Here is a 144,179-nt window from a genome sequence, read left to right on the forward strand (position 1 = left end):
TCCAGACGAACAAGGTTTCAGGGACAAAAATAATTTACAATTATTCCTGAAATTCCTAAACTTAAATCGGTCTCCTGAAAACAGTTCAGGAATCGGAATCTTGGGTTCAGACCTAGGATTTCTGGTAACATAATCTTGTATACCCTGCACACGAGCGGCAAGCTGGTCCACACTTGTAATCAAGGTCTGGACATTCATGTCTGCAGCAAGCTTAAGCCACTCTGAGGTAAAGGGGAAAAGAAAAAAAAAAAAAAAAAATGAGAGAGGGAAAAAAAAACCTCAAAATTTTCTTTCTTATAATCCCACTTCTGCAATGCATTAAACATTTAATACTGGCCTGGCATACTGTTATGACCCCAGTGGACAGGGTCTCAGAGGAACGTGTAAGTCTGCAAGATACAAAAATCCAGCTCATAGGGCTGTGGTAACTGGGTTGACCAAATAGCTACTCCTAACGCCAACACTAGAAGTAGCCGGGGATCATGCCTACGGTGATCGCTAGATGACTCGCGCCAGCCGGAGAATCTAACTACCCCTAGGAGAAGAAAACAAAGACCTCTCTTGCCTCCAGAGAAAGGGACCCCAAAGCAAGATACAAGCCCCCCACAAATAATAACGGTGAGGTAAGAGGAAATGACAAACACAGAAATGAACCAGGTTCAGCAAAGAGAGGCCAGCTTACTAATAGCAGAATATAGCAAGATAACTTATCTGGTCAACAAAAACCCTATAAAAATCCACGCTGGAGATTCAAGAACCCCCGAACCGTCTAACGGTCCGGGGGGAGAACACCAGCCCCCTAGAGCTTCCAGCAAAGGTCAGGATACAGATAGGAACAAGCTGGACAAAAATACCAAACAAAACAAAAGCAAAAAGCAAAGAAGCAGACTTAGCTTGAAAAACAGGAACCAGGATCAGAGGACAAGAGCACAACAGATTAGCTCTGATTTCAACGATGCCAGGCATTGAACTGAAGGTCCAGGGAGCTTATATAGCAACGCCCCTGAACTAACGGCCCAGGTGAGGATACAGGAAAAGACAGACGCTCCAGAGTCAAATCACTAATGACCACTAGAGGGAGCAAAAAGCAAAATCACAACAGCTAAATGTCTGCCAAAAAATTGTTCATAAATAAACAGGCGACATTGCTTTGCTCAGTGTCGGAAAATTGTAACGAGTAGCAGACTAAGTTGGTAGGCCCAAATAATAAAGTGGGCTAAATGTCTGCAAAAAAAATTGTTCATAAATAAACAGGTGGCATAGCTAGGTACAGGGGTGGGCTCCTCTGCTGAGTAGCAGACAGTAGTAGTAGGCGCAAAGTATTAACTGGTCTAAATGGAGGCCAGGGCCCCTGTATATTTTAACTGTCATCTATCATTTCAACAAATTTGTATTGGCAGTGCCATTGAAGGATTTAACAGCACAGACTACACAGTGGTGGAACAGGGAGAGGTAAGTATTGCAAGTGGTAGAGCACTGTTCGAGCTGGTGGGGAACACTCTCTCGTGGGCGGCGGTACTGGCACAGGGCCCCTCATATTATGACGATATGTCTGACGTTGGTTGTGCTCCACCACCATCAGTACCAGCTGGCAACCACCGCCCACGAGCTCTTCCACCAGACTTCCTCATTTTTTGGAAAATCTAACTAAAATAACAACCGTTATATGGTACTGTAAAACAAGGTAGAAGGTGTATATAAACTTGTTGAGAATTTAAATCTCCCTTTTTTTGGGGGGAGACTGAACCAAAACTCAGGCCCTGTGCATAAAACAACACAATGTAAGTTGCAGAAAGTGGCTGGCTGATATACGACAAACTAACAGGACTGAAGTATATCCACTTTGTGAGAATTTGAATCTCACTTTTTTTTTTGGAGACTGAACCAAAACTCCGGCCCAGTGTATAAAACAACACAAAGTAAGTGACAGAAAGTGGCTGGAAGATATATGAAAAAATACAAGGACTGTAGTACAATTTCAATCTCCCTACAATGATCTCATTACAAGTATGGCAGCAATAAAAAGGGCTGCTGCACACAAAAGTGTGGACAAATAAACAAGATAACTGTGCAGAAAGGAGCAACAGGATTTTTGCTTTTAAAAAAGCAGTTGGTTTGCACAGCAGCGTGCAAACAGCAATGCAGCTATCAGGGAGCCTTATAAGGCAGCCTAATAAGCTACAGAGCTGATGCACAAAAATATAGCCTCCACTGTCCCTGCAAAAAAAAGGTGGTGTTGGACAGTGGAAATCGCTACAGCACAAGCAGTTTGGGGGTTAATCTTCCCTCCCTAACTATATCCCTTCTACTGATGAAGCTGCAGCAACCTCTCCCTATGCTAAGATCGGCAGAAGTAAGATGGCGGTCGGCATGCACGCTCCTTTATAGCCCCTGTGACACCCCAGAAAGCAAGCCAATCACTGTCATGCCCTTCTCTAAGACGGTGGGGACCGAGACCTATGTCATCACGCTGCCCACACTCTGCATCCTCCTTCATTGGCTGAAAAATGGCGCTGGAAGCGTCATGCGAAACGCGACTTTTGCGCACAGATCGGCGACCTCATGGCCGATCCCACACTAGGATCGGGTCAGGTTTCATGAAACCCGACTTTGCCGAAAGTCGGCGATTTTTCAATTTGTTCGATCCATTTCGCTCAACACTAGTAAAGACAGCTCAGATCACGGTACCCCACTTGCGCTGCAATCAGCACTAGCAGGTGACAATGTTGAGAGTTGTATTCAACCGTTAACAGAAAGAGCAAGGGGCTGCTGATGGGTGTACTTATCAACCGCCGCCTGCGCTATAAATAAATAAATATCCATGACCCCTTCCCAGCCTGAGAATACCAGCCCCCAGCTGTTTGCTTTAGCTTGTCTGGTTGTCAAAAACGAGGACAACCCTATGCCATTTTTTACTTATTTATTTAAATAATTTAACAAAATGGTGTAGGACCCCTCCATTCTTGATAACCAGCATTGCCTATGCTGACAGCTGATGGTTAGCCCACAGTTGTCAGTCTTGCCTAGCTGATTATCAAAAATACAGGGGAACCCACGTAATTTGTTTCATTTATTTATAGTGCAAGCGTCGGCTGATGAATACTCCCATCAGCGACACCAGCTCTAGCTGTTGTCAGCTGCAGCAGGCGTGTGCTGATTGCAGCAGTAGTCTCATCAGCTGACGCCTGTGACCATGGATAAACTGGCTGACATCATCACGAGAGTAAGAAAATTCTCACTCTCGCAGTTCTTGGGTTCACAGCCAATGAACTCAGTTCAACTCACTGACATCAACTTTTTCCACAGAACTCACACTGATGTCAGTGAGTTGAACTGAGTTCATTGACTGTGAACTCCAAAGATCTGTGTGATGACACTGTGATCTTGAGAACTTTCTCACACTCGCTCACCATGAAATTGGCATCAATTTCACCACAGTATAAATAACATTATATGGACCCACAGGTCTTCCACTACACCCACCCCTTCAGACAGACACTCAAGCAAGAGTGTTCACATTTGCAAAAATGAGTGGCAGACACAAACAAAGTATCAATTTCACCACAGTATACATAGTAAAAAATGGACCAACAGATCTTCCACTACACCCAACCCAGCTGATAGACACCCAACCAGGAGTTTTCAAATTTAATAAAATGTTGGACTGAGACCACTGGAGTGGCATAAATTCCACGAGAGTAGAAATAGTGTAATAGGTACCGACTAGTGTTGAGCATTCCGATACCGCAAGTATTGGGTATCGGCCGATATTTGCGGTATCGGAATTCCGATACCGAGTTCCGATATTTTTGCGATATCGGGAATCGGGATCGGAATGCATATTCATGTGTAAAATAAAGAATAAAAATAAAAAATAGGGATATACTCACCCTCTGACGCGCCCTGGTTGTAACAGCTGCAACCGGCAGCCTCCTTTCCTAAGAATGAGCGAGTGAAGGACCTGCGATGACGTCGCGGTCTTGTGATTGGTCGCGTGAGCGGTCACATGAGCGGTCACGCGACCAATCACAAGCCGCCACGTCATCGAAGGTCCTTCACTCGCTCATTCTTAGGAACGGAGGCTGCCGGTTAACACCGCTAGGTCCAGGGTCTGCCGGAGGGGTGAGTATATCCATATTTTTTATTTTTATCCTTTATTTTTTACATGAATATGGATCCCAGGGCCTGAAGGAGAGTTTCCTCTCCTTCAGACCCTGGGAACCATCCAGGATAGCTTCCGATACTTGTGTCCCATTGACTTGTATTGGTATCGGGTATCGGTATCGGCGATATCCGATATTTTTCGGATATCGGCTGATACTATCCGATACCGATACTTTCAAGTATCGGAAGGTATCGCTCAACACTAGTACCGACAAATCTTCCACTACAGCCAACCCATCAGATGTAGGCTAACCATGACTGTTCACATTTCCACAAATTTGTTCTAACATCTGCAGAAGCAGCAGCAACAGCAGGCACAGAAACCACACTAAACATATCACAGAGTGCAGTTACACAAGTTTAATGCAGCCAGGGGCTGGCTGGCAATTTTCAGCCTGGGTGGCAATCACAAGGCAATGGCCCTCGAGTTGCGGTGGCCCTCCTTTTCCCTGCTTATATCTGGCCACTGCATTAAAGTAGCAGAGATAACAGGCTTTAAAAACAGGCTGGTACACAGATATGGGAACTGAACGGAGCTTGCTGCATAGATATGGGAGCAGAATCGAGCTTACTCCAGAGATATGGGAACAGAACGGAGATTACTACAGAGATATGTGAGCAGAACAGAGCTTACTACAGAGATATGGGAGCAGAACAGAGCTTATTATAGAGATATGGGAGCAGAACCGAACTTACTAGATTCAGAGATATGGGAGCCGAACCGAGCTTACTGCAAAGATATGGGAGCAGAACCGAGCTTACTACAGAGATATGGGAGCAGAACCGAGCTTACTGCAAGGATATGGGAGCAGAACCGAGCTTACTACAGAGATATGGGAGCAGAACCGAGCTAACAGCAAGGATATGGGAGCAGAACCAAGCTTACTGCAGAGATATGGGAGCAGAACGGGGCTTACTACAGAGATATAGGAGCAGAACCGAGCTTACTACAGAGATAAGGGAGCAGAACCAAGCTTACTACAGAGATAGGGGAACAGAACCGAGCTTACTACAGAGATATGGGAGCAGAAACGAGCTTACTACAGAGATAAGGAAGCAGAAACGAGCTTACTACAGAGATATGGGAACAGAACTGAGCTTACTACAGAGATATGGACGCAGAACCGAGCTTACTGCAAAGATATGGGAGCAGAACCAAGCTTACTACAGAGATATGGGAGCAGAACCGAGCTTAGTGCAGAGAAATGGGAGCAGAACCGAGCTTACTACAGAGATATGGGAGCACAACGGAGCTTACTACAGAGATATGGGAACAGAATCGACCTTACTACAGAGATATGGGAGCAGAACCAAACTTACTACAGAGATATGGGAGCAGAACCTAGCATACTACAGAGATAAAGATAAAGGAGCAGAACTGAGCTTGCTAGAGAGATAAGGGAGTAGAACCGAGCTTACTACAGAGATATGGGAGCAGAACCGAGCTTACTGCAGAGATATGGGAGCAGAACCGAGCTTACTACAGAGATATGGGAGCAGAACCGAGCTTACTGCAGAGATATTGGAGCAGAACTGAGCTTACTACAGAGATAAGGGAGCAGAACCGAGCTTACTACAGAGATATGGGAGCACAACGGAGCTTACTACAGAGATATGGGAGCACAAGGGAGCTTACTACAGAGATAAGGGAGCAGAACCGAGCTTAATAAGTCTACTACATGGAACCAAGTCTGCTACATAGAAACTGGAGCAGAACTGAGATTACAACATACATACAGTACCATAATCTAGATTACTACATTGATAGAGTACCAGAACCAAGCTTACTGCTTAGATATGGTGCCATAACGGAGCTTACTTACAAACATACACAACAATACAGCTACACAGTACCTAGTACTATCACCACTACACAGAGAATACATAATATTATAATATCACCATTACCTCTACATGAAACTACATTCTATACAAAGACCAATGATGCCACCATACACTCCCTGACAGAAGATATGTCGCTTATCCATGTTATGTAAATAAAAGCTTATAACCTGATGTTAAATTCATCCATTGGTTGTATGAGTTATTTTTTTGAAAGCTGGAACCCTCCAAAATGTGATTTAGGTTAAGAAAATAAATTGTTATCAAAGCAGAAATATTGATCAGTTAATGGACACAGAATGGTCACATTTTGGCAAGACAAAATTTTTGTTGCCCACAGACAAATAATTAACTTAAAATACAAATATATGTTGCATAACATTGGTGAATGAAGTTGTGGTGCTCATCTAGATCCTTTGGTTTTGTCTTCCAAGCTTCCTCTTTCATCCTTCCCCAAACATGCTCAATGATGTTCATGTCTGGTGATTGGGCTGGCCAGTCCTTGAGCACCTTGATCTTTTTTGCCTGGAGGAACTTTGTTGTAAAGATGGATGTATGAGATGGAGCACCATCCTGCTGCAGAATTTGACCTCTTTTATGATTTGGAATATAAGCAGTAGCTAATACTTCTTGATATTTTAGGCTATTGATATTGCCTTCCACCATGCAAATGTTTTGCACACCTCCATACTGAATGTAACCCCAGACCATGATCTTTCAGCCACCAAATTTAACTGTCTTCTGGGTGTATTTTGGATCCATACGGGCTCCAGTAGGACTCCTGCAGTGTTTGTGGCAGCTGTGGTGTAATTCTACTGAAGAGAAATCCATCTTCTGCCACTTTTCCAGTATCCATCTATTTAGCAGGCTGTGGGAGTTTGCAAATGCCACACGGTTTTTTATTTGCCTTTTGTTTAGTGCTGGCTTCTGGGCACTGATTCGACCATGGAGGCCATTTTGAGACAGAATCCTACAAACTGTTCTATTTGACACAGGTAAAGGTTTAGGTGTGCACTCAGCCTTAATATGGCGAGGTGCTGGTGTAACGGACCAATGGCCCAGAATAACAGTAAAAGTTAAATTCACCGCACTCTCTCTAGGTTTCTTATGCAAAGTCTGGTATAAATTTATTATACATAAACTGGGAGCGTAACAGAATATTACAGCATCTGCGATTTTTTATATACAACCTTTCGGCTCAACCAGAGCCTTTGTCATGTAATCGCTTGTTCCAGCTAAGATAGTGATACACAGAGAAGGCGAAAAGTCCCAGCGGTGCAATATAAGCTCTATTGTAATCTAAATGTCCGCCTATGGAAGATCCTGTCCAGTAGTGTGGACCTGCAGTGTCTGTTATGACAAGCGGCGCTCCCGCGCCTTGCTAACGATCGGCGTGTCACGTGCGGTGAATTTAACTTTTACTAGTTGACACAGGAACTTGAGGTGACCAGACCTGTTGGAGCTCTGCTGCTGTGGAAGAGGGGCTTGCTTTGGATTTTCTAACCAACAAACATTCCTCCTGAGCAGTTGTCTTGCGGGGTCTGCTGGACCTGGGCTAGTCAAACACATCTCCAGTCTCATCAAATCTTTTTTTTAATTCTTTGTACTTGATGCTGAGACACATTAAAGGTGCACGCCACCTCTGCAGTGGATCTGGTCTTCAGCCTCTTGATAATCCAGGCTTTGGTCGCAGGGTGGATTTTTGGCATGTTGTCAAGAGCTCAAGTTGCAGTTCAAGTGAAGGTCTGGGGTGCTGGGTTTCTTTTTATACACACACACTAAATAACCGATCATTTACTGAGCACAGGTGAGGATGTAAACTAGGATTGGGTGCATTATATGACCAGGCGACAAAACTTTTGTCTTGCTAAAATCTGACCATTCTGTGTCCATTAACTGATCAATATTTCTGCATTGATGTCAATTTATTTTCTTAACCTAAACCACATTTTGGAAGGTTTCAGCTTTCAAAAGAATAATTTATACAACCAATGGATGAATATAACATCAGGTTATAAGCTTTTATTTACATAACATGGATAAGCGACATTACTTCTGTCAGGGAGTGTACAACTTTTACTACTTGTATACTACAATACTGATCATTAATTTTAAAAAAGCACAACACTAAGTGCCATTGTATACAGGAACTCTGTATTTACGGTCAGTGTAAAGATACTACAGTGATCACTGGTGACATTATACACAGGAGATCTGTATAAGGTGTCAGTGTACAGGTAATACATTGATCACCACTGCCAGTGACATTATACATAGGAGCTTTGTATATAGTATACAGTGTATAGTGTCAGTGTACAGGTAATACACTTACTCACTAGTGACGTCTCTAGCTGAAGTCCTTCATCTTTGCTTTTAATTTTCATCCAGCACAGACTGCCATCACTTTTTCCAGCCAGGACTCGTCTCTGCATAAAATAACACAGTTACCTAGAGCACGGCTTCCAGACCACATTCCCCACTTTTTCCCTTTCTTCTACACCATGTTCCAAATTATTATGCAAATTATATTTTTCTCGGATTTTACTAAATGGTCGGTGCAAATGACAGTCAGTCTAATAAAAGTCATCACCCGTTAGAGTATACATCGAGTTTTATTGGAGAAACCTCCCCATGATAACAGTATAATCTCCAAAATGAATAAAAACTCAAAATGCACTGTTCCAAATTATTAGGCACAGTAGAATTTCTAAACATTTGATCTGTTTTAGAGAACTGAAAATGCTCATTTGTGGAATTTGCAGCATTAGGAGGTCACATTCACTGAACAAAAAAGCTATTTAACTCCAAAACATCCTAACAGGCCAAGTCACATGTTACCATAGGAACCCTTCTTTGTTATCACCTTCACAATTCTCGCCACCATTGAACTTGTGAGTTTTTGGAGAGTTTCTGCTTGTATTTCTTTGCATGAAGTCAGAATAGCCTCCCAGAGCTGCTGTTTTGATATGAACTGCCTCCCACCCTCATAGATCTTTTGCTTGATGATACTCCAAAGGTTCTGTATAGGGTTGAGGTCAGGGGAAGATGGTGGCAATACCATGAGTTTATCTCCTTTTATGCCCATAGCAGCCAATGACTCAGAGATATTCTTTGCAGCATGAGATGGTGCATTGAAATACATGAAGATGATTTTGCTCCAGAAGGCACAATTCTGATTTTTATACCATGGAAGAAAGTTGTCAGTCAGAAACTCTACATACTTTGCCGAGGTCATTTTCACACCTTCAGGTACCTTAAAGGGCCCTTCCAGCTGTTTCCCCATGATTCCAGCCCAAAACATTACTCCTCCATCTCCTTGCTGACGTTGCAGCCTTGTTGGGACATGGTGGCCATCCACCAACCATCCACTACTCCATCCATCTGGACCACCCAGGGTTGCTCGACACTCATCAGTAAACAAGACTGTTTGGAAATCAGTCTTAATGTGTGTCTGGGCCCACTGCAACTGTTTCTGCTTGTGAACACTGTTTAGGGGTGGCCGAATAGTAGGTTTATGCACCACAGCAAGCCTTTGAAGGATCCTACACCTTGAGGTTCGAGGGACTCCAGAGGCACCAGCAGCTTCAAATAACTTTGCTGCTTTGTAATGGTATTTTGGCAGCTGCTCTCTTTATCCAATGAATTTGTCTGGCAGAAACCTTCCTCATTATGCCTTTATCTGCATGAACTCTGTCTGTGCTCTGTTTCAGTCACAAATCTCTTCACAGTATGATGATCACTCTTAAGTTTTCGTGAAATATCTAATGTTTTCATACTTTCACCAAGGCATTGCACTATTTAATGCTTTTCAGCAGCAGAGAGATCCTTTTTATTTCCCATTTTGCTTGAAACCTGTGGTCTGCTTTATCATGTGGGACATCATTTTAAAGTAGTTTTTATTTAATTAGATTCACCTGGAAAACTAATTATCACATGTGTTTAAGATTGATTTCAGTGATCCATTGAGCCCTGAGACCCAATACCATCCACGAGTTTATTTGAAAAACAAAACAGTTAAATCTTTATGACACTTAAATCCAATTTGCATAATAATTTGGAACATGGTGTACACTAGACATCTGAATACAGAGGTGCACCCACAAACAATATATAATTGGTTATTATGCAACCTCATAGATTGTAAGCTTGCGAGCAGGGCCCTCATTCCTTTTGGTATCTGTTGATCTATGTGTTTATTGTTATGCTTAATGTCCATTGTCTGTACAAGTCCCCTCTAAAATGTAAAGTGTTGGCACTATAGAAATAAAATTATTATAATTATTATTATTAACTGACCATTCCAAATATAAATTATAATCCACCACTGTGCACCCACTAACTATAAATAGCCACTTTCCCTATTTAATATATAAATTAATTACCACCTGTACTCTTTCCCCCAATTCATTACCAGTCACTTCATCCTCAATGCCCCCCACTATGTACCTACCACTCTAACCCTAACCCTGATTCATTATAGTTACATGCCCCTCCCGCCCCAATTCATTGTCATGTCTTTCTCTCTCACCCTCTATTCATTATCAACTGCTCTACACCACATTCAATAAATCATTTACTCCCCCACCCTTAAAATTCATTATTTGTTCTTCCCCTAGATCATCATTTGCTCTCCCCACCCCCTCTTCAATTGATCATTTGCTCTCCCCACCCCCACCTTCAATTAAATTGCTGGCCCCTGTCCCTCACACTGAATTTATCATTTTGCAGCCCCCCACTTTAATTTGAAGTCCCCTTCATTCATTGCAGTCCCCTATCACCCCCTCACTTCATATGCAGTGCCCCTTCATCATTTGCAGCCCCCTATCCCCCTTCCATTTCATCATGAGCAGTCCCACATCAGACACACTTCATCATGTGCAGTCCTGCAGTCCCCTTCTCCCACTTCATCATGTGCAGTCACCCTTACCCCCCCACTTCATCATGTGCAGTCCCCTTACCCCCCACTTCATCATGTGCAGTCACCCTTACCCCCCACTTCATGTGCAGTCCATCTTACACTCCACTTTATCATGTGCAGTCCTCATTACCCCCACTCCATGTGCAGATCACCATACCCTCCACTTGATCATGTGCAGTCCCCTTTAACCCCCAATTCATCATGTGCAGTCCCCCTTACCCTCCACTTCATCATGTGCAGTCCCCCTTACCCCCCACTTCATGTGCAGCCCCACTCCCCCTTCATCTTGCGTAATCCCCCTTACCCCCACATCATCATGTGCTGCCCCATTCCATCATGTACAGCCCCACTCTCCCCACTTCATCATGTGCAGTCTCCTTTATCCACTAAACTATCATGTGCAGCCCCACTCCCCCTTCATCATGTGCAGCCCCACTCCATCATGTACAGCCCCACTCAACCTTCATGTGCAGCCCCACTTACCCCCTCACTCTATCATGTGCAGTTTCCTTTAACCCCCAAATTCCATCATGTGCAGCCTCCTTACACCCCCCACTTCATAACTTGCAGTTACCCACCATTAAATTTATTTTATAAAGAAAACAAAAAAGTTCTTCATTATTACCTCACCAGTCGCTCCCCTGCAGTGCCTCTCTGCTTCTAGCATCCGGGTCATGTCGGTGTGTGCGTGAGGACGCCATCGCGCATGTCCAACAGCTAACCTGGAAGTATAGAGAACATGAAGGGAGCAGTAGCTGCGCAGCCGTCAAGGTGACAGCCAAGCATAGCTCCTGGCCCCAGCGCAGACGTGTGCGCTAACTGTGATGCGGCTGTGTCTGATGCCAGCCACGTCACATTACAGCAGACATGGCAGCGCACAATTTCCTGTGTGGCTGTAGCCACCACCAGGCAGCCAGCCCTAAACAGCTGCTGGGGGAGCGGCTCGGGGGGCATTTGCCTCTTTGCCACCTGGGCCAGTCAGCCCCTGAATGCAGCATACTGAAAAATGCAACATCGCCTAGTCTGTACAGTCTGCGATTGGGGTGCAAAAGTCCTTGGAGATCCATGACTTGTTCATCTTGATGAAAGTTAGGTGGTCTATACTTTCAGGGGACAGCCGGCTGTGCTTATCCATCAGGATACCAGCAGTGCTGAAGACGCGTTCTGAGATAACGCTGGCTGCCGGGCATGATAAAACCTCCAAGGCATGTAAGGTGAGCTCAGGCCACTCATCCATTTTGGAAGACCAAAATGTAAAAGGGTTCAAACCCTTCCTAATGGTATTGATATTCAGTTCTAGATACTCCTGCACCATCCTCTCCATTCATTCATCACATGTAATACTTGGATTCTGTTGTGCTGAAGCATGAGCTGGTCTAAAATAAGTGTCAAAGGACTCACAAAAATTGCTTCTTCCACTTACACTATTGCTGCTGCTGCTAATGTTTTGGCATTGACAAATTGAAGTGCTGGAGGTTGGAAGTCTACAGCTGTGATGCAAACTGTGTGCTTCACTGCTGTCTTGTGGAAAAACTATATTAAGGTTGTGTAAAAGCGTGTTTCCATACTCCAGTATTAGCGAGTCCCTTTCCAGGGCAGGAAGCATCTGGCAAAATTTGGTTTTATAATGTGGATCTAACAAAGTGGCAACCGAGTAGTCAGCAGTATTCCTAATTATAACTATACGGGGATCATGTTGCAGCTAGTGCAGCAAGAATGCACTAATATTTTGGGCTCTACCATGAGGTCCCAGCCCATGCTGTGTTGGTGGCTGGATAACACTGATGCTTGTTTCCTCCATCCCCTCCTGACAACTACGAAGAACAGAGAAGGGATGATTATTCTCTTCATCTCCTGATAATTGCTCACCCATCAACTCCCTCTCCTCCATTTGTTCCCCAGATTTTAAACTTTCACTAACCGTTTGTCTATTATCACCAGCCCCCCAAGATTGCAGTAATCCACCCTCCCTTGGCAGCCACCTGTGTGACGACAAACTGGAGCTTTGAGACCATGTTATCCTTTCCGCTTCCTCCTCTGCTTCCTCCTCTTCCTATGGGACCACCACCTCCTCCTGCAGGCTACTCAAAGATTGCTCCAGCATATTGATGACCGGAATAGTGATGCTGATGATGGCATTGTCAGCACAAACCATCTTAGTAGCCCTTTCAAAACTGTGCAAAAGGGTGCAGTGGTCCATAATCTGTGCCTACTCCGTAAATGTGATATGCGCCATTTCCTTACTGCATTGGCCCAAGCTATACGACATGACATACTGTGTCAGGTCTCGATGCTGCTGCCACAGTCACTGCAAAAAGTGCAGAGAGGAATTCCACCGCATCGGCGCATCGCATATCAACTTGTTAACTGGCATGGACAAAGACCTCTGTATCAATGCAAGTCGATCATCTGAGGAAGTGAGCACACAGCTTCCATGCTTTCTGGTGCAGCTCACCCAGGCAAGGATAGTGGCGGAAAAATGCTGTACCACCAGGTTGAGGACATGAGCCATGCAAGGCAAGTGTGTGAGCTTGCCTCGCCGTAGGACCACCACCAGGTTCGCACCATTATTGAGCATGCCCCTCCCTAGATGCATGTTCAGCAAACACAGCCATTGCTCAAACTCAGCCTGGAGAGCTGTCCACAACTCTTCAAATGTATGACTGCGATCTCCAAGGCATATCAATTTTAACACTGCCTGATTGCGGTGAGCCCTGGCTGCGCAGTACGGAGGTGTTGGGGATTCGCTATGCACTGTTGGAATGCCTGACTTATTAAGGCAGAGGTTAATGGTGCAGGTGGAGGCCCTAGTGGAGATAGAGGAGGAGGCAGAAGCAGTGGAGCAAATGTTAAATATAGAGGTTTGTCCTGAGTCTTGAGGATTCCAAGACTTGTGGAGCAGCGGACTTTGAAAAAGTCTAGTTCTGTGAGGCTGGTGGTGTCAAGCTTGTTTCCTGATTGTGCCACAAAATCAGGGATCAGTAGCTCATAAGTTTTGGGAGCCAATGTCTATATGGGGTCAGTAATGGGGGGCACTGGTTCATCTTCTGGAATGAGAGGCACTGCTTCATCTTCTGTCCTGGGATGTCTGCATGGCAGTTCACCAGCACCTGAGGAGGAGGAAGAGGACGAGGAGGATGAATTGGAAAAATAAAAGAAGTGGGATCCTCTCCCTCACTATCAGTGTCGGAGGCAAAGAAAGCACATGCCTCCTCTACTGAATGAATAGCACTTTTTGGACAAACAGGATGACATATGTTGATTGCTTCAGTACTTTTTTTAGTTGCGTGTGTGTGTGTGTTTGTGTGTGTGTGTGTGTGTGAGAGAGAGAGAGTACTTGGTGTAAACTTATTTGTTTGAAGAGAAAAAGCTAAAAGAAAAAAAGCAGCAAGCAGGGAGAAAAAGATTTCAGTGAAAACAAAAGTGTAAAACAGCAGGCATGAGCTTTGATAAGTGAAATGCGTCACTTATCGAAGCTCGGTGGCTGCTGGATGTGTGCTCGGAGGTGTCGAAAAAGAAATGTGTCTAAAACAGCGAACACAAGCTCTGATGAGTGAGCTGCGTCTTTCATCAAAGCTTGGTGGCTGCTGAATGTGTGCATGGGGGTGCCACAAAAGGAAGAAGTGGTAACAGCAGGCACAAGCTCTGATGAGTGTACTGCAAAACTAATGAAAGCTCGGTGGTTGCTACATATGCGCACAAAGGTGGTGCAAAGAGGGGTGAAAAAAAAGTGGAAAGCAGCAAGCAAGAGTGCTGATCAGTTAACTGCATCATCAATCAACGCTCGGCGGCTGCTAGATATGCGCATGGAGTAAAAGCTCACAGACACAAAAAGAGGATTTAAAAATCCTCCAGAAAATTCAAAAAAATCACAGAGAAAAAAGCAGATATGTTTACCTGCTGAAGCCTCCAAACAAAAGCACTAGCAGGGCGCATCGGACCCGATTAATGATGGCAAAAACACAGGTGCAAAAAATACAGATGAAACAACCACTTTCAATCCAGTATTGGCTGTTTGGCATTAGTGCACAAAAAGATAAGCGATAATAGTCTGTTTGTGGCATTATTCACACAGGCAATGCAGAGCATCTGGTTTACAGCCTATTACTAAAGCACATACAGGCGGGCCGCCCAGTGCTACAAAATGCATGCTGTGCGAATAGAGGCCTACAGTTTACAGAGCCATCTTGGTCCGACTGCGCCCTGCAAGATAAAGTGCAAAAAAAAACATATCAATGTATGTAAGGTATTAGTTTATATTTGGGCCTCAATACGTAAGCCGGCAACCAACATCAAGGGTCCTTACATTTTGCCAGTCCTAACGCTAAACATTGAGTAAAAGCTCACAGACACAAAAAGAGGACTTAAAAATCCTCCAGAAAATTGAAAAAAATCACAGAGTAAAAAGCAGAGATGTTTACCTGCTGAAGCCTCCAACAAATGCACTAGCAGAGCGCATCGGACCCGATTAATGATGGCAAAAACACAGGTGCAAAAAATACCGATGAAACAACCACTTTCAATCCAGTATTGGCTGTTTGGCATTAGTGCACAAAAAGATAAGAGATAATAGTCTGTATGTGGCATTGTTCACACAAGCAATGCAGAGCATCTGGTTTACAGCCTATTACTAATGCACATACAGGCGGGCCGCCCAGTGCTAAAAAATGCATGCTGTGCGAATAGAGGCCTACAGTTTACAGAGCCATCTTGGTCCGACTGCGCCCTGCAAGATAAAGTGCAAAAAAAACACATATCAATGTATGTAAGGTATTAGTTTATATTGGGGCCTCAATACATAAGCCAGCAACCCACGTCAAGGGTCCTTATATTTTGCCAGTCCTAACGCTAAACAACGCATGGAGGTGGCGCAAAAGGGGGGGTGAAAAAGAGAAGTGGAAAACAGCAGGCACGAGTGCTGACTGATGAACTGCGTCACTGTTTTACTCAAAGCCGGCAAAATTCTATTACAGCTCGGTAACAGACTTTGAGTGGACAGCCAATCACAGTGATCGTGGTTGTGGGAGGGCTGCAACACCCTCCAGGATGATGTCACCATATACCCAGAGGTAAGATGGAGCCAGAATTTGAATGTGATCACCACAACTTTGGTCACAGTGTCACATTAAAAAAAATGACATAATATTCAGTCCATGGTCAAATAGGCCCAGGTCACATGGACTGAATATTATGTCCCATGTCAGAAAATTGTTAACCAGCTGTTTTACAACCTTAGGCCCAGAACTCTCAGTCATCTGTCACTAAATGTACAATCACTATTTATTTTCTTAGATAGTAGGCCTGAACAACACTGTTATACCTAATGATTTTTAAGTGGAAATCTGGCCTTCTGATTTACCACTGAACCACAGTTTTATTACAAACGGTTTTGAGTAGCAAATGGTGCCTCTGGAGACGATGCTAGAAGATTGATTTCACACAGGACAGGATCCTATCTAGTTAACTGACAAGTTCACTTTCAGCAGCAGCACTAGTGCAGGAGTGTCCTCTCTGCATTGTGACACTGAGGCAATGGCGCCAGCAAAACAAGATGTCCGCTTTTTATATGGCCAGGAACATGTGATTTCAACAGCCAATCACAGAAGACCTTGTGTCATGATGTTGTGGATGATTTCTGCATCCTCATTGGTTGTGGAATCAACACACATATGCAGCACCCCAGAGTCCTGGTCGTTGCAGTACTGTTGCTCCGCCACTAAGGGGAGTGATGGTATGTCCGATGGCACTTAAGGAATTCACCTGACCAAGTATCACAGACACCAATACACTTCACAGTCTGGCCTCCAGGGGGAGCAAAGGGTACTATGTATTAGGCCACTCCTCACATTCTGGTAAAACTGAGGGTTGGATAGGAAGTTAGTTAGAAGCTGACTGGGTTGGAACCAAGCAACATCCTGTGGCAGAGGGTATTGCGGGGAAAGATTCAGGGGGGTCCCTGTCAGGGGTGGGATCCTGACATTGCGGCGGTATCTCAAGAAAGGACAAGAAGCGAGGTTTATTGTGGAGAGGTGAGAAATGAGATCACAGCAAAAAGGAGATAATACCAGTAGGAGTCGTGCCGTAAGATCGAGGCAACATCCTACTGAGGCGCGTAGCCGGTGGCCGGAACGCCGAGGAAGTATTGGGCTCCAAGCATTACTTCAAACCAACGGCAGGACAGTTAATTATAGGTTGGCTGTCTCACCTAAATCCCCTAAGCAGACATAGGAGGCAATTGTGGGAGAGGGGCGACACTAGGGTCCCGGAAGAACTCCAGGCCTACCCGTCATACGGGTGCGTCCTAGCCATATCATCTGGGGGACAGAGAAGAACATCAGAACAAATACAAGTTGTGAGAAAGAACATCAGAAACAGACACAACAGTTGTGAGGACTATCCCGTGGTGCTCAGCAGGGAAGTACTACAACACACAGGCGCTAGAAGGTAGGAACTGATTTCCACCTGCAAAGGGAACTCTGGAGGTGCCTTCGGACTGGCCGGTCTCAGCCAGCCCTGTTAGCAGTACTCTGGATTGAGGATCCTGAAGCCTTCAGTAAAGAGGTAAAGAGACTGCAACCCTGTGTCCTCGTTATTCATCGCGACCTACACCACGCACCATCATCTCATCTTTCATTGGACACCCCTTAGCAGGGTCACGGACTGGGTCTAGCCACCGTGACAACCCCAAGACCGAGACAGAGAGGCCCGGTACCGAGGCCCTGCGTCTGGGGGCGCTCCACATAAAGTTAAGGGAAAAAAAGTGTAATGCTCCTCTAACCTCTCCACATGCTCTTCTAACCTCTCCACATCCCCTCCCAACATCAAACGTGTCTCCCCGTCTTCCCCGCTCATCATACAGAGCCACTATCCTAGCGAAAGTAATAGCAAAAGCATTAGTGGAGATGCGATGATTTACCGAGCTGTGATAGAATTTTGCAGACTTTGAGTAAAAATGCTTGTGAAAACGATTATGAATCCGAATTTGCTATGTTTATATCAAATTTGAGATTGGCGAACGTTTTCCGAACGAGTTCCCTCATCTCTACATATCACTTTCCAGCCTGTAGGAAGAAAGTCTAAATTATTGCATTGCCAGCATTATAAAGTTTTGGTCCCTAAAAGTAATTCTCTTGAATGTCTTGGCCATAAGGTTGCTGTATTCTAAAGCTGAATGATTTTTCCTTTAAGTTATCAACATGAGTCCTATTCCTACAATTAGATATAGGAGACTCCACATCATCCTTGGATACTGGTTCTTTTTCAGCTATAAGTGTGAACACTGGTGCTCTCCCTGGCCTCCTTCTATAATTCTATCATCTCAGAGACCACATTTGCAGAGGGGCATATAATGTTTTATCTACATTCTATAGGAGTCTTTTTTTATCTTTTCACTCTGCAGCTCATGTATGAATTGTGCTTGATACAGTCTACACAATTTTGTGATGGTTGTGCAACCCATCTGGTTCTTCTTCAATGGATGGTTTAACAGTGCTTTCAAGTCCACAGATTATTGTTGAACCTTCTCTTCACCTTGCTGACCTGAGGTATAGAGCCACTTTGCTGGTCAGGGATAGGTATAGAATCACCATATGAGATCTCTAGCCTTTCAATTATGTTTTTAACCTTCACCATCTGTTCACAAGGTAGGACCAGTATAGCCTTGTGAGCATTTCTGTCTAGCAGACAGACAACTCCCTGGTGTGTAGAAGAAAACATGCAGCAGTGATGCTGTGTGCAATCTTTCTTTACAGTCCGCTAACATAATGTTCTTTTTTTCATACTTTACCATTACAGACCTAATCCACTTGTGGACAACTCTGGGGTGTACCACAGAGGCTCTTCCTGTTCATTATTCCAAGTGAAATGAATAAATTCAGAATTAACTACTACATTGTAAACTTTACAGAAGATTTTAAGGAAAACAATTGATCACAATTATTTGAATCAAGGGGCAGGGTCAGAGGCGTAGCTAGGGTTTCAACTTAGGGGGGGCGAAACATCTGAGTGGGCCCCTAACCAGCTAACCCTGATTACAGCTACGGTTGCGCACTCTAATTGTGAATATAGGGGAACCTCAGAATATGACCCTACTGTTATTGAAAATAAATCTATATACAAAAACGAACATTGACTTTACCGCCATATTGTGACCATATGCAACTTTGATGGTCACAATACTCTGAGTGCCCCTATAACAATAACGCTTAAGTGCCCACTTAACATTTAATAATGTCCCCTAAGTTCCCCCATGTACTGCTCCATTATACACAGTATGGTGAGCTCAAAGCTTCCCTATACACAGTCTAAGGCCCCCACAGCTCCCCTATACACCGTATAATGATTCTATAACTCCAATATACACCGCATGATGTTCCCACTGCTCCCCTTTGCACAGTATGATGTTCCCACTGCTCCCCTATAGATAGTATGAGCCCAATGATCCACTACACACAGTATAATGCTGACAGAACTCCACTATAGAAAGTATAATGCCCCCCAGAGCTCCCCTATATACAGTGTAATGGTCCAACAGCTCCCATATGCACAATATGCCTTCACAGTTCCCTATACACAGTATGATGGGCCTGCAGCTCTCGTCAAACAGGATGATATCCCTCACAGTTCCCCTGTACACAGTATGATGGGCCCACAGCTTCCTTATACACAGTATGATGAGCCCACAGCTTCCTTATACACAGTATGATGGGCCTGCAGCTCCCGTCAAACAGTATGATGGGCCCGCAGCTCCCTTATACACAGTATGATGGGCCCACAGCTCCCGTCAAACAGTATGATGTCCCTCACAGTTCCCCTGTACACAGTATGATGGGCCCACAGCTCCCTTATACACAGTATGATGGGCCCGCAGCTCCCTTATACACAGTATGATGGGCCCACAGCTCCCTTATACACAGTATGATGGGCCCACAGCTCCCTTATACACAGTATGATGGGCCCACAGCTCCCTTATACACAGTATGATTGGCCCACAACTCCCTTATACACAGTATGATGGGCCCACAGCTCCCTTATACACAGTATGATGGGCCCACAGCTCCCTTATACACAGTATGATGGGCCTGCAGCTCCCTTATACACAGTATGATGGGCCCGCAGCTCCCTTATACACAATTTGATGGGCTCGCAGCTCCCTTATACACAGTATGATGAGCCCGCAGCTCCCTTATACACAGTATGATGGGCTCGCAGCTCCCTTATACACAGTATGATGAGCCCGCAGCTCCCTTATACACAGTATGATGGGCCCGCAGCTCCCTTATACACAGTATGATGGGCCCGCAGCTCCCTTATACATAGTATGATGGGCCCGCAGCTCCCTTATACACAGTATGATCGGCTCGCAGCTCCCTTATACACAGTATGATGGGCTCGCAGCTCCCTTATACACAGTATGATGGGCCCACAGCTCCCATATACACAGTATGATGTGTGCACAGCTTCCTTATACACAGTATGATGGACTCACAGCTCCCTTATACACAGTATGATGGGCCCGCAGCTCCCTTATACACAGTGTGATGGGCCTGAAGCTCCCATATACACAGTGTGATGGGCCTGCAGATCCCTCAAACACTGTCTGATGGGCCTGCAGCTCCCGTACAAACAGTATGATGGACTTCCTTATACATAGTATGATTGGCCCGCAGCTCCCGTATACACAGTATGATGGGCCCGCAGCTCCCTTATACATAGTATGATTGGCCTGCAGCTCCCATATACACAGTATGATGGGCCCGCAGCTCCCGTATACACAGTATGATGGGCCCACAGCTCCCTTATACACAGTATGATGGGCCCACAGCTCCCTTATACATAGTATGATTGGCCCGCAGCTCCCTTATACACAGTATGATGGACCCGCAGCTCCCTTATACACAGTATGATGGACCCGCAGCTCCCTTATACACAGTATGATGGACCTGCAGCTCCCTTATACATAGTATGATGGGCCCGCAGCTCCCTTATACACAATTTGATGGGCTCGCAGCTCCCTTATACACAGTATGATGAGCCCGCAGCTCCCTTATACACAGTATGATGGGCTCGCAGCTCCCTTATACACAGTATGATGAGCCCGCAGCTCCCTTATACACAGTATGATGGGCCCGCAGCTCCCTTATACACAGTATGATGGGCCCGCAGCTCCCTTATACATAGTATGATGGGCCCGCAGCTCCCTTATACACAGTATGATGGGCTCGCAGCTCCCTTATACACAGTATGATGGGCTCGCAGCTCCCTTATACACAGTATGATGGGCCCACAGCTCCCATATACACAGTATGATGTGTGCACAGCTTCCTTATACACAGTATGATGGACTCACAGCTCCCTTATACACAGTATGATGGGCCCGCAGCTCCCTTATACACAGTGTGATGGGCCTGAAGCTCCCATATACACAGTGTGATGGGCCTGCAGATCCCTCAAACACTGTCTGATGGGCCTGCAGCTCCCGTACAAACAGTATGATGGACTTCCTTATACATAGTATGATTGGCCCGCAGCTCCCGTATACACAGTATGATGGGCCCGCAGCTCCCTTATACATAGTATGATTGGCCTGCAGCTCCCATATACACAGTATGATGGGCCCGCAGCTCCCGTATACACAGTATGATGGGCCCACAGCTCCCTTATACACAGTATGATGAGCCCACAGCTCCCTTATACATAGTATGATTGGCCCGCAGCTCCCTTATACACAGTATGATGGACCCGCAGCTCCCTTATACACAGTATGATGGACCCGCAGCTCCCTTATACACAGTATGATGGACCCGCAGCTCCCTTATACATAGTATGATGGACCCGCAGCTCCCTTATACACAGTATGATGGACTCACGGCTCCCTTATACGATGGGCCCACATCTTCCTTATACACAGTATGATGGACCCGCAGCTCCCTTATACACAGTATGATGGACTCACGGCTCCCTTATACGATGGGCCCACATCTTCCTTATACACAGTATGATAGGCCTGCAGCTCCCTTATACACAGTATGATGGACCCGCAGCTCCCTTATACACAGTATGATGGGCCTGCAGCTCCCGTATACACAGTATGATGGATTCGCAGCTCCCTGTCATGATTTGGATACCCCGGTCATTTACTCATCCTCCGGCGTATTTACTATTTTGTGGCAGTGCTGCCGTGCTGCTGCTCAAACTTGTGAGCGCAGCTTCTGACTGGCCAGAAGTTAGAAGCTATGTCACAAGCGCTCAATGTTAGGCTAGGTTCACATTGCGTTAGCAGCAGCCCGCTCAGCACATACGCTAACGGGCTGCTGCTAGCGCAAGTGCCGGCGTTTGCATCCCGATAGCGCAGATAGAGCTCTGCTAGCTCTATCTGCGCTAGCAGTGACGGACCCAGAAACGCTGCAGCCCGCGTCTCAGGGTCCGTCACTCAATGACGGCACATCGCTAGCGATGCGTCTGCCATTGCATTCAATGGCGGTGTTAACGGACTACGTTACACCGCGGTGTAACGTAGTCCGTTAAATGGGTCACACTAACGCAGTGTGAACCCAGCCTAAGACTATGAGGCTATGTGCACTTGTTGCGGATTCGTGTGCAGATTTACCGCGAATTTCCTGTGTTTTTTGTGCAGATTTCATCTGCGTTTTACCACCTATACAGGAGCAGGTGTAAAACGCTGCGGAATCTGCAAAAATAATTAACATGCTGCGGAAAATACACCGCAGTGTTTCCGCGCGGTATTTTCCGCTCCATGGGCACAGTGGATTTGGTTTTCCATAGGTTTACATGGCACTGTAAACCAGATGGAAAACTGCTGCGAATCTGCAGCGGCTAATCCACAACGTGTGCACATAGCCTGAGAGTGAGAAAGAGGCCAGAACGAGGCTCCCATAGACTCACATTGATTGGTGACCTCTGCGCTGCTCCATGACACACTGGAGCCTCGGACAGGCCACAAACTGCAGGAGACGGAGCCGAGCGGAGACTAAAACAGATGAAAATGCCAGAAGGTGAGTATCAGACAGGGGGCAGGGGACGCGGATTGTCAGCACCGCTCCAGCAATGAAATAAAAAATAATGCTGGAGTGGTGCTGTAAATGTGATGCAGCTCTTGGTTACTGTATGGGGGCTCCTTATACTAATACTCATAAAAGACCCAGGTGGTACGTATCAATAGCCCCCTACCTCCTCATCTCCAGCCTCCCCAGACAGGAAATATTACATGATGGATCACATATAATATCATAACAAAACATTATAATATTCAGCCCCCAGTGACCTGTCCCCCCTCCCCCACTTCAGCCCCAATACCCCCATCATCTCACATCCACCCCCTCAGTGCCCTGTCCCACCTCACCCACCTTCTGCCCTCACAACCCCCAAATGGTCTCACATTCACCCCCCAGTGTCCTGTCTCCCCTCCCCCACAATACCCCCATGGTCTCACATTCACCCCCCAGTACCCTGTCCCCCCTCACCCACTTTCAGCCCCCACAATACCCCAACGGTCTCACAGTGACATACCTGAATTTAATAAACCTAATAACTTCCATCCTCACTTACTGATGAAGTTTGCGCTGCAGGCAGGACCAGGAAGTGTCTAGGTGAAATGCAAGGTGTGGGCACTAGGACCCAGCGTGCCTGAGCCAATCCCAGCGTGCACAGAGTGAAGAAAACTGCAGCCAGGAAAAGCTTCATCATCAGGTCAGACAGGCGAAACCATTCACTGCAGGGGGGAGACTCTGCAGCCGGCCACTGTGCTAATAGCGTGCACTGCAGAGTCTCCGCCAGACGGGAGCAGACATTATACTGCTCTGCTCCTATGCTGTGTTCTGCCTCGTCACAGAAGTGGCCTCTCCCTGGGCTCCCAGTGGGCCCCTTCATGTGACAGGGCCCGGGGCGATGGCCCCCTCTGCCCCCCCAGTAGCTACGCTACTGGGCAGGGTAAATCTGACTTTGGTCCTCATGTCCTGTAGCCCAATATACTTTCCCAAGCCATAGTGAAAGCTACCCACTTTTAAGCAAAGTTACTTTAAGCAAAGGGTAAGCTCCATGCCTTCAGAACTTTGGTAGTCCGTAAGGAAAATAATAACAACCAAAGACCATTGGAATCTACATGGCTCATAATGGTTGCTAGATCCACTCTCAACAGAAGTTTAGACAGTTGTCACACCAAACCGGTTTAACTAGGATAACAGCACAACAGCCAAATATAGTAGCACACGGATACAGTTCAGTCACGCTCTATTAAAACTACTTGGTGATGCTTAAAAAGCTTCATTATAATCATTCCAGCAATACATGAATAACAAACTAACTGGTAACAATACAGTTCTTCAAAACAGCATAGAACACTTACCATAGCTTTCAACAGAGGAGGAGAAAATTGTGATAATAGACAGTGATAAGGAGAATAAACAGGACATCATTTTGGGTAAATCTCTACCAATCAGAGGAAATAATTTTACCTACTCTCCAACTATCCCACTGAAGGTAATTTTTATTTTAACCACATTTCTGATGCTTAAGCACAATCTAAAAGGGAGGAAGACAAGGAGGCCAATTCTGCTCTATAGTAATTTGAGCATATATACTACCTGCTTCCCATTTTCCCCATCTGTACCTATCTACCACATTTAGCAAGTTTTTTCTGTGGCCCTGCAATGCAGCAAAGTATCACAGAGCTCCAGTATTTGACTGACTGATCATAAATGGCTACTTCCTTACATCTCAGCCTTCTCCTGCTGTTTTTCTCTTCCTCTCAACACACAAATATAATGGGAGGACTAATGAGAGCACAGCACAGAAGGCATACCACAAGAAAACACAATAACGCTCATGAGGGTCCTAAACCATGACAGTGGTGGCATGGTTGTAGTCACATGATATAGAAAAGTTAATATTTCTTATTATAGCAGATGTGTGTGAAGTCACATAGTATATTTATGGGTGAGGACTACAGTTGTGCTCAAAAGTTTACATACCCCGGCAGAATTTTTGCTTTCTTGGCCTTTTTTCAGAGAATATGAATGATAACACCAATACTTTTTCTACAATGGTTAGTGGTTGGTGAAGCCATGTATTGTCAAACTACTGTGTTTTCTCTTTTTAAATAATGACAACCCAAACATCCAAATGGCCCTGATCAAAAGTTTACATACCCCATATCTTAATACCGTATATTGCCCCCTCTAACATTAATGACAGCTTGAAGTCTTTTGTCGTAGTTGTGGATGAGGTTCTTTATTTTCTCAGATGGTAAAGCTGCCCACTCTTTTTGGCCAAAAGCTTACAGTTCCTGTAAATTCCTGGGCTGTCTAGCATGAACTGCATGCTTGAAATCTCCCCAGAGTGGCTCAACGATATTGAGGTCAGGAGACTAAGATGGCCACTTCAGAACCTGCACTCTGGTGTAGCCAATGACAGGTCGACTTGGCTTGTGTTTTGGATTGTTGTCATGTTGGAGCGTCCAAGTACATCCCATGTGCAGCTTCCGAGCTGATGATTGCAAATTTGCCTCCAGTATTTTCTGATAACTTGCTTAATTCATCTTTCCTTCAATTTTGTCCAAGTTTCCTGTGCATTTGTAGCTCACAGATCCCCAAAACATCAACGATCCACCTCCGTGCTTTACAGTAGGAATGGTGTTGCTTTCATCATAGGCCTTGTTGACCTCTCTCCAAATGTAATGTTTATGGTTGTAGCCAAGTTCAATTTTGATCTCATCACTCCAAATTACCGTGTTCCAGAAGTTTTGAGGCTTATCTCTGTGCTTTTTTGCATATTGTAAGCAAGATAATTTGTGACATTTGCACAGTTATGGCTTTCTTGTAGCGACTCCACCATGCAGCCCATTTTTTTTAATAGTTCCTCCTTATTGTGCATCTTGAAACCGCCACACCGCTAGTTTTCAGAGTCCAGTATTTTAGCTGATGTTATTTGTGGGTTTTTCTTTGCATCATGATCAATTTTCCTGGCAGTTGTGGATGAAATTCTTGTTGGTCTACTTGACCATGGTTTTGTTTTTACAGAGACTATGATTTTCCATTTGTTAATCACAGGTTAATCGCTGCTGACTGGCATTATCAATTCCTTGGATATCTTTTTGTATCCCTTTACTGTTTTACACAGTTCAACTACCTTTTACCTTAGATCCATTGACAATTCTTTTGCTTTCCCCATGACTCACGATATAGAAACGTCAGTGGCTGGATGAAAGATGCAAGAGTCTGTCTGGATCCCAGAAACTCACTCAGCTTTTATGCACACACAAAATCAGTGTAAACAGGTCACAGGTGAGGATGTTACCTGCCAGTGAAACCCATTTGTGTCAACTTCTGTTCAAGTTATCAGGCCAAAATCACCAGCATATGTAAACTTTTGATCAGGGTTAATTTGGTTGTTTTGGATTGTCATTATGATTTAAAAAGAGAAAACACAGTAGCTTGACAATACATGGCTTCACGAAACCACTAGCCATGAGTGGAAAAAAGGTTTTGGTATTATCATTCATATTCTCTGAAAAAAAGCCAAGAAAGCAAAAATTCTGCTGGGGTATGTAAACTTTTGAGCACAACTGTATACTCCATAAATATCGAATCAAGCTGTTTTGAATACAAAGGAAGCCAGAAAGTCCGGTGGACTTTTCCTCCAAAACTGGGAAACAAGTGTGTCTTTATCTTTAAATGGTTTAAAAGCCTTGCTTGCTTTCTCAATAAATGGAATGGCCTTATGACCATCTATATGTGCATGTGTGTTTCTTCAAGCTTGATGAAAACCTATTTTCCTAATTAGGCCCCACTGGTGATCTACTAGTCTGACTTTAGTTTAGAACCAAACACTTCAACACACAAAAAAAGGTGCTAAGGTGCGCAGTTTGATGTAAAATAGCTGAAACTAGTACCATTTGTGTGACTAGCAGCCTAGATGGAGCTATCTAGTTAACGTTACACTTGCGGACATTCTCATAAAAATAAAGGACAAAGTAATGCAAATAAGGATTGTGGTTAGTTCTTGGATGAGTGACAATATAGTGCTAAGATACTACTTCCACTCAGATACTCTGCAGACCATATCAGTGATTGCAATGCAAGTAAATACAGTGACTTTCCATTATTTATTTTTTGTATTGCAGACATCCTCTTTAGTCATCATCTCAATCCACCCTTGACTACTTATAGCCAAGAGACCAATCTGACAAGTGGGGATTTTCCAAAGTGGACCCCATTTTTTAGGCTCAAAGTAATGCATCACTATTAAACATTTGTCATACTTGATGAGTCTGAAGTTTGCTTCCATATTGTTTGAAAAATCAAACTAATAACTGCTAAAATTATGTTATATCCAGTACTTTGTAATAAATACAAGGGCACTTCAGAAAGAAAGGTGTTCTGCACAATGACATGAGCTTGCATGACTCATGGCTTTGAGGCCAAAATTTATTGCATCTGTATAAGATTTATTCATAAATCATGAATAACTCCATTTCTGAAGTAAGGTTGAATCCATGACCAGACATAGCTTCTTGCACTGCTTACATGCTGCTTAGAATGCACAAAGCAGATCATGTTTATTGGAGCTTTCAAGACTACATAAGTCAAGTTAAAAAGAAGAAAATTTAACAGATCTTTGAAGAATTTCAAAGAAACCATTTAATATCAATGTGGAGAAAAGGCTTTATAAGTAGTGTTGAGCATTCCGATACTGCAAATATTGGGTATCGGCCGATATTTGCTGTATCGGAATTCCGATACCGAGTTCCGATATTTTTGCGATACTTTTGGTGATACTTATAATATTACCATTTAAATTTTATTGTGTGTGATTGTTCTGCATGCCTTGTTTTATACTATGTTACGTTATGTCGGGGGGGACCTCAGGCCCCAGTAATGGCCCTCGATGACCTTTTATCAGGTCCCCAAGCAGATTCTCAGGGACCGCATTCTTGGGCAGGGAGTTGTATTTTGATTATAACCAGCTCATTAATTTCTTCTTGCTCTGTTAGCACACATATGTAGTGTTCACTACTGAACACTGAAGGGCATGCAATGACAGATTACATCCTGACACCAGTGCCAGAGTCAGGATGCACTTTGTGGGCCAGGTTTGCATGTGCAATGCCCTACCATATGTAGTAGTGGCAGCTACTATAACAGCTTTTAAAAAACTGCTGGATGATTTCCTCAATACAAATAATATTGCGCGTTATAGTTAATTTAATGACAAAATATATGAGTGATGAAGAAAAGTTGAACTTGATGGACCTAGGTCTTTTTTTAACCTTTGTAACTATGTACGTAATTATGACTTTTCACAGCCACAGCTCGTCTCTGTAGACTTCCATCTTCTCAGCAGAATTCCATCTTCTCCGGTCTGGTGCAAAATATCACTACATAATGCCCTTAAATATAATAGTGTCATTATATTGCTCCTGAATGAAAATATGCGCCATACTTTGAGCTCCTTAATAAATAATTTCCCCCCACTATATTCCCGCACAAAATATGACCCACACAATATCCCTCTTATGGTACATGCCCGCCACACTGCCTTCTCTTTTTCCATACTGGGCCCCCTCTTCACACTATCCTCTCATGCGGTGTCTTCCCTGTAGCGCCCCATCTCTATACTGTACCCCTTCATCACACTCCCCCTCCTTGGCATACTGTTCCCTCCTCGCTTTGCCCTTACACTGTACCCCTATGCTACCCCCCACCCTACTCAGTCTCTATTCTGTGCCCACTCACACTTTTCACCCCAAAACTATCTCCTAACTCTATTCCCCTAATAATTTCCTCACACATTTCTTCCTCCCTCCTCATACTGTCTCCTCTCAAATCTCCCTAACTCCCCATAGGATGATTTACCATTGTGTTTAGGTGCCTGTTTGGTGGCTCCATTTGGGCTTAAGCCCAAATCCCTCACAAAACAGGATGTGCCAATGGGACCATAGGCTATAATGGTACTGGCAGAGCGAATGTGCACTCTTCCGTGCATAATTTTCGGACATATGCACCTACTGGAGGCAGACACTGAGACGCAGTCTACTACTTCTGGGTGTCTGCCTCCACTAGACGTACTTGCTTGAAAATAATGCACATGAGAGCCCATGTTCTCTCTGTTGGCACCATTATAGTTTATGGCCCCATCGGAGCATATGTACGAATCCCATTTAGTGGCATACATTCCCCCCACTTTACTCATACTGTGTTGGCATACATAACCTCCCTTCAATCCCCATACACTGCCTGCACCCATCCCCTCCCTTGCTACCCATAGTGTGTTCGCATACATTCCCACTCTTTTCCCTCCATACTGTGACTGCAACCTTCCTCCCCATTTTGTGTGGCCCATTCGCCCCTCATACTGTGTCCATACCCATCCCCCACTCACTATCCTTTGTCTGTACCTGTTAAGGATATGTAATTGATTTAAAGATATCCAAAATAGACGGTTCCAGACAAAATGGACACTTTGTTGAATATATATTTATATAAGAATCACAGATACTAAATAATGCTGGGATGGCCTCTAGTCTGCCCGTAACACGTTGTACCAGTCACCTCATGTCAATCAAAGATTAACATGCTACGTAAATGGAAAAACCCTAATAAATCTTCAATTAGTAAACTTTATTGCTGACCATATCGATTGACTTTGAAGATTATGTGCAAGACAGAGGTCAGTTTGACCTAATTGATTAACCATTAGAGTAATATAGATAATGACATGTGGGCGACAGTCGTCAGCAAAGACTAGCAGTAATTATAGGATAATGCAATAAGGTAATGTGTGGCAAAGCCCCTTATTTTTTCCCTTAAAATGTTGTTCATTTCAACCAATAAAGCAGAATTCATTTGAGACATGACTCACTGTCTATGTCTTGTGATTTCTACAGCCGCAAACCTCCAATATACAATTTGCCAGCAGACAACTAAGGCAAGAACACATGCATTTCATGTGCCTTAACATTTGGTGCCCAATATGGGGATAGGATGAGACGTTCGGGAATGACCAGCAGCAAAAGCGACCTCCAATCTTAGAATGGACGACTCCAAGGAGGAAATTGCAACTCCTAACTAGGTAAGAAAATTATTCATCTTATCTATAACTCTCTGGAGTCTCCATGCTAAGATAAAGGTCAGTCAGCTGTCAGACTCGTGAATAGTGACTGATCGCTAAGTCCTAGCTCTAAAAAAAACACCATGGTTATGATTTCCTTAATTGTCTGCCTTGTCTGCTTTGTCGCTCTGCTTTACTGTTTTGTTTGCATACGTGATTGTTACCTCAGCCAGCCTGAAACAGATAGGGAGACATATTGAGCAAATTCACTGTCATTCTGGTTCCAGCCCTGCTCTCGGCTTGGCTGATGTTTTGCAGTAGTTTTATGGTCTCTCCCAGTGGGAAAGTGGGAGTAGGAGGTTGAATACTGAGTGATTGTCCAATATCTAAGTGGTTGGTGACTTCTTGCAGGTTCCCACGAGAAATCGCCTAGCTACGGTGATGGTGTTCTAGCTGCAGAAGAAGTCCTATATGGGTGGAAGTATAATTAGAATTATCATATTGATGTGACAGAGTGATTGTGGTCTCCCTGTCTACTTAAAGCTTGCTTTGCCCAGGCGTAGACTTTTCATCTCTACAAATCAGGCTGGTATATACCTTGTGAAGGTATTTTATAACTCTCTGGCATCTCCATGCTGAGATAAAGGTCAGTCAGCTGTCAGACTCGTACATAGTGACCCATCGCTGATAAGTCCTAGCTCCAAAAAATCCACCATTGGTTATGATTATTACCTCATCCAGCCTGAAACAGATAGGGAGATATATTGAGCAAATTCACTGTCATTCTGGTTCCAGCCCTGCTCTCGGCTTGGCTGATGTTTTGCAGAAGTTTTATGGTCTCTCCCAGTGGGCAAGTGGGAGTAGGAGGTTGATTACTCTGAGTAATTGTCCAATATCTAAGTGGTTGGTGACTTCTTGCGGGTTCCTACCAGAAATAGCCTAGCTACGGTGATGGTGTTCTAGCTGCAGGAGAAGTTCTATATGGGTGGAAGGATAATTAGAATTATCATATTGATGTGACTGAGTGATTGCTATCTCCCTGTCTACTTAAAGTTTGCTTTGCCCAGGCGTAGACTTACCATCTCTGCAAATCAGGCTGGTATATACCTTGTGAAGGTATTTTAGAGTCAAACATTCACAGTTGAATAGTATTGCAAAGTCTGGTAGCAGCATCATCATAAGCTGCTTTCTATCTGTATCTGTTTGTATAGTGTGTATGATTTGTTGTCAGGAGGTGTATAAACTAGCATTTAATTAAAGTTTTGAATTCATTTTGCATATATTCATTTTGAGAGTGTGCAATTAGATAATTAGTTATAAAATGGTTTTGTTTTTGCATACTTCAGAACAGTAAAGTTGAGTGTTAAAAGTATTCATGTAAAGAGAGAATTTCTTAATTTGTTGTTGTTTTTACTTGTACAATTCACACATCTCTTGAGAGCTTGAGACCAAAGTCTATTGTGAGCTACTGTGGTTAATTATTCACTAGTGAAGCTGCATTTTCTGTGCGACTCTGGTAGGCTGATTATTTTTTGTTAAAGTGATGATTTTGTTAAAACCACCACTACCGGGCTCTAGACCATAATATGGTATTGGCATACTGAATCCTCAAACACCAGAAGCACGTATACTACTACACTCTACAAAACGGCCAAGTGGACCAACACCTACCATCCAGATAGAGGTTGAGGGAAAACCTCTCAATTTCCCCGTGGATACCGATGCAGCCAGAAGTGTAACCAGGAACATTGATTTACCAGGCCCAGATTGTCTCACGGATAAAGTGGTGCCTTGTGTAGGGGTGGATGGTAGCACGCAGTACACCCCAATGACCAGACTCCTGCACATAGGCCTACAACCTACACAGAGTAAGCTGTCTCAACTATTGGTCTCATCAACCTGCCACATCAAAACTCCAAGCCAACACAGCTACAGCCCTTCCTTGCACTGTATACTACTGCCATCCCTGGATCCTTGATGCCCGGTAACAGACATACAGGTGGTAGTACAGTGTGGTTGTCTAACCAGGCTTGAAGATAAGGAATTACCCAAGGTGAGACCCCTGCGAGCAACATATCTACAACCTTGACTTGTGCACTTATGGAGCATATAATCCTGAATAATAACATTTAAGTATTATTTTATTATTGATTTGACATCATTAAACTGGGAACTATATGGCGTGGAAACGGTCAAAGGTGAACTTGTATTGTGAAAAGATGAAGAGGAAGAATTCAAAGACCTAGGTGTGTTGAATACTTTAGTGAAGGCACGTTTAATGTCATATCTTCTATATCCTTTGTCACTTAAACTTTTTTTATGATTTCATGTTTACAAAGAAAGAAAGAACAATTCTGTCTTATGAGATAGAATTCGCCATACGGTATTGCTTTTATTGTATGATGTGGGTGCGAGGATGAGGACAAAAGTGTAGTGTTACCAGAGAGATCCTTCCTGTAAAGGGAAGTGTCACTTGATGTGTCATAGAATTGGCTGATAAATGCATATCCAGAAAAGAGGTTTGAGTATCAGCAACACTGGTGGTGAATCTTACATTGAAATTATTTGAATTGAGATAAACTGTGAAATTCTCCACATCTGAACATTTACCCTGCCATACAAACAGGTCGTCCACGCACAGTATCTACCAAACCAAAAAATGGATTTAGAGAAAGGATTAGATTCAGAAAAAATGAAAGATTCTTCCCATCACGCCATGTATAGAATAGCTAACATTGCGGAGAATCTTGAACCCATCAGGGCACTGAGAATCTGTAAGAAAAGTTGAGTCAAACATTAAAAAAATTATGAAGAAATAGACATGAAAGGGATTGTAAAATAAAATTAATTAATTGTGAAGAATAATTGCTGTATTTATTTATTTAAATGACACCATATTGATTGAATGGCTAAATCATGAGGTATAGTGGAATATAAATTAACATCATCACAAGTAGTTGGAGCGCCCCCAGACGCAGGGCCGCGGGGTACTTGGTACCGGGCCTCTCTGTCTCGGTGCTGGGGTTGTCACGGTGGCTAGACCCAGTCCGTGACTCTACTAAAGGGCGTCCAATGAAAGGTGTGATGGTGGTGCGTGGTGCAAGGCGCGATGAATAACAAGGACACAGGGTTGCAGTCTCTTTACCTCTTTACTGAAGGCTCCAGGATCCTCAATCCAGAGTACTGCTAACAGGGCTGGCTGAGACCGGCCAGTCCGAAGGCACATCCAGAGTTTCCTTTGCAGGTGGAAATCAGTGCCTACCTTCTAGCACCTGTGTGTTGTAGTACCTCCCTGCTGAGCACCACGGGATAGTCCTCACAACTGTTGTGTCTGTTTCTGATGTTCTTTCTCACAACTCGTATCTGTTCTGATGTTCTTCTCCGTCCCCCAGATGATATGGATAGGATGCACCCGTATGGGTACGGTAGGCTTGGAGTTCTTCCGGGACCCTAGGGTCGCCCCTCTCCCACAATTGCCCCCTATGTCTGCTTAGGTGATTTAGGTGAGACAGCCAACCTATAATTAACTGTCCTGCCGCTGTTTGAAGTAATGCTTGGAGCCCAATACTTTCTCGGTGTTCCGGCCACCGGCTACGCACCTCAGTAGGATGTTGCCACGTTCTTAAGGCACGACTCCTAGTGGCTTTATCTCCTTTTTGCTGCGATCTCGTTTCTCACTTCTCCACAATAAACCACGCTTCGTTTCCTTTCTTAGGATGCCACCGCAATGGGTGCAGGCATGGCTCCGTAACGTTCTGTTCTGTTCGCTAGGCCACTGTCAGGATCCCACCCCTGACAGAGACCCCCCTGAATCTTCCCCCGCAACACCCTCTGCCACAGAATGTTGCCTGGTTCCAACCCAGTCAGCTTCTGACTAACTTCCTATCCGGCCCCCAGTTTTACCAGATTGTGAGGAGTGGCCTAATACATAGATCCCTTTGCTCCCCCTGGTGGCCAGAGTGTGATGTGTAATGTGTGACTGTGATACCTGGTCAGGTGAACTCCTTAAGTGCCATCAGACGTACCATCACTCCCCTTAGTGGAGGAGCATCAGTACTGCAACGACCAGGACTCTGGGGCGCTGCACTCCCCCCCGGTTAAATCCAGTACTCCCGGACTGGGAAGAAAACAACAATACATGTCAGCAAAAGACATACAAAATTTTGAAATGCAATGAACAAGTAAATATAACAGTGCTTCCCTTTATGGGAGCTGAGGACTCTTGAACGTTACAAACAAAGCATGGTTAAATATTTTAAATAACATACTATAAATAAATTCTATTACCCAGCCGGGTATTCTACTTGGTGCAAATTCTGAACAATAATTTAACTTTTCCTTTAAGGGCGTATAGGCTGAACCCACTAAAGGCTTACTATAAAACTCTAAAATATAAATTAACTTTTTTTTTCTTTATTTCTCTCTTCTGTGTGCAACACACTTCTTTTTACTCTCTGATTTTTCATATGCAGGACCGCCTGTCTATCTGCCCAGGCCTACTGCCTCTCTTCTTAGTACAGGATCAATTAACCATCTCTCTATGGCTCTCAGGAGGATTCACTATTTAACCCCTACGGGTTTACTTTCCTGTCCTCATTCTCTAGTAACATTATTAAACATTCTCTATAACTATCTAGCAACATTATACTTTAAGTGCAACTGGTGAACGTTCCCTTTTAAGAGGGAACCAAGTCTCTTGGAGGTAATGCAGACTCTCTCTATCTGCCAGTCCGGTTAAGACAAGAGCTTCCATGCTGTGCTCAGGAACAGTTTCTTCAAAAAGCTCTCTCTTTTGTAAAAACAGTAAAGGGCACCTTTAAGAAGGTGCGAACTATTTACAATACAGTTTGTGAACCATTCACCGTCCATGATTCAGCAGTCTTTGTAACATTGACGAACAAAAGCAAAAATAAAAACAAGAGCAAAAATAAAAAGCAATAGGGATCCCGGGTAAACAAAGGGATCCCTTTAAGAATAACCCTGGTTGGGTATTAGCAGCAAAAAGCAGGGAAACAAACAGTTAACTATTTACATACTTGTGGTTCCGAGGTTTATCCTTACAGGAGGTTACACTGCATCAGCTGGTGGCGGACACTCTCCGGCCGGTAAGGCTGCGGTCCTCTGTCCTTGGCGGATGCAGGATCGGTATCATTGGTTGGTCTCCCAGGCGCGGTCAGATCAACCGGTGTCTGGATTTGAATATCAGCGGTGGTTGCAAGTTCAGTAGCGGCGATAATACACACCGTGGCGACAGTAGTAGCGTTTGTCAAATCCGGGTTAGTCGTAGTCGGGACAGCAGGTGGTGCTACTGCCGGCTCGCATCATTGGACGTCTCGGGCGCACCACCCCTGCGCACTCCAGTGGCGAGTGTAGGTCATCTGGTCCCCTTTACATGGTAGCTGATTGTCACATCTATTGCGGGACGGGGTTTTCACATTGTAGCTGGTAAAGAAGATTTCAGTCGGCAGTCCCGGTTCTTGTATAGAGCCCCAACCCTGCTTCTGGTGAAAGGCTAGTACAGTCCCCTGCCTTACCGAGTTCCTCTTGTTGTGTTCAGTCCTTGGTCTCTGTACTCTTGGTGGGTCATTTGGTTCTGTCTCTTTTTGGTTTTGCCATTGTAGAATTAAGCATTGCTTATACTGTTCCCAGGTGAGCGCAGCAATGCAGAGGCCCTCCTGCCTGGCCCCATCCGGCCCAATCCATGGGGTGTCCCACTGGAAGATCACCCCCTCTGAGCTCACATCTAGCGGTTTCCCCATCGTTGTTGGTAACGGAGGCACCAGCTTCTCCATCGTGCCTGAGGTTATCACTACCAGCTCAGCGGTGAAAACTCGGTTATTGTCGGGCTGGGGAGCGGTCACGGGAGCAGGATCGGTCAGGGGAGCAGGGACGCTTTCCATACCTGCGTCTGATGTGGTTCCACCGATGTCGATCTGTTCCATTGACAAGGACGCTGGAATCGGCTGCAGCCCGGACTGCAGTTCCTCCAATGCGACCCTCTCACTCGGCTCTGACTTCCGTGGCTTCACAGCGGCTGGCTCCGCGTTCGGGATAGGCTGGCCTGGCTCCGCCGCCTGTAGCTCCGAGAGGTCCGGATCCTCCAGCTTCGGTGGGTTCGGGTCCATCTCCGGTGGACGAGGACAGGCCGGGATCACTTCGCCGTCGCTCTGGGACTCGATGGTCACCATCCCTGCTCTGGGATCTTCGGTGGCACATGCATGTTGCCCCTCCATTTTCTGAGGGCGTAGCTTCTTCTTCCTCTCGTTCCCGCCGTTGCAAATCAGGGGGCGGTTCTCCTCTGCTTCTGGGCAGGTCGTCATCTCGCAACAGTAGTCGGAGGGGGCGGTCGCCACTTTTGCCACCAATTTGATGTCTCCTCCCATGGCACACCCTTCTTCTTCCTCTGCGCTCCCCATGGCGCTGCAATGGCGGCGGTTTTGGCGGGAACTTTTGGCGGCACAGGGCAATCCACACTCTTTGCAATAAATCACAGTTCAAGCACAATTCAAACACAGTTCCAAGGCACACATGACCTGATTCTTCAGGCTTAAGTAGATCCTGTTCGTGACACCAAGTTGGAGCGCCCCCAGACGCAGGGCCGTGGGGTACTCGGTACCGGCCCTCTCAGTCTCGGTCCTGGGGTTGTCACGGTGGCTAGACCCGGTCTGTGACCCTGCTAAGGGGCATCCAATGAAAGGTGTGATGGTGGTGCATGGTGCAAGGCGCGATGCATAACGAGGACACAGGGTTGCAGTCTCTTTACCTCTTTACTGAAGGCTCCAGGATCCGCAATCCAGAGTACTGCTAACAGGGCTGGCTGAGACCGGCCGGTCCGAAGGCACATCCAGAGTTTCCTTTGCAGGTGGAAATCAGTGCCTACCTTCTAGCGCCTGTGTGTTGTAGTACCTCCCTGCTGAGCACCACGGGATAGTCCTCACAACTGTTGTGTCTGTTTCTGATGTTCTTTCTCACAACTCGTATCTGTTCTGATATTCTTCTCCGTCCCCCAGATGATATGGATAGGACGCACCCGTATGATGGGTAGGCCTGGAGTTCTTCTGGGACCCTAGCATCGCCCCTCTCCCACAATTGCCCCCTATGTCTGCTTAGGTGATTTAGGTGAGACAGCCAACCTATAATTAACTGTCCTGCCGCTGTTTGAAGTAATGCTTGGAGCCCAATACTTCCTCGGCGTTCCGGCCACCGGCTACGCGCCTCAGTAGGATGTTACCTGTTGTGAATTGGACTTTTTGGCTCCCTCTTGTGGTCACTAGCGACATGACACTTTGAGCTTCTTTCTCTAGCTTGGTACCCACCTGGCTCGTTAGTCCAGGGGTGTTGCTATTTAAGCTTCCTGGATTTTCAGTCTGGTGCCTGGCATCGTTGTAATCAGTTCCTTTCTGTTTGCTCCTGTCTGCTGGTCCTGGTTCTTGCATAATAAGCTAAGTCCTGCTTCCTTATTTTTTGGTTATTTGCATTTGCTCTTATTTCTGTCCAGCTTGTACCAAATGTGATTCCTGATATAGCTGGAAGCTCTAGGGGGCTGATATTCTCCCCCCGTGCCGTTAGACGGTTCGGGGGTTCTTGAATATTCAGTGTGGAAATTTTGATAGGGTTTTTGCTGACCGTATAAGTCATCTTCCTATATTCTGCTATTAGTCAGTGGACCTCTCTTTGCTAAAAACCTAGTTCATCCTTACGTTTGTCTTTTCTTCTTACCTCACCGTTATTATTTGTTGGGGGCTTGTATCCAACTTTTGGGGTCTTTTCTCTGGAGGCAAGAAAGGTCTATCTTTTCCCTTCTAGGGTTAGTTAGTTCTCCGGCTGGCGCGAGACGTCTAGAACCAACGTAGGTACGTTCCCCGGCTGCTGCTATTTGTGGTGCTAGGTTCAGGTATATGGTCAGCCTAGTTACCACTGCCCTATGAGCTGTTTTTTTGTGTTTGCAGACTTGGTAATAAATTCTGAGACCCTCTGCCATTGGGGTCATAACAGTATGCCAGGCCTAAGGTGAATGTCTAATGCATTGCAGAAGTGGGATAATAAGAAAGGAAATTCTGAGTTTTTTTTTTCTTTCTTTCTTCCTCCCCTTTACCTCAGAGTGGCTTGAGCTTGCTGCAGACATGAATGTCCAGACCTTGATTACTAGTGTGGATCAGCTTGCTGCTCGTGTGCAGGGTATTCAAGATTTTGTTACCAGTAGTCCTATGTCAGAACCTAAAATACCTATTCCTGAACTGTTTTCTGGAGACCGATTTAAGTTTAGGAATTTCAGGAATAATTGTAAATTGTTTCTATCTCTGAGACCCCGTTCGTCTGGAGACTCAGCTCAGCAAGTTAAAATTGTTATCTCTTTCTTGCGGGGCGACCCTCAGGATTGGGCTTTCTCGTTAGCGCCAGGAGATCCGGCATTGGCAAATATTGATGCGTTTTTTCTGGCGCTCGGGTTGCTTTACGAGGAACCCAATCTTGAAATTCAGGCAGAAAAAGCCTTGCTGGCTATCTCTCAGGGCCAGGATGAAGCTGAAGTGTATTGCCAAAAATTTTGGAAATGGTCCGTGCTTACTCAGTGGAATGAGTGTGTTCTGGCCGCAAATTTCAGAAATGGCCTTTCTGAAGCCACTAAGAATGTGATGGTGGGTTTCTCCATTCCTACAAGTCTAAATGATTCCATGGCACTGGCTATTCAGATTGACCGGCGTTTGCGGGAGCGCAAAGCCGCTAATCCTCTGGTGGTGTTGTCTGAACAAACACCTGATTTAATGCAATGTGGTAGAATTCAGACTAGAAATGAACGGAAAAATCATAGACGTCTGAATGGGTTGTGTTTTTACTGTGGTGATTCTACACATGTTATATCAGCATGCTCTAAACGCCTAACAAGGGTTGTTAGTCCTGTCGCCATTGGTAATCTGCAACCTAAATTTATTTTGTCTGTGACTTTAATTTGCTCATTGTCTTCCTACCCTGCTATGGCGTTTGTGGATTCAGGTGCTGCCCTGAGTCTTATGGATCTGTCGTTTGCCAAGCGCTGTGGTTTTGTACTTGAGCCGTTGGTAAATCCTATCCCTCTTAGAGGTATTGATGCTACGCCATTGGCGGAAAATAAGCCGCAGTTTTGGACACAGGTAACCATGTGCATGACTCCTGAACATCGGGAGGTGATTCGTTTTCTTGTTCTGCATAAAATGCATGATTTGGTCGTTTTGGGTCTGCCATGGTTACAGACCCATAATCCAGTTTTGGATTGGAAGGCAATGTCAGTGTCTAGTTGGGGCTGTCAGGGAATTCATGGTGATTCCCCGCCGGTGTCTATTGCTTCCTCTACTCCTTCGGAAGTTCCTGAGTATTTGTCTGATTATCAGGATGTTTTCAGCGAGTCCAGGTCCAGTGCTCTTCCTCCTCATAGGGATTGTGACTGCGCTATAGATTTGATTCCAGGTAGTAAATTTCCTAAGGGAAGATTATTTAATCTGTCTGTACCTGAGCATACCGCAATGTGTTCGTATATCAAGGAGTCTCTGGAGAAGGGGCATATCCGTCCGTCCTCTTCCCCTCTTGGTGCGGGATTCTTTTTTGTGGCCAAGAAGGACGGATCTTTGAGACCTTGTATAGACTATCGGCTTCTGAATAAAATCACTGTTAAATTTCAGTATCCTTTGCCTCTGTTGTCAGACTTGTTTGCCCGGATTAAGGGTGCCAAGTGGTTCACCAAGATAGATCTTCATGGTGCGTACAACCTTGTGCGCATTAAGCAAGGAGATGAATGGAAAACTGCATTTAATACGCCCGAAGGTCATTTTGAGTACTTGGTGATGCCTTTTGGGCTCTCTAATGCTCCTTCAGTTTTTCAGTCCTTTATGCATGATATCTTCCGGAAGTATCTGGATAAATTTATGATTGTTTATCTGGATGATATTCTGGTTTTTTCTGATGATTGGGACTCCCATGTTAAGCAGGTCAGGACGGTGTTTCAGGTTTTGCGTGAGAATGCTTTGTTCGTTAAGGGCTCAAAGTGTCTCTTTGGAGTACAGAAGTTTCCCTTTTTGGGTTTTATTTTTTCCCCTTCTGCGGTGGAGATGGACCCAGTCAAGGTCCGAGCTATTCATGATTGGACTCAACCCACGTCAGTTAAGAGTCTTCAGAAGTTCTTGGGTTTTGCTAACTTCTACCGTCGTTTTATCGCTAACTTTTCTAGCGTTGTTAAACCTTTGACGGATATGACCAAGAAAGGTTCTGATGTTGCTAACTGGGCTCCTGCAGCCGTGGAAGCTTTCCAAGAGCTGAAGCGCCGGTTTACTTCGGCGCCTGTTTTGTGCCAGCCTGATGTTTCACTTCCCTTTCAGGTTGAAGTGGATGCTTCTGAGATTGGGGCAGGGGCCGTTTTGTCGCAGAGAGGCCCTGGTTGCTCTGTAATGAGACCATGTGCTTTTTTTTCTAGGAAGTTTTCGCCTGCTGAGCGGAACTATGATGTTGGCAATCGGGAGTTGTTGGCCATGAAGTGGGCATTTGAGGAGTGGCGTCATTGGCTCGAGGGTGCTAAGCATCGTGTGGTGGTCTTGACTGATCACAAGAATCTGATGTATCTCGAGTCTGCTAAACGCCTGAATCCTAGACAGGCCCGTTGGTCATTGTTTTTCTCCCGTTTTGACTTTGTGGTCTCGTACCTACCAGGTTCAAAGAATGTGAAGGCTGATGCTCTTTCAAGGAGCTTTGTGCCTGACTCTCCTGGAGTTTCAGAGCCAGCTGGTATTCTTAAAGAGGGAGTAATCTTGTCAGCCATTTCTCCGGATCTGCGACGTGTGTTGCAGAGATTTCAGGCTGGTAGACCTGACTCTTGTCCACCTGACAGACTGTTTGTTCCTGATAAATGGACCAGCAGAGTCATTTCCGAGGTTCATTCCTCGGTGTTGGCAGGGCATCCGGGAATTTTTGGCACCAGAGATTTGGTGGCTAGGTCCTTTTGGTGGCCTTCCTTGTCACGGGATGTGCGGTCATTTGTGCAGTCCTGTGGGACTTGTGCTCGAGCTAAGCCTTGCTGTTCTCGTGCCAGCGGGTTGCTCTTGCCTTTACCTGTCCTGAAGAGGCCTTGGACACACATTTCCATGGATTTCATTTCAGATCTTCCGGTGTCTCAGGGCATGTCTGTCATCTGGGTGGTATGTGATCGCTTTTCCAAGATGGTCCATTTGGTGTCTTTGCCTAAGCTGCCTTCCTCTTCCGATCTGGTTCCTTTATTCTTCCAGAATGTGGTTCGCTTGCACGGCATTCCTGAGAATATCGTGTCTGACAGAGGATCCCAGTTTGTTTCCAGGTTCTGGCGATCCTTTTGTGCTAAGATGGGCATTGATTTGTCATTTTCATCTGCCTTTCATCCTCAGACTAATGGCCAAACGGAGCGAACAAATCAGACTCTAGAGGCTTATTTGAGGTGTTTTGTTTCTGCAGATCAGGATGATTGGGTGACCTTCTTGCCATTGGCTGAGTTTGCCCTTAATAATCGGGCTAGTTCCGCTACTTTGGTTTCGCCATTTTTCTGCAACTCTGGTTTTCATCCTCGTTTTTCCTCGGGACATGTTGAGCCCTCTGACTGTCCTGGGGTAGATTCTGTGGTGGATAGGTTGCAGCGGATCTGGAATCATGTGGTGGACAACCTAAAGTTGTCACAGGAGAAGGCTCAGCGTTTTGCCAACCGCCGCCGCGGTGTGGGTCCCCGACTTCGTGTTGGGGATTTGGTTTGGCTGTCTTCTCGGTTTGTTCCTATGAAGGTCTCCTCTCCTAAATTTAAGCCTCGCTTCATCGGTCCTTATAAGATTTTGGAAATCCTTAATCCAGTGTCCTTTCGCTTGGATCTTCCGGTGTCGTTTGCCATTCACAACGTGTTCCATAGGTCTTTGTTGCGGCGCTACGTTGTGCCTGTGGTTCCTTCTGTTGAGCCTCCTGCTCCGGTGTTGGTTGAGGGCGAGTTGGAGTACGTGGTGGAGAAGATCTTGGATTCTCGTCTCTCCAGACGGAGGCTTCAGTATCTGGTCAAGTGGAAGGGCTATGGTCAGGAGGATAATTCCTGGGTGGTCGCCTCTGATGTTCATGCGGCCGATTTAGTTCGTGCCTTTCACGCTGCTCATCCTGATCGTCCTGGTGGTCTTGGTGAGGGTTCGGTGACCCCTCCTTAAGGGGGGGGTACTGTTGTGAATTGGACTTTTTGGCTCCCTCTTGTGGTCACTAGCGACATGACACTTTGAGCTTCTTTCTCTAGCTTGGTACCCACCTGGCTCGTTAGTCCAGGGGTGTTGCTATTTAAGCTTCCTGGATTTTCAGTCTGGTGCCTGGCATCGTTGTAATCAGTTCCTTTCTGTTTGCTCCTGTCTGCTGGTCCTGGTTCTTGCATAATAAGCTAAGTCCTGCTTCCTTATTTTTTGGTTATTTGCATTTGCTCTTATTTCTGTCCAGCTTGTACCAAATGTGATTCCTGATATAGCTGGAAGCTCTAGGGGGCTGATATTCTCCCCCCGTGCCGTTAGACGGTTCGGGGGTTCTTGAATATTCAGCATGGAAATTTTGATAGGGTTTTTGCTGACCGTATAAGTCATCTTCCTATATTCTGCTATTAGTCAGTGGGCCTCTCTTTGCTAAAAACCCAGTTCATCCTTACGTTTGTCTTTTCTTCTTACCTCACCGTTATTATTTGTTGGGGGCTTGTATCCAACTTTTGGGGTCTTTTCTCTGGAGGCAAGAAAGGTCTGTCTTTTCCCTTCTAGGGTTAGTTAGTTCTCTGGCTGGCGCGAGACGTCTAGAACCAACGTAGGTACGTTCCCCGGCTGCTGCTATTTGTGGTGCTAGGTTCAGGTATACGGTCAGCCTAGTTACCACTGCCCTATGAGCTGGTTTTTTGTGTTTGCAGACTTGGTAATAAATTCTGAGACCCTCTGCCATTGGGGTCATAACAGTTACCACGTTTTTAAGGCACGACTCCTACTGGCTTTATCTCCTTTTTGCTGCCATCTCGTTTCTCACTTCTCCACAATAAACCTCACTTAGTTTCCTTTCTTAGGATGCCACCGCAACGGGTGCAGGCGTGGCTCCGTAACGTTCTGTTCGCTAGGCCACTGTCAGGATCCCACCCCTGACAGAGACCCCCCTGAATCTTCCCCCGCAACACCATCTGCCACAGGATGTTGCCTGGATCCAACCCAGTCTGCTTCTGACTAACTTCCTATCCGGCCCCCAGTTTTACCAGATTGTGAGGAGTGGCCTAATACATAGAACCCTTTGCTCCCCCTGGTGGCCAGAGTGTGACGTGTAATGTGTCACTGTGATACCTGGTCAGGTGAACTCCTTAAGTGCCATCAGATGTACCATCACTCCCCTTAGTGGCGGATCCTCAACCTACTGAACCGCCGCATGACCAGCTCTACCCTCTCCTAGTGTATCCACACCCATCCCCTGCAGACTGTGAGCCCTCGTGGGCAGGGTCCTCCCTCCTTCTGTACATGTTAGTGCCCTGTTTTTTGCTCATGTTTATTGTATTTGTATATATTTGCCCCTTTTCACATGTAAAGCACCATGGAATAAATGGCGCTATAAAAATGTATAATAATAATAATAAATAATAATAATAATACAAGTTCACCTTTGACCTTTTCCATGCTATATAGTTCCCAGTTTAATGATATCAAATCAATAATAAAAAAAATACCTGTTATTAATCAGGATGACACGCTCCATAAGATCACAAGTCAAGGTTGTAAAAATGTTGCACGCAGGGGTCTAACATTGGGTAATCTTTACCTCCAAGCCTGGTCAGACAACAACACTGCACTACCAGCTGGATGTTTGTTACCGGGTTTCACAAGGGCTCTGTTAGTAGATGCAATGTATGTACTGTATCTATGCCTTAGACAATACCAAGTCTTTTAAATTAACTTCTGGGACTTCCCAAGAAATTAACACCTTTATTAAATGCGATAGTCAACATGTCGTATGTTTTATTTTCTGTAAGGAATGCCAATTAAGGTAAATTGGTTGTAACATACGTTAATTGAAAAAAAGAATAGTGGAACATCTCTCAAATATCAGTAGTAAAAACATATCTTATTCAGGAGCCTCAAAACATTTTATTAAATTTCATAAAGGTGATATTTTAGATTTTGTTTTTTATGGCATGGAAAAAGTAAAAAATCCCATTTGTGGAGATGACAAACGCAAACTTCCTCACCATGAGGGAAGCATTCTGGATTTTAAAATTAAAGGGACTCTGTCACCTGAATTTGGAGGGAACAATTTTCAGCCATAGGGGCGGGGTTTTCGGGTGTTTGATTCACCCTTTCCTTACCCGCTGGCTGCATGCTGGCTGCAATATTGGATTGAAGTTCATTCTCTGTCCTCCATAGTACACGCCTGCGTAAGGCAAGATTGCCTTGTGCAGGCATGTACTACGGAGGACAGAGAATGAACTTCAATCCAATATTGCAGCCAGCATGCAGCCAGCGGGTAAGGAAAGGGTGAATCAAACACCCGAAAACCCCGCCCCTATGGCTGAAAATTGTTCCCTCCAAATTCAGGTGACAGAGTCCCTTTAAACACTAAGCATCCTAATGGGATGAATTTTAGAAATTACATTTTTATATCTACTGATGACAATTATCTAGATGATTTGTGTATTTTCTGACCAGCATTTTTTGTTTTGACGCATATACATTTTCCTTTTGCAGTCTCGTATCTCTGGCTTTCATGATGTCAGCAGACACACACCTGGTGCACACCAATGCAATTTTGCGATGCTCTTCTATGATTGGTTCTTCTTTGTATATATTCACATGACTTGTTTCCTTTTGTATCCTATGACTAAGGGTGCTGTTAACGCGCCTGAAAAGCGTCAGGTTTTTTTACTATTTTAATATGGCTTGACATGCCAAATAAAGGTTTTTTATTTTACTATATCAACTGATTTGCCAGACATCATCCTTTCAAGGTTCGGTTTGGCGAACGTCCCGATGTTCACCAAAAAATGTCGAACATACCCGAACCCCATTGAACTGAAAGGGAAGCAAAGTCAAACGCATAGATAACACCTTCATGGGGGGTCAAAAAGCTGCAAAAACAGCTTAAATTAGCAGCAGACACCAGGAAAAGTGGCATCAATTGACCCTGAGTACAAATAGTATAATTGCACAGCATGAATGCATGGGAAACGGCCTGGGACTGGGCTTGGGCCAGTATTTCTAGCTTAAACATTGATCAGTAACAGGTGGATGAGTGACAAATGTGGACCTGGTGCTTTTAGAGGGCTGTAAAATTCAGCCAACACACAGAAAGGAGACCCATCTTGGAGTCCAAGCACTTCCAAAAATTAAGGGAAGACACCAGGAAAAGTAACATAGCTATTAAGGTTGAAGGAAGACTTTAAGTCCATCTAGTTCAACCCACAGCCTAACCTAACATGCCCTAGCATGTTGATAAAGAGGAAGGCAAAAAAAAACAATCTGGCAAACAGTAAGCTCCATATTGGGGAAAAAATTCCTTCCCGACTCCACATACGGCAATCAGACTAGTTCCCTTGATCAACGCCCTATCAAGGAATCTAGTATATATAACCTGTAACATTATACTTTTCCAGAAAGGCATCCAGTCCCCTCTTAAATTTTAGTAGGGAATCACTCATTACCACATCATACGGCAGTGAGTTCCATAGTCTCACTGCTCTTACAGTAAAGAATCCGCATCTGAGATTATGCTTAAACCTTCTTTCCTCCAGACGTAGAGGATGCCCCCTTGTCCCCGTCTCAGGTCTATGAGTAAAAAGATCATTAGAAAGGTCTTTGTACTGTCCCTTCATATATTTATACATTGTAATAAGATCACCCATTAGCCTTCTTTTCCAAACTAAATAGCCCCAAGTGTAATAACTAGGGTTGAGCGATTTTTACTTTTTTAGGATCGAGTCGGGTTTCGCGAAACCCGACTTTGTCAAAAGTCGAGTCGAGTGAAATCGGCCGATTATCGCGCAAAGTCGGGGATCGACCGAAACACGAAACCCAATGTAAGTCAATGGGGAAGCAAAGTCAGCAGTGAGTGGAGGACAGGAAAACACCTACAGTGCCCATTGTAATGTCAAAAACATCAATTCGTGTCACTTAAGCTTGTGAATCTTATTTTATCTTATAATAATAGTAAGGCATTGAAAATTGGGGGTCATTTGTCTAAAGTTGTGGGGTAGGGCTGGCTCAAGTTTTTCGTGGGCCCAGGAAACGCGGACTACGTCACGGCGGTGGAGCAGTGAGAGGTCAGTATTTCAACTTTGCAAGTGCTGTGATCCTGAGCAAGCAGGGGGGCCCACTCGTTCGCATTGGCACTGGCACAGGGCCCCTCAAAGTACGGCGTTGTGTTTGACGGCCGGGGCGCCTCCCACTGGCAGAGACACTTTTGCGTACAATGAGGGGCCCTGTGACAGTGATGTCGCCAACGAGTATGCCCTCCCCACCTGATGAAGGAACCTGCACTTTCATCTGCGCCTTCCTCTTTGTCCCCGTGTAAGGTGGTATAGTATGCGGGAAGGGGAACCTGACTTTCAGCAGGGTCAGATTCTGGCTGTGTAGAGTGCAAGGGGAATGTAGTGGTCTGGGTCAATGTACCAGCAGACTCATCTAGCAGTGGCTGGGCAATGGGCAGGATGAGGAGGAAACACAGATATAGGCCCAAATAATAAAGTGGGCTAAATGCAGTTCAAAATTGGTAACAGGACTAACCAGGCGGCATTGCTTTGTTCAGTGGAGGACAACTGTAATGAGAGGCAGACACAGTTAGTAGGCCCAAATAATAAAGTGGGCCAAATAAAGTTCAAAATTGGTAACAGGAGTAAACAGGCGGCACTGCTTTGTTCAGTGGAGGAAAACACCAAAGAGCGCCAGACACCGTTAGTAGGGCCCAACCAAACTAGTCGGCCAAATGCAGTTTAATATCTGATATAGGCCGAAAGCCTGAAGATTGAAGCTCAGCTTTTTTCCTTGGAGGACAACATCAAGGAGCGGCAGACACCGTTAGTAGGGCCCAACCAAACTAGTAGGCCAAATGCAATTTAATATTAAAAATATAAGCCGAAAGCCTGAAGATTGAAGCTCAGGAAAAAAAAAAACAGGAGAACACCAAGGAGCAGCAGACACCATAAGTTGGCCCAACCAAACTAGTAGCCTAAATGCAGTTTAATATTCTAAATACAGGCCGAAAGCCTGAAGATAGAAGCTCAGGATAAAAAACCAGGAGAACACCAAGGAGCGGCAGACACCGTTAGTAGGCCCAACCAAACTAGTAGCCCCAATGCAGTTTTCAAATTCCTATAGGCTGAAAACCTGACAATTGAAGCTCAGCTTTTTTCAGAGGAGGACAGCTGTATTGAGTGGCACAGACAGACACAGGTAGTAGGCCTTAACCAAAATAGTTTGCTCAATGCAGTTTAAAAAAGGTTACAGGGGTACACAGGCAGCATTCGTGTGGTCAGCGGAGGACAATTGGAAGGAGTGGCGCAGACTTACTAGGCCTAAAATAAAAAAGTAGGCTCTATGCAGTTTTAAATAGGTTACAGGGGTACACAGGCAGCATTGGTTTGGTCAGCGGAGGACGATTGCAAGGAGGGACCGCAGACAGACTTACTAGGCCTAAAATAAAAAAGTTGGCTCTATGCAGTTTTAAATAGGTTAAAGGGGTACACAGGCAGCATTGGTTTGGTCAGCGGAGGACGATTGCAAGGAGGGACCGCAGACAGACTTACTAGGCCTAAAATAAAAAAGTTGGCTCTATGCAGTTTAAAATAGGTTACAGGGGTACACAGGCAGCATTGGTGTGGTCAGCGGAGGACAATTGGAAGGAGTGGCGCAGACTTACTAGGCCGAAAATAAAAAAGTAGGCTCTATGCAGCTTTAAATAGGTTACAGGGGTACACAGGCAGCAATGGTTTGGTCAGCGGAGGACGATTGCAAGGAGGGACCGCAGACAGACTTACTAGGCCTAAAATAAAAAAGTTGGCTCTATGCAGTTTAAAATAGGTTACAGGGGTACACAGGCAGCATTGGTGTGGTCAGCGGAGGACAATTGGAAGGAGTGGCGCAGACTTACTAGGCCGAAAATAAAAAAGTAGGCTCTATGCAGTTTTAAATAGGTTACAGGGGTACACAGGCAGCAATGGTTTGGTCAGCGGAGGACGATTGCAAGGAGGGACCGCAGACAGACTTACTAGGCCTAAAATAAAAAAGTTGGCTCTATGCAGTTTAAAATAGGTTACAGGGGTACACAGGCAGCATTCGTGTGGTCAGCGGAGGACAATTAGAAGGAGTAGCGCAGACTTACTGGGCCTAAAATAAAAAAGTAGGCTCTATGCAGTTTTAAATAGGTTACAGGGGTACACAGGCAGCATTGGTTTGGTCAGCGGAGGACGATAGCAAGGAGGGACCGCAGACAGACTTACTAGGCCTAAAATAAAAAAGTTGGCTCTATGCAGTTTAAAATAGGTTACAGGGGTACACAGGCAGCATTGGTGTGTTCAGCGGAGGACGATTGCAACGAGGGGCAGACACAGTTAGTAGGGCCAAAAAAGTAATAGGCAAAATGCAGTTAAAAATAGGTTACAGGAATACGCAGGCGGCCTAGCTTTGTTCAGTGGAGGACAACTGTAAGGAGTGTCTGACACAGTTAGTAGGCCAAAATAATAAAGTGAGGTTAATGTCTGGCAAAAAAATTTTTTCACAAATAAACAGGTGGCATACCTAGGTACAGGGGTGGGCTCCTCTGCTGACTTGCAGACAGTGGTAGTTGGCACAAAGTATTAACTGTAACTGTGTAAATGTAGGACAGGGCCCCTGAATATTTTTACTAGCATCTATCATGTCAACAAATTGGTATTGGCAGTGCCATTGAAGGATTTAACAGCACAGACTAAACAGTGGTGGAACAGTGAGAGGTAATTTTGCAAGTGGTAGAGCACTGTTTGATCTGGGGGGGGACACTCTCTCGTGGGCACTGGCCCAGGGCCCCTCATGTTACGACGGTGTGTCTGACGTTGGGTGTGCACCACCACCGCCAGAGACACTTCATTGTACTATGAGGGACCCTGTGCCAGTGCCGTCTCCCAAAAGTGGGCACACCCACCTGTTCAGCCAAACGGCACTCGCACGGGTGCTTGCGCCAAGTGGTGACCACGGCCCCGTGGGGGGAGTCAGCCCATTTAGGGAGGTGTAAAAATGGCCTATGGTGGACATACAGCAGCTGCAAATGGAGAAATTGGAGCAGTCAGTAAGACGAGTCCAAAAGCAAGACCTTTTTACAGGAAAGCTAGGTGTCAGCAGGGAAAGGTGGGGCAAAATAATTAGAAATCCATGACTGGTTCATTTTAATGAAGGTTAGATCATCAACATTTTCGGTAGCCAGACTAGTCCTTTTTCAGTCAGTATTGAACCAGCAGCACTGAATACTCTTTCTGATAGCACACTAGCAGCTGGGCAAGCAAGCTCCTGTAATGCATATTCTGCCAATTCAGGCCAGGTGTCTATTTTGGATGCCCAGTAATCAAATGGGAATGAAGAGTGAGGGAGAACATTGATAAGGGAGGAAAAATAGTTCATAACCATACTGGACAAATGTTGTCTCCTGTCACTTTGAATTGATGCTGCAGTACCTGTCGTGTCTGCTGTCATTGCGAAATCACTCCACAACCTGGTCATAAAACCCCTCTGTCCAACGCCACTTCTCATTTGTGCACCTCTAACACCTCTGCCATGTTGCCCCCTGCAGCTCATATGAGAACCATCACCGCCGCTGTGTTCTGGGAATGCCTGAACCAAACGGTCTACAAGAGTTGCTTGTTTGGTAGCCAATATTTGCTCAAGGTTCTCATGTGGCATGATATTTTGCAATTTCCCTTTATAGCGTGGATCCAGGAGGCAGGCCAACAAGTAATCGTCATCGGTCATCATTTTGATAATGCGGCGGTCCCTTTTTAGGTTACGCAAGGCATAATCCGCCATGTGGGCCAATGTTCCAGGTGTCAATTCACTGCTTGTGCTGGGTTGAGGAGCACTTTCTGGCAAATCAACATCACTTGTGTCCCTCAAAAACCCTGTACCTGACCTTGCAATGCCACCAGTTTCTATTGCCCCCTGAGAAGCTTCCTCCTGCTATAAATATTCATCCCCATCATCCTCCTCGTCCTCCTCCTCTTCGTCCGCCACCTCATTCAGGAGACTTCCCTGAGCAGACAATGGCTGACTGTCATCAATGCTTCCCTCGCCCTCGGCTGCAGACGCCTGTTCCTTTATGTGCGTCAAACTTTGCATCAGCAGACGCATTAGGGGGTTGCTCATGCTTATGATGGTGTCATCTGCACTAACCAGGCATGTGCATTCCTCAAAACACTGAAGGACTTGACACAGGTCTTGTAGCTTCGACCACTGCACACCTGACAACTTCATGTCTGCCATCCAACTGCCTGCCCATGTATGTGTATCCTCCCACAAATACATAACAGCACGCCTCTGTTCGCACAGCCTCTGAAGCATGTGCAGTGTGAAGTTCCACCTTGTTGCAACGTCGATTATTAGGCGGTGCTGGGGAAGCTGCAAAGATTGCTGATGGTTCTGCATATGGCTGGAGTGTACGGGCGAACGGCGGATGTGCGAGCAAAGTCATCGCACCTTCAGGAGCAGGGCGGGTAACCCCGGATAACTTTTCAGGAACCACTGCACCACCAGGTTCAAGGTGTGAGCCAGGCAAGGAATGTGTTTCAGTTGTGAAAGGGCTATGGCAGCTATAAAATTCCTTCCGTTATCACTCACTACCTTGCCTGCCTCAAGATGTACACTGCCCAGCCATGACTGAGTTTCTTGCTGCAAGAACTTGGACAGAAATTCCGTGGTGTGTCTGTTGTCGCCCAAACACTTCATCTCCAACACAGCCTGCTGACACTTACCACTAGCTGTTCCATAATGAGACACCTCGTGTGCAACACTGGCAGCTGCGGATAGAGTGGTCGTGCGACTGTGGTCTGTGGACGAGCTCTTGCTTGTGCTGGAGGATGAGGAGGAGGAGGGGTGGCGAACGCCTACAGCCAACTGTTTCCTTGACCGTGGGCTAGGCAGAACTGCCCCAATATGGCTGCCCCCTGTGGACCCTGCATCCACCACATTAACCCAGTGTGCCGTCATGGACACGTAACGTCCCTGACCATGCCTACTGGTCCATGCATCTGTTGTGAGGTGCACCTTTCTACTGACAGATTGCCTGAGTGCATGGACAGTGCGGTCTTTGACATGCTGGTAGAGGGCTGGGATGGCTTTTCTCACAAAGAAGTGTCGACTGGGTAGGTCATAGCGTGGTACTGTGGAGGCCATCAGGGTGTTGAAAGCTTCGCTTTCAATCAACCGGTAGGGCATCATCTCTAACGAGATTAGTCTAGCAATGTGGGCGTTCAAACCCTGTGTACGCGGCTGAGAGGACGAGTACTTCGTTTTCCTAACAAGAGTCTCTTGTAGGGTGAGCTGGACTGGAGTGCTGCATATGGTGGAACTAGCGGGGGTGGTGGTGGACATGGCAGACTGAGAGAGGGTTGGTGATGGTATTCTTGCTGTTGGCCTACATACAGTGTTTCCTACCAAGAACCTGGTGATTCCCTGACTGCTTTGGCTTTGCGACGATACCTCCACATTTGCTGCAGGTGGTGTCGTAAACGGTGGGCTTACAGTGAGGGAAGGAATGTAGCATTGCTGACTAGCTTCATTGTGAGTGGGTGCAACAATGTTATGGGACGTTTGGTAGTTAGTCCAGGCTTGCAAGTGCATGGTGGTTAAATGTCTACGCATGCAAGTTGTATTTACATTTTTGACATTCTGACCTCTGCTAAAGGTCCTTGAGCATTTCTTACAGATCACTTTGCACTGATCATTCGGATCTTGGTTAAAAAATTGCCAGACTGCACTCTTCCTACTATCGAATACCTTTTCAGGCATTGCACACTGTGCTACTTTAACCGGATGGCCACGCTGTCCTACAACTGTTTTTGGTTTTGACACACGTTTTTGGCCAGATATGGACCTGCCAGATGAAAGCTGTTGCGATGTTGATGCCTGCTGCAGCTCCTCCTCCTCCGCTACAGAGCTACTGCCAATGGCACCCTGTTCCCCCAATGGCTGCCAATCTGGGTCAACAACTGGGTCATCTATCACCTCCTCTTCTATGTCCTGTGCACCTTCCTCTGTGTCACCGTGTAAGCCGGTGCTAAAGCGTTCAGGACGGGGCACCATAGTCTCATCAGGGTCAGATTCTGGCTCAGTACACTGCGAGGGCAATGTTGTGATCTGAGTCAATGGAACAGCATAATAATCTAGCTGTGGCTGTGCATCTGTGCACTCCATGTCCGATTCATCTTGTAATGGCAATGGCCTGTTAACAATTTCCCTTTCTAACCCAGGCACGGTATGTGTAAAGAGCTCCATGGAGTAACCTGTTGTATCGCCTGACGCATCCTTCACTGTTGTTCTGGGTGAAGGACACAAGGAAGTGACTTGTTCCTGACCGGGAGCATCCACTGACGAAGCGCTGCTTTTAAATTTTGCACTTTCCGAAGAGTAGGCGAAAGAGCTAGAGGCAGAGTCAGCAAGGAAAGCCAAAACTTTTTCCTGCTGCTCCAGCTTTAAAAGCGGTTTTCCTACTCCCAGAAAAGGGAGCGTTCGAGGCCTTGTTTAGCCAGACGATGACGCTGGCTCAACAACTCGATACTTAGGTGCTATTTTGCTTTTCCTATGACCACCTGATGCTCCACCACCACTACCATCATTACCAGCTGGCAATGACCGCCCACGGCCACGACCTCTTCCACCAGACTTCCTCATTCTTGGAAAAATGTAACCAAACTAACAACCTTTATATGGTACTGTAAAACCAGGTAGAAGGTGTACGTAAACTTGTTGTAAATTTAAATCACCCTTTATAGGTGTGGGAGACTGCTGGGAAAATCAGGCCCACTGTATTATACTACACAGTTTCAGTGTCAGAAAGTGGCTGACAGATATGCCACAAACAGGACTGACACAGATGCCCTTAGTGGCAATAGAAATTTCCCTTTATAGGTGTGGGTGTGAGACTGCTGGGAAAATCAGGCCCACTGTATTACACTACAAAGTTTCAGTGTCAGAAAGTTGCTGACAGATATGCCACAAACAGGACTGAAGCAGATGCACTTAGTGGCAATAGAAATTTCCCTTTATAGGTGTGGGACAGTGCTGGGAAAATCAGGCCCACTGTATTACACTACACAGTTTCAGTGTCAGAAAGTGGCTGACAGATATGCCACAAACAGGACTGACACAGATGCACTTAGTGGCAATAGAAATTTCCCTTTATAGGTGTGGGTGGGAGACTGCTGGGAAAATCAGGCCCACTGTATTACACTACACAGTTTCAGTGTCAGAAAGTGGCTGACAGATATGCCACAAACAGGACTGACGCAGATGCACTTAGTGACAATAGAAATTTCCCTTTATAGGTGTGGGAGACTGCTGGGAAAATCAGGCTCACTGTATTACACTACACAGTTTCAGTGTTCAAGTGGCTGACAGATATGCCACAAACAGGACTGACGCAGATGCCCTTAGTGGCAATAGAAATTTCCCTTTATAGGTGTGGGACACTGATGGGAGAATCAGGCCCACTGTATTACACTACACAGTTTCAGTGTCAGAAAGTGGCTGACAGATATGCCACAAACAGGACTGACGCAGATGCACTTAGTGGCAATAGAAATTTCCCTTTATAGGTGTGGGTGGGAGACTGCTGGGAAAATCAGGCCCACTGTATTACACTACACAGTTTCAGTGTCAGAAAGTGGCTGACAGATATGCCACAAACAGGACTGACGCAGATGCACTTAGTGACAATAGAAATTTCCCTTTATAGGTGTGGGAGACTGCTGGGAAAATCAGGCCCACTGTACTACAGTACACAGTTTTAGTGTCAGAAAGTGGCTGACAGATATGCCACAAACAGGACTGATGCAGATGCCCTTAGTGGCAATAGAAATTTCCCTTTATAGGTGTGGGTGGGAGACTGCTGGGAAAATCAGGCCCACTGTATTACACTACACAGATTCAGTGTCAGAAAGTGGCTGACAGATATGCCACAAACAGGGCTGATGCAGATGCACTTTGTGGCAAAAGAAATTTCCCTTTATAGGTGTGGGAGACTGCTGGGAAAATCAGGCCCACTGTATTACACTACACAGCTTCAGTGTCAGAAAGTGGCTGACAGATATGTCACAAACAGGACTGACGCAGATGCACATAGTGGCAGTAGAAATTTCCCTTTATAGGAGTGGGAGACTGCGGGGAAAATCAGGCCCACTGTATTACACTACACAGTTTCAGTGTCAAAGTGGCTGACAGATATGCCACAAGCAGGACTGACGCAGATGCACTTAGTGGCAATAGAAATTTCCCTTTATAGGTGTGGGACACTGCTGGGAAAATCAGGCCCACTGTATTACACTACACAGTTTCAGTGTCAGAAAGTGGACGACAGATATGCCACAAATAGGACTGACGCAGATCTACTTAGTGGCAATAGAAATTTCCCTTTATAGGTGTGGGACACTGCTGGAAAAAATCAGGCCCAATGTATTACACTACACAGTTTCAGTGTCAGAAAGTGGCTGACAGATATGCCACAAACAGGACTGACGCAGATGCACTTAGTGGCAATAGAAATTTCCCTTTATAGGTGTGGGAGACTGCTGGGAAAATCAGGCTCACTGTATTACACTACACAGTTTCAGTGTTCAAGTGGCTGACAGATATGCCACAAACAGGACTGACGCAGATGCCCTTAGTGGCAATAGAAATTTCCCTTTATAGGTGTGGGACACTGATGGGAGAATCAGGCCCACTGTATTACACTACACAGTTTCAGTGTCAGAAAGTGGCTGACAGATATGCCACAAACAGGACTGACGCAGATGCACTTAGTGGCAATAGAAATTTCCCTTTATAGGTGTGGGTGGGAGACTGCTGGGAAAATCAGGCCCACTGTACTACACTACACAGTTTCAGTGTCAGAAAGTGGCTGACAGATATGCCACAAACAGGACTGACGCAGATGCACTTAGTGACAATAGAAATTTCCCTTTATAGGTGTGGGAGACTGCTGGGAAAATCAGGCCCACTGTATTACACTACACAGTTTCAGTGTCAGAAAGTGGCTGACAGATATGCCACAAGCAGGACTGACGCAGATGCACTTAATGGCAATAGAAATTTCCCTTTATAGGTGTGGGACACTGCTGGGAAAATCAGGCCCACTGTATTACACTACAAAGTTTTAGTGTCAGAAAGTGGCTGACAGATATGCCACAAACAGGACTGACGCAGATGCACTTAGTAGCAATAGAAATTTCCCTTTATAGGTGTGGGAGACTGCTGAGAAAATCAGGCCCACTGTGTAACAGTACACAGTTTTAGTGTCAGAAAGTGGCTGACAGATATGCCACAAACAGGGCTGATGCAGATGCACTTTGTGGCAAAAGAAATTTCCCTTTATAGGTGTGGGTGGGAGACTGCTGGGAAAATCAGGCCCACTGTATTACACTACACAGATTCAGTGTCAGAAAGTGGCTGACAGATATGCCACAAACAGGGCTGATGCAGATGCACTTTGTGGCAAAAGAAATTTCCCTTTATAGGTGTGGGAGACTGCTGGGAAAATCAGGCCCACTGTATTACACTACACAGCTTCAGTGTCAGAAAGTGGCTGACAGATATGTCACAAACAGGACTGACGCAGATGCACATAGTGGCAGTAGAAATTTCCCTTTATAGGAGTGGGAGACTGCGGGGAAAATCAGGCCCACTGTATTACACTACACAGTTTCAGTGTCAAAGTGGCTGACAGATATGCCACAAGCAGGACTGACGCAGATGCACTTAGTGGCAATAGAAATTTCCCTTTATAGGTGTGGGACACTGCTGGGAAAATCAGGCCCACTGTATTACACTACACAGTTTCAGTGTCAGAAAGTGGCTGACAGATATGCCACAAACAGGACTGACGCAGATGCACTTAGTGGCAATAGAAATTTCCCTTTATAGGTGTGGGACACTGCTGGGAAATTCAGGCCCACTGTATTACACTACACAGTTTCAGTGTCAAAAAGTGGCTGACAGATATGCCACAAACAGGACTGACGCAGATGCACTTAGTGGCAATAGAAATTTCCCTTTATAGGTGTGGGAGACTGCTGAGAAAATCAGGCCCACTGTATTACACTACACAGTTTTAGTGTCAGAAAGTGGCTGACAGATATGCCACAAACAGGACTGATGCAGATGCCCTTAGTGGCAATAGAAATTTCCATTTATAGGTGTGGGTGGGAGACTGCTGGGAAAATCAGGCCCACTGTATTGCACTACACAGTTTCAGTGTCAAAGTGGCTGACAGATATGCCACAAGAAGGACTGACGCAGATGCACTTAGTGGCAATAGAAATTTCCCTTTATAGGTGTGGGTGGGAGACTGCTGGGAAAATCAGGCCCACTGTATTACACTACACAGTTTCAGTGTCAGAAAGTGGACGACAGATATGCCACAAATAGGACTGATGCAGATGTACTTAGTGGCAATAGAAATTTCCCTTTATAGGTGTGGGACACTGCTGGGAAAATCAGGCCCACTGTATTACACTACACAGTTTCAGTGTCAGAAAGTGGCTGACAGATATGCCACAAACAGGACTGACGCAGATGCACTTAGTGGCAATAGAAATTTCCCTTTATAGGTGTGGGACACTGCTGGGAAATTCAGGCCCACTGTATTACACTACACAGTTTCAGTGTCAAAAAGTGGCTGACAGATATGCCACAAACAGGACTGACGCAGATGCACTTAGTGGCAATAGAAATTTCCCTTTATAGGTGTTCGAGACTGCTGAGAAAATCAGGCCCACTGTATTACACTACACAGTTTTAGTGTCAGAAATTGGCTGACAGATATGCCACAAACAGGACTGATGCAGATGCCCTTAGTGGCAATAGAAATTTCCATTTATAGGTGTGGGTGGGAGACTGCTGGGAAAATCAGGCCCACTGTATTGCACTACACAGTTTCAGTGTCAAAGTGGCTGACAGATATGCCACAAGAAGGACTGACGCAGATGCACTTAGTGGCAATAGAAATTTCCCTTTATAGGTGTGGGTGGGAGACTGCTGGGAAAATCAGGCCCACTGTATTACACTACACAGTTTCAGTGTCAGAAAGTGGCTGACAGATATGCCACAAACAGGACTTACGCAGATGCACTTAGTGGCAATAGAAATTTCCCTTTATAGGTGTGGGAGACTGCTGGGAAAATTAGGCCCACTGTATTACACTACACAGTTTCAGTGTCAAAGTGGCTGACAGATATGCCACAAGAAGGACTGACGCAGATGCACTTAGTGGCAATAGAAATTTCCCTTTATAGGTGTGGGTGGGAGACTGCTGGGAAAATCAGGCCCACTGTATTACACTACACAGTTTCAGTGTCAGAAAGTGGCTGACAGATATGCCACAAACAGGACTGACGCAGATTCCCTTAGTGGCAATAGAAATTTCCCTTTATAGGTGTGGGCGGGAGACTGCTGGGAAAATCAGGCCCACTGTATTACACTACACAGTTTCAGTGTCAGAAAGTGGCTGACAGATATGCCACAAACAGGACTGACGCAGATGCACTTTGTGGCAAAAGAAATTTCCCTTTATAGGTGTGGGAGACTGCTGGGAAAATCAAGCCCACTGTATTACACTACACAGTTTCAGTGTCAGAAAGTGGCTGACAGATATGCCACAAACAGGACTGACGCAGATGCACTTAGTGGCAATATAAATTTCCCTTTATAGGTGTGGGAGAATGCTGGGAAAATCAGGCCCACTGTATTACACTACACAGTTTCAGTGTCAGAAAGTGGCTGACAGATATGCCACAAACAGGACTGACGCAGATGCACTCAGTGGCAATATAAATCTCTTTTTTATGTGTGGGAGACAGCAGAAAAATCAGGCCCACTGTATTACACTACACAGTTTGATTGGCAGAAAGTGGCTTGCAGATATGCCACAAACAGGACTGACGCAGATGCACTCAGTGGCAATATAAATCTCCTTTTTTTGTGTGGGAGACAGCAGAAAAATCAGGCCCACTGTATTACACTACACAGTTTCAGTGTCAAAGTGGCTGACAGATATGCCACAAGCAGGACTGACGCAGATGCACTTAGTGGCAATAGAAATTTCCCTTTATAGGTGTGGGACACTGCTGGGAAAATCAGGCCCACTGAATTACACTACACAGTTTCAGTGTCCAAGTGGCTGACAGATTTGCCAGAAGTTGGACTGATGCAGATGCACTTAGTGGCAATAGAAATTTCCCTTTATAGGTGTGGGTGGGAGACTGCTGGGTAAATCAGGCCCACTGTATTACACTCCACAGTTTCAGTGTCAGAAAGTGGCTGACAGATATGCCACAAACAGGACTGATGCAGATGCACTTAGTGGCAATAGAAATTTCCCTTTATAGGAGTGGGAGACTGCTGGGAAAATCAGGCCCATTGTATTACACTACACAGTTTCAGTGTCAAAGTGGCTGACAGATATGCCACACACAGGACTGATGCAGATGCACTTAGTGGCAATAGAAATTTCCCTTTATAGGTGTGGGTGGGAGACTGCTGGGAAAATCAGGCCCACTGTATTATACTACACAGTTTCAGTGTCAGAAAGCGGCTGACAGATATGCCACAAACAGGACTGACGCAGATGCACTTAGTGGCAATAGAAATTTCCCTTTATAGGTGTGGGTGGGAGACTGCTGGGAAAATCAGGCCCACTGTATTACACTACACAGTTTCAGTGTCAGAAAGTGGCTGACAGATATGCCACAAACAGGACTGACGCAGATGCCCTTAGTGGCAATAGAAATTTCCCTTTATAGGTGTGGGTGGGAGACTGCTGGGAAAATCAGGCCCACTGTATTACACTACACAGTTTCAGTGTCAGAAAGTGGCTGACAGTTATGCCACAAACAGGACTGACGCAGATGCACTTAGTGGCAATAGAAATTTCCCTTTATAGGTGTGGGTAGGAGACTGCTGGGAAAATCAGGCCCACTGTATTACACTACACAGTTTCAGTGTCAGAAAGTGGCTGACAGATATGCCACAAACAGGACTGACGCAGATGCACTTAGTGGCAATAGAAATTTCCCTTTATAGGTGTGGGACAGTGCTGGGAAAATCAGGCCCACTGTATTACACTACACATTTTCAGTGTCAGAAAGTGGCTGACAGATATGCCACAAACAGGACTGACACAGATGCACTTAGTGGCAATAGAAATTTCCCTTTATAGGTGTGGGTGGGAGACTGCTGGGAAAATCAGGCCCACTGTATTACACTACACAGTTTCAGTGTCAGAAAGTGGCTGACAGTTATGCCACAAACAGGACTGACGCAGATGCACTTAGTGGCAATAGAAATTTCCCTTTATAGGTGTGGGTGGGAGACTGCTGGGAAAATCAGGCCCACTGTATTACACTACACAGTTTCAGTGTCAGAAAGTGGCTGACAGATATGCCACAAACAGGACTGACGCAGATGCACTTAGTGGCAATAGAAATTTCTCTTTATAGGTGTGGGAAACTGCTGGGAAAATCAGGCCCACTGTATTACACTACACAGTTTCAGTGTTCAAGTGGCTGACAGATATGCCACAAACAGGACTGACGCAGATGCCCTTAGTGGCAATAGAAATTTCTCTTTATAGGTGTGGGTGGTTGACTTCTGGGTAAATCAGGCCCACTGTATTACACTACACAGTTTCAGTGTCAGAAAGTGGACGACAGATATGCCACAAATAGGACTGACGCAGATTTACTTAGTGGCAATAGAAATTTCCCTTTATAGGTGTGGGACACTGCTGGGAAAATCAGGCCCACTGTATTACACTACACAGTTTCAGTGTCAGAAAGTGGCTGACAGATATGCCACAAACAGGACTGACGCAGATGCACTTAGTGGCAATAGAAATTTCCCTTTATAGGTGTGGGACACTGCTGGGAAAATCAGGCCCACTGTATTACACTACACAGTTTCAGTGTCAAAAAGTGGCTGACAGATATGCCACAAACAGGACTGACGCAGATGCACTAAGGCTACTTTCAGACATAGCGCATTTTTGAGCGCTATTTTGCGGGCGCTTTTCAAAAATGCGCAATGTCATTTTCGTCTGCCGGCAAAGTGAATGAGAAATTCACTTTGCCGTTCAGACACACCGCAAAAAAACGCGGCGCTTTTGTCTGCAAACACGCCGGCGTAAAAAGAATTGACATGTCAATTCTTTACGCAGCGGCGTGTCTGCGTATCCCCCTAGGGCCCCATATTAACGTGCACACACAGCGCCTTTGTCCTGGGTGTCGGCGTCTTTGTACGGAGGGGTTGACACCCAGGACCGGACGTGACGTCGGACAGGAAGAGGGAAGCCCCCGCCCCCCAGTGAAGCAGCATGGAGTGTGTGTGTGTGAGTGTGTGTGTGTGTGTGAGAGTGTGTGTGTGTGTGTGTGTGTGTGTGTGTGTGTGTGTAGCGACGCTGCAGCGATAGCGACAACGATGCCGATCGCTGCAGCGTCGCTGTTTGATCGCTGGAGAGCTGTCACACAGACCGCTCTCCAGCGACCAAGGATGCCGAGGCCCCCGGGTAACCAGAGTAAACATCGGGTTACTAAGCGCAGGGCCGCGCTTAGTAACCCGATGTTTACCCTGGTTACCAGCGTAAAAGTAAAAAAAACAAACAGTACATGCTCACCTGCGCGTCCCCCAGCGTCTGCTTCCTGACACTGACTGAGCTCCGGCCTTAACAGCACAGCGGTGACGTCACCGCTCTGCTTTCACTTTCACTTTAGGGCCGGCGCTCAGTCACTTTGATACGTGGCACTTTGATACGTGGCACGTGGCACTGAAATATGTGGCACTGAAATATGTGGCACTGAAATATGTGGCACGTGGCACTTTGATACGTGGCACGTGTCACTTAAATACGTGGCACGTGGCACTTTGATACGTGGCACTTTGATACGTGGCACGTGTCACTTAAATACGTGGCACTTTGATACGTGGCACTTTGATACGTGGCACGTGTCACTTAAATACGTGGCACGTGGCACTTTGATACGTGGCACGTGGCACTTTGATACGTGGCACTGAAATATGTGGCACGTGGCACTTTGATACGTGGCACGTGGCACTTTGATACGTGGCACTGAAATACGTGGCACTTAAATACGTGGCACGTGGCACTGAAATACGTGGCACTGAAATACGTGGCACGTGGCACTGAAATACGTGGCACGTGGCACTGAAATACGTGGCACTGAAATACGTGGCACTTAAATACGTGGCACTTAAATACGTGGCACTTAGGCTATGTTCACATTTGCGTTGTGCGCCGCATGCGTCCTTTTTTTGATTGATTTTGGACGCAGCAAAAATGCAACTTGCTGCGTCCTCTGCGGCCGGATACGTGCGCTGCAGTGACGCATGCGGCCGGCGCAAAACGCAAGTGCGACGCATGTCCATGCGCCCCCATGTTAAATATAGGGGCGCATGACGCATGCGGCGCCCGACGCTGCGGCGCAGACCGCAAATGTGAACGTAGACTTAAATAGCTAGATAGAGCTGGATCCGCGGGCTGTGATCTGGCCTACGCTCAGCACTCTGCGGAGCGCTGTCATTCAAAACACGTCCACTCATTTTGGTGTTTAGTCCCAAAATGGAGGATGGAAGAAGAAAAGGGTTGGACAAGGAAATGACATCATTTCTTTTTTTTTTCCCCCACTGGTTAAAGCTTTATTTGTGTCAAACACAGACAATCTGCAGAGAAAACTGCATAAAAAACCGCACTAAAAACCGCATCAAAAACGCACCAAAAACGCACCTGCGTTTTCTGCCAAGAGCTGCGGTTTTTGTCCTGAAAAAAAAGGATTGAAATCAGGATCGTGTGAACATACCCTTACCGTACAGGGTTACGAGGGGGGGCGTCTGACTGACGCCTGCCCTAATAACCTGGGGTTAGTGACAGTGGGGTTAGTAAACCCCAGCTGATGTCTGTTCCGCTTGCTGAGGCGTCTTTGGCTCAAGGCCATTGCAGCTGGCAGAATCGACATGATGTTAACTCCAGTGTGTATTGTATTCTGAGTCATAAAGACAGGAAATGACCTCAATGACTTTTTTTTTTTCCCCTTTTTTTTTTTTTTCAAACAAACTTTATTTTCAGTACACAATGCTGAAAAAAACGCAGCTGCAAAAAACGCAGCAAAAAACGCTGTGTGTGAAAGCAGCTGCGTTTTTTGCCTGCGTAAAAAAACGCAGGTAAAGCAGCAGCAAAATACGCGCGTGTAAAAATACGCAGCAAATATGCTGTGTGTGAAAGTAGCCTTAGTGACAATAGAAATTTCCCTTTATAGGTGTGGGAGACTGCTGGGAAAATCAGGCCCACTGTACTACAGTACACAGTTTTAGTGTCAGAAAGTGGCTTACAGATATGCCACAAGCAGGACTGACGCAGATGCACTTAATGGCAATAGAAATTTCCCTTTATAGGTGTGGGAGACTGCTGGGAAAATCAGGCCCACTGTATAACACTACAAAGTTTTAGTGTCAGAAAGTGGCTGACAGATATGCCACAAACAGGACTGACGCAGATGCACTTAGTGGCAATAGAAATTTCCCTTTATAGGTGTGGAGACTGCTGAGAAAATCAGGCCCACTGTGTTACAGTACACAGTTTTAGTGTCAGAAAGTGGCTGACAGATATGCCACAAACAGGACTGATGCAGATGCCCTTAGTGGCAATAGAAATTTCCCTTTATAGGTGTGGGTGGGAGACTCCTGGGAAAATCAGGCCCACTGTATTACACTACACAGTTTCAGTGTCAGAAAGTGTCTGACAGATATGCCACAAACAGGGCTGATGCAGATGCACTTTGTGGCAAAAGAAATTTCCCTTTATAGGTGTGGGAGACTGCTGGGAAAATCAGGCCCACTGTATTACACTACACAGCTTCAGTGTCAGAAAGTGGCTGACAGATATGTCACAAACAGGACTGACGCAGATGCACATAGTGGCAGTAGAAATTTCCCTTTATAGGAGTGGGAGACTGCTGGGAAAATCAGGCCCACTGTATTACACTACACAGTTTCAGTGTCAGAAAGTGGCTGACAGATATGCCACAAACAGGACTGACGCAGATGCACTTAGTGGCAATAGAAATTTCCCTTTATAGGTGTGGGAGACTGCTGGGAAAATCAGGCCCACTGTATTACACTACACAGCTTCAGTGTCAGAAAGTGGCTGACAGATATGTCACAAACAGGACTGACGCAGATGTGCAGCGCCCCAGAGTCCTGGTCGTTGCAGTACTGTGGCTCCGCCACTATGGGGAGCTATGGTACGTCTGATGGCACTGAAGGAGTTCATCTGATCAGGTATCACAGACACCAATACATTTCACAGCCGGGCCTCCGGGGGGAGCTAATGGTTCTATTCACTAGGCCACTCCCCACCATAGTGGGTAAACTGGGGGTCAGGCAGGAAGTTAGTCAGAAGCTGACTGGGTTGGAACCAGGCAACACCTTGTGGCAGAGGGTGTTGTGGGGGAAGATACAGTAGGGTCTCTGTCAGGGGTGGGATCCTGACAGAGGCTTGGCAACTTGAACGAACGTAACGGGACCGTGCCTGCTCAGGATAGCGGCGGCGCCCAAGAAAGGATCAGAAGCGAGATAGATTGTGCTGAGTGAGAAACGAGATCATAGCAATAGGAGAATACCAGTAGGAGTCGTGCTGTAAGACCAAAGCAACATCCTACTGAGGCGCACAACCGGTGGCCGGAACGCCGAGAGAGTATCATAATATCCAGCTTCAAGCAATACTCTAAACAGCGGCAGGACAGTCAGTCTCAGGCGGGCTGTCTAACTCAAATCACCTATGCAGTCTTGGGGGGCAACTTGTGGAGAGGGGCATCTCTAGGGTCCCAGAAGAGCTCCGAGCCTACCCGTCAAACGGGTGCCGTCCCAACCAGAACATCAGGGAGGGACAGAGGATTAGCAGAACATCATCTAATCGAGTTGTGAGGGAACTTAAGAAACAGACACAACAGTTGTGGGGTACTTTCCGTAAGCACAGCAGGGAAGGACCACAACACCTAGCGCTAGGGGGAAGGCGCAGATTTCCACCTGTGAAGAGAACTCTGGAGGTGCCATTGGACCGGCCGGACTTGCGCAGCCTGGTGAACCGTATTCCGGACTGAGGACCCAGAGATCTTCAGTAAAGAGGTAAAGAGACTGCAACCTGGTGTCCTCGTTATTTACCGCGACCTGCACCCCACAACTGCACTGCTACACCACCACTTATTGCACCGGATGTCCCCCACTGACAGACAGGGCCACGGACCGGGTCTAGCCACCGTGACAACCCCAGGACTGAGACCCAGAGGCCCGGCTCCGGGTACCCCTCGGCCCTGCGGCGGTGTGGGGGCGCTCCAACTTGGTGTCACGAACAGGATCTACTTAAGCCTGAAGAATCAGGTCATGTGTGCCTTGGAACTGTGATTTACTGTACTTGGACTGTACTTTATTGCAAAGACTGTGTGCTGCGCCACTTGCCGCCAAAATCCGCCGCCATTGCAGCGCTGAGGAGAGCGCAGGAAGAGAAGAGGGGCGTGGAGTGGGCGTAGGTAAGCTGGAGAGCGCGAACAACAATGGCCGCCCAGTCTAAATATTTCTGTGTCCTGAGGACGTGTCCGTCAACAGCCGAGGTCCGCCTCCTGATCCTGTTTGGAGGGTGGAGACCATGGAGACGGGGCCGCCCACGAAAAAGACCGCGGGAAGAAGACACTGGAGAAGGAGAAAAGATGGCGACACCGAGAACACCGCGCGGGACTGACCCGATCCAGCCTGAGGCTGCACCACCCGACACAGCCCCGGATGCGTCAACGTTGCAGGGACTGACCCTCACGGAGCTACTGATGGGCCCACCCCCCTTGCCACCGTCTGAGGAGTGTTTAGCTGCAGCCGAGGCTCGCCAAATAGCACGCCGCTTGGAGGCTGATGCCCGCATGCTTGCTCGGCTAGGCCAGCCCACGGAGATCCGTCTATCTCCGGTGTCCCCTGCTCTTCCCAACCCGGCCGCGGCGGAAGGTACGCTGCCCACACAGGGTATGAGGATCTTGCCGGAGGCCGAGCACCTGCGGCACCTGATGACGGCGTGGCGGAGCCGGCCCCAGCCTGCAGCTCAGATTGATTTGACCAGTGTGGGAGAAACCCCGTCGTCACACTGGGGTGTAGTGGTCTCCTTCAACCCCCGACATGGAAGAGGGGTTATACAGGAGATCAGGGAGCCGCTACAAGTCCACGTGGACCGGGAGGAGGTCGAGCCCTGCGGGAGAAGGTTTGCTCGCGACCTGGAGCCCGGTGATGCTGTCACTTATACTAGGTGGAGGAGGGCAACCGGCGAGGCTGGCTGGATGGCGCGGGGCGTCCAGCGGTGCATCGCGCTCCAGGCCGCCGCTGCAACATCTGAAGATGAGCCTCCTGCCGAAAAGGCAATGGAACCTGACCCAGCGGAGCAGCGGAGAACCCAGACCCACCATGTACCCTGGGGGCGTGCAGGATCCTCGGCAAAAAGAGCATCGCGGCGAGGGATCCTGTCGTTGCTGGGACCAGAACCACTTCCTGGATCACCAGCGTGACCCGTTGGTCTGGTGAGGCCCGGGAGGAAACCACCTTCTGCACCGAATGAGTAAGATAATACTACTCTTAAAATATGTATATAGTTACTGTTTCCTGTTCTGCTGCTAAACCCGTTCAAGGTTAACTTTTAAAAGGGATCCCTTTGTTGACCCGGGATCCCTGTTGTTTTGTTTATTTTTTCTGAGTTTTGCACAAGTTTTAAGAACTGCCGCAATCATGAACAGTGCATGATACAAACTTATTGTAAATAGTTGCACCTTCTTAAAGGCGCTCCCTACTGGTTTTACTTCAAAAAGGACTCTTTGCGAAGATACCGCACCGGAGCCTTTGATGAGTATGGACTGGTAGCCTGAGAAGATATGCTACCTCATAAAGATTTGGTCCCCTCTTAAAGGGGATGTCCATCTGTGTACTTATGAGTAATACTGCCTTAAAACAGTAAAGTGATAACGATGCCTTGAAAGAAAATGATAATGTTTACATGTAAAAGTTATATGTATTGAACTAGTTAATTGTAAAGAAATGCTGATGATGTTCCCTGAAAGTGAAAGCTAGAAGAAGGACGCAGTGGACCCATAGGGATAGGCGAGGTGTCCAGCGTGCATGTTAGTGAGAAAAATAATGAGAAGGTTGATGTTCTATAGGAAATGTTTAATAATGTTGATAGATAATGAGGATAGAAGGTAAACCCTGAGTCCTCATAGGAGCCAAATAGAGATGGCTCAGTGCTCTTAAATTGAAAGTAATGTTATGTTCTATACTGTGTATAGTAGTTGAAAGACAGAAGGCTCGGGCTGAAAGGAGCGGTCCTGTAAGAAAGGAGAGGCAGTAGGTCTGGTGCCGATAGGACAGGCGGTCCTGCAGATCTAAAGAAGGAGAATGTAAAAGTTAAATTGCCTTATAATGTGTATAAGAAGGTCTTTTAGGGATTTAGAGTGTGCATCCTTAAAGGCAAAGTTAAATTATTGTTCAGCAATGTTGCACTAAGTAGAATACCCGGTTGGGTAAGAAGAGTTGTTTATAGCATGTTGCTATGATATTTAACCATGTTTGTAACGTTCAAGTGTCCTTACCTCCCATAAAGGGAAGCCTGTTCAAGTATACTTACTGTTATTGCACTCAACAAAACTGTATGTCTTTTTGCTAACTTGTATTGTTGTTTTCTTCCCAGTCCCGGAGTACTGTGTTTAACCAGGGGGGAGTGCAGCGCCCCAGAGTCCTGGTCATTGCAGTACTGTGGCTCCACCACTATGGGGAGCTATGGTACGTCTGATGGCACTGAAGGAGTTCATCTGATCAGGTATCACAGACACCAATACATTTCACAGCCGGGCCTCCGGGGGGAGCTAAGGGTTCTATTCACTAGGCCACTCCCCACCATAGTGGGTAAACTGGGGGTCAGGCAGGAAGTTAGTCAGAAGCTGACTGGGTTGGAACCAGGCAACACCTTGTGGCAGAGGGTGTTGTGGGGGAAGATACAGTAGGGTCTCTGTCAGGGGTGGGATCTGTTATGACCCCAATGGCGAGGGTCTCAGAGGAACGTGGAAGTCTGCAGAATACAAAAATCCAGCTCATAGGGCAGTGGTAACTGGGTTGACCATATATCTACTCCTAACGCCAACACTAGAAGTAGCCGGGGATCATTCCTACGTTGATTCTAGATGACACGCGCCAGCCGGAGAATCTAGCTACCCCTAGTAGAGGAAAACAAAGACCTTTCTTGCCTCCAGAGAAGGGGACCCCAAAGCTGGATAGAAGCCCCCCACAAATAATGACGGTGAGGTAAGAGGAAATGACAAACACAGAAATGAACCAGGTTTAGCACAGAGAGGCCCGCTTACTGATAGCAGAATAAAGAAAGGTAACTTATATGGTCAACAAAAACCCTATCAAAATCCACACTGGAAATTCAAGAACCCCCGAACCGTCTAACGGTCCGGGGGGAGAACACCAGCCCCCCTAGAGCTTCCAGCAAAGGTCAGGATATAGTTTGGGAACAAGCTGGACAAAAATACAAAACCAAAACAAATAGCAAAAAGCAAAAGGCAGACTTAGCTGATATAACTGGAACCAGGATCAGTAGACAAGAGCACAGCAGACTAGCTCTGATAACTACTTTGCCAGGCATTGAACTGAAGGTCCAGGGAGCTTATATAGCAACACCCCAAACTAACGACCCAGGTGCGGATAAAAGGAATGACAGAAAAACCAGAGTCAAAAAACTAGTAACCACTAGAGGGAGCAAAAAGCAAATTCACAACAGTACCCCCCCTTAGTGAGGGGTCACCGAACCCTCACCACGACCACCAGGGCGATCAGGATGAGCGGCATGAAAGGCACGAACTAAATCGGCCGCATGAACATCAGAGGCGACCACCCAGGAATTATCCTCCTGACCATAGCCCTTCCACTTGACCAGGTACTGAAGCCTCCGCCTGGAGAGGCGAGAATCCAAGATCTTCTCCACCACGTACTCCAACTCGCCCTCAACCAACACCGGAGCAGGAGGCTCAGCAGAAGGAACTACAGGCACAATGTACCGCCGCAACAAGGACCTATGAAATACATTGTGAATAGCAAACGACACAGGAAGATCCAGACGAAAAGATACAGGATTAAGGATTTCCAATATCTTGTAAGGCCCAATAAAACGAGGTTTAAATTTGGGAGAGGAGACCTTCATAGGAACAAAGCGGGAAGAAAGCCATACCAAATCCCCAACGCGTAGTCGGGGACCCACACCGCGGCGGCGGTTGGCAAAGCGCTGAGCCTTCTCCTGTGACAACTTCAAGTTGTCCACCACATGATTCCAGATCTGCTGCAACCTATCCACCACAGAATCCACCCCAGGACAGTCAGAAGGCTCCACATGACCCGAAGAAAAGCGAGGATGGAAACCAGAGTTGCAGAAAAAAGGTGAAACCAAGGTGGCGGAACTAGCCCGATTATTAAGGGCAAACTCAGCCAACGGCAAGAATGTCACCCAATCGTCCTGATCAGCAGAGACAAAACACCTCAAATAAGCCTCCAAAGTCTGATTGGTTCGCTCCGTCTGTCCATTAGTCTGAGGATGGAAAGCAGACGAAAACGACAAATCAATGCCCATCCTACTACAAAAGGATCGCCAGAACCTGGAAACGAACTGGGATCCTCTGTCAGACACAATATTCTCAGGGATGCCGTGCAAACGAACCACGTTCTGGAAAAACACAGGAACCAGATCGGAAGAGGAAGGCAGCTTAGGCAAGGGAACCAAATGGACCATCTTGGAGAAGCGATCACATATCACCCAGATAACGGACATGCCCTGAGATAGCGGAAGATCAGAAATGAAATCCATGGAGATATGTGTCCAAGGTCTCTTCGGGACAGGCAAGGGCAAGAGCAAACCGCTGGCACGAGAACAGCAAGGCTTAGCTCGAGCACAAGTCCCACAGGACTGCACAAATGACCGCACATCCCTTGACAAGGAAGGCCACCAAAAGGACCTGGCCACCAGATCTCTGGTGCCAAAAATTCCCGGGTGACCTGCCAACACCGAGGAATGAACCTCGGAAATGACTCTGCTGGTCCACTTATCCGGGACAAACAGTCTGTCAGGTGGACAAGACTCAGGCCTATCAGCCTGAAATCTCTGCAACACACGTCGCAGATCCGGAGAAATAGCTGACAAGATAACTCCATCTTTAAGAATACCAACAGGATCAGCGACTCCAGGAGCATCAGGCACAAAGCTCCTAGAAAGAGCATCGGCCTTCACATTCTTTGAACCAGGTAAATACGAGACAACAAAATCAAAGCGGGAGAAAAACAATGACCAGCGGGCCTGTCTCGGATTAAGGCGTTTAGCAGACTCGAGATACATCAGATTTTTGTGATCAGTCAAGACCACCACACGATGCTTAGCACCCTCGAGCCAATGACGCCACTCCTCAAATGCCCATTTCATGGCCAACAACTCCCGATTGCCCACATCATAATTTCGCTCGGCAGGCGAAAACTTCCTAGAGAAAAAGGCACAAGGTTTCATAACAGAGCAACCAGGGCCTCTCTGCGACAAAACGGCCCCTGCCCCAATCTCCGAAGCATCCACCTCAACCTGAAAGGGAAGTGAGACGTCAGGCTGGCACAAAACAGGCGCCGAAGTAAACCGGCGTTTCAACTCCTGGAAAGCCTCCACGGCAGCAGGAGCCCAGTTAGCTACATCGGAGCCCTTCTTGGTAATATCCGTCAAAGGTTTCACAATGCTAGAAAAATTAGCGATAAAACGACGGTAGAAGTTAGCGAAGCCCAAGAACTTCTGAAGACTCTTAACTGACGAGGGCTGAGTCCAATCAAGAATAGCTCGGACCTTGACTGGGTCCATCTCCACAGCAGAAGGGGAAAAAATGAACCCCAAAAAGGGAACCTTCTGTACACCAAAGAGACACTTTGAGCCCTTGACAAACAAAGAATTTTCACGCAAAATTTTAAAGACCAACCTGACCTGCTCCACATGCGAATCCCAATTATCAGAAAAAACCAAAATATCATCCAGATAAACAATCAAAAATTTATCCAGATACTTCCGGAAAATGTCATGCATAAAGGACTGAAAAACTGAAGGCGCATTGGAGAGACCAAAAGGCATCACCAAGTACTCAAAATGACCTTCGGGCGTATTGAATGCGGTTTTCCATTCATCACCTTGCTTAATGCGCACAAGGTTGTACGCACCACGAAGGTCTATCTTGGTGAACCACTTGGCACCCTTAATCCGGGCAAACAAGTCAGACAACAGCGGTAAAGGATACTGAAATTTGACAGTGATCTTATTTAAAAGCCGATAATCAATACAAGGTCTCAAAGATCCGTCCTTTTTTGCCACAAAAAAGAATCCCGCACCAAGAGGGGAAGAAGACGGACGAATATGTCCTTTCTCCAGAGACTCCTTGATATATGAACGCATAGCGGTATGTTCAGGTACCGACAGATTAAACAGTCTTCCCTTAGGAAATTTACTGCCTGGGATCAAATCAATAGCACAGTCACAGTCCCTATGAGGAGGCAGTGCACTGGACTCAGACTCACTGAAGACGTCCTGATAATCAGACAAATACTCCGGAACTTCCGAAGGCGTAGAAGAAGCAATAGACACAGGCAGGGAATCCCCATGAATACCACGACAGCCCCAACTTGAGACTGACATAGCCTTCCAGTCCAGGACTGGATTATGGGTCTGTAACCATGGCAGCCCTAAAACAACCAAATCATGCATTTTATGTAAAACCAGGAAACGTATCACCTCGCGGTGTTCAGGAGTCATGCACATGGTAACCTGTGTCCAATACTGCGGTTTATTTGCAGCCAATGGTGTAGCATCAATACCCCTAAGAGGAATAGGATTTTCTAATGGTTCAAGAGTAAAACCACAGCGCTTAGCAAATGAGAGATCCATGAGACTCAGGGCAGCACCTGAATCTACAAACGCCATGACAGGATAAGATGACAGTGAGCAAATCAAAGTTACAGACAGAATAAATTTAGGTTGCAAATTACCAACGGTGACAGGACTAACAACCTTAGCTATACGTTTAGAGCATGCTGAGATAACATGTGTAGAATCACCACAGTAGTAGCACAAGCCATTCCGGCGTCTATGAATTTTCCGCTCATTTCTAGTCAGGATTCTATCACATTGCATTAAATCAGGTGTCTGTTCAGACAACACCATGAGGGAATTTGCGGTTTTTCTATCACATTGCACCGAATTAGGTGTCTGTTCAGACAACACCATGAGGGAATTTGCGGTTTTGCGCTCCCGCAACCGCCGGTCAATTTGAATAGCCAGTGCCATAGTATCATTCAGACCTGTGGGAATGGGAAAACCCACCATAACATTCTTAATGGCTTCAGAAAGGCCATTTCTAAAATTAGCGGCCAGTGCACACTCGTTCCAATGTGTCAGCACGGACCATTTCCGAAATTTTTGGCAATACACTTCAGCCTCGTCCTGCCCCTGAGACATAGCCAGCAAGGCCTTTTCTGCCTGAATCTCAAGATTGGGTTCCTCATAAAGTAAACCGAGCGCCAGAAAAAACGCATCAAGATCAGCCAATGCCGGATCTCCTGGCGCCAGCGAAAAAGCCCAATCCTGAGGGTCGCCCCGTAAGAACGAAATAACAATTTTTACTTGCTGAGCAGAATCTCCAGATGAACAGGGTCTCAGGGACAAAAACAATTTACAATTATTCACGAAATTCCTAAACTTAAACCTGTCTCCGGAAAACAGTTCAGGAATCGGTATTTTAGGTTCTGACCTAGGATTTCTGATAACATAGTCTTGTATGCCCTGCACACGAGTAGCCAGCTGGTCCACACTTGTAATCAAGGTCTGGACATTCATGTCTGCAGCAAGCATAGCCACTCTGAGGTAAAGGGGAAGAAGAAAAAAAAAAAAACTCAGAATCTTCTTTCTTATAATCCCTCTTCTGCAATGCATTAAACATTTAATACTGGCCTGGCAAACTGTTATGACCCCAATGGCGAGGGTCTCAGAGGAACGTGGAAGTCTGCAGAATACAAAAATCCAGCTCATAGGGCAGTGGTAACTGGGTTGACCATATATCTACTCCTAACGCCAACACTAGAAGTAGCCGGGGATCATTCCTACGTTGATTCTAGATGACACGCGCCAGCCGGAGAATCTAGCTACCCCTAGTAGAGGAAAACAAAGACCTTTCTTGCCTCCAGAGAAGGGGACCCCAAAGCTGGATAGAAGCCCCCCACAAATAATGACGGTGAGGTAAGAGGAAATGACAAACACAGAAATGAACCAGGTTTAGCACAGAGAGGCCCGCTTACTGATAGCAGAATAAAGAAAGGTAACTTATATGGTCAACAAAAACCCTATCAAAATCCACACTGGAAATTCAAGAACCCCCGAACCGTCTAACGGTCCGGGGGGAGAACACCAGCCCCCCTAGAGCTTCCAGCAAAGGTCAGGATATAGTTTGGGAACAAGCTGGACAAAAATACAAAACCAAAACAAATAGCAAAAAGCAAAAGGCAGACTTAGCTGATATAACTGGAACCAGGATCAGTAGACAAGAGCACAGCAGACTAGCTCTGATAACTACGTTGCCAGGCATTGAACTGAAGGTCCAGGGAGCTTATATAGCAACACCCCTAACTAACGACCCAGGTGCGGATAAAAGGAATGACAGAAAAACCAGAGTCAAAAAACTAGTAACCACTAGAGGGAGCAAAAAGCAAATTCACAACAGGGATCCTGACAGAGGCTTGGCAACTTGAACGAACGTAATGGGACCGTGCCTGCTCAGGATAGCGGCGGTGCCCAAGAAAGGATCAGAAGTGAGATAGATTGTGCTGAGTGAGAAACGAGATCATAGCAATAGGAGAATACCAGTAGGAGTCGTGCTGTAAGACCAAAGCAACATCCTACTGAGGCGCATAACCGGTGGCCGGAACGCCGAGAGAGTATCATAATATCCAGCTTCAAGCAATACTCTAAACAGCGGCAGGACAGTCAGTCTCAGGCGGGCTGTCTAACTCAAATCACCTATGCAGTCTTGGGGGGCAACTTGTGGAGAGGGGCATCTCTAGGGTCCCGGAAGAGCTCCGAGCCTACCCGTCAAACGGGTGCCATCCCAACCAGAACATCAGGGAGGGACGGAGGATTAGCAGAACATCATCTAATCGAGTTGTGAGGGAACTTAAGAAACAGACACAACAGTTGTGGGGTACTTTCCGTAAGCACAGCAGGGAAGGACCACAACACCTAGCGCTAGGGGGAAGGCGCAGATTTCCACCTGTGAAGAGAACTCTGGAGGTGCCATTGGACCGGCCGGACTTGCGCAGCCTGGTGAACCGTATTCCGGACTGAGGACCCAGAGATCTTCAGTAAAGAGGTAAAGAGACTGCAACCTGGTGTCCTCGTTATTTACCGCGACCTGCACCCCACAACTGCACTGATACACCACCACTTATTGCACCGGACGTCCCCCACTGACAGACAGGGCCACGGACCGGGTCTAGCCACCGTGACAACCCCAGGACTGAGACCCAGAGGCCCGGCTCCGGGTACCCCTCGGCCCTGCGGCGCTGTGGGGGCGCTCCAGATGCACATAGTGGCAGTAGAAATTTCCCTTTATAGGAGTGGGAGACTGCTGGGAAAATCAGGCCCACTGTATTACACTACACAGTTTCAGTGTCAAAGTGGCTGACAGATATGCCACAAGCAGGACTGACGCAGATGCACTTAGTGGCAATAGAAATTTCCCTTTATAGGTGTGGGACACTGCTGGGAAAATCAGGCCCACTGTATTACACTACACAGTTTCAGTGTCAGAAAGTGGACGACAGATATGCCACAAATAGGACTGATGCAGATGTACTTAGTGGCAATAGAAATTTCCCTTTATAGGTGTGGGACACTGCTGGGAAAATCAGGCCCACTGTATTACACTACACAGTTTCAGTGTCAGAAAGTGGCTGACAGATATGCCACAAACAGGACTGACGCAGATGCACTTAGTGGCAATAGAAATTTCCCTTTATAGGTGTGGGACACTGCTGGGAAATTCAGGCCCACTGTATTACACTACACAGTATCAGTTTCAAAAAGTGGCTGACAGATATGCCACAAACAGGACTGACGCAGATGCACTTAGTGGCAATAGAAATTTCCCTTTATAGGTGTGGGACATTGCTGGGAAAATCAGGCCCTCTGTATTACACTACACAGTTTCAGTGTCAAAAAGTGGCTGACAGATATGCCACAAACAGGACTGACGCAGATGCCCATAGTGGCAATAGAAATTTCCCTTTATAGGTGTGGGAGACTGCTGGGAAAATCAGGCCCACTGTATTACAGTACACAGTTTCAGTGTCAGAAAGTGGCTGACAGATATGCCACAAGCAGGACTGACGCAGATGCACTTTGTGGCAAAAGAAATTTCCCTTTATAGGTGTGGGTGGGAGACTGCTGGGAAAATCAGGCCCACTGTATTACACTACACAGTTTCAGTGTCAAAGTGTCTGACAGATATGCCACAAGCAGGAATGACGCAGATGCACTTAGTGGCAATAGAAATTTCCCTTTATAGGTGTGGGACACTGCTGGGAAAATCAAGCCCACTGTATTACACTACACAGTTTCAGTGTCAGAAAGTGGCTGACAGATATGCCACAAACAGGACTGACGCAGATGCACTTAGTGGCAATAGAAATTTCCCTTTATAGGTGTGGGAGAATGCTGGGAAAATCAGGCCCACTGTATTACACTACACAGTTTCAGTGTCAGAAAGTGGCTGACAGATATGCCACACACAGGACTGATGCAGATGCACTTAGTGGCAATAGAAATTTCCCTTTATAGGTGTGGGAGACTGCTGGGAAAATCAGGCCCACTGTATTACACTACACAGTTTTAGTGTCAGAAAGTGGCTGACAGATATGCCACAAACAGGACTGACGCAGATGCACTCAGTGGCAATATAAATCTCTTTTTTATGTGTGGGAGACAGCAGAAAAATCAGGCCCACTGTATTACACTACACAGTTTGATTGGCAGAAAGTGGCTTGCAGATATGCCACAAACAGGACTGACGCAGATGCACTCAGTGGCAATATAAATCTCCTTTTTTTGTGTGGGAGACAGCAGAAAAATCAGGCCCACTGTATTACACTACACAGTTTCAGTGTCAGAAAGTGGCTGGCAGATATGCCACAAACAGGACTGACGCAGATACACTTAGTGGCAATAGAAATTTCCCTTTATAGGTGTGGGACACTGCTGGGAAAATCAGTCCCACTGTATTACACTACACAGTTTCAGTGTCAGAAAGTGGCTGGCAGATATGCCACAAACAGGACTGACGCAGATACACTTAGTGGCAATAGAAATTTCCCTTTATAGGTGTGGGAGACTGCTGGGAAAATCAGGCCCACTGTATTACACTACACAGTTTCAGTGTCAAAGTGGCTGACAGATATGCCACAAGCAGGACTGACGCAGATGCACTTAGTGGCAATAGAAATTTCCCTTTATAGGTGTGGTACACTGCTGGGAAAATCAGGCCCACTGTATTACACTACACAGTTTCAGTGTCCAAGTGGCTGACAGATTTGCCAGAAGTTGGACTGACGCAGATGCACTTAGTGGCAATAGAAATTTCCCTTTATAGGTGTGGGTGGGAGACTGCTGGGTAAATCAGGCCCACTGTATTACACTCCACAGTTTCAGTGTCAGAAAGTGGCTGACAGATATGCCACAAACAGGACTGATGCAGATGCACTTAGTGGCAATAGAAATTTCCCTTTATAGGTGTGGGACACTGCTGGGAAAATCAGGCCCACTGTATTACACTACACAGTTTCAGTGTCCAAGTGGCTGACAGATTTGCCACAAGCAGGACTGATGCAGATGCACTTAGTGGCAATAGAAATTTCCCTTTATAGGTGTGGGTGGGAGACTGCTGGGAAAATCAGGCCCACTGTATTATACTACACAGTTTCAGTGTCAGAAAGCGGCTGACAGATATGCCACAAACAGGACTGATGCAGATGCCCTTAGTGGAAATAGAAATTTCCCTTTATAGGTGTGGGAGACTGCTGGGAAAATCAGGCCCACTGTATTACACTACACAGTTTCAGTGTCAGAAAGTGGCTGACAGATATGCCACAAACAGGACTGACGCAGATGTACTTAGTGGCAATAGAAATTTCCCTTTATAGGAGTGGGAGACTGCTGGGAAAATCAGGCCCACTGTATTACACTACACAGTTTCAGTGTCAGAAAGTGGCTGACAGATATGCCACAAACAGGACTGACGCAGATGCACTAAATGGCAAAAGAAATTTCCCTTTGTAGGTGTGGGTGGGAGACTGCTGGGAAAATCAGGCCCACTGTATTACACTACACAGTTTCAGTGTCAGAAATTGGCTGACAGATATGCCACAAACAGGACTGACGCAGATGCACTTAGTTGCAATAGAAATTTCCCTTTATAGGTGTGGGAGACTGCTGGGAAAATCAGGCCCACTGTATTACACTACACAGTTTCAGTGTCAGAAAGTGGCTGACAGATATACCACAAACAGGACTGACGCAGATGTACTTAGTGGCAATAGAAATTTCCCTTTATAGGAGTGGGAGACTGCTGGGAAAATCAGGCCCACTGTATTACACTACACAGTTTCAGTGTCAGAAAGTGGCTGACAGATATGCCACAAACAGGACTGACGCAGATGCACTTAGTGGCAATAGAAATTTCCCTTTATAGGTGTGGGTGACTGCTGAGAAAATCAGGCCCACTGTATTACACTACACAGTTTCAGTGTCAGAAAGTGACTGACAGATATGCCACACACAGGACTGATGCAGATGCACTTAGTGGCAATAGAAATTTCCCTTTATAGGTGTGGGTGGGAGAATGCTGGGAAAATCAGGCCCACTGTATTACACTACACAGTTTCAGTGTCAGAAAGTGGCTGACAGATATGCCACAAACAGGACTGATGCAGATGCCCTTAGTGGCAATAGAAATTTCCCTTTATAGGTGTGGGTGACTGCTGAGAAAATCAGGCCCACTGTATTACACTACACAGTTTCAGTGTCAGAAAGTGGCTGACAGATATGCCACAAACAGGACTGATGCAGATGCCCTTAGTGGCAATAGAAATTTCCCTTTATAGGTGTGGGAGACTGCTGGGAAAATCAGTATAAGGGCTCATTTCCACATGCGAGGCACACGTCCGTATCTCGCATGTGGAAACCAAGCTCTGGTGCCGGCACTCAGGAGCGGAGCTGTGCAGCTCCATGTGTTCCTATGCGGCCGCACGCTCCGCTCCACAGTGCCGGCGCCAGAGCTTGGTTTCCACATGCGAGATACGGACTTGTGACTCGCATGTGGAAATGAGCCCTTACACTACACAGCTTCAGTGGCAGACAGTGTCTAGCAGATATATATATAAAAAAAGGGACTGTGCTACAATAACAATCTCCCTACAATGATCTCAGGACAAGTATGGCAGCCAGCAGTAAAAAGGACTGCTGCACACAAAAGTGTGGACAAACAAAGAAACAAGAGAACTGTGCAGAAAGAAGCAACAGGATTTTTGCTTTGAAAAAAGCAGTTGGTTTGCACAGCGACAAACAAACAGCAATGCAGCTATCAGGGAGCCTTATAAGCTACAGAGCTGATGCACAGAAATCTAGCCTCCACTGTCCCTGCAAAGAAAAGGTGGTGTTGGACAGAGGAAATCGCTACAGCACAAGCGGTTTGGGGGTTTATATATCCTCCCTAACAATATCCCTGCTTCTGACGAAGCTGCAGCAACCTCTTCCTATGCTACGATCGGCAGAAGTAAGATGGCGGTCGGTGTGCACACTCCTTTATATCCCCTGTGACGCCGCTGAAAGCAAGCCAATCACTGTAATCCCCTTCTCTAAGATGGTGGGGACCGAGACCTATGTCATCACGCTGCCCACACTCTGCGTCCACCTTCATTGGCTGAGAAATGGCGCTGAACGCGTCATATGAAACGCGACTTTGGCTCGAAGATCGCCGACCGCATGGCCGATCCCACACTGGGATCGGCTCGGGTTTCACGAAACCGGACTTTGCCAAAAGTCAGCGATTTATGAAATTGACCGATCCGTTTCGCTCAACCCTAGTAATAACCTGTCTTGGTATTGCAGACCCCCCAGTCCTCTAATAATCTTGGTCGCTCTTCTCTGCACCCGTTCTAGTTCAGCTATGTCTTTCTTATACACCGGAGGCCAGAACTGTACACAGTATTCTAAGTGTCATCGAATTAGTGACTTGTATAAAGGTAAAATTATTTTCTCCTCATGAGCATGTATGCCTCTTTTAATGCATCCCATTATTTTATTTGCCTTTGTAGCAGTTGCCTGACACTGGCCACTAAATGTGAGTTTGTTATCCACCCACCCTTGTTTTACAATGAAGCCATAATTATACATCTTATTTGCTCTACCCAAGTGCATGACGTTACATTTATCCCCATTAAAGCTCATTTGCCATTTATCAGCCCAAGCTTCTAGTTTACATAATCCTCCTGTAATATAAAATTGTCCTCCTTTGTATTGATTACCCTGCAGAGTTTAGTGTCATCTGCAAATATTGAAATTCCACTCTGTATGCCCCCTACAAGGTCGTTAATAAATATGTTAAAAAGAAACGGGCCCAATACTGACCCCTGTGGTACCCCACTGCTAACTGTGACCCAGTCTGAGTGTGCTCCATTATTAACCACCCTTTGTTTCCTATCACTGAGCCAGCTCTTAACTCACTTACACATATTTTACCCTATCCCCATTGTTCTCATTTTATGTATCAACCTTTTGTGTGGCACTGTATCAAAAGCTTTCGAAAAGTCCATTGTAATAATTATAGGGGATAACTCAGGAGACTCTTTGCGTGGAACAAGACAACTACAGGACACAGTTTTATAAGTGGTAAAGTCTATATTATCACACGGTGATTCAAACAGGTGCAGAGAGAAACTCAAGTCCACAACACTTGGTGCAAATATCAAATGCAGCTCAGCAGTCTATAGGAAACTTCAGAGGAAAATGCAATCACGCAGAAAGTCTATGAAGCACAATTATTCTTGAGGATACTTGACATGAATAAGTCCTTGCTTAGTCCAAAACACAGATAGATATGCTTATACGGCAGTTCAAATAATATCTTAGCTTAACCAGGGAGGGCTGGGTAATAGTCTCAGGTTCTTACAGAGCAGCAACAGCTTACATGTTCAGCAAATGCAGATGGAAGTAAATACGAGCAGGAGATGAAGGAGGATTACTGGAAGCTTGTGTATGCAGCAGGAACTCAGAGCAGAGTAGCAGGATAACCCCACAGGTTCACAGGAGCAGGTATATAGCCAGGGAGTCACCAGAGGTCAGGAGCTGGATGCAAGGCAGAATACTCTAGCACAAACTGAAGGCTGGGGTGGAGTTTTATAGCACGAAGACACAGTGCACGAGACCAAAGACGCCATCTTGGAAAAGGGCAGTAATGCACAAAAAGGTAATCAAAAATGTTCAGAGTCCTGACATGACTCCCTCCTTAGAAGCGGCCTCAGGACGATCCTGGACCTGGTTTCTCAGGGAATCTCTGATGAAAACGAGAAATCTTCTGTTAGGCATTGATGTTTTCCACAGGTTCCCAAGAGTCTTCCTCAGGGGGATATCCCTGCCATCTTATCAGATATTGGAGCCGATTCCTGTGAATCCTGGAATCAACAATTTCCTCCACCACAAATTGTTCTCGCCCATCAATCACCACAGGCTGTGGAAGTGGCACAACACGTCCCTGGAAGGTATTAGGAGATACAGGCTTTAGTAAAGATACATGAAAAACTGGGTGTACCTTCATAGTCCTAGGCAGCTTCAGCCGGCAGGCCACAGAGCTCACAATACCGTTGATCTTGAAAGGGCCAATGAATTTCTGTCCAAGTTTTTGTGAAGGAACGTTTAACTTCAGATTCTTAGTTGCTAACCACACGGAATCCCCTACCTTGAACATGGGTGCTGGTTTACAGAATCTATCAGCCGATCTCTTATAACGTTCTTGAGCTGTGGTCAGGGATTCCTTCAGAACCTCCAGATTTTGCCTCATCGCAGTCAGCCTTTCCTCCAGTGCCGGAACTGGAGAATTAATTGGAGACCTAGGTAAGATACACAGATGATAACCCAGATTGGTAAAGAAAGGTGTAAATCTAGTGGAGGCACTCTGAGAATTGTTATATGAAAATTCGGCTAATGGCAGCAACTCCAACCAATCATCCTGGAGATGGCTGACATAGCATCATAGATATTGTTCCAGCGTCTGGTTGTTACGCTCAGTCTGACCATTTGTCTGGGGATGGTAAGCGGAAGAGAGACAGACATTTATATTGAGTGCAGAGCAAAACCCCTTCCAGAATCTTGAAGTGAACTGCACTCCACGGTCAGAGATGATCTCATCCGGAACCCCATGCAACCGAAAGACATTCTGTATAACCAAGTTCACTGTATCTTTAGCTGAGGGGAGGCCGGTGCATGGAACAAAATGAGCAGCTTTAGTCAGGCGATCAACTACCACCATGATTGTATTCATTCCCCCCGATGTAGGCAGCTCCACAATAAAGTCCATTGATATAGACCCCCAAGGGCGGGATGGAACAGGTAATGGTTGTAGAAGACCCGTAGGTGCCACATGAGGAGTCTTGTAATGAGCACATACCTCGCAAGAGAGAACATAGTCCTTGGTATCCTTCAGGCAAGTTGGCCACCAGAAGAATCGGCTCAGGAACTCTTGTGTCTTCTGTACCCCCTGTGACAGCCAACTTGGAGTCATGAACCAACTTGAGGATCTGCAGACGGACGACCTCAGGGACGTAGATACGTTGATCTCTGAACCACATGCCACCCTTAAAGACAAGATTAATATCCACAGGTGGGTTGGCCAGAAATACATCACCGTCATTGGCCTCCCTGAACTCCTTCCACAAGTCCTGATCGTGGATAACTCCGATGAAATTGGCATCAGATAGAATGGTCTTGGACGGGGCTCCAGGTACGGAATCCGCAGCATGGATTCTGGATAAAGCATCAGCCTTCCCATTACGAGAACCTGGACGGTACGAGATAACAAAGTTAAATTGATTTAAAAATAAGTTCCAACGAGCCTGACGAGGAGAAAGACATCTAGCGGATCTAAGGAACTCTAAATTGCGATGGTCAGTTAGCACTATGACGTGTGGTGCAGCTCCTTGCAGATGATGCCTCCATTCATTGAAAGCCGCAATAATAGCCAGCAATTCCTTGTCTCCCACGTCGTAATTCTTCTCTGCTGAGGTAAGTCTATGGGAAAAGAAAGCACAAGGATGTAGCAGACCCTTCTCTCCAGTTCTTTGGGAGAGAATAGCCCCCAAAGCATTATCAGAAGCGTCCACCTCCACAATGAAAGGACGTGTTGGATCTGGGTGTATCAACAGCGGTGCTGATGTGAAACAGATCATAAGCCGATCAAAAGCATCTTGAGCCTGTGATGACCACTTAAAGGGCTTTTCCTTCTTTGTCAAGGACGCAATGAGACGGACAATATCAGAAAAATTTCGAATGAAGTGTCTGTAGAAATTTGCCAAACCAATAAAACTTTGGACCTCCTTAACGTTCTTGGGTACCGGCCAGTCAAGGATAGCCTGAATCTTACAAGATTCCATGTTCAGCCCCTGAGGAGAGATGATATAACTTAAAAACTGTATCTCAGAACGATGGAACTCGCATTTCTCCGGCTTAATATACAGATGGTTCTCTTTAAGATGTCTTAAAACAGTTTTGACATCTTCTTCATGTTCCTGTAGAGAGTCAGAAAAGATTAGTATATCGTCCAAATAGATCACTACAAACTGGTCCAACAAATCTCTGAAAATGTAATTAGCAAGGTGTTGAAATGTTGTAGGGGCATTACAAAGCCCGAAGGGCATCACAAGAGATTCAAAGTGTCCATACCGGCATCTGAATGCCGTCTTCCACTCATCCCCTGGACGAATACGCACCAAATTATAAGCCCCACGAAGATCCAGTTTAGAGAACACCTTAGCATGGGGGACTCTTTCCAGTAATTCGGAAATCAGAGGCAAAGGGTAACGGTTTCGTATGGTTACCTTATTGAGTTCTCGATAGTCAACACAGGGTCTCAGGGTCCCATCCTTCTTCTTTACAAAAAAGATAGGTGCCCCTGCTGGTGAGGAAGAAGGACGTATGAAGCCTTTGGCCAGATTTTCATCAATATACTCCTTTAAGGCTTGAAGCTCAGGTGCCACCAAAGGGTATACGTTACCAAAAGGAATGGCTGCCCCGGGAAGCAGCTCAATGGGACAGTCATAATGCCTGTGTGGAGGAAGCTGATCTGCATTCTTCTTGTCACAGATGTCAGAGAACTCTTTATAAGCTGGAGGTAAAGACAATACCTGTACATGTGGTTCAGTAGCCGTGGACTCAGGGACAGCTTCTGTTAACGCTGAGTTGCTCCTTGTTGGGAAGATAATCTCCTTGATCTCCCAGTTGATAATTGGGTTCTGAGAACGCAACCACGGAATGCCTAAAATCACAGGAAAATTAGGAGAAAAAATTAGCAAGAAAGAAAGTTGCTCCTAATGATTAGGCTCCAACAAAATTTCAAAGGGTACGGTCTCCTGATCCACAGGCCTAGAGATTAAAGGTTACCCATCCACTGTTTCCATGGTAATTGGAGAGGATCTTTGCTGAATTTTAATGCCATGTTCCTTGGCAAATGCGATATCCATGTAATTGCCACCTGCACCAGAGTAAATCATAGCTGCACTGGAAATCCACTGTCCTGAACACAGGATCTTAATAGGGAGAGAACAGTGAGAGTTCTTTTCCTTCAGCTCCTTGTGGGGTGAAGTCATAGAAAGTGAATGGAATACAGCGTTTAAAGGCAGGCTACATTCAGAGATGTCAGATTCATCATCACAGTTGTCATACTCCCCTGTTGCTGCTAGCACCTTGTTAGGCCGTCTAGGACACTTAGAACAATTGATCAAGAAGTGGTCAGACTGGCCACAGTAGAAACATAGACTTTCACGAAGGTGATGCTCCCGACGCTCATTGATCTCGCGCCTCTGAATGAAATCAATTTGAATGGGCACCTCCTCCACCTCCCGAGAGGTTTTACCTGCAGGCTCTTTGGAAGGAAGGGAAAAGTTAGAAAAACGGTTATATGCTGCAAATTTCTCCTGCCTACGCTCAGTAAGGCGAATGTCTATGCGCACACAATGCTGTATAAATGTCTCTAGCTCTTGTGGTGACTCAGAGCGGGCTAGTTCATCTTTTACAATACTAGACAGACCCCTTTTAAAAATAGGCAATTGTGCATAACTGTTCCAATTGGTTCCAATTGGTATCTACCGCTAATCTCCTGAATTCAGTGGCATACTCAATAACAGAACGTTTAGCCTGGCGTAAAGACAACAAAGCAGATTCAGCGGTTGCACGGCAATTAGGGACATCAAACATTAATGCCATAGCAGCCAAGAAATCATCCAAGTCATTTAACCGTGGGTCACGAGACTCAATCATCGGATTCGCCCAGGCGAGCGCTCGTGAGGTCAGTAGCATTATTACACACAATACTTTGGATCTATCACTAGGAAAATGGTCAGCATGCACATCAAAATATAGCATACATTGATTCACAAAGCCACAAAATTTGTCGCGATCACCATTAAATCTGAATGGGGCAACTTAAGTGGGCTAGCTGGTGGCGGTTGCCCAGAGGGTAAAGTCACTTGTGCAGCTATTTACGTGCTTATGTCCTGAAAAGCCCGTCCATACTGGGACTCTATGCCAGCAAGTTTGTTTTCCTGGGCTGCCATGTGGTTGCTCAAGTCCTGCAAAGTTTGTCCAAACACTTGTTGATTGAGTTCAAAGCTTCCAAACTTCTTTTGCAGACCTTCCACATCTTTCTGCAGTGATCTAATTATGGAAAACACCTGCTCTAATCTGCTTTCTGCAGTCATTGTTCCAGCAGTCGTCTTTTTTTTTTAGGCTAGATTATCCTGTAATAATTATAGGGGATAACTCAGGAGACTCTGTGTGGAACAAGACAACTACAGGACACAGTTTTATAAGTGGTAAAGTCTATATTATCACACGGTGATTCAAACAGGTGCAGAGAGAAACTCAAGTCCACAACACTTGGTGCAAATAATGAACGCAGCTTAGCAGTCTATAGGAAACTTCAGAGGAGAATGCAATCAAGCAAAAAGTCTATGAAGCACAGTTATTCTTGAGGATGCTTGACACAAATAAATCCTTGTCTAGTCCAGACACAGATAGATATGCTTATAAGGTAGTTCAAAACATATCTTAGCTCAACCAGGGAGGCCTGGTAAATAGTCTCAGGTTATTGCAAAGTTGCAACAGCTTACATGTTCAGCAAATGCAGATAGAAGTAAACATGAGCAGCAGATGAAGGAGGATTACTGGAAGCTTGTGTATGCAGCAGGAACTCAGAGCAGAGTAGCAGGATCACCACACAGGTTCACAGGAGCAGGTGTATAGCCAGGGAGTAATCAGAGGTCAGGAGCTGGATGCAAGGCAGAATACTCTAGCACAGACTGAAGGCTGGGGTGGAGTTTTATAGCAGGAAGACACAGTGCACATGAGACCAAAGACGCCATCTTGGAAAAGGGCAGTAATGCACAAAAAGGTAATAAAAAATGTTCGGAGTCCTGACATCCATATACACCACATCCACTGCGTTCCCTTGGTCCAGTCTGGAACTCATAGAAGCTTATCGGATTAGTCTGACAGGAACGGTCCCTAGTAGTGTTGAGCATATCGATACCACAAGTATCGGGTATCGGCCGATACTTGCAGTATCGGAATTCCGATACCGGGTTCCGATACTTTTGTGATATCGGGAATCGGTATCGGAACCATATTCATGTGTAAAATAAAGAATTAAAATAAAAAATATGGATATACTCACCTCTCCGGCGGCCCCTGGATCTTACCGCTGTAACCGGCAGCCTCCGCTCCTAAGAATGAGCACGTGAAGGGCCTTCGATGACGTCGCGGTTTCTGATTGGTCGTGTGAGCGCTCATGTGACCGCTCACGTGACCAATCACAAGCCGCGACATCATCGCAGGTCCTTCACGCGCTCATTCTTAGGAACGGAGGCTCCCGGTTACGGCGGTAAGGTCCAAGGGCTGCCGGAGAGGTGAGTATATGGATATATATATATATATATATATGGATATACTCACCTCTCCGGCGGCCCCTCGACCTTACCACCGTAACCGGGAGCCTCCGTTCCTAAGAATGAGCGCGTGAAGGACCTGCGATGACGTCGCGGCTTGTGATTGGTCGCGTGAGCGGTCACATGAGCGCTCACGCGACCAATCAGAAGCCGCGACGTCATCGAAGGCCCTTCACGCGCTCATTCTTAGGAACGGAGGCTCCCGGTTACATCGGTAAAGTCCAGGGGCCGCCGGAGAGGTGAGTATATCCATATTTTTTATTTTAATTCTTTATTTTACACATGAATATGGATCCCAGCCCCTGAAGGAGAGTTTCCTCTCCTTCAGACCCTGGGAACCATTCCGATACTTTGCGTCCCATTGAAATGCATTGGTATCGGGTATCGGTTTCGGCGAGATCCGATATTTTGCCGGTATCGGCCAATACTATCCGATACCGATACCAATGCATATCGGAAGGTATCACTCAACACTAGTCCCTAGTAAACCCATGTTGATATTGGGTCATGAGTAGGGTTGAGCGACTTTCATTTTTTTAAGATCGAGTCGGGTTTTGTGAAACCCGACTTAGTCCAGAGTCGAGTCGAGTGAAGTCGGCCGATTATCGCTAAAAGTCGGGGATCGACCGAAACACGAAACCCAATGCAAGTCAATGGGGAAGCATAGACGGCAGTGAGTGGAGGCCAGGAAAACACCTACAGTGCCCATTTTAATGCCAAAAACATCCATTCTTGTTTTCTGAAGCTTGTCAATCTAAATTAACTTTATAATAATAGTTGGGCACTGGAAATTGGGGGTGATTTGGCAAAAGTTGTGGGGGGTAGGGCTGGTTCAAGGTTTTAGTGGGCACAGGAAACATGGACTACGTCACGGCGGTGGAGCAGTGAGAGGTAAGTATGTCAAGTTTGCAAGTGCTGTGATCCTAAGCAAGCAGGGGGGCCCACTCGTTGGCATTGGCACTGGCACAGGGCCCCTCAAAGTACAGCGGTGTGTTTGCACGGCGGGGGCGCCTCCCACCAGCAGCGACACTTTTGCGTACTCTGAGGGGCCATGTGCCAGTGACGTCGCCAACGAGTATGCCCCCCCCACCTGATGAAGGAACCTGCACTTTCATCTGCACCTTCCTCTTTGTCCCTGTGTAAGGTGGTTTAACATGCGGGAAGGGGAACCTGACTTTCAGCAGGGTCAGATTCTGGCTGTGTAGAGTGCAAGGGGAATGTAGTGGTCTAGGTCAATGTACCAGCAGACTCATGTAGCAGTGGCTGGGCAGTGGGCAGGATGAGGAGGAAACAGATATAGGGCCAAAGAATAAAGTAGGCTAAATGCAGTTCAAAATTGGTAACAGGACTAAACAGGCGGCATTGCTTTGTTGAGTGGAGTAGCAAACCCAGGAGCAGCAGACACTGTTTTAAGGGCCCAAACACACTAATAGGCCAAATGCAGTTTAATATCTGATACTATAGGCTGAAAGCCATAAGGTTGAAGCTCAGCTTTTTTTAGTTGAGGACAAACACCAGGGAGGAGCAAACAGAGCTATTAGGCCCCATCCAGCAATTTAAAAAAAAAAAAGAGCCAGAAGGTGGAAACTCAGCTTTGTTCAGTGGAGGACAACACCAGGCAGGGGCAGACACCGTTAGTAGGCCCTAACCACCAATTTTTAAAAACACAGCACTTAATGAGAGCAAGAAGGTTGAAGCTCAGCTGTATTCAGTTGAGGGCAACACCAGGGAGGGGCAGACACCGTTAGTAGGCCCTAACCACCAATTTTTAAAAACACAGCACTTAATGAGAGCAAGAAGGTTGAAGCTCAGCTGTATTCAGTTGAGGGCAACACCAGGGAGGGGCAGACACCGTTAGTAGGCCCTAACCACCAATTTTTAAAAACACAGCACTTAATGAGAGCCAGAAGGTTGAAGCTCAGCTTTATTCAGTTGAGGGCAAGACCAGGGAGGGGCAGACACCGTTAGTAGGCCCTAACCACCATTTTGTTTTTTAAAAAACACTTAATGAGAGCCAGAAGGTTGAAGCTCAGCTGTATTCAGTTGAGGACAACACCAGGGGGGGCAGACACCGTTAGTAGGCCGTAACCAAAGTTGAAGGCCAAATGCAGTTTAATATCTGATACTATAGGCCGAAAGCCACAAGGTTGAAGCACAGCTTTATTCAGTTGAGGGCAACACCAGGGAGGGGCAGACACCGTTAGTAGACCCTAACCACCAATGTTTAAAAACACAGCACTTAATGAGAGCCAGAAGGTTGAAGCTCAGCTTTATTCAGTTGAGGGCAACACCAGGGAGGGGCAGACACCGTTAGTAGGCCCTAACCACCAATTTTTAAAAACACAGCACTTAATGAGAGCCAGAAGGTTGAAGCTCAGCTGTATTCAGTTGAGGACAACACCAGGGAGGGGCAGACACCGTTAGTAGGCCGTAACCAAAGTTGAAGGCCAAATGCAGTTTAATATCTGATACTATAGGCCGAAAGCCAGAAGGTTGAAGCACAGCTTTATTCAGTTGAGGGCAACACCAGGGAGGGGCAGACACCGTTAGTAGGCCGTAACCAAAGTTGAAGGCCAAATGCAGTTTAATATCTGATACTATAGGCCGAAAGCCACAAGGTTGAAGCACAGCTTTATTCAGTTGAGGGCAACACCAGGGAGGGGCAGACACCGTTAGTAGGCCCTAACCACCAATTTTTAAAAACACAGCACTTAATGAGAGCCAGAAGGTTGAAGCTCAGCTTTATTCAGTTGAGGGCAACACCAGGGAGGGGCAGACACCGTTAGTAGGCCCTAACCACCAATTTTTAAAAACACAGCACTTAATGAGAGCCAGAAGGTTGAAGCTCAGCTTTATTCAGTTGAGGGCAACACCAGGGAGGGGCAGACACCGTTAGTAGGCCGTAACCAAAGTTGAAGGCCAAATGCAGTTTAATATCTGATACTATAGGCCGAAAGCCAGAAGGTTGAAGCACAGCTTTATTCAGTTGAGGGCAACACCAGGGAGGGGCAGACACCGTTAGTAGGCCGTAACCAAAGTTGAAGGCCAAATGCAGTTTAATATCTGATACTATAGGCCGAAAGCCACAAGGTTGAAGCACAGCTTTATTCAGTTGAGGGCAACACCAGGGAGGGGCAGACACCGTTAGTAGGCCGTAACCAAAGTTGAAGGCCAAATGCAGTTTAATATCTGATACTATAGGCCGAAAGCCACAAGGTTGAAGCACAGCTTTATTCAGTTGAGGGCAACACCAGGGAGGGGCAGACACCGTTAGTAGGCCCTAACCACCAATTTTGAAAAACACAGCACTTAATGAGAGCCAGAAGGTTGAAGCTCAGCTGTATTCAGTTGAGGGCAACACCAGGGAGTGGCAGACACCGTTAGTAGGCCGTAACCAAAGTTGAAGGCCTAATGCAGTTTAATATCTGATACTATAGGCCGAAAGCCACAAGGTTGAAGCACAGCTTTATTCAGTTGAGGGCAACACCAGGGAGGGGCAGACACCGTTAGTAGGCTGTAACCAAAGTTGAAGGCCAAATGCAGTTTAATATCTGATACTATAGGCCGAAAGCCACAAGGTTGAAGCACAGCTTTATTCAGTTGAGGGCAACACCAGGGAGGGGCAGACACCGTTAGTAGGCCCTAACCACCAATTTTGAAAAACACAGCACTTAATGAGAGCCAGAAGGTTGAAGCTCAGCTGTATTCAGTTGAGGGCAACACCAGGGAGGGGCAGACACCGTTAGTAGGCCGTAACCAAAGTTGAAGGCCAAATGCAGTTTACTATCTGATACTATAGGCCGAAAGCCACAAGGTTGAAGCACAGCTTTATTCAGTTGAGGGCAACACCAGGGAGGGGCAGACACCGTTAGTAGGCCGTAACCAAAGTTGAAGGCCAAATGCAGTTTAATATCTGATACTATAGGCCGAAAGCCACAAGGTTGAAGCACAGCTTTATTCAGTTGAGGACAACACCAGGGAGGGGCAGACACCGTTAGTAGGCCATAACCAAAGTTGAAGGCCAAATGCAGTTTAATATCTGATACTATAGGCCGAAAGCCACAAGGTTGAAGCACAGCTTTATTCAGTTGAGGACAACACCAGGGAGGGGCAGACACCGTTAGTAGGCCGTAACCAAAGTTGAAGGCCAAATGCAGTTTAATATCTGATACTATAGGCCGAAAGCCACAAGGTTGAAGCACAGCTTTATTCAGTTGAGGACAACACCAGGGAGGGGCAGACACCGTTAGTAGGCCGTAACCAAAGTTGAAGGCCAAATGCAGTTTAATATCTGATACTATAGGCCGAAAGCCAGAAGGTTGAAGCACAGCTTTATTCAGTTGAGGGCAACACCAGGGAGGGGCAGACACCGTTAGTAGGCCGTAACCAAAGTTGAAGGCCAAATGCAGTTTAATATCTGATACTATAGGCCGAAAGCCAGAAGGTTGAAGCACAGCTTTATTCAGTTGCAGCTTCTTTGCAATAATATAAAGAAGACGCGACAGGACAACACTCGGTGGATGCCATATCTGTGTTTTCAATGGAAAAAAACCTTTCAGTTAACTACTTGCAGGAGAAAGTTTTTGTAGCTGGTGGCCAATTTTGGTACTGTACCAGTTTTTGGTTGAAAGTGTTTTTGTTTTTAATGTTAAAATGTATGCATTTGATATCTCTCCAGTATTTTCTTTATTATAAGCAAAATACTTATTTTTATATTTTCTGATGTTTTATACCGGAGTGTTCCTCGGGACACGCTTATAAACTTGATAATTGGTTCCAGGGGTACACGGGCAGCAGTGGTCTGGTCAGTGGAGGCCTAGTGGAAGGAAGGACCGCAGACAGGCTTTGAAGGCCTAACATGATAAAATGGGCTGGCTGTAGGCACTGTAAAATAGGTTCCAGGGGTACACGGGCAGCAGTGGTCTGGTCAGTGGAGGCCTAGTGGAAGGAGGGACCGCAGACAGGCTTCGAAGGCCTAACATAATAAAATGGGCTGGCTGTAGGCACTTTATAATTGGTTCCAGGGGTACACGGGCAGCAGTGGTCTGGTCAGTGGAGGCCTAGTGGAAGGAGGGACCGCATACAGGCTTCGAAGGCCTAACATGATAAAATGGGCTGGCTGTAGGCACTTTATAATTGGTTCCAGGGGTACACGGGCAGCAGTGGTCTGGTCAGTGGAGGCCTAGTGGAAGGAGGGACCGCAGACAGGCTTCGAAGGCCTAACATAATAAAATGGGCTGGCTGTAGGCACTTTATAATTGGTTCCAGGGGTACCCGGGCAGCAGTGGTCTGGTCAGTGGAGGCCTAGTGGAAGGAAGGACCGCAGACAGGCTTTGAAGGCCTAACATGATAAAATGGGCTGGCTGTAGGCACTGTAAAATAGGTTCCAGGGGTACACGGGCAGCAGTGGTCTGGTCAGTGGAGGCCTAGTGGAAGGAGGGACAGCAGACAGGCTTCGAAGGCCTAACATAATAAAATGGGCTGGCTGTAGGCACTTTATAATTGGTTCCAGGGGTACACGGGCAGCAGTGTTCTGGTCAGTGGAGGCCTAGTGGAAGGAGGGACCGCAGACAGGCTTAGAAGGCCTAACATGATAAAATGGGCTGGCTGTAGGCACTTTATAATTGGTTCCAGGGGTACACGGGCAGCAGTGGTCTGGTCAGTGGAGGCCTAGTGGAAGGAGGGACCGCAGACAGGCTTCGAAGGCCTAACATAATAAAATGGGCTGGCTGTAGGCACTTTATAATTGGTTCCAGGGGTACACGGGCAGCAGTGGTCTGGTCAGTGGAGGCCTAGTGGAAGGAGGGACCGCAGACAGGCTTCGAAGGCCTAACATGATAAAATGGGCTGGCTGTAGGCACTTTATAATTGGTTCCAGGGGTACACGGGCAGCAGTGGTCTGGTCAGTGGAGGCCTAGTGGAAGGAGGGACCGCAGACAGGCTTCGAAGGCCTAACATAATAAAATGGGCTGGCTGTAGGCACTGTAAAATAGGTTCCAGGGGTACACGGGCAGCAGTGGTCTGGTCAGTGGAGGCCTAGTGGAAGGAGGGACCGCAGACAGGCTTCGAAGGCCTAACATAATAAAATGGGCTGGCTGTAGGCACTTTATAATTGGTTCCAGGGGTACACGGGCAGCAGTGGTCTGGTCAGTGGAGGCCTAGTGGAAGGAGGGACCGCAGACAGGCTTCGAAGGCCTAACATAATAAAATGGGCTGTCTGTAGGCACTGTAAAATAGGTTCCAGGGGTACACGGGCAGCAGTGGTCTGGTCAGTGGAGGCCTAGTGGAAGGAGGGACCGCAGACAGGCTTCGAAGGCCTAACATAATAAAATGGGCTGGCTGTAGGCACTGTAAAATAGGTTCCAGGGGTACACGGGCAGCAGTGGTCTGGTCAGTGGAGGCCTAGTGGAAGGAAGGACCGCAGACAGGCTTTGAAGGCCTAACATGATAAAATGGGCTGGCTGTAGGCACTTTATAATTGGTTCCAGGGGTACACGGGCAGCAGTGGTCTGGTCAGAGGAGGCCTAGTGGAAGGAGGGACCGCAGACAGGCTTCAAAGGCCTAACATAATAAAATGGGCTGGCTGTAGGCACTTTATAATTGGTTCCAGGGGTACACGGGCAGCAGTGGTCTGGTCAGTGGAGGCCTAGTGGAAGGAGGGACCGCAGACAGGCTTCGAAGGCCTAACATAATAAAATGGGCTGGTTGTAGGCACTGTAAAATAGGTTCCAGGGGTACACGGGCAGCAGTGGTGTGGTCAACGGAGACCGATTGTAATGAGTGTCTGCCAGTTAGTAGTCAAAAAACAACAAATAAATGTGAATGTCTCGCATTAAAACAAAGACACTAAAGGGTGCAATCATTAGGTTCAGGGGTGGGATCCTCTGCGTTGTTTCAGACCTACTAATTTAGCGCAAAGTATTTACTGTGGTAAATAGAGGACACTGCCCCTGACTATGTTATGTACCATCATACATGTCAACACAATGGTATTGTCAGTGGCAGGTATGGAAGGATGTCAGCGCATAGACTAAACATTGGTGGAAGTGTGAGAGATAACTGTGGAAGTGGTAGAGCAATGTTTGACCTGGGGGTGGGTGAACTCTCTTGTGGCCGGCGGTACAGGCCCAGGGCCCCTCATGTTACAACAGTGTGTCTGACGTTGGGTGCGCACCACCACCGCCAGAGACACTTTATTGTACTATGAGGGACCCAGTACCAATGCCGTCGACCAAAAGCGAGCACACCCACCTCTTCAGGCAAACAGCTGTCTCACGGGTGCTTGCGCCAAGTCGCGATACCACGGCCCCGTGTGGTGAGTTTGGCCATTTAGGGAGGTGTAAACATGTCATATGCCGGACAATCAGCTGCAGAAAATTAGACATTAGAAAAGTAATTCACAGTAGTCCACAGGCAAGAGCTTTTCATAGGAAAGCTAGGTGTCGGCCGGGCAAGGTGGGGCAAAAGATTTTGAAATCCAGTTGTGGTTCATTTTAATGAATGTTAGATCGTCAACATTTTGGGTAGCCAGACGAGTCCTTTTTTCGGTTAATATTGAACCTGCAGCACTGAATACTCTTTCTGATAGGACACTTGCTGCCGGGCAAGCAAGCTCCTGCAATGCATATTCTGCCAATTCTGGCCAGGTGTCTAATTTTGAGGCCCAGTAATCAAATGGGAATGACGGTTGAGGGAGAACATCGATAAGGGATGAAAAATAGTTAGTAACCATACTGGACAAATGTTGTCTCCTGTCACTTTCAATTGATGCAGCAGTACCTGTCCTGTCTGCGGTCATAGCAAAATCACTCCACAACCTGGTCAGAAAACCCCTTTGTCCAATGCCACTTCTGATGTGTGCACCCCTAACACTACTAATCTGCTGCCCCCTGGAGCTCGTGTGATAACGATCACGTGCGCTGTGTGCTGGGAATGCCTGAAGCAAACGGTCAACAAGAGTTGATTGTTTGGTTGCTAATATTAGTTCCAAGTTCTCATGTGGCATAATATTTTGCAATTTGCCTTTATAGCGTGGATCAAGGAGGCAGGCCAACCAGTAATCGTCATCGTTCATCATTTTCGTTATGCGTGTGTCCCTTTTTAGGATACGTAAGGCATAATCCGCCATGTGGGCCAAAGTTCCAGTTGTCAAATCTCCGGTTGTGATTGGTTGAGGGGCAGTTTCAGGCAAATCTACGTCACTTGTGTCCCTCAAAAAACCAGAACCCGGCCTTGCCACGCAACCAATTTCCAGTGCCCCCGGGAAAGCTTCCGCATTAAAAATATACTCATCCCCATCATCCTCCTCGTCCTCCACCTCCTCTTCGCCCGCTACCTCGTCCTGTACACTGCCCTGACCAGACAATGGCTGACTGTCATCAAGGCTTTCCTCTTCCTCTGGTGCAGACGCCTGCTCCTTTATGTGCGTCAAACTTTGCATCAGCAGACGCATTAGGGGGATGCTCATGCTTATTACGGCGTTGTCTGCACTAACCAGCCGTGTGCATTCCTCAAAACACTGAAGGACTTGACACATGTCTTGTATCTTGGACCACTGCACACCAGACAACTCCATGTCTGCCATCCTACTGCCTGCCTGTGTATGTGTATCCTCCCACAAAAACATAACAGCCCGCCTCTGTTGGCACAGTCTCTGAAGCATGTGCAGTGTTGAGTTCCACCTTGTTGCAACGTCTATGATTAGGCGATGCTGGGGAAGGTTCAAAGACCGCTGATAGGTCTGCATACGGCTGGAGTGTACAGGCGAACGTCGGATATGTGAGCAAAGTCCACGCACTTTGAGGAGCAGGTCGGAGAACCCAGGATAAGTTTTCACTAAGCACTGCACCACCAGGTTTAAGGTGTGAGCCAGGCAAGGAATGTGTTTCAGTTGGGAAAGGGAGATGGCAGCCATGAAATTCCTTCCGTTATCACTCACTACCTTGCGTGCCTCAAGATCTACTGTGCCCAGCCACGACTGCGTTTCTTGTTGCAAGAACTCGGACAGAACTTCCGCGGTGTGTCTGTTGTCGCCCAAACACTTCATAGCCAATACAGCCTGCTGACGCTTGGCAGTACCTGGCCCATAATGGGACAACTGGTGTGCAACAGTGTCATCTGCCGATGGAGTGGTTGGCCGACTGTGGTCTGTGGAAGAGCTGTAGCTTCTGCAGGAGGACGAGGAGGAGGAGGAGGAGGTGGTGCGAACGCCTACAGCCAACTGTTTCCTAGACCGTGGGCTAGGCACAACTGTCCCGAAATTGATGTCCCCTGAGGACCCTGCATCCACCACATTCACCCAGTGTGCCGTGATGGACACATAACGTCCCTGGCCATGCCTACTGGTCCATGCATCTGTAGTCAGGTGCACCTTTGTACTCACAGATTGCCTGAGTGCATGGACGATGCGCTGTTTAACATGCTGGTGCAGGGCCGGGATGGCTTTTCTGGAAAAAAAGTGTCGACTGGGTAGCTCGTATCGTGGTTCAGCGTACTCCATCAGGGCTTTGAAAGCTTCGCTTTCAACTAACCGGTAGGGCATCATCTCTAACGATATTAGTCTAGCTATGTGGGCGTTAAAACCCTGTGTACGCGGATGCGAGGATAAGTACTTCCTTTTTCTAACCAGAGTCTCATGTAGTGTAAGCTTAACTGGAGAGATGGAGATCGTGGAACTTGCGGGTGTGCCGGTGGACATGGCAGACTGCGAGACGGTTGTAGATGGTATTGTTTCCGCCGGTGACCTAGATGCAATATTTCCTCCTACAAAACTGGTGATTCCCTGACCCTGAGTGCTTTTGGCTGGCAAAGAAACCTGCACAGATACTGCCGGTGGTGCGGAAAATGGTGGCCTTACAGTGACGGAAGGGATGTTGCGTTGCTGACTAGCTTCATTGGCCGAGGGTGCTACAACCTTAAGGGACGTTTGGTAGTTAGTCCAGGCTTGAAAATGCATGGTGGTTAAGTGTCTATGCATGCAACTAGTATTGAGACATTTCAGATTCTGACCTCTGCTTAAGCTAGTTGAACATTTTTGACAGATGACTTTGCACTGATCAATTGGATGTTGTTTAAAAAAATGCCAGACTGCACTCTTCCTAGCATCGGATCCCTTTTCAGGGATTGCAGACTGAGCTTTAACCGGATGGCCACGCTGTCCTCCAACAGGTTTTGGCTTTGACACGCGTTTTGGGCCAGATACGGGCCCGTCAGATGGAACCTGTTGCGATGTTGATGCCTGCTGTGGCTTTTCCTCTACCTCCGCTTCTGAACTACTGCCGCCTGCACCCTGTTCCCCCAATGGCTGCCAATCGGGGTCAATAACTGGGTCATCTATTAACTCCTCTTCGAGCTCGTGTGCAACTTCATCTGTGTCACTGTGTCGGTCGGTGGTATAGCGTTCGTGGCGGGGCAACATAGTCTCATCAGGGTCTGATTGTGGATCAGTACCCTGAGAGGGCAATGTGGTGGTCTGAGTCAAAGGAGCAGCATAGTACTCTGGCTGTGGCTGTGCATCAGTGCACTCCATGTCAGAATCAACTTGTAATGGGCATGGCCTGTTAAGTGTTTCACTTTGTAAGCCAGGGACGGTATGTGTAAAGAGCTCCATGGAGTAACCCGTTGTGTCGCCTGCTGCATCCTTCTCTCTTGTTGTAGTTTTTGCTGAAGAGGACAAGGAAGCGACTTGTCCCTGACCGTGGACATCCACAAGCGACGCGCTGCTTTTACATTTACCAGTTTCAGAAGAGGAGGCAAAAGAGCTAGAGGCTGAGTCTGCAATGTAAGCCAAAACTTGCTGTTGCTGCTCCGCCTTTAAAAGCGGTTTTCCTACTCCCAGAAAAGAGAGCGTTCGAGGCCTTGTGTAGCCAGACGACGAAACTGGCTCTACAGCTCCAGACTTACGTGGAATATTTTTATCCCCACGACCACCTGATGCTCCACTACCACTACCATCATTACCAGCTGATAATGAACGCCCACGGCCACGACCTCTTGCACCAGACTTCCTCATTGTTTTAAAAACTTAACCAAAGTAACTTTATTTGTTGCTGTCAAACAACTTACACGGTAAGCTATAACTTCAGTATGATTTCAATATCCCTTAACAGGTTGGTGAGACCACAAGGAAAATCAGGCACAATGTTACACACTCTGTTTTCTGTGGCACAAAATCACAGAGATGCCACACACGCAGGACTGTCACTCAAGCACAAATGTCAATATTAATCTCCCACCTTTTTTTTTTTTTTTTTTTTTCCTCAGGGAGACTTTAGAAACCAAATAAGATAAATTGTTTTTTTCAGGGACAATTTAGAAACCAAATAATAATAAAAAAAAAAAAAAAAGCTTTCTATGGCCCAGTGCCCACTGAGTGAGAGATGGCACACACAGTAGTCAGGATAAGGAGTGGCACACAAGCCCTGAGGACAGTATTAATCTCCCACTGATTGATGTAGTGTTTTTTTTTCAGGTAGATTTTAGAACCCAAATCAAGCAAAAAAATAAATAGGCTTTCTATGGCCCACTGAGTGAGAGATGGCGCACACAGGGATGGCACACACACGGATGGCACTGTAGCAGATATGCAAATCTTAATCTCCCACAAAAAAAAAAAAAAAAACAGGGACTGTCCTACAATTACTATCTCCCTGCAGTAATCTCAGCCAGGTATGGCAGGCAGCAATAGGAGTGGACTGATGCACAATTTAAATAAAAAGTGTGGACAAACAAAAAAGATAGCTGTGCAGAAAGGAAGGAACAAGAGGATATGTGCTTTGAAAAAAGCAGTTGGTTTGCACAGTGGCGTACACACAGCAATACAGCTATCACGGAGCCTTCTAGGGCAGCCCAATGAGCTACAGCGCTGAGAGAAAAAAAAAAAATGTAGCTTCCACTGTCCCTGCACACCGAAGGTGGTGTTGGACAGTGGAAATCGCTACAGCACAAGCGGTTTGGTGGTTAGTGGACCCTGCCTAACGCTCTCCCTGCTTCTGACGAAGCGGCAGCAACCTCTCCCTAAGCTCAGATCAGCAGCAGTGAGATGGCGGTCGGCGGGAACGCCCCTTTATAGCCCCTGTGACTCCGCAGACAGCAAGCCAATCACTGCAATGCCCTTCTCTAAGATGGTGGGGACCAGGACCTATGTCATCACGCTGCCCACACTCTGCGTTCACCTTCATTGGCTGAGAAATGGCGCTTTTAGCGTCATTGAAACGCGACTTTGGCGCGAAAGTCGCGTACCGCATGGCCGACAAGCACAGGGGTCGGATCGGGTTTCATGAGACGCCGACTTAGCCAAAAGTCGGCGACTTTTGAAAATGAACGACCCGTTTCGCTCAACCCTAGTCATGAGGTTATTCCTCTTCAGATACTCCCGCATAGCATCTCTTAGAAAACCCTCCAGGATTTCACTGTAGAGGTTAAGCTTACTGGCCTATAATTTCCAAGTTCAGTTTTTGTCCCCTTTTTGAATATGAGCACCACATTTCCTATACGCCAGTCCTGTGGTACAGACCCTGTTATCATAGAATCTTTAAAGATTTAGGCTATGTGCACACGTTGCAGATTCTCCTGCGGATTTTTCTGCACTAAAAAACGCAGATCTTGGCAGAAAACGCAGGTGCCGTTTTGGTGCGTTTTGGTGCGTTTTTTTATGCGTTTTTCCCTGCAGATTGTCTGTGAGTTTGACACAAATAAAGCTTGAACTGCAGTGGGGAAAAAAAAAACACATGATGTCATTTCCTTGTCCAACCCCTTCTTCTTTCATCCTCCATTTTGTGAAAACATCAAAATGAGATGCGCCAATTCCGGCACTTAACCCCTCTCTTCCCACTCCCATGTAGCGGTGGGATATGGGGTAATGAGGGGTTAATGCCACCTTGCTATTGTAAGGTGGCATTAAGCCAGGTTAATAATGGAGAGGTGTCAATAAGATGCCTATCCATTATTAATCCTATTTAAAGGTTAAAAAAATATATAGGGGGACTCCAAAAAAAAATTGCGTAGGGTCCCCCTATATTTTTAGGCCAGAAAGGCTAGGCAGACAGCTGTGGGCCAATATTTGTGGCCTGGGAAGGGGTTAAAATACCCATGGCTGTTCCCAGGCTAGGAATATTAGCCCACAGCTCTCTGCGTAGCCTTTCTGGCTCTAAACTACAGGGGGCCCCCCAAAAAAAATTGCGTAGGGTCCCCCTATATTTTTAGGCCAGAAAGGCTACGCAGACAGCTGTGGGCTTATATTCATAGCCTAGGAAAGGGTCCAAGGATATTTGCCCCCCCGGCTACAAATAGAAGCCCGCAGCCGCCCCAAAAAAAGGCGCATCTAAAAGATGTGCCAATTCCGGCACTTAGCCCCTCTCTTCCCACTCCCATGTAGCGGTGGGATATGGGGTAATGAGGGGTTAATGCCACCTTGCAATTGTAAGGTGGCATTAAGCCCGGTTAATAATGGAGAGGCGTCAATAAGACGCCTATCCATTATTAATACTATTAAAGGGTTAAAAAAAACACAGACACTAGAAAAAAATATTTTAATGAAATAAAGACACCCACTTTTTGACAAACCCTTTATTATACGCTCAATCCATCTGAAGACCCTCCACCTGAAAAAAGAAATAAAAAAACAAACCAAATTCATACTCCCTGGCCCTGTCCGCAGAAATCCAACGAGTGTCCCACCACGATCTGCCATGGAGAGCAGACACATCCGGAGATGTGTCTGCTCTCCACGGCTGCAGCAACACACTGACAGGAGCTCCGGCTCCTGTCGGTGTGTAACTGCGCATGCGCGAGAGTTTCATTGGCCCCGGTACTCTCGCTTTACGGCAGTGCTGGGTGGGAAAGTTCACACTCAGCTCTAATGCCGTAAATAGAGACGACGGAGCCACTGAACTCTGGTAAAGTATGCGATACACTGCTAGGAGCTTCGCTCCTGGTAGTGTATCACCGGAGAGCAAGCGATCGGCGTGGGACACTCGTTATTGGATTCTGCAGACAGGGAGTATGGATTTGGTTTATTTCTTTTGGACTTTTTCCCTAGGGGACCAAGGGCTTCGCGTACCAGTGTGCTGTATGGTGAGTATATACTCTATGTTATATGTTGTATGTAATGTCTGTCATGTATGTTATGTGTATTGTATGTGTATTGTATGTGTATGTGTTTTACTGACAATTGTGCTAAGTCGCCAGACACAGGGACAACTCTCCCATCCTAATATCGGATGGGAGTAGTAATCCCATACGGCGACTTAGCACAATTGGGTGGCACTATCGTCGCGTGGGGACACACACACAGACAGACGCACACACAGACTTCACATACATACACACACACACATTCACATACATGCCTCCATGCTGACGGTCACACTCCGCCCACGCACTTCCGCCCACGCACTTCCTCCCGCTTCCCCGCACTTCCTGCTGCAGCGGTTTCTACACCAAAACCACAGAAAACCCGCAGATATTTTTTCTTCTGCGGGTTTTACTGCGGGTTTGACCCTCACAATGGAGGTCTATGGGTGCAGAACCGCTGCAGTTCCGCACAAAGAAGTGACATGCTGCAGAATGTAAACCGCTGCGTTTCTGCGCGGTTTTTCCCGCAGCATGTGCACAGCGGTTTGCGGTTTCCATAGGTTTACATGCTATTGTAAATGCAATGGAAACTGCAGCGGACCCGCAGCGGCAAAATCGCTGTGGTTCCGCGGTAAAAACCGCAACGTGTGAACATGGCCTAAAAATAATGGTTTATCAATGACTGTACTTAATTCCTGCAGTACTCGGGGGTGTATCCCATCCGGGCCCGGAGATTTGTCAGTTTTAGTGATTTTTAGACACCGCCGAAATTCCTGCTGGGTTAAGCAGGTGACTAGGGTTGAGCGAAACGGATCGTTCATTTTCATATGTCGCCGAAAGTCGGCGTCTCATGAAACCCGACCCGATCCCTGTGTGGGGTCGGCCATGCGGTACACGATCTTGGCGCCAAAGTCGCATTTCGTATGACGCATTTAGCGCCATTTTTTCAGCCAATGAAGGAGTGTGGGCAGAGTGATGACATAGGGGTTAGGGGCGTGCACGGCTATCATCATTTTATCGCTTGTGCGCAGTAGGGATTTGCAATGTGTAACACAAGATTTTCTGTGCTGGGACGGATGGACGGACGGAGGGAGGGAGGGAGGGGGAGGGAGAGAGAGAGAGAAAAAAAAAATCCCCATTGACGTGCATAGGGTTTCGTGTTCCGGCCGATCCTCGACTTTTCGCAGTAATCGGACGATTTCGCCCGACTCGACTTTTCAAAAAGTCGGGTTTCGCGAAACATGACTCGACCCTAAAAAAGTCAAAGTCGCTCAACCCTACAGGTGACATTTAATGGGGAATTTTTGTTATCACTGATCATATTGTCTGCCATGGAATTTTCTTGTGTAAATACTGATGAAAAAAAGTCATTTAGCATATTGGTGTTTCCTCGTCCTCATCCACCATTTCACCCAGACCATTTTTAAGGGGGCCAACACTATCATTTTTCAGTTTCTTACTATTTACGTAGTTAAAGAATATTTTGGAATTATTTTTACTCTCTCTGGCAATGAGTCTCTGTCTCAATCTTTGCTGCCTTGATTTGCTTTTTACAGAATTTATTTAAATTTCTGTATTTATTTAATGCCTCATCACTATCTACTTCCTTTAATTCTCTAAATGCATTCTTTTTGTCACTTATAGGGCCCCTTACAGCTCTATTTAGCCATATTGGTTTCCTCCTATTTCTAGTATGTTTATTCCCATACGGTATATACTGTGCACAGGTCCTATCCAGGATGCTAATAAACATCTCCCATTTTCTTTGTGTATTTTTATGTCTCAGGATATCGTCCCAGTTAATTGCACCAAGATCATCTCTCATCCGTTGGAAATTTGTCCTCCTGAAGTTTAGTGTCCGTGTAACCCCTCTACTACACATCTTATTAAAGGATACATGAAAACTTATTATTTTGTGATCACTATTCCCCAAGTGACCCCAACCCTTTACATTTGATATGCAGTCTGGCCTGTTGGTTAATATTAGGTCTAGCAGTGCCCCCCTTCTTGTTGGGTCCTGAACCAGTTGTGAAAGGAGATTGTCGCTTATAATTGTCAAAAACCAATTGCCCTTGCTGGAACTGCAGGTTTCTGTTCCCCAATGTATCTCTGGGTAGTTGAAGTCCCCCATAATAATGACTTCTCCTTGAGTTGCAGCTTCATCTAATTTGTTTACTAGAATATTCTCTGTTGCTTCCATTATTTTTGGAGACTTATAACAAACCCCTATCAGTAATTTATTATTTTTTCCCCCTCCCATTGTCTCCTCTCACAGGGACTCTACATTTTCATTAGATTCACCTATATTATCATAGCAGGATGGGTTTTAAGGATGATTTTACATATAGACACACCCCTCCCCCTCGTTTATCCATTCGGTCATTTCTGAACAAACTATAGCCCTGCAAGTTAATAGCCCAGTCATGGCTCTCATCCAGCCATGTCTCAGATATCCCCACCATGTCATAATTATGCTAAAACAAAAATAATTCTAATTCCTCCATTTTGTTGGCGAGACTTCTGGCATTAGTAAACATGCACTTTATGTATCTCTCTGTACCTCTATTCTTTCTTAAATTATTAACTGTTCTAACCCCACCCCCATGCCACCACCACCCCCAACTTCCTTATTTGTGCCCAGGTCATTATCTGCACTATCTTCCCCTCCTATAAAATGAATACCCTACCCCAATCCCTAGTTTAAACACTCCTCCAACCTTCTGGCCATTTTCTCCCCCAGCACAGCTGCACCTTCCCAATTGAGGTGCAGCCTGTCCCTAGCATAGAACCTGTAGTCAACTGAGTGGCATCAATTGACACACAGTGGAAATTTGATAATGAGTCACGACCCAGCAACAGTCAGCCATGGGCAATGCATGAGGTATCAGGGTCTGAAACAGTATTTGGAGCTTTGAATGGAAGGTTAAATTAGGATGAGGTGGGTGAGGGACTGGTGTAAGCCATCTATGCTAGGAACCCTGATAACTCAAGCAACAGCTCAAATTGCTTTTCTGATCAACCACAGTCAGGTGGCACAAATATCAGCTTCATTGGCTACTATTGTTTAAAAAATATAAGGATAGTAACACAGGTTGACTGAAAGTAAGTGCAGGCCTGCAGGCCTGGGAGCCCTACTGCTACAGGCAACACACATGAAGGAGACCCAACTTGAAGTCCAAACATTTCCAAACATTTTGATCTGTCAAAAGATTTCAATACAATCTGTATACATTATTAAATGGATCTCTTAAATCTAATGACACTGGTGTCTTCGCTTTAAAAATCCATGTCAGAATGGCTGTATAATTCTGATATTGGGTTTTGCATTTCATGAGTACAGCTATTAAATGAAATAATTTGTGAGTAGAGAATTGTGAATCGAACCACATAGGATTTAATTCATGTCACATGTTTTGATATCCGTAGTTCCAAGTGAATTCAAACAATTTTCAATTCATGAGTATCAGCAAAAGAAAAAAGTCCAGTGCCATTTCTCACATGCTGTGCACTCAGTGAGCAGGCTATTGTCATCTGCCTTAACAGCAAGGGCTTCTCCAAAAGGTCCTGCAACACATGGTGTAGCACAGCCAATCTGGGGGCTATCACAGGCATTATAAAACATAGGGACCAGCCAAGGAACGCTGTTTTATGCCTGTACTGTGTAGGGATAGGAGCTCAAAGCACACAGCACTGGACTAGAAAATCTTTTGAACTGAACTTGCAATTGTGGTGCACCCAGTAATGCAAACTGTGCTTGCTACGTGGTTCTTAAATTGTTCTTTTGATTTTATTCCATCTACTACAGTTCACAATATGTCTATGCTGTAGTATTTATATTATGTTAATATTGACATTGGTATCAATTGAATGTACTATATGTTATATTCACCTATATGAAGTGACATTTAATATAATAGTGGTATTTTTTTTTAAATATAATTAAACAAATAACTGCGTCTTCTTGCCATTTTCACTGCTACTTTATGAAACTACAAACAGTCTTTGAAATCCATCTTCCCTGGGGTCATCTATGCTTTACACTATAATATGAATATTAAACCATGGGTTACAGACTAAAAGAAACAGATGGGATGAATGTGAACTAATACTTTTGTTGGCTATGTTAGGTTACAGCTGCACAGTATTGTACATAAATGAGCAATAGATTATTATACCTCCAAAAAAAACAACATTTGTACTATTTGATAACCTGACAAATTCCTGCTCATATGTAAATTTTTTCCATAACCAATTTACTGTACATGACTTAGCGACAACAGTCTATTGTTCGGAGCATACAGTACATTGTTTGTCATATCTGTGTATATGCAGTAAATTATTTTTAGTATGGACCGTACTTACCACAACTTCTTTCCATAAACTCATTAGGATGTAGGATGACATAATTTAGAGGACTTTTCATCAAATTTGGCACAAGGTCTAATAATGGCTGCAGAGCAGAATAAAACTTTTTATTTTTTAATTTCAACCCTCCGTTGCGGAGATATTAGGAATCAAAGCATTGACACCTAATGAGTTCACTTTAGTTAAGTCCAAGTGGCTGTTATCAGATAGCAACTCAAATAGGGAGAAGTATATGCTACCAGTGAAAACACCCACTTGGACATAAGGAAAGCTAAGTAACTCAGGTGACAAATACTTTGATTTCTAATATCTCCACATCAGAGGAAAGAAATTGAAGAAATCATTCTGCTGCCACTATTACATCATATGTCAAGCTGAACATGAAAAATTTGGTGAAATGTTCTCTTTAAAATGACAGAATAAAAGATTTGGACATTTCTATATAAAACTCAGGTTGAGGTTTACACAAATGTACTAAAATGTTTACCGGTTTAGCATCCATCAGCATAAAATATCATACTTGCTATAAATGGTTTGTAAAAATAAATCATGAATAAAGCCTTGTCCCGCTCTTGAATCCAATACAAAGTCAGTTGTATCTGTCACAAGATTTCAAAATATATACTGCATACATTAAAGTCTATTAATATTACATTAAATAGATCTCTTAGATCTGATGAGTCTAGTGTACTTATTTTAAAAATCCATGTCAAAATGTCAGCATGATCTATGCTTAAATTTAATTTCTGCACACCTTGCCTGATTGACAGTTCTGTGTCTCCCTTCTGCTGCTGAGATCTCACACTGCTTAGTACAAGCTGCAGCCATTACACTGGGTGGACAGACACTTAATACATTTGAGATTTGAACTCATGAGTAGTGTTGAGCATTCCGATACCGCAAGTATCGGGTATCGGCCGATACTTGCGGTATCGGAATTCCGATACCGAGATCCGATACTTTTGTGGTATCGGGAATCGGTATTGGATCCATATTACTGTGTAAAATAAAGAATTAAAATAAAAAATATTGATATACTCACCTCTCCGGAGGCCCCTGGACATCACCGCTGGTAACCGGCAGCCTTCTTTGCTTAAAATGAGCGCGTTTAGGGCCTTCCATGATGTCACGGCTTCTGATTGGTCGCGTGCCGCTCATGTGACCGCCACACGACCAATCGCAAGCCGTGACGTCATTCTCAGGCCCTAAACTCCTCATTCTAGGAATTTAGGACCTGAGAATGACGTCGCGGCTTGTGATTGGTCGCATGGCGGTCACATGAGCGGCACGCGACCAATCAGAAGCCGTGACGTCATAGAAGGCCCTAAACGCGCTCATTTTAAGCAAAGAAGGCTGCCGGTTACCAGCGGTGATGTCCAGGGGCCTCCGGAGAGGTGAGTATATCAATATTTTTTATTTTAATTCTTTATTTTACACAGTAATATGGATCCCAGGGCCTGAAGGAGAGTTTCCTCTCCTTCAGACCCTGGGAACCATCAGGATACCTTCCGATACTTGGTGTCCCATTGACTTGTATTGGTATCGGTTATCGGTATCGGCGATATCCGATACTTTTCGGGTATCGGCCGATACTATCCGATACCGATACTTTCAAGTATCGGACGGTATCGCTCAACACTACTCATGAGCTCTCTTACTCTTACACTAGCTAGACTTATAAACTGCAAATTTTAATTTAGGAATTATACAGACATTGTGGCATGGAATTTCAAAATACGTGCACCATCATAGGGTCAAACAGATTTACTGAAAGAGTATCCATTGTTTTAATTTTAATCAATTGAACGCGTGAAAATAAGAATCTTTGCAATATGCCTCATCAGGAAAATTGGTTTCATTCTCCTCCAGGACCAATCATTAATTTTCAAAATTCTCAAGTCACTGGAAAATCTTTATTCAATGAAGACAGATTTTTACATTACTGAAATAGAAGACAACAGTTGCTGATGATAAGATTCTATGTAGAGGGTAGGAGGGAGGGCTAAGAAGGAGCTCTGCATCTAGCTGTGAAATAAATTAAATAAAAAATAAACCAAGATTTATTTTTTTTTAAAGACACTGCTAGCCATTGTTTCTAGCCTCACTCTCATAAAAATAAATGTCCATGTACAGATAATGAAAAAATAAATGTTTTTATTCATCCTTTTTTGGCGAAAATTAAACAAAGATAATTGAAAAATAGCTACATATTAACTATTTTCTTACATTTCCCCCTGATGGCAGCAAAAAAAAAGGAATATAAAAATTACATAAAAATTAAGCCCCACATTTTGCCAAGAAATGAGGCAAAAATTATTTGAAAATGTTAAATCTATTAAAACTGCATGTTCACTAAAACCTGAAAATGAGCATGGTAAAATAGTCCAGTTTAATAATGTAATCTGTTTTTATGTGAAATCTGTTAGCAACTCCAATTTAAGTGTACGTGCACATGCAGTTCTTTAGACTCTGGCATACCAGCTTCATTTTTGGAGCAAAATAGGAAAATGGTGACTGCATTTTTCCAGAAAAGTCTTCTTTGCTTCCTTTTTATCATTTTTGCAAGTATAAGCAGCTTGAAAAATTGTCAGATCCATTCTTTTGGCCGATTCAGGGCTTTCAAAGCCTGAAGCGGTTAAAAGAAGTTAAAAAAAACCAACATATGTACAGTAGGTCTTTTACTATTTTCAAAATGTTCACTATTTTTAATCATCTTTAAAACAAATTGCACTATTGATTAATGTCAGAACAAGTAAACCAAATGCTCTTTAACCCCTTTACCACTGAAAATGGTTTGCACGTTACTGACCGGGCCAATTTTACCAATTCTGACCATTGTCATTTTATGAGGTAATAACTTTGGAAAGATTCAAAGGCTCCCTGTGATTCTGAGATTTTTTAAATTTTTCATGACAGATTGTACTTCATGATAGTGGTAAAATTTCTTGACTTGCATTTATTTCTGAAAAAAATGGAAATTTGACGAAAATTTTGAAAATGTAGCAATTTTCTAATTTTGAATTTGCATGCCCTTAAATCACAGAGATATGTCATACAAAATTGTTAATAAATAACATTTCTCACATGTCTACTTTTTCCAGCAAAATTTGCAAAACCATTTTTTAGGGACCACATCACATTTGAAGTCACTAGGATAAAAGATACCCAAAAATGGTCAGTTAGTCTGATTTTTCTGTTAATAGGTATATTTTTGAGTAAAATGTAAATTGTTCTTTTATTCTATAAACTTCTGACAACGTCTCCGAATTTCCAAGCAATAAATTTTGTATTTTTTTCTGACAAAGAAAAATGGTCAAAAAACACCCCAGTGCTTTCAGACCTCAAATAATAAAAATAAAACAAGTTCATAATCATTTAGAAACAAAAATAGTAATGTTTTATCTCAGAAAGAGTTCAGAAATCAATATTTTGTGGAATAACCATGATTTTTATTTGTCTTGGCATGCTTTCCACCAGTCTTTCACACTGCTTCTGGCGCAAACATTTAAGCAGTTCTTGTGTGTTTGATGGCTTGTAACTATCCATCATCCTCTTGATTACATTCCAGAGGTTTTCATTGGGGTTCAGGTCTGGAGATTGGGCTGCCCATGACAGGGTTTTGATGTGGAGTTCTCTTAATTTTTGCCAGAGCTGTATATGCACATGCTATAGGGGGTTTGCCTAAGATACCTTTTTATTATTTTTGACTTTGATACCCACTTTGGGGATGCCCAATCTTGGTTTCTGTCTATTTTGTGCCTTTGTTTTTTCTATTATTCATTTTAAGAAAGGCGTTTCTGGCATTTGGAGACAATATTTACTGATTGTCATATTCATCTCTCCATGCCATGTTTATACACACATTTTGTCAGTCAGGCCCTAGTGGACACAAGGAAGTAGCAGTGTTGTTACAATGTTTTTGAATGTTTTTATTCATCGCATGTTTTGGCTTGATGTCAATAAAATTGTTACTTATTCTTATTCATCCGGTGTGGGCATCCCAAATACATTGGTCTTTCCTCTTTTTTGTTGATCTCTAGTACCTCCATGTATTTTGCAGCACCCCTTTGCTTGTTTATTTTTTTATATTGATTCATTGGTTCATAAAATAGTGCAAACTATTACTTATATTTACTACATTGTAAATGATTGGTCACATGACGGCATGTGCATACCTGCTGTCACTTGCTGACTAGTCTCATCCGGCTTTGCTCAATTCTCATTTTATTAAGAGAAGCTGAATGAGACACATTACGACTCACAAGGCTGGGTTCACATTTGCATCTGCATGCATCATGCGTACATATCTTTAACATGGTGTATGCAGGGAAATGCGCTCCCATGCATTCGCTTGCAGATGCGTATGCATGCGTCATCTTGAGGTGTGTGGCGGGGTCCAGCGAACGCAACAGGTTTCATTTTCTGAGGCGTCAATTATGCACAGCCATGCGCATGTGGATGATTGCGGGCGGAGTGCATCAAAACAACGCATTACTGTCTATGTGAACACATTGAAACACAAGGTCATGCATACACCTGCATTCGATACACGTGCATACTTCTGACTAATTTTGTCTTGGAAATGATGTACCAACCTAAAAATTGCCAGCTGTATAAAAGGGGGTTTGGAGACAGGAAGTCCATTACTCTCAAGACACTTGATGTGGCCACAGGACATTGGATGAAAGCAGAAGACTGTGGATGCGGGCACAGGACATTGGATGAAGGCAGAAGACTCTGGATATAAGTATAGAAGCTTTGAAAATGTCTGTCTGTCTCTCACTGCATTCTGTACTCTGTACTTATTTTATTTCTGTTGCTTCTAAACTGTTGCTGCTATCCCAGTACTGCTGTCTTGGTCTCGATGCTGCTGTCTTGGTCCCAGTGCTGCCATCTATGTAATTATAGAAGCTTTGAAAACGTCTTTCTGTCTTTTCACTCTGTACAGATTTTTTTCCATTCCTTGTAGATTAGATGCTGTTGTCCTGGTCCTCGGGCTGCTGTCCTGGTCCTGGTGCTGCTGTTCTGGTGCTGTTCTTCAGTCCATCCTGGTGCTGTGCTGCGGTTCTTTTTGTGGGGTGCCTGCCTGCTCTGTGTTTGGACTACTGCTTGAATGTATGTATATGAGTCCCTTTTTTTGGCCTACATGATTTGTGTTCTAAAACAAGTTTATTTTTTCTTTTCTTTAGTGTTTCACTTGACTGCTGCCTGCGATTCCAAGATGTCCTCCAGTGAGGCTTCACAGACTAGACATGACACAGATTATGTAATCACATTTGATATACTGATTGGTATGTATTGACTGGCAATACTATACATGTGTTAAATCATGTATATTCTTTGCTGGTTCCATCCAGTGAGGAAGAGCAGGAGCAGTCAAGTGGAAATGATTCTTCCCAGGGTCGTTGGCCTCAAGTTGCTGAGGAGGAAAAATGAGGTGTAAGTATCCTTTATCAATGTTGTAATTGAATTTGTTTTCATTTTTACTAACAAATTCTTATTTTGCATTTCATCTATAGGTTCCACAATGTGACATAGATAACGAGTTACTTATTCAAGCTGTGCAAGACTGAGCAGCGTTGTGGGACCCCCTTGATTGGAATCATTCCGACTTAGTCTTGAGCCAACAACTCTGGGAAGAAGTGACCAGATCGCTGCTGGACGATGGAAATCATGCAACGCCAAAAGTCAGAAAGGATTTTGGTAAGTATTGCCATTTTGGACTTTCTGTACATTTTGTTGTCTTTTAACAATTTTTTTTCTTCCCCTTCACAGAGAGAGAGTAAAAGTTCATAGGCATTCGATAAAGGATTGCTTCAATAAAGACATGAGAGAGGAGATTCAGGTTCAAAGTGGTACAGCTTAAAAAAATCAGAAAATACAAGTACCATAACCAGCTTTCTTTTCTGAAGCCAGCAGTTGCTCAGCGAACGTGAATATCTTTTGTGTTGTCTTTTACTATTACTTAATTTTTTTTTACATATTTTTTTTATTTCATTTCCACACAGAACCTGGAGCAGCACTGTAGAACCTGGATCATCCTCTGTTGAGCGGCCCCTCATCGACCAGCCAACAAAGCGGCACCATCCCAATCATCCACCAGCGATGGAACAGCCAGGCAGGATTCACAGGCTGGGGAACAGGAAGCCGGTCCTTCTGGTTTTCCCCTCTCAGCCCTCTGCCACTACTTTACCTGGGTCTGCTCACCAGTGGCAGAGGGTCTGGGATAGGTCAGTCATGCACGAGTTTATTCACTTAAGATCGGTCTTCCAGGCTGGGATGAAGGCGGTTTTAGAAAGACTGGATAGTGGGTTCACTCATGTGAACACACTTTTCCAGGAAGTCCACAGACACCTTGACCGCCTGGAAGGCGACCTTACTATACCGGCTCAACATTATTTTTCCACTATAGAATGGGGCGTGATGGAAAACCTTAGTCCTGATCTCCAGCTGTTTGTGATGAAGGCCTGTCAGGATGCTTATACTGAGGCTATGCAGCGGTCTTGATATCAGCAGCAGGCACAAAGTTCATTCCCTACAGGGCAACAGGCTCCAGGACAGCAGCTGTGTCAGAATCCACCAGCACCGACTAAGCAAGGGACTTATCTACCACCACCACCACTGCTGGACATTACGACATTTCCAAGAATACCCAGCTTCACTAAGCAGCTGAGTTCAGCAGCCCAGCCATCCACATCCACCACCACGCAGCCGAGTGCAGCAGCCCAGACATTCACATCCACCACCACGCAGCCAATTGCAGCAGCCCAGCTGTCCTGTTCCACGATCAAGCCGAGTGCAGCAGCCCACACTTCTACTACACCAATGCAGCACCAGGAAAAAAAGCGGAAAAACCAAAGTTTCGGAGGAGAAAAAACGGGAAAAAAATACACACCCCCTCAACCCTAACCTCCTAATGTGTCTTTGTTTTCTAGTCTGTCCACACCTTCCCTTGGTTCTTTCCCTTCCAATGTGTCAATCCATTCCAACTTGTTTTCCACTCCTAATGTGTCCTCTTCCCCAATGTGTCTGACCCAATCCTCCAAATGTCTTCCACTTCCCCTGTAACAACTTCTCCAACCACTCCTAACCTACCATCACAGCCCGACACCCCCCTGGTCCACCATGTTACTCCCTCCCACAGACCCTGAAAGTAAATAATCAGTAAATAATTTTTTCCTTTTTTTATAAAAATTGTAAATTTCTTATTTTTGTTAGTAAAAATTGTTTTGATTCACAATATCGGTCTCACTGTGTTTTCTTTATCTTTTTATTTAACCATGTGTGTATTGTTGAGGGAAGTATGAATGGGAGTAAAATTTAAGGTGTTTATTATACAAGTTACATTCAAGATGTTAATATTATAGTCAGAAAACATTACAGGTACATTTTATTTACAGGTTAAACCATTTCATCTTGCCATGCCACACGTCCAATATCAGAAACAAAATAGGCTGCAAATTTATTCCTCATTTGGGAAACTTCTACTGTAGTCCTCAGAGGGTGATGTTAGTAATCATGCAATGTGGTATTAACAGTTTACTCAAGTTCAAAGTGGGGTTGCTCTTTTTACAGGATATAGTTATGCAGAAAAACACATGCTTTCACAACCTCATCAATTGTCTCTATTTTTAGATTGATGGCTGTTCCCAAAATGCACCATTTATATGCCAGCAAACCAAAGGCACACTCCACAGTTCTTTGTGCCCTTGTCAGTCGGTAGTTGACTCGAGTCCCTACTTGAGTACAGTTTTATTAGGTTGGCACACATTTGAAAGGCCTCATTCCCCACAATAACAAATGGCATTGGCAGTCCTTCAGTTTTAGGAAGAGGTTGTGGTGGTGGAAAATTAAAATCATTCCCATACAATCGTTGTCCCATATCAGAGTTTTTGAAAGTCTGTGAGTCATTTCCTCTTCCAAATAAGCCATCATCAACAAATCGACAATCTGCATCTGCAATCGCCATGAGAACAATTGAAAAGTATTTTTTATAATTGAAGTACTCGGATCCACTTCCTGCAGGTTTCAGAAACCGAATATGTTTGCCGTCCACAGCCCCCACACAGTTAGGAAAATTACAAACTTCTTTGAATTTTACTGCATTTTGCAGCCACAGTTCAGCTGTGGGTTGGGGAGGAATTCTGCATGCAGAATGTCACACAATATACGGCAGGTGTCTCTAACAATCCCAGAAAAGGTGGACAGTCTGATCTGTAACTGAAAATGTAGAGATCTTAAGGTCTCTAAGGTAGCTAGGAATCTGCGAAACAGACAAAGGAACAAATAAATCAGTACATGGCTTTTCTAACAATAATAGTAACGACCGGTGTTTGTTGTTCAAAATTACATAAATGGGATTGCTCTACGTAGCTGTGTGTCTTGCCTGGTCATGGATCCTCTGACACTCAGCACCAATTCTTGGAAGCTCTGTTCAGACATTCTTGTGTACTCAAAAAACTTTTGCAGGTTTTCACGAAGCTCGGTGAACAATGAGTGGTAGGCTCCACGGCTCTCTCGGACTTCAACAATGGGATGTTGCCAATAGCGACGACGATGTCTTCTCTGTCTTTCTCTTCTCCTTTCTTCCTCACAAGCCACAGCAAAAGCAGAAGCCAATTTCACTGATAAATCCATATTCAGATTGAAATTGTCCATGCTATCCATTTTGCAGCAGTATCCAGCATCCAAATAAGCAGATTTCAGCTGTGCAGTGTCTCTATATATAGAAAACCCATAAGCCAAGCCTGTTGTGAAATAACGTATGCCTGCGCATAAACAACGCAAACGCATGCAAAAACTCATAGAAATGCATGCAATCGCAGTGTTTTTTGACGTCATGAATAAGAGCATGATAAAAAACGCTGCGTACACGTGTGTTTCCATGCATTTTTGCATGCATTTGCGCATGCAGGCGATACACTGCGGACATAAAAGGAGAAGAATCCAGCTCAACGATACAGTGAAAAATCCGTAGCTTTATTTCACTTCAAAATAGCGTGTAAGGACAAGTCATCAGCATATTAAAACCAAGATCGACGCGTTTCCGGTGGCTAAGCACCCTTAATCATGATTAAGGGTGCTTAGCCACCGGAAACGCGTCGATCTTGGTTTTAATATGCTGATGACTTGTCCTTACACGCTATTTTGAAGTGAAATAAAGCTACGGATTTTTCACTGTATCGTTGAGCTGGATTCTTCTCCTTTTATGTTTGCCTACGCCCTGACACAGCGGTTCCGTGCTCCGAGCCTCCGGGAATGTCGACATGGTGAGCTGGACTTTGTTTTTTCTTGATACACTGCGGACACATATGCAAATGTGAACTTAGCCTAACACAGGGCACACACTGCCACAATTTTGGCAGTCTGCGGACTTTTCTTTTTAGAATAGAAAATCCCTGAAACACCCTATAAAAATATCAATCATTTTTCACTGAATTTGCTCAACATTACAACAGATTTTAGATTTGTTGGTTATATCCTCCACTTTAAATAAGTATTTCATTTTCAACAAGGAAATCTAATACTTTATGTTTCAATTCTTGATGGGTTTCATGATCATTGATTGAAGTCCTTGAATGTGAATATTCACTGTTTACTTAGAGAAGCTGGAAATCTGTTCTGTTCATGTTATGATCACATAGGAGCTTAGCACAAGACAGCTGTTAATGTAGTGTATTTACTTATGTGTTCAGGTGTCCTGGACAGATTTTTTATCAGTTGGAAGTAAACAAACCAAAATTCCCACTGAATCACAGCAAGTGACGTTCTTGAAGATTATTAGAAATTGATTCATAAAGTACAACAGAAAATTGTATAATGTTTCTTTATACTTTACTTTCTCAAATTTGAAAACCTTCTTAATTGTTTGCCACCTAGTATACTGACAAGTTCAACACCCACGACCCCAAAAAGGAACATGTTCTTGATTTACCAGAAATTGCAGTGGCTAATTACTATTCTTTTTCAACTTGTAAATGTGAACCTGTAACTTTTACTAAATATGATGCCTTACACTTCTCACCTTGTTCCATATTTCTGATTATTAGGCTGGAGTCACACTAGCGTATTGCAAGAGCGATGCTAACGACCCTCGGCTCCTGCTCTGCAGCAAGCAGGAGCCAAGTGTAATGCGTCTGTGCTCCGAGCCTCTCGCACAGAGCAGATCGGAGCACAGCTGTGGAGGAAGGTGGAAAAATGAATTTCTCCATCTCCTCCATTGCCGGGGTCAGTGTATATCGCGTACTGTTCACTACAATGGCAGTTTGCAATTTTCACTTGGCAAAATTCATTGCTGCTTGTTTCTGGAAAATACCCATGGAATAAAAATCACTACACCTGTAGATATACTCCCAAAGGGCTATAGTTTCCCAAATGGGGTCATTCTTCCAGCAATTACGGGCTCTGTATATGGTGTCCGTAAACTGTTCTAGTAAAATCTGTGCTCCAGGAGGCAAATAGAACTCCATTCCTCCCTAGTCTCTCCGTATGGCTAAGTAGTACTGTACAGCCACATACAGTATAGGGAATTGCTAGGTTCAGAAGAAATTGTCGGACAAATTTTGGTGTATTTTTACCAACTTCTTGTGTGAAAATATAAAATCTGGGTCTGAAATAAAATGTTGGTGGTAAAAATGTAGTTATTTTGTCTTCACTGCCCAAAGGTATAAAAGCATTAAGCTACTTACGGGTAGCGGCATTTTTCGGAGGCCCATGACAGCACTACGAGAGAGGGGATCCGCCCTTAAGGAACAGGAAACCTACAGATACAAAAGGGCGGCACCTCTCCCATGCATCAGTTGTATTTCAGAGCCTTGAGAGGACTACCGCGGTTAGTGGCATACAAATATACATTATATACATTTTGAAACAGAAATATTTTATTAACCTATAACTAGACACCATACGTGAGATCTATATATCACACTATATACATATCAGGAAGTGCAACCCCCAAGTGAATAGGGCGGGAACTAAGGGTGCTGTCATGGGCCTCCGAAAAATGCCGCTACCCGTAAGTAGCTTAATGCTTTATTCGGACTCCCATGACAGCACTACGAGAGATTTACAGAGATGTAAGCTACCTTAGGGAGGGACTATAGCCTGCAGCACCCTTAACCCGAAGGTGAGATCAGAGGAGGACCCCAAATCCAACCGATAGTGCTTAAAGAACGTGGAAGGGGATGACCAAGTGGCCGCCTTACATATTTGTTCCACCGACACTCCAGATCTTTCCGCCCAGGATGACGCCATGGCTCGGGTGGAATGTGCCTTTAGATTCTGCGGAGCTGGTCCCCCACCCGCTGTATAAGCCATAGAAATAGTTTCCCTAATCCATCTAGCCAGTAAATATTTTGACACTCTACATCCTTTGTTTGGACCTTGGAAGGAAAGAAGCAGTGCCTCATCCTTCTTCCAACTATTGGTGACTGAGATATACTGTAGGAGAGATCTCCTAACGTCTAGCGTATGAAGCTCCTGCTCTTTAGGATTGGATGGATTAGGAACAAAAGATGGTAAAACTATTTCCTGCGACCTATGAAACCTTGTTGCTACCTTTGGTAGATATGCTGGGTCTGGTCTAAGGACTACTCTGTCAGACAGGAACTCTGTATATGGGGGAAGCCTGGAAAGTGCCTGGATATCCCCTACCCTGCGAGCTGAGGTTATGGCAATTAGGAAGGCAGTTTTAAGAGTCAGCATTTTAATCGAGGCCTCGTGTAGAGGTTCAAAGGGGGGTTTTGTTAGTGAGGATAGAACTAAATTTAAATCCCACGGAACTGATCTATCTTTATACACTGGTCTAGTTCTACAGACTGCCTTCATAAACCTCGCTATCCAATAGTTGTTAGCTACATTACAGGAAAACAGGGCACCCAGAGCTGAGACCTGTACTCTAAGGGTACTAGTAGAGAGTTTTAGCTCAAACCCCTTTTGTAGAAACTCTAAGATTTGTTGTATTGGCACCCCTTCTTGGATATTAAATTTAGAAACGGACAAGAACTTCCTCCAAGTTCTAGAGTAGATTTTGGTAGTTATTTGCTTTCTACTCTTTAGGAGCGTTTCTACCAGGTTCGGAGAGAAGCCTTTATCTATTAACAGTGACCGTTCAAACTCCACGCCGTTAAACGGAGCGCTGCCACTTGTGGATGGGAGATTGGTCCCTGAGAGAGTAAATTCGGGATGTCTGGCAGTACCCAGGGATCCGATACCGACATCGTCCTGAGCCAGGCAAACCAGGTTCTTCTGGGCCAAAAGGGGGCAATAAGGATGACTTTTGCTCGATCCTCTCTGATTTTTCTCACCACTAGAGGAATCAGATTCAGTGGTGGGAAGGCATAAGCCAGCGGAAAATCCCATTTTATTAGAAAAGCGTCCACCGCCAGGGGATTTTCCCTGGGATTCAGAGAGCAAAAGAGCTTTACTTTCCTGTTGTCTCTGGTGGCGAACAGGTCCACCACTGGTTGACCCCATCTGTGGCTGATACAGTTGAAAACATCCTTGTTGAGAGACCATTCTCCTTGTCTTAGCGTGTTTCGACTTAGGAAATCCGCTGTTATATTTTCCTTTCCTTTGATGTGGAGAGCTGTCAAAGATTGAAAATTGAGCTCTGCCACCTGGAACAAGCGATCCGTGATCTGCATTAAAGTCTCGGACCGTGTTCCCCCTTGCCGGTTTATGTAGGCGACTGCCACTCTGTTGTCCGACAGAATTCTGACGTGCTGGCCCTGTAGATATATGAGGAATTCTTTAACAGCCAATTCAATTGCCAACAATTCCCTCTGATTGGATGAGAATGTTGTGAAGGGTTCCCATTGTCCCTGAACCACCATGTCCCCCATATAAGCTCCCCACCCCGAAGAGCTGGCATCTGTGGTTATTACTTGGGTGACATTTACTATCCAGGGCACCCCTGCTGACAAATTCTGTATGTCTAACCACCACCTGAGGGAGTTCAGTGTTATAGGCCCCAACGTTAATTTCCCATTTAATACGCCGTTTAGGGCTCTGTCATGGAATAAAACCTCTTTTTGCAGGGATCTGGTGTGTAACTGAGCCCACTTAACAGCGGGGATGCAAGATGTGAGTGACCCCAGTAGGGACATTGCTTGCCTAAGTGTCATGGAGGGTGATTTAATTGCTTTTAACACGTAACTCTGGATTAGCGCTATTTTTTCCCCGGGGAGAAGACACTGCTGTGTTACTGAATTCAAAATTAACCCCAGGAATTTTTGCAAATTTAGAGGCTGTAATTTAGATTTTTCGAAGTTTATGATCCAACCTAGATGTTCTAGTTTAGCTTTAGTAATTTCCCATTGTGACAGACAGTGATCCACTGAGTTCCCGACAATGAGAAAATCGTCTAAGTAGGGGATTATAAGGACATTTGACTCCCTTAAATGTGCCATGACCTCTGCGATTATTTTAGTGAACACTCTAGGAGCAGAGGTTATCCCAAAGGGGAGTGCCCTAAACTGAAAATGTTGAATCCTACCCTCCATTTTCAGTGCTACTCTCAGGTATTGTTGAAAATCAGTATGAATGGGTACATGATAGTAGGCATCTTTCAAATCCACCACTACCATAAAACAATTTTCAAAGAGCATTTTTATTGCAGAATTGATGGACTCCATTTTGAAAGTATGCTTTACCAGAAACTTATTGAGACCCTTAAGATTAATAATGGTTCTATAAGTATTATCTGGTTTTTGGATTAGGAAGAGGGGGGAGTAAAACCCCTTTCCTGTCTGAGAATATGGTACTTCCACACATTTTTTGAACAAAGAGTCCTCACTTCCTCTTCCAGGGCAAATTGTTCAGTGGGAGATGAGCGCCAGGGTGTTAGCTTGAACTTGTCCCGTGGAGCCTGGACAAATTCAAGTTTGAGACCATGGGAAACAGTGTTTTTTATCCAAACGCTGTTTGTGATTTCTGACCATGCTGCTGAGAAATGCAGCAGTCTCCCTCCCACTGGGATTGCTAGTCATTGTTCTTGTTTCTTGTTTTCCGTCAGGTTACGGCGAAACATGAGACCTGTACCTCATTTTCGCTTATCATCCCATCTGGACCGATCTCTGCCCGGTGAGAAGGCGCGCCTCCCTCCCCGATTGAACCTTCTTTTGTTGAAGGGACGACGGTATGCATTGAAGGTATTGGGAAACTTTTTCTTATCGTCTCCTGCCTTCTCCAGGAGTTCATCCAGGGTAGGCCCGAATAAATACTCGCCTTTACAAGGGATAGCGCAGAGCTTTGCTTTTGCCTGCATATCCCCAGGCCAGCATTTCAACCATAGGGCTCTCCTTGCAGCATTAGAAAGCCCTGCTGCTCTAGCTGCCAACTTAACAGAGTCAATTGAAGCGTCCGATAAAAAAGCTGCCCCCTCCTGGATTACCGGCAATGCTGCTAGAATAGAGTCTCTGGAGGCCCCCTGTTTTAATTGGGTCTCTAACTGGTCCAGCCAAACCATCATCGACCTTGCCGTGCAGGTTGACGCCACCGCAGGTCTTAAGGAGCCGGCTGCCATTTCCCAGGTCCCCTTTAGGAAGGTATCCACTTTCCTATCTAGGGGGTCCTTAAGCGTTCCCATGTCTTCAAACGGGAGAGAGGAACGCTTTGCTACCTTGGCAATTGCCGCATCCAGTTTCGGGGCCTTTTCCCAGTTACCTACTGCTGGGTCATCAAAAGGGTATCTACGCTTTTGCGCAGGTGGTAAGGAGCCTTTCCTTTCTGGTTTTCTCCACTCCCTGTTGATAAGTTCCTGTATCTTTTCATTCAGGGGAAAAACTCTGCGCTTTCTCTGTTCTAAGCCGCTGAACATCATTTGTTCTTTAGAGAGTTGAGGCTTGGGTTCTACTATACCCATTGTGCCTCTGATTGTCTTTATTAATTTGTCTACTCTCTCCAAGGGTAAGCAAAACCGAGCAGCGTCTTCTTCCGAGGAGGAGGATGATGCTGCTGAATCGTCCGATTCTTCGCTTTCCTTATCCACAGATGAATCAGACGTCAACTGAGCTCTCTGCTTAGAGCCTCCTGTCTGTGAAAGGTTCTTAATGGACTGTCTGACCTCCATTCTAACCATCTCCTTTAGACTGGCCGCAATAGAAGAGGATTCTTCCGCTACCTAAGGGGATAAGTAAGGCAGACTAGTGTATAAGAACTACATGCCATACCCCCTCCCCTCCTTCCAGGACCTCACCGTCTGCTGGATACAGGGGTCACATAGTTTTTTAGAGTGTGAGCCGGGCAAGGGAACCGCGCAGATGGCACACTCCCTATGCTTCGTCTTACTGACATTTTTCTTTCCCTGCATAAAACATATGAGGGGACACTAGTCATTAAGTGAACTTTCTCGGAGATCACTTACCAGTGGCTGCCCACACCCAGAGAGATACCGAAGTACGAGGGGGATTCTTCTTGGCTGACACTCCAGACCCCTGTCTGGAGGAGCTTCTGCGGCCTGAACTATCGCTCCTTTTTTCGTGTTCCTTCTCCTTAGGCTTCTGGGATGCTTCTTCCATCAGTGCAATCTGCTGATCCTGATCAGACGCCATCTTCAGTAAACTGGAGCCAGAAGCCAGGAACACGCCGCTGGAGCTTCCTTATAAAAGCCCCTCCTTCGGCGAGGGGATTTATACTTACCATACGCTGGCACCTGGAGACCGGACACCCCCTGGCGACCGCTTCCCTGCTGTTTTAGTCACTGCCGTGCCGCCCTGCCAGGGCCACCGTGACCACATCAGGTACTCGCACCGGCCGAGGTAGGAGACCCCCTCGCTACCAGATTCGGTCCGGCCGGCCTGGAAACCCGTAGAAAAAACTTCTGTAGGAATCCAGTCCCTTCAGGAACAGGAAACCAACTGATGCATGGGAGAGGTGCCGCCCTTTTGTATCTGTAGGTTTCCTGTTCCTTAAGGGCGGATCCCCTCTCTCGTAGTGCTGTCATGGGAGTCCGAATAAATTATGTGACACACCCATGGTGTCAATATGATCACTACACCCCTAGAAGAATTCATAGAAAGCTGTAGCTTGTAAAATGTGGTCACTTATGGGGGGGTTCTGCTGTTATGGCACCTCATGCTCTCTCCCAGTGGGTCATGGAACCTGCAAACCATAACAGTAAAATCTGGCGTTCCTTACCTTCTGAGCTTTGCACTGTGCCTGAAAACTATTTCCCAATTACATGTAGGGTATTGGCGCACTCAGAAAAAGATGGACCTCAGTTTGTTGTAAAAAAAACCCCTCTTATTAGCCCTTAGAAAAATTAAAAACTTAGGGCTAAAACAACATTTTAGTGGTAAAAATGTAATTTATTTTTTCTTCATCGCTCAGTGGTGTAAAACTCCCTAAATGAATTCATTGGGGAGTGTAGTTTGTAAAATAAGTTCACAAATAGGCGGTTTCTGTTGTTCTGGCACCTCAGGGGCTCTGCCAATGTGACATGGCACTCTCAAATTATTAAAATGCAATATTTTGTGCTAAAAACATATTTGTGGGGAAAATTAGATTTTTTTTATTGTCACGGCTCAATGTTAGTACCTGATGGTTCAATATGCCCACCATACATTTAGATAAGTTCCCTGAGGGGTCTAGTTTTTAAAATGGTGTCACTTGTGGGGGATTTTCACTGTTTAGGAACATCAGAGGCTCTCCAAATGCAACATAACGTCCGCCAATTGTTGCAGCAAATTTTGCATTCAAAAAGTCAAATGGCGCTCCTTCCCTTCCGAGCTCTGCCGTGCACTGAAACAGTGGTTTTCTTCCTCATATGGGGTGTAGGCATGCTCCTGAGAATTTACACAATAAAGTTTGGGGCCTATTTTTTCCTGTTACCCTTGCTATAATAAACAAAATTTGGATTTGAAGTACATTTTTTGCTAAAAAAGTGAAATGTTCATTTTTTTTCTGCACATTTCAAAAATCCCTGTGAAGCACCTGAAAAGTTAATAAACTTCTTGAATGTGGTTTTGAGCACCTTGATGGGTGCAGTTTTTAAAATGGTGTCCCTTTTGGGTATCTTCTATCATATAGACTCCTTAAAGTGAGTTCAAATGTGATGTGGTCCCTAAAAAAATGGTGTTGTAAAAATGAGAAATTGTAGGTCAACTTTTAACCCTTACAACAGCAAAAAATTTTGGTTCCAAAATTTTGCTGATTTAAAATAGACGTGTAAAATGTTACTTATTAAGTATTCTGTGTGAGATATCGCTGTGATTTCACGGCATGAAAATTCAAAGTTGGAAAATCGCTACATTTTGGCCAAATTTCCAGTTTTTTAACAAATAAACCCAACTCATATCAAAGAAATTTTACCGCTCTCATGAAGTACAATATGTCACAAAAAAAAATCTCAGAATCACCAGATCCATTGAAGCGTTACAGAGTTATTACCTCATAAAAGGACAGTGGTCAGAAATGTAAAAATTGGCGTGGTCGTTAATGTGCAAACCACCCTCGGGGGTAAAGGGGTTAAACAGCTGAGAAGCATAGCATATTGGACAGAAAGAGGTAATAGGTGATAATTAGAGGTGAGTGGATCAGTCAAAAATCTAGTGTATCTATTTGTGTGGACTCTTGCAAGAAATTTGATTATTATAGAAGTTCTCCATGAATTGAATGTCCCTTATGCTTTGAATATCTGTAGATCGCAGAGCATTATAAATGTAAGATGTAAAATAAAACATAATAATTAATAGCAGGCACACGTGATCACGTGAATATTCCAGCAACTGTCCGCAGCATGTTCGTGTGCATGGCAGTAATGCCATGCTCTGTTACATGCTGAAATCACCTGCTGGCATCAGAACAGGACTCCGCTGCAAGGCAACTGAGAGATGGTAAGTAGAATTGTTTATTTTTTTAATGTGTGCAGCACGATGGGCGCCATCTATATCCCCCTCTCCCCAAAACAGTGTGTCATGAATACATTTTTTGCTTCAAATTTTTTTTATTTTCCTTCTCTTAAACCTATGTGTGTCATATGGTCCGGTACGTCTTATAGTCTGAAAAGTACAGTACTTACGAAAAAAATCTACATTTTGCTTAATGCAGTTTTTTTTGTAATATTCAAGTAGAATTCAATTCCATTCTCATGCATTCACTCAGGGCAGCACAGTTGCTCAGGGGTTAACACTTCAGTCTTGCAGAGCTGGAGTCCTGGGTTCACATCAAACAATGGAAAACCTCTGCAAGGAGCTTGTATGTTCTCCCCATGTTTGTGTGGGTTTTCTCTGGGTACTCCGCTTTCCTCCCACATTCCAAAGACATACTGAAAGGGAATATAGATTGTGAGCCCCATCGGGGGCAGCAATGATAATGTTTGTAAGGCGCTGCAGAATATGATAGCTCTAAATAAGCAAAGCATAATAAATAAAATAATAATACATGAAAAGTTCAGTTACTCTTGAAGGTGTCCTTATAGCCCCTCTGCTATATAATGAGACACCAATATTATAAATAGAGCAAGAATTGGGGGTGCCATGTTGTAGACATACACTGGAGTCTAGAAGCTTCAAGTTATGCCACACATTCACTCATAAAGTCTGCCAGTGTTATTTATTTAGCTTTACATGGAATGAAATAGAAAATATTCCCTTTAATGGCCATTTGATGCGAGAATGTAAGAGATCGTGAAATAAATAATTTATAAGCTTTGTGTATGGAATCCCAGACTTAAAGCCATTTGAAAGCCAGATAGATTTAGATTTGCAGAGCATTTTTATTTTGAAGCATTGATGTTGGGACTTGTGCACAACATTGGTTTTTCTGATGCTGATGCTGCTACCAGTGTATACAACAGGATTAAAAAATCTCATGGTGAAATAGTAACTCTGTGTTTCAGACAAATCTCAGTCATCAGTCTTAAGAAAGAACTGCTGCTGATAATGCTGCGAACAGTTGCATTGCTGAGGAATGAGTTTTCTATATGTCCCCAGAGGTCCTCTGTGGCTTATCGCATTAAGAGTTGTTTTAATACAAATTCTTAATGCACTTTGCTGTGATTATGAACTCATTCATAGTAGGTATGCCAACTATATGATATATTGACAATTCACACTGATATTGGTCTGGAAGATATTCTTAATGTTGGATCAGAAGATAAAAGATGTGGCCAATTTCTGGCTGTGACGATTATGCCTGGGATGACTGTAACAGAATGTTTGTATTGAATTTTATTGTTTATAAGCTTAATAAGATTTATGTAGTGATAAAAGACTGTTACATCCTCTCATAATAGTTTTTACAGAAAAAATTCTTTATTTAGTGATTATTTCTGCTTAATTTAGTACTTTTTACATTAGCAATACTTATCTAATGAGCTATGGGTTTAGCCAGGGGTGGATTAAGAGTTGCCAGGGCCCTTTGCAGTTTAGAAGGCATGAGCCACCCAGGTACCCGGTATATATCACGTGACATGTCACATGATCCCCCCTGATAGATCATGCGATATATCATGTGATAGGCCATGTGATTAACACACAGGTGTTCTTGGGCACATCTGTGTAGGGAAAACAACAGATTTTTCTCTTATGTACAGCATTATAAATAACATAGCACTATACAAAATAGAACAGGAGTGGGAGATTAATTTTCCCAAAATGCCACATGGCAGACCGTGACTATTGCGGAGGCCGAACCAATAGCCTGAAAAGAACTGCTCAATATTAAGATAAAAAAGTAATTATTAATAAATTGTATAACTTAATATTGAGCAGAATTAAGTATGCTGACATCCCCAAATTATTATTATTATCATTATTATTTATTATTATAGTGCCATTTATTCCATGGTGCTTTACATGTGAGGAGGGTTATACATAATCAAAGCAAGTACAATAATCTTAAACAGTACAAGTTATGACTGGTACAGGAGGAGAGAAGACTCTGCCCGCAAGGGCTCACAATTTACAAATATATACAGTATCACCCACCACATAGCCCCTAATACCTTCATACCTTCATACCTCTAAATTAATTCCTTGGGGGTGTAGTTTCCAAAATGGGGTCACTTGTGGGGGGTTTCCACTGTTTAGACACATCATGGGTAGTGTTGAGCATTCCGATACTGCAAATATCGGGTATCGGCCGATATTCGCTGTATCGGAATTCCGATACCGAGTTCCGATATTTTTGTGATATCGGAAATCGGAAGTTCCTATAAGTTCCCAGGCGTGTGCGGTGCATATGGTTCCCAGGGTCTGGAGGAGAGGAGACTCTCCTTCAGGCCCTGGGATCCATATTCATGTAAAAAATAAAGAATAAAAATAAAAAATATGCATATACTCACCCCTCCGACGGACCCTGGACCTCAGCGGTGCAACCGGCAGTCTCCGTTCCTAAGAATGCAGCGTAGGACCTGCGATGACGTCGCAGTCTTGTGATTGGTCGCGTGACTACTCATGTGACTGCGACGTCATCGAAGGTCCTTCACTCACTGCATTCTTAGGAACGGAGGCAGACGCTTGCACCGCTGAGGTCCTGGGTCTGTCGGAGGGGTGAGTATATCCATATTTTTTATTTTTATTCTTTATTTTTTACATGAATATGGATCCCAGGGCCTGAAGGAGAGTTTCCTCTCCTTCAGACCCTTGGAACCATCCAGGATAGCTTCCGATATTTGTGTCCCATTGACTTGTATTGGTATTGGGTATCGGTATCGGCGATATCTGATATTTTTTGGATATCGGCAGATCCAATCCGATACCAATACTTTTGAATATCGGAAGGTATCGCTCAACACTAATCATGGGCTCTGCAAACACAATAATGCATAGGCTACAATTCCAGCCAATTTTGCGTTCCAAAAGTGAAACGGTTCTCCTTCTCTTCTGAGCCCTGCCATTCACCAAACAGTAATTTTCCACCTTATTTGGTCTATCTGCGCACTCAAGAGAAATCTCACAACAAAGTTTGGGGTCCATTTTCTCTTGTTATCCCTGTGAAAATAAAAAATTTGATGGGAAGTCAACAGTTTTTGTGGGAAAAATTGTATTTTTTATTTTCACTGCTCAACATTATAAAATTCTATGAAACACTTGCTGGTTAAAAGTGCTCACCACACCTCTAGATAAGTTCATTGAGGGGTAAAGACATCAAAATGGGGTCACTTGTGGGAGGTTTTCATTGTTTATGCCAAGGCTGCGGAGTCGGAGTCATGGAGTCAGAGTCATGGTCCATTTTGGTGGAGTCAGAGTTGAAATTGGTATAAAATGGACCAACTCCGACTTCTAAAATATATGATAAATTGGGTACAGAATTTCAATGAAGTGTGTGCAATAATATTTTCATAAGAATATGAGTAATATATGAAATGTTCTATAAATGTCTGTTCTGTTTCTGATCTAAGGGTCTATGCTTCTAGTTAAGATGAATCTGTTCTGCACTTTATGTACATGCTTAGTAGTGAGCCAGTGCTGTGGAGTCAGAGTCAGAGTCATGGAGTCGGAATCGGGAGTCTGAGTTGAAATCAGGTAAATTGAGGTTGAGCTTACTGACTCTACAGCCCTGTCTTAGGCACATCAAAGGCTCTCCAAACAAAACATGGCGTATGCTATCAATTCCAGACAATTTTGAATTTCAAAAGTCAGACTCTCCTTCCCTTATGAGTAGGGTTGAGCAAAACGGATCGGTCATTTTCATAAGTCGCCGACTTTTTGAAAAGTCGGGTTTCATGAAACCCGACCCGATCCCTGTGTGGGGTCGGCCACGCAGTACGCGACTTTCGCGCCAAAGTCGCGTTTCAATGACGCTAAAAGCGCCATTTCTCAGCCAATGAAGGTGGACGCAGAGTGTGGGCAGCGTGATGACATAGATCTCAGTCCCCACCATCTTAGAGAAGGGCATTGCAGTGATTGGCTTGCTTTCTGCGGCGTCACAGGGGCTATAAAGGGGCGTTCCCGCCGACCGCCATCTTACTGCTGCTGATCTGAGCGTAGGGAGAGGTGCCGCTTCGTCAGAAGCAGGGATAGTGTTAGGCAGGGTACATTCACCCCCAAACCGCTTGTGCTGTAGCGATTTCCACTGTCCAACACCACCTTTTGTTTGCAGGGACAGTGTAAGCTACATTTTTTTTCCTCAGCGCTGTAGCTTATAGGGCTGCCCTAGAAGGCTCCCTGATAGCTGTGTTGCTGTGTGTATGCCGCTGTGCAAACCAACTGCTTTTTTCAAAGCACAAATCCTGTTGTTCCTTCCTTTCGGCACTGCTATCTTGTTTGTTTATCCACACTTTTGTTTTTTTTTGTGCAGCTGTCCACTCCTTGTTATTGCTGCCTGCCATACCTTGCTGAGACTACTGCAGGGAGATAGTAATTGTAGGACAGTCCCTTTTTTTTAATTCTCCCTGAAAACAAAAAAAATAGTGGGAGATTAAGATTGGCATTTCTGCTTGAGTGCCGGTCCTGTGTGTGCCATCTGTCTCAAATTATTGGGGCACAGAAAACCTAGTGTGTCATACTGGGACATTTTTTATTTTTTTTTAAATTCTCCCTGAAAAAAAAAAAAATTGTGGGAGATTAAGATTGGCATTTCACCTTGAGTGCCGGTCCTGTGTGTGCCATCTGTCTCAAATTATTGGGGCACAGAAAACCTAGTGTGTAACATTGGGCCTGATTTTCCTTTCAGTGTCAGCCACCTATAAAGGTATATATAAATCCTACAGAAGTTTGAGTTCACCTTATAAGTTGTTTTACAGTAACAAATACCGTTACTTTGGTTACGTTTTGCAAACAATGAGGAAGTCTGGTGGAAGAGGTCGTGGCCGTGGGCGGTTATTGTCAGCTGGTAATGATGGTAGTGGTGGTGGAGCATCAGGTGGTCGTGGTAAAAGCAATACAGCACCTAAGTCTCGAGTTGTTGAGCCAGGTTCGTCGTCTGGCTACACAAGGCCTCGAACGCTCCCTTTTCTGGGAGTAGGAAAACCGCTTTTAAAGCCGGAGCAGCAAGAACAAGTTTTGGCTTTCCTTGCTGACTCAGCCTCTAGCTCTTTTGCCTCCTCTTCTGAAAGTGCTAAATGTAAAAGCAGCGCATCGTTAGTGGATGTTCACGGTCAGGGACAAGGCGCTTCCTTGTCTTCTTCACCCAGAACAAGAGAGAAGGATGCGTCAGGCGACACAACGGGTTACTCCATGGAGCTCTTTACACATACCGTTCCTGGGTTAGACAGTGAAACAGTTAACAGGCCATGCACATTAGAAGTTGAATTGGACATGGAGTGCACAGATGCACAGCCACAGCCAGATTACTATGCTGTTCCTTTGACTCAGACCAGAACATTGCCCTTGCAGTGTACTGAGCCAGAATCAAACCCAGCTGAGACTATGGTGCCCCGTCACGAACGCTATACCACCGGCTTACACAGTGACACAGATGAAGTTGCACACGAGATAGAAGAGGAGGTCATAGATGACCCAGTTGTTGACCCTGATTGGCAGCCATTGGGGGAACAGGGTGCAGGCGGCAGTAGTTCTGAAGCGGAGGAGGAGGAGCCGCAGCAGGCATCAACATCACAACAGGTTCCATCTGCCGGGCCCGTATCTAGACAAAAAAGCGTGGCAAAACCAAAACCAGTTGGAGGACAGCGTGGCCATCCGGTTAAAGAAGCTCAGTCTGCAATGCCTGAAAAGGTATCCGATAGTAGAAAGAGTGCAGTCTGGCATTTTTTTAAACAACATCCAAATGATCAGCGCAAAGTCATCTGTCAAAAATGTTCAACTACCTTAAGCAGAGGTCAGAATCTTAAAAGTCTAAATACAAGTTGCATGCATAGACATTTAACCACCATGCATTTGCAAGCCTGGACTAACTACCAAACGTCCCTAAAGGTTGCAGCACCATCGGCCAATGAAGCTAGTCAGCAATGCTACATCCCTTCCCTCACTGTAAGCCCACCATTTCCCGCACCACCTGCAGTATCTGTGCAGCTTTTGTCGCCAGGCCAAAGTAGTCAGGGAATCACCAGGTTCGTAGTAGGAAGCACTGCATGTAGGGCACCGGCAAGAATACCATCTCCAACCCTCTCTCAGTCTGCAATGTCCACCGGCACCACCGCTAGTTCCACGATCTCCAGCTCTCCAGTCCAGCTCACCCTACATGAGACTCTTGTTAGGAAAAGGAAGTACTCATCCTCGCATCCGCGTACACAGGATTTGAACGCCCACATTGCAAGACTAATCTCATTAGAGATGATGCCCTACCGGTTGGTTGAAAGTGAAGCTTTCAAAGCGCTGATGGACTACGCTGTACCACGCTACGAGCTACCCAGTCACACTTCTTTTCGAGAAAAGCCATCCCAGCCCTCCACCACCATGTTAAAGAGCACATCGTCCATGCACTCAGGCAATCTGTGACTACAAAGGTGCACCTGACAACAGATGCATGGACCAGTAGGCATGGCCAGGGACGTTACGTGTCCATCACGGCACACTGGGTGAATGTAGTGGATGCAGGGTCCACAGAGGACAGCAATATTGGGACAGTTCTGCCTAGCCCACGGTCTAGGAAACAGTTGGCTGTAGGCGTTCGCCCCCCCTCCTCCTCCTCCTTGTCCTCCTGCAGAAGCGAGAGCTCGTCCACAGACCGCAGTCGCACAACCGCTCCATCCGCAGCTGCCACTGTTGCACACCAGGTGTCCCATTATGGGACAGCTAGTGGCAAGCGTCAGCAGGCTGTATTGGCAATGAAGTGTTTGGGCGACAACAGACACACCGCAGAAGTTCTGTCCGAGTTCTTGCAGAAAGAAACTCAGTCATGGCTGGGCACTGTACATCTTGAGGCAGGCAAGGTAGTGAGTGATAACGGAAGGAATTTCATGGCTGCCATAGCCCTTTCCCAACTGAAACACATTCCTTGCCTGGCTCACACCTTAAACCTGGTGGTGCAGTGCTTCCTGAAAAGTTATCCGGGGTTACCCGACCTGCTCCTCAAAGTGCGCAGACTTTGCTCGCATATCCGCCGTTCGCCCGTACACTCCAGCCGTATGCAGAACTATCAGCGGTCTTTGAACCTTCCCCAGCATCGCTTAATCATCGATGTTGCAACAAGGTGGAACTCAACACTGCACATGCTTCAGAGACTGTGCGAACAGAGGCGTGCTGTTATGTATTTGTGGGAGGATACACATACACGGGCAGGCAGTTGGATGGCAGACATGGAGTTGTCAGGTGTGCAGTGGTCGAAGGTACAAGACCTGTGTCAAGTCCTTCAGTGTTTTGAGGAATGCACATGGCTGGTTAGTGCAGACAATGCCATAATAAGCATGAGCATCCCCCTAATGCGTCTGCTGATGCAAAGTTTGACGCACATAAAGGAGCAGGCGTCTGCAGCCGAGGAAGAGGAAAGCCTTGATGACAGTCAGCCATTGTCTGGTCAGGGCAGTCTACAGGACGAGGTATCGGGTGAAGAGGAGGAGGACGAGGAGGATGATGGGGATGAGTATTTTTTAAATGAGGAAGCTTCTCCGGGGCCAATGGAAATTGGTGGCGTGGCAAGGCCGGGTTCAGGTTTTTTGAGGGAGACAAGTGACGTAGATTTGCCTGTAACTGCCCCTCAAACCAGCACAACCGCAGATTTGACAACTGGAACTTTGGCCCACATGGTGGATTATGCCTTACGTATCCTCAAAAGGGACCCACGCATTATTAAAATGATGACCGATGACGATTACTGGTTGGCCTGCCTCCTTGATCCTCGCTATAAAGGCAAATTGCAAAATATTATGCCACATGAGAACCTCGAACAAATATTAGCAACCAAACAAGCAATTCTTGTAGAACATTTGATTCAGGCATTCCCAGCACACAGCGCCGGTGATGGTTCTCACACAAGCTGCAGGGGGCTACAGGGCAGAGGTGTTAGAGGTGCCCAAAACAGAAGTGGCGTTGGACAGAGGGGTTTTCTGACCAGGTTGTGGAGTGATTTCGCAATGACCGCAGACAGGACAGGTACTGCAGCATCTATTCAAAGTGACAGGAGACAACATTTATCCAGTATGGTTACTAACTATTTTTCAGCCCTTATCGATGTTCTCCCTCAACCGTCATTCCCATTTGATTACTGGGCATCCAAATTAGACACCTGGCCTGAATTGGCAGAATATGCATTGCAGGAGCTTGCTTGCCCAGCAGCTAGTGTGCTATCAGAAAGAGTATTCAGTGCTGCTGGTTCAATATTAACCGAAAACAGGACTCGTCTGGCTACCCAAAATGTTGATGATCTAACCTTCATTAAAATGAACCATTCCTGGATTTCAAATTATTTTGCCCCACCTTTCCCGGCTGACACCTAGCTTTCCTATAAAAAGGTCTTGCTTGTGGACTGGTCTTACTGAGTGTTCCAATCTCTTAATTTGCAGCAGCTGTTTGTCCAGCATACGACATGTTTACACCTCCCTAAATGGGAAAACTCCCCCCACGGGGCCGTGGTCTCGCCCCTTGGCGCAAGCACCCGTTAGAGTGCCGTTTGTCTGAAGAGGTGGGTGTGCCCGCTTTTGGTTGACGGCACTGCCACTGGTTCCCTCATAGTACAATAAAGTGTCTCTGGCGGTGGTGGCGCGCAACCAACGTCAGACACACCGTTGTAACATGAGGGGCCCTGGGCCTGTACCGCCGGCCACAAGAGAGTTCCCCCCCAGCTCAAACTGTGCTCTACCACTTGCAAAATTATCTCTCACAGCTCCAACAATGTTTAGTCTATGCGTTGACATCCTTCAATGCCTGGCACTGACAATACCAATTTGTTGACATGTATGATGCTAGTTAAAATAGTCAGGGTCAGTGTCCTATATTGACACCAGTAAATACTTAGTGCCAAATTACTATGTCTGAAACTCAGCAGAGGAGCCCACCCCTGTACCTAAGTATGCCACACTTTTGTTTTTTTGTTTTGTTGTTTTGCGAGACATTAACATCTATTTATTTTTTGGGAGTACTAACTGTGTCAGACACTTCTTCCAATCGTCCTCCGCTGACCACACCAATGCTGCCTGTGTACCCATGTAACCTATTTAGAACTGCATAGAGCCTGCTTTTTTATTTTAGGCCTAGTAAGTCTGTCTGCAGTTCCTCCTTGCAATCGTCCTCCGCTGACCACACCAATGCTGCCTGTGTACCCATGTAACCTATTTAAAACTGCATAGAGCCTGCTTTTTTATTTTAGGCCTAGTAAGTCTGTCTGCGATCCCTCCTTGCAATCGTCCTCCACTGACCACACCAATGCTGCCTGTGTACCCCACTGAACAAAGCAGTGCCGCCTGTTTAATCCTGTTACCAATTTTGAACTTCATTTGGCCCACTTAATTACTTGGGCCTACTAACTGTGTCAGCCTCTCATTACAGTTGTCCTCCACTGAACAAACCAATGCCGCCTGGTTAGTCCTGTTACCAATTTTGAACTGCATTTAGCATAGTTTATTCTTTGGCCCTATATCTGTGTTTCCTCCTCATCCTGCCCATTGCCCAGCCGCTGCTAGATGAGTCTGCTGGTACATTGACCCAGACCACTACATTCCCCTTGCACTCTACACAGCCAGAATCTGACCCTGTTGAAAGTAAGGTTCCCCTTCCCGCATGCTATACCACCTTACACGGGGACAAAGAGGAAGGTGCAGATGAAAGTGCAGGTTCCTTCATCAGGTGGGGGGGCATACTCGTTGGCGACGTCACTGGCACAGGGCCCCTCATAGTACGCAAAAGTGTTGCTGCCGGTGGGAGGTGCCCCCGCCATGCAAACACACTGCCGTACTTTGAGGGGCCCTGTGCCAGTGCCAATGCCAAAGAGTGGGCCCCCACTGCTTGCTCAGGATCACAGCACTTGCAAAGTTGAAATACTTACCTCTCCCTGCGCCACTGCTGTGATGTGGTCTAGATTTCCTGGGCCCACAAAATACTTGAACCAGCCCTACCACCAACAACTTTAGCCAAATGACCCCCAATTTCCAATGCCTAACTATTATTATAAGGGAAATTAAGATTGACAAGCTTCATTAACAAGAATGGATGTTTTTGCCATTAAAATGGGCACTCTAGGTGTTTTCCTGGCCCCCACTCACTGCCGACTATGCTGCCCCATTGACTTGCATTGGGTTTCGTGTTTCGGCCGATCCCAACTTTACGAGATAATCGGCCGATTTCACTCGACCCGACTTTTGAGATAGTCGAGTTCCGCAAAACCCGACTCGACCCTAAAAATGTCAAAGTCGCTCAACCCTACTTATGAGTCCTGCCGTGCACCAAAACAGATGCTTTCTACCACATATGGAGTATCAGTGTACTCAGGACAAATTGCACAACAATTTGTGTGATCCATTTTCCCCTGTTACCATTTCCCTCCAGATTGCTTTAATTCCTGTGAAGCACCTGAAGTGTTAATAAACTTCTTCAATGTGGTTTTGGGCACTTTGATATATTGGTATATTTAGAGTAGTGTAATTTTTTGGTATTTTCTGTCATATAGGCCCTTCAAAGTCACTTCAAATATCCCTACAAAAATTGTTTTTTTTAATATTTTGATCAAAAAATTAGAAATTGCTGATAAACTTTTAACCCTTCTAACGTTCTAACAAAATATGTTTCAAAAATTACGCTGATGTAAAGTAGATATTTGGTAAATGTTATTTATTAACTATTTTATGTGATAAAACTATGTGGCTTAAGGGCATAAAAATTAAAAGTTAAAAAAATTGCTAAATTTTCATCTAAATTCTGATATTTTCACAAATAAATGCAAAAAAATCAACCTAAATTTATGACCAAGTAAAGTACAATGTGTCACAAAAAAACAACCTCAGATGTCTGGCATATGTTGAAGCATTCCAAAGCTTGGTCAGGAAGGTGAAAACAGGCTTGGGGTAAAGGTGTTAAATTGGTCTGCTCATGTACAGGTTATCTCTTTCCTGACCAGGCACATTTTCGGGTTTTATCATACATGTGCTTTAACGGCTATAAAAAAACAAAACTTTTGATCGCATAGTAAAATAATTCTTGCAACTTTTTTCACTGTACATGGGGTGCAATTTCTACATCATTTTTATATTGTTTCTTTTTGTTGTTGCAAATATCAAGGTAAAATATAGAAGTTTCGACAAATGTGTGCATTGTTCACAGTTTTGAAATCTTTTTATGTTCCTTTTTCCATGGAAACAGAAGGACTAGAAACAGCAATTTTGACTTGTCTTACTTGCATTTTTTCATTTTGGTTTCCTTTTTTTTTAATGCGTTTCTATTTATTTACTTTTTATATATCTATTTTACACACTATGCCCCTGATGTGGTGTTGAAAGACTTTTAGGGTACAGTTAAACAATAATACAATTACCTTATTGCTGATTTCTGATGTAAATTGGGCTGGTATGATAGCCACAATTAATTTAGAAAATCATTGTTTTCTTTGCACAGCAGAGTTTTTTGTCTTCATGAATCAGGAGCATCTGACTCCAGCATGCTCCCTCATCCAGACCAGTCTTAGAGCCCGATGCATCAAGACTGGCATTGTTCACATCACTCTTGATGAGGGTTTGGGCTGGTGTTAGAGGTTCCTGATTCATAAAGAGGTGTGCCATGCCAAAAATCTCACTTGAGTCAGGTACTGGAGTGAAATTTATGACTTAAGGAACACTACAGCTTGTCATAAATTAGCGTCACTCAAGAGGAACTGGGAGGTACAGGGAGAAAGTAGTATGAAAGGCACAACTCAGAGTTAAGCCTAAATTTTGCAACTTTTCAATGTTTTAAAGACAGAATTATAGCATGAAATCTTTAATGAATTAGAGAAAAATATTAAAATTAATCAAAGTTAAACAAAGTAGTTCAAGCTGTTTGATAAATATGTCTAATTTTAAGTTTACATCACCTGTTGTTTGACTTTCTTTGTGTCAGATATGTGTCACAGTTTTGGCACAAGTTTTACATATTGTGTCACACAGTAAGCCATGCTACTTACCTAAAATCCATGCCTCTTTTCTGAGAGGTCATGCCCCTTGGTCTAAAAAGTTGTAAAAAATTGTCTGAACCCCATCATAATTATGGTACAAGTCACTAGAGAGTTTTTTGGTGCAAATTATGACAGAATTCTGGCATATTTAGTTTGATAAATATGCTCAAATGTTGTAATTTAAGGAAATTGCTTACCATAGTGTAAGTAGCAAGTTGTGTGAACCTGTAACAAAATATAATACACTGCTTGGGGGGCTATAAATAATGTTGCCTTTAATCTGAAATTACACCTGCTCAATCAGTTTGATTCAATTGCTTCAGAAGGAAAAAATGTTTGCCAATAATGTTATATATACAGCTAAATAAGAGGGGACCTGCACATCATTTAACTTCAAACTTTTGTAGTGCTTGACTATACATGGATAAGGGAACATACAAATACATCTTCACCACCTTTAGCTGAGGTCTCCATATTCTGCTCTCAGGGATAAAGCTAACAAAAATTGCAAACCACAAATATAATCTTATCCACAAATGATCTTAATGCATAATACCTGGTTGAGGACGTGAGCCATGCAAAGCACGTGTGTGAGCTTGCGTCCCCGTAGGGCCGCCACCAGGTTCGCAATGTTATCGGACATGGCCTTTCCTGGATGCAGGTTCAATAGAGACAGCCATTGCTCAAACTTGGCATGGAAAACTGTCCACAACTCTTCAGCTGTAGTTGAGGGTGCAGATGAGGACCTAAAGGAGGTAGTGGAGAATCCAGAAACAGTGAAGGAAGTGTGAAATATATGAGTTTTCTCCTGCAAGCCTTGGGGATTCCAAGACTTGACTATCAGCGGCTGCCCTCACAGTCACCAGAGTCACCCAGTGCCCAGTCAGCAAGATGTATCGCCCTTGGCCATGCTTACTCATCCAAATGTTTGTGTTGAAATGCACCCTGGAAGACATAGATTAAGTGAAGGATGTCACGCCACTGTCACCGCCGCCTCTCCATACTCACCAGTCTTCGGCATTCCGGCACGCCTCCTTTCCTGTGGTGTCCTCTCCTCTGCGCTCGCTCCCGGCCGCTTCTGCCCGTCGGGCACGTGCGCACACCAGTTTCTGCACTGCGTGTGCGCACCTTTAATCTTCCTGCCGGCGCTCCTTCTCCTCCTCTAGATCGTCCTGGAGGATCTTCACCCGGAAGTGCTGCATCGCGTCGATATGTAAGCAGCTCTCCTCCTTCCCTCTGTGCCAGTAGATCATTTCTGCTTCACATGTGCTCCTGGTCCCCCGCTTCTTCCGCGTAGTCCTTCCTTCTCCTGATCCTGTTCCTCTGCTTTCGGCGCCATACCTGTGTCTCTGCTTCCCTGGGTTCCTCCGTACCAGTTCTCCTTTCTGTCCTGTACTCCATGTCCAGTGTCTCTCTCGGTCTCTGCAGTCCTACCCAGTTTTCCACCTATCATTGTAGTCCGGCTCCTTTATGGTCCTGAGTCCCTGCAGCCTCTGTCTATACAGTCCTGCATCTCTTTACCCCTGCCCTCACTCCCGTGTCTCTACCTAACTCGCTCAGTGTCTCTCCTGGTTTTCCTTAAGTGCCACAACATCTTTTGGTCCTTTTCAGTATAATTTTTTCCCAGCTTCCGTGGCGATAGTCCCTCACGGGCCTGCCCCTAACTATCCCTGTATAGGGGGCGGTCCACCAGGTCAGCTCGTCCTTGAGGGGATCGTCGTCACGGTCCAGAGGGTCCACTTTACGTTTTTTCCCTCGTGCAGCGTCACAAAGGAAAAGGTGATGTTAACTGTCACATGCTGGTGTAGTGCAGGCACAGCTTTCTTAGAAAAGTAATTGCAACTTGGCAACTGATACTGGGGGACTGCGATGGTCATCAGTATTCAGAAAGGTCTGTGTTATGACCCCAATGGCAGAGGGTCTCAGAAATAAATGCCAAGTCTGCAAACACAAAAAAACAGCTCATAGGGCAGTGGTAACTGGGCTGACCATATATCTAATCCTAGCACCACAAATAGCAGCAGCCGGGGAACGTGCCTACGTTGGTTCTAGACGTCTCGCGCCAGCCGGAGAACTAACTAACCCTAGAAGGGAAAAGATAGACCTTTCTTGCCCCCAGAGAAAAGACCCCAAAAGTTGGATACAAGCCCCCAACAAATAATAATGGTGAGGTAAGAAGAAAAGACAAACGTAAGAATGAACTAGGTATTTAGCAAAGAGAGGCCCACTGACTAATAGCAGAATATAGTAAGATGACTTATACGGTCAGCAAAAACCCTATCAAAATTTCCACGCTGGATATTCAAGAACCCCCGAACCGTCTAACGGCCCGGGGGGAGAATACCAGCCCCCTAGAGCTTCCAGCAAAATCAGGAATCACATTTAGTACAAGCTGGACAAAAAATAAGAGCAATACAAATAACCAAAAAACAAGAAAGCAGGACTTAACTTAATTTTGCAGGAACCGGACCAGCAGACAGGAGCAAACAGAAAGGACTGATTACAACGATGCCAGGCACCAGACTGAGAATTCAGGAAGTTCATATAGCAACACCCCTGGACTAACGACCCAGGTGGGTGCCAAACTGAGGAAAGACAATCCCAGAGTAATATCACTAGTGACCACAAGAGGGAGCCAAAAAAGTCTAATTCACAACAGTACCCCCCCTTTAAGGAGGGGTCACCGAACCCTCACCAAGACCACCAGGGCGATCAGGATGAGCGGCGTGAAAGGCACGAACTAAATCGGCCGCATGCACATCAGAGGCAACCACCCAGGAATTATCCTCCTGACCGTAGCCCTTCCACTTGACCAGATACTGAAGCCTCCGCCTAGAGAGATGAGAATCCAAGATCTTCTCCACCACGTACTCCAACTCGCCCTCAACCAACACCGGAGCAGGAGGCTCAACAGAAGGAACCACAGGCACAACGTACCGCCGCAACAAAGACCTATGGAACACGTTGTGAATGGCAAACGACACCGGAAGATCCAAGCGAAAGGACACAGGATTAAGGATTTCCAATATCTTGTAAGGACCGATGAAGCGAGGCTTAAATTTAGGAGAGGAGACCTTCATAGGAACAAATCGAGAAGACAGCCATACCAAATCCCCAACACGAAGTCGGGGACCCACACCGCGGCGGCGGTTGGCAAAACGCTGAGCCTTCTCCTGTGACAACTTTAAGTTGTCCACCACATGATTCCAAATCTGCTGCAACCTATCCACCACAGAATCTACCCCAGGACAGTCAGAAGGCTCCACATGTCCCGAGGAAAAACGAGGATGGAAACCAGAGTTGCAAAAAAATGGCGAAACCAAAGTAGCGGAACTAGCCCGATTATTAAGGGCAAACTCAGCCAACGGCAAGAAGGTCACCCAATCATCCTGATCTGCAGAAACAAAACACCTCAAATAAGCCTCCAGAGTCTGATTAGTTCGTTCCGTTTGTCCATTAGTCTGAGGATGAAAGGCAGACAAAAACGACAAATCAATGCCCATCTTAGCACAAAAGGATCGCCAGAACCTGGAAACAAACTGGGATCCTCTGTCAGACACGATATTCTCAGGAATGCCATGTAAACGAACCACATTCTGAAAGAACAAAGGAACCAGATCGGAAGAGGAAGGCAGCTTAGGCAAAGATACCAAATGGACCATCTTGGAAAAGCGATCACATACCACCCAGATGACAGACATGCCCTGAGACACCGGAAGATCTGAAATGAAATCCATGGAAATGTGTGTCCAAGGCCTCTTCGGGACAGGCAAGGGCAAGAGCAACACGCTGGCACGAGAACAGCAAGGCTTAGCTCGAGCACAAGTCCCACAGGACTGCACAAATGACCGCACATCCCGTGACAAGGAAGGCCACCAAAAGGACCTAGCCACCAAATCTCTGGTGCCAAAAATTCCCGGATGACCTGCCAACACCGAGGAATGAACCTCGGAAATGACTCTGCTGGTCCACTTATCAGGAACAAACAGTCTGTCAGGTGGACAAGAGTCAGGTCTACCAGCCTGAAATCTCTGCAACACACGTCGCAAATCCGGAGAAATGGCTGACAAGATTACTCCCTCTTTAAGAATACCAACTGGTTCTGCGACTCCAGGAGAGTCAGGCACAAAGCTCCTTGAAAGAGCATCAGCCTTCACATTCTTTGAACCTGGTAAATACGAGACCACAAAGTCAAAACGGGAGAAAAACAATGACCAACGGGCCTGTCTAGGATTCAGGCGTTTAGCAGACTCGAGATACATCAGATTCTTGTGATCAGTCAAGACCACCACATGATGCTTAGCACCCTCGAGCCAATGACGCCACTCCTCAAATGCCCACTTCATGGCCAGCAACTCCCGATTGCCAACATCATAATTCCGCTCAGCAGGCGAAAACTTCCTTGAAAAAAAAAGCACATGGTCTCATTACAGAGCAACCAGGGCCTCTCTGGGACAAAACGGCCCCTGCCCCAATCTCAGAAGCATCCACTTCAACCTGAAAGGGAAGTGAAACATCAGGCTGGCACAAAACAGGCGCTGAAGTAAACCGGCGCTTCAACTCTTGGAAAGCTTCCACGGCTGCAGGAGCCCAGATAGCAACATCAGAACCTTTCTTGGTCATATCCGTCAAAGGTTTAACAACGCTAGAAAAATTAGCGATAAAACGACGGTAGAAGTTAGCAAAACCCAAGAACTTCTGAAGACTCTTAACTGACGTGGGTTGAGTCCAATCAAGAATAGCTCGGACTTTGACTGGGTCCATCTCCACCGCAGAAGGGGAAAAAATAAAACCCAAAAAGGGAACCTTCTGTACTCCAAAGAGACACTTTGAGCCCTTAACAAACAAAGCATTCTCAAGCAAGACCTGAAACACCATCCTGACCTGCTCTACATGCGAGTCCCAATCATCAGAAAAAAACAGAATATCGTCCAGATAAACAATCATAAATTTATCCAGATACTTCCGTAAAATATCATGCATAAAGGACTGAAACACTGAAGGAGCATTAGAGAGCCCAAAAGGCATCACCAAGTACTCAAAATGACCTTCGGGCGTATTAAATGCAGTTTTCCATTCATCTCCTTGCTTAATGCGCACAAGGTTGTACGCACCACGAAGATCTATCTTGGTGAACCACTTGGCACCTTTAATCCGGGCAAACAAGTCCGACAACAGAGGCAAAGGATACTGAAATTTAACAGTGATTTTATTCAGAAGCCGATAGTCAATACAAGGTCTCAAAGATCCGTCCTTCTTGGCCACAAAAAAGAATCCCGCACCAAGAGGGGAAGAGGATGGACGGATATGCCCCTTCTCCAGAGATTCCTTGATATACGAACGCATTGCGGTATGCTCAGGTACAGACAGATTAAATAGTCTTCCCTTAGGAAATTTACTACCTGGAATCAAATCTATAGCGCAGTCACAGTCCCTATGAGGAGGCAGAGCACTGGACCTGGACTCGCTGAATACATCCTGAAAATCAGACAAATACTCAGGAACTTCCGAAGGAGTAGAGGAAGCAATAGACACCGGCGGGGAATCACAATGAATTCCCTGACAGCCCCAACTTGACACAGACATTGCCTTCCAATCCAAGACTGGATTATGGGTCTGTAACCATGGCAGACCCAAAACGACCAAATCATGCATTTTATGCAGAACAAGAAAATGAATCACCTCCCGATGTTCAGGCGTCATGCACATGGTTACCTGTGTCCAAAACTGCGGTTTATTTTCCGCCAATGGCGTAGCATCAATACCTCTAAGAGGGATAGGATTTACCAACGGCTCAAGAACAAAACCACAGCGCTTGGCAAATGATAGATCCATAAGACTCAGGGCAGCACCTGAATCCACAAACGCCATAACAGGGTAGGAAGACAATGAGCAAATTAAAGTCACAGACAAAATAAATTTAGGTTGCAAATTACCAATGGCGACAGGACTAACAACCCTTGTTAGGCGTTTAGAGCATGCTGATATAACATGTGTAGAATCACCACAGTAAAAACACAACCCATTCTGACGTCTATGATTTTTCCGTTCATTTCTAGTCTGAATTCTACCACATTGCATTAAATCAGGTGTTTGTTCAGACAACACCACAAGAGGATTAGCGGCTTTGCGCTCCCGCAAACGCCGGTCAATTTGAATAGCCAGCGCCATGGAATCATTCAGACTTGTAGGAATAGAGAAACCCACCATCACATTCTTAATGGCTTCAGAAAGGCCATTTCTGAAATTTGCGGCCAGAGCACACTCATTCCACTGAGTAAGCACGGACCATTTCCGAAATTTTTGGCAATACACTTCAGCTTCATCCTGGCCCTGACAAATAGCCAGCAAGGCTTTTTCTGCCTGAATTTCAAGATTGGGTTCCTCGTAAAGCAATCCGAGCGCCAGAAAAAATGCATCAATATTTGCCAATGCCGGATTTCCTGGCGCTAGCGAGAAAGCCCAATCCTGAGGGTCGCCCCTTAAGAAAGAGATAACAATTTTAACTTGCTGAGCTGAGTCTCCAGATGAACGGGGTCTCAGAGATAGAAACAATTTACAATTATTCCTGAAATTCCTAAACTTAAATCGGTCTCCAGAGAACAGTTCAGGAATAGGTATTTTAGGTTCAGACATAGGACTACTGGTAACAAAATCTTGTATGCCCTGCACACGAGCAGCAAGCTGGTCCACACTTGTAATCAAGGTCTGGACATTCATGTCTGCAGCAAGCTCAAGCCACTCAGAGGTAAAGGGGAGGAAGAAAGAGAGGAAAAAAAAAACTCTGAATTTCCTTTCTTATTATCCCACTTCTGCAATGCATTAAACATTCAACTTTGGCCTGGCATACTGTTATGACCCCAATGGCAGAGGGTCTCAGAAATAAATACCAAGTCTGCAAACACAAAAAAACAGCTCATAGGGCAGTGGTAACTGGGCTGACTGTATATCTAATCCTAGCACCACAAATAGCAGCAGCCGGGGAACGTGCCTACGTTGGTTCTAGACGTCTCGCGCCAGCCGGAGAACTAACTAACCCTAGAAGGGAAAAGATAGACCTTTCTTGCCTCCAGAGAAAAGACCCCAAAAGTTGGATACAAGCCCCCAACAAATAATAACGGTGAGGTAAGAAGAAAAGACAAACGTAAGAATGAACTAGGTATTTAGCAAAGAGAGGCCCACTGACTAATAGCAGAATATAGTAAGATGACTTATACGGTCAGCAAAAACCCTATCAAAATTTCCACGCTGGATATTCAAGAACCCCCGAACCGTCTAACGGCCCGGGGGGAGAATACCAGCCCCCTAGAGCTTCCAGCAAAATCAGGAATCACATTTAGTACAAGCTGGACAAAAAATAAGAGCAATACAAATAACCAAAAAACAAGAAAGCAGGACTTAGCTTAATTTTGCAGGAACCGGACCAGCAGAAAGGAGCAAACAGAAAGGACTGATTACAACGATGCCAGGCACCAGACTGAGAATTCAGGAAGTTCATATAGCAACACCCCTGGACTAACGACCCAGGTGAGTGCCAAACTGAGGAAAGACAATCCCAGAGTAATATCACTGGTGACCACAAGAGGGAGCCAAAAAAGTCTAATTCACAACAGGTCTGCATCTATGAGGCGGAAATTCAGCATTTCCATGGATAAAACAGATTGGAGATTGTGGAATTCAACCTCTTCGATTTGTCATATGTAGGAGGAAACAATCTTTTATGTGACCACAACTGCGGGACCATGGCTGGCTGCAGTGGTGAGTGAGTGCGGAGTATGGTAAACCAGACAAACTGATGGACCGTGAGGGAGGTGCAGACGGAGATATTATGGTGGATTGAGAAAGTTGCGGTGTGCTTATTCTCTGAGATCGGTCAAAAGCAGCAGGCATGTCCGCTTCCATTACAGCTGACGTCAGGCTCCCAGTCAGCATGACTGGAGTGACTAAAGAACCAGAGTTTCTGCGGTCGGAGACCTGCATCTCAATATTTGTCACAGTAGCAGAGGAGGAGATAGAAGCAGCAGATGCTATTGATAGGGCGGCTGATGGTTGTTGAGGTCTGCTGTTAGGGTTGGCGGATTGCACTAAATAAATTATAAAATTAAGTGCAAATACAACCTAGGGTCCACCGTGCAGAGAACAACCTGCTGCTAGTGTGAACAATGACGGAACAAAACAGCGAGCATTACCTTAAACACACTGTGTTAATGCCACACAGTGTGAATGGAACACTGAGTACCAAGCTCAGTTACTTCACAGAGAGATACTGCACTAAGGATGCTAAGTACTTTACCCTGTTGCCTTCACAGAGAGGAAGCATAAGGATTCAGCTTTCAAACAATTTGAAAGCGAGTTGTCCCCTACTGTATGACATTTGCAACAGAATATTTTGGGGGGCCTGTGGATGAGGCCTCTATAACATAGACTAGCTGATACAAACAATTTGAAAGTGAGATGTCCCCTACTGTATGACATTAGTAGCAGAATAATTTTGGGGGGCCTGTGGATGAGGTCCCTAGAACAGACTAGATGCTACAAACAATTTGAAAGTGAGATGTACCCTACTGTACGACATTAGTAACAGAAGATTTTTTGGGGGGCCTGTGAATGAGACCTCTATAACAGACTACATGCTTCAAACTATTTGAAGGTGACATGTCATCTACTGTATGACATTAGTAACAGAAGAATTTTTGGGTGGCTTGTGGAGGAGGTCTCTATAACATAGAGTAGATGCTACAGTTTGAAAGTGAGATGTCTCCTATTGTACGACATTAGTAACAGAGGAATTTGGGGGGCCTATGGATGAGACCTCTATAACAGCCTAGATGCTACAAACAATTTGAAAATGAGATGTCCCCTGCTGTACAACATTAGCAACAGAAGAATTATTTTGGAGCCTGTGAATGAGGCCTCTATAACATAGAGTAGATGCTACAAACAATTTGAAAGTGAGATGTCTACTACTGTACGACGCTAGTAACAGTGGAATTTTGGGGGGGCCTGTAGATGAAACCTCTATAACATAGACAAGATGCTTCAAACAATTTGAAAGTGAGATGTACCCTACTGTATAACTTTGAGTTACTGAACAATTTTTTTTGTGTGTGGATTATGCTTTTATAACCTAGAGATGTGCTCCAAACAATATAAAAATCAGATTTAGCTTGCTGTATCATGTTAGTAAGATCCAAAATATGTTGCTGATTTTTTGTACAACAGCTCTGCACACTCAATTTCACTGCCACAAAGTTACAATGTGGGATATGGCAGGCCAAGGTCATGTTTACCAACAGAAAAATTATAATTTTATTTTTTCATGTGCATGAGCTATGCAGACTGTGGAATTTCTCAAATCACAGAACAATGTCACCACACCACTAAATCACAAGCGGAGCTATGGCATGCTGTTTCACATTTAGCTTGTGTCAAATAAGATTTAGAAAGGTATACCAATGCATGGAGAATAGAAGCAGTGCACAACACACTTGTATGACATGTGCCCTGCTGTCTTTTTCTGTGGACCTCAGTAATGGCAAAAAAATAAATATTGCTGGAAGTTCGATTTCACAGCCACACAAGACACTAGCTAGCTAAACTGAGCAAGAATCAACTGCCTAGTTTATTAGCTAAAATCTAGCTGCTAATAGTGCCAGTGTCAGGAGCAGCCTATCTGCGCTGTTATAGTGTAAAAATGGCTCTAAAAGAATATGAAAATAAAAATAGAAAAAAAATACAGCTCACAAGCACACAGCGCCTCTGAGCTCTGCAAACCCCCTACCCGCATGAAACACATATCCCAGGATTATGATACCCCACCATTATCGTAGCCAAAGAGCTGAAAATACTTTAGTAGCAAATGTTTTCCCGCACTTTTTACCGAATGTTACGGATTTTTCCCAGTTTATAAAATGTTGCTCGTGTTTATGTTTGGCAATAGTTTTTCAAACAAATTTGCTGATCACTACTGATAACCAACAGCCTAACATTTAACAAGACTGTGCACTAACAGACTTTTGACATGCATCAGGAAGTGCAGGTCTCAAAAAAGGAATAGTTTTAGGTCGAGGTCACACTTGCGAGAAACTAGCACGAGTCTTGCGCATCAATACCTGACACTGCCGCAGGCACTCAGAACCGGAGGGTGCCGCTGCATGCATTTCTATGAAGCTGAACGCTCCGGTCTGAGTGCCAGCGGCAGTGCCGGGTATGGAGGTGCGAGACTT

The sequence above is a fragment of the Ranitomeya variabilis genome, chromosome 1 (genome assembly GCF_051348905.1).
Source record: "Ranitomeya variabilis isolate aRanVar5 chromosome 1, aRanVar5.hap1, whole genome shotgun sequence".
NCBI classification, from domain to species: Eukaryota; Metazoa; Chordata; class Amphibia; order Anura; family Dendrobatidae; genus Ranitomeya; species Ranitomeya variabilis.